This window comes from Gorilla gorilla, chromosome 1, assembly GCF_029281585.2.
Source record: "Gorilla gorilla gorilla isolate KB3781 chromosome 1, NHGRI_mGorGor1-v2.1_pri, whole genome shotgun sequence".
Taxonomy (NCBI): domain Eukaryota; kingdom Metazoa; phylum Chordata; class Mammalia; order Primates; family Hominidae; genus Gorilla; species Gorilla gorilla.
Window position 1 is genome coordinate 103,545,037 of NC_073224.2, and position 144,179 is coordinate 103,689,215.

General features: G+C 41.4%; 7 protein-coding genes and 2 long non-coding RNA genes across 11 annotated transcripts in view; 5 read left to right on the forward strand and 4 right to left on the reverse strand.

Moving 5' to 3' along the window:
• The window catches only part of LORICRIN (loricrin cornified envelope precursor protein), a 2,409-nt gene extending 1,128 nt beyond the window's left edge, over positions 1 to 1,281 (reverse strand). The window contains exons 1-2 of the mRNA XM_004026718.4: positions 1,234 to 1,281; positions 1 to 40 (exon numbers count right to left, since the gene is read on the reverse strand). The exon at positions 1 to 40 is cut by the window's left edge and continues 1,128 nt beyond it. Coding sequence (XP_004026767.4) covers positions 1 to 17 — 17 coding nt within the window. The 5' untranslated portion in view covers positions 18 to 40; positions 1,234 to 1,281. The remainder of the gene's footprint in view (positions 41 to 1,233) is intronic.
• Positions 1,282 to 36,201: 34,920 nt separating this feature from the next.
• Positions 36,202 to 38,044, reverse strand: PRR9 (proline rich 9). The gene is made up of 2 exons (XM_004026717.4): positions 37,893 to 38,044; positions 36,202 to 37,387 (listed from the first exon to the last, which is right to left on the reverse strand). Exon 2 carries the CDS (start codon positions 37,365 to 37,367, stop codon positions 37,017 to 37,019), a length of 351 nt encoding a protein of 116 aa, XP_004026766.1. The 5' UTR covers positions 37,368 to 37,387; positions 37,893 to 38,044; the 3' UTR covers positions 36,202 to 37,016.
• Positions 38,045 to 50,382: 12,338 nt separating this feature from the next.
• Positions 50,383 to 52,098, reverse strand: LELP1 (late cornified envelope like proline rich 1). Its single transcript, XM_004026716.4, has 2 exons — positions 51,972 to 52,098; positions 50,383 to 50,816 (listed from the first exon to the last, which is right to left on the reverse strand). The coding sequence occupies exon 2, from the start codon at positions 50,793 to 50,795 to the stop codon at positions 50,499 to 50,501; it is 297 nt and encodes a 98-aa protein (XP_004026765.1). The 5' UTR covers positions 50,796 to 50,816; positions 51,972 to 52,098; the 3' UTR covers positions 50,383 to 50,498.
• An 80-nt stretch (positions 52,099 to 52,178) lies between these two features.
• LOC134756664 (uncharacterized) lies at positions 52,179 to 62,448 on the forward strand. Its single transcript, XR_010129650.1, has 5 exons — positions 52,179 to 52,782; positions 58,604 to 58,740; positions 59,887 to 60,198; positions 61,320 to 61,617; positions 62,311 to 62,448. It is a non-coding gene; the product is annotated as an uncharacterized lncRNA (long non-coding RNA).
• Positions 62,449 to 63,820: 1,372 nt separating this feature from the next.
• LOC109029136 (uncharacterized) lies at positions 63,821 to 81,053 on the reverse strand. Its single transcript, XR_002008167.2, has 3 exons — positions 80,926 to 81,053; positions 78,925 to 79,452; positions 63,821 to 65,421 (listed from the first exon to the last, which is right to left on the reverse strand). It is a non-coding gene; the product is annotated as an uncharacterized lncRNA (long non-coding RNA).
• Positions 81,054 to 82,957: 1,904 nt separating this feature from the next.
• SPRR2G (small proline rich protein 2G) lies at positions 82,958 to 106,062 on the forward strand. 3 transcript variants are annotated; one of them, XM_019038269.4, is made up of 3 exons: positions 82,958 to 83,097; positions 83,779 to 84,006; positions 105,513 to 106,062. In XM_019038269.4, the coding sequence occupies exon 3, from the start codon at positions 105,534 to 105,536 to the stop codon at positions 105,753 to 105,755; it is 222 nt and encodes a 73-aa protein (XP_018893814.1). In that variant the 5' UTR covers positions 82,958 to 83,097; positions 83,779 to 84,006; positions 105,513 to 105,533; the 3' UTR covers positions 105,756 to 106,062. The 3 variants fall into 3 exon arrangements, with proteins under 3 accessions (XP_018893814.1, XP_063551116.1, XP_018893823.1); XM_063695046.1 differs by having other exon boundaries at positions 83,779 to 83,971; XM_019038278.4 differs by lacking the exons at positions 82,958 to 83,097; positions 83,779 to 84,006 and adding an exon at positions 91,157 to 91,252.
• A 5,811-nt stretch (positions 106,063 to 111,873) lies between these two features.
• LOC101134637 (N-lysine methyltransferase KMT5A-like) lies at positions 111,874 to 112,924 on the forward strand. Its single transcript, XM_055359595.2, has one exon. It carries the CDS (start codon positions 111,906 to 111,908, stop codon positions 112,851 to 112,853), a length of 948 nt encoding a protein of 315 aa, XP_055215570.2. The 5' UTR covers positions 111,874 to 111,905; the 3' UTR covers positions 112,854 to 112,924.
• A 3,812-nt stretch (positions 112,925 to 116,736) lies between these two features.
• Positions 116,737 to 116,955, forward strand: LOC134758420 (small proline-rich protein 2D-like). Its single transcript, XM_063705722.1, has one exon. The coding sequence runs from the start codon at positions 116,737 to 116,739 to the stop codon at positions 116,953 to 116,955; it is 219 nt and encodes a 72-aa protein (XP_063561792.1).
• Positions 116,956 to 143,775: 26,820 nt separating this feature from the next.
• Positions 143,776 to 144,179, forward strand: part of LOC101130182 (small proline-rich protein 2F) — a 7,338-nt gene continuing 6,934 nt past the window's right edge. The window contains exon 1 of the mRNA XM_019036806.4: positions 143,776 to 143,891. The gene's annotated coding sequence lies outside the window, so the exon portion shown is untranslated. The remainder of the gene's footprint in view (positions 143,892 to 144,179) is intronic.

Below are 144,179 nucleotides of genomic sequence, written 5' to 3' on the forward strand. Positions count from 1 at the left end.
TTTTTCTGATAAGACATCTTGTCTGAGAAGGAAGGAGAGCCTGGAAGGAGAGAAGAGAGCATCGCTGGACCAGCTGCAAGAGGATACTTACGGAGGCAGCTGCATCCATAGCAACATCGCCATCCTCCCAGGGCTCCTTCAGGTGCCCGGAGAGCCCTCAGCGGGGTTTCTTATGATTGCTGCTTTTGGAAAAGTTGAGTTCCTCATTCCCCTGCAGAAAGCCTTCATTATGCTTTAAACAGCCCTGTTAGTAGTGCCCATTCTTTCTCCCAGCTCTGCTTCTGACCACTGTTGTGTGATTTGAGGGCAGATCACCCACACGCCCGCCTCTTTCTCATTTCCTGTTAAATGAAAGGGTTTGAACACTTCATCTTTCAGGGCTCTTCCAATCTCAACACTGATTCTCTGAGTGCAAATAGAAAACTACCACAAACCTCTACCTAGGATAGGGGATTTTACCCATTCCCAGGACAACAGAGAGAGGTTTGTTGGACTTCATTCTATTGAGGGCTGTTGCACTCCATCCTCTGCAGAAGCTCTTAGTTCAAACTCTTGGTCTGTCCCACTGAGCTAGGCCATGATCCAAGGGCTAGTTACTAGAAAAGACAGGCTCTGCTGTGGCCCTGTCTGGAAACAGGGGAAGGACCCTGGTGGTCCTTTGGACCAATATCCCCGACCAGAAGCTATTAGCCATCTCTTCCATGATTTTCTCAAGTCCAAGTTTGGTAGAAGGGACTTTGACTAGTAGGAAGTTGTATTTCCCTCTCAGAACTTCTAACTCTGTAAAGCAGCGATTGGATTTCTGTGGCACCTCAAATCCCTGCCATCTGCAACTTTTCTGGATCATTCTCCCTACTCTCTTGAGAGTGGCTCAGCCTCTCCTCCTGAAAGGTTCACAAGGTCTGCTCAGCCTGTGCACAGGCTGCCTTGGACAGCCTCTGCAGAGTCCTTCTGTGCCCGGCACCATGCCTGCCCCTATGCGGGTGCCAGAGAGGCAGGAGATAGTCCTGTCTTTGTGGAGTTTACATTCTGGCCAGAAGACCAGAAACCCCATATGCATGGCAGCAGCTCATCCCCTGCTCCTTTACTGACCGCCCTCTAAATGTGAGTGCTTTTGGGAAGGCAGAGGTCCTATAGCTCCCAAAGGGGAAAGAGGCCCTGGTCCATCTAATCTAGTCAGGCCTGGGCAAGACCAGCTGGGAAAATGAGAGAGTCAGTAGAACTCACACTTACCCAAAGCACCAGGAAGGGTGAGTGAGGAGAGAAGATGCTGGCAATGTGAGGAGCACTGATCTCCTGAGGTTATATATAGAGCTCTCCCTGACTCATTGATCCAGGCCAGCTTCTTGTGTTTGGCCTCAGTTACGTGACCCGTGGCTGTCGGCCCCACCTCCCTGTGATTGCAGGCACAGGATGGCCCATTCATGAAGGTTTTGGCATTCTTGAGACGGGCAGCCTGGTGTGTGACTGGCCCCTTCTCTGATGCAACAGTGTGGCAGGCTCATCAGTGGGGTCACCCAGTCAGAGTGGATGGCAGACATTGTTTCCAAAACCTCTGGCACAGGACGCATACCAGGTGACCACAGGGCTGTGCTTGAGGAATAGGTCCCAGAGTCTTGAGGTGCCCTAAGAGAGTCAAACTGAAGATGTCAGTGCTTTATCCAAGGAGTAGGACCTTCCAAATCCTACTGTTTCGCTTCTGGTCCTGCTACTCTAAAAATCCTCAAAACTTTAGAACCTGTTACTCCTTTGCAAAAGTTTATCTCCCAGGATTTCATGTGTGTTTTGCTGGGGTGTTTCTGTCCTGCCCACTGGAGGCATGAGTCCCCAGCACCCAGCTCTGGACTGCACACCATAGACAGTGCTGTAACTAATGTGACGTGGGAAGCTACTTTGATTCGTCCCCAGAGACAGCAGGCATTTGAGACAGTCTGAGAAGGATAATCAATACTGACTTTCCTTGCAGCAGAGCAAACTAAAGAGATGGACCATGTGATCCCACAAAGGCTCTTTGGCTCTGTTGTCCTGTGATGTTGTGTGGCAAAACACTGACCTTAGCCTGAGGGGCAGTTATTGAATGGGATAGACTTGAGATTAGGTGACAGGTTGGGTGCTCCCTTTGCTACTTGCCAGCTGTGTCACCTTGGGCAGAGTCATAGCTCTTAGTGCAGTGCCTGCACATGGGAGGCACTCAGTAAGTACTTATTGACTGTGGAATGGTCAAGCTTTTTGACCCTCAGTTACCTTGTCTATCAAATAAAAATAATAGTACCTATTTCACAGGCATGTGAAGGGAGAATAGTTATGTTAAGTGTAGAAGGTGATGCTGTCTTTTTTGTTGTTTTCTCATATAACAACACACCCTTACTTCCAACCTGGCCTTCCCTTGGACACCAAGGCCAGAAAGGAGTCCATGGAGGGATTGGGCAAGTCCAATTCTTCTCCTAGGAGAATAACTGAAAACTTTCTTGTTGACTCTGGACCAGTAGCATCACCTCTGCGCATGCAGAACAGGATGCTTCTTCTTTCATAACTGGAAGTCAATTGGTATTGTTTAAGATACCACAGTCAAACTTTGTTCTGCCCAGTTATGTTTTGAAATGACAGCTCCAATAATAAATTCTTAATTATAGTGCACTTTTAATGATCCAGATGATCCTGATTAGACTGTGGCCATCAGAAACTTGTGGCGCTAGTTTCAGTTTGGACAGCATAAACCCAGGTGAACCCGAGAGGAACTCAGGTGCTCTCCTCCTTAGAGGAGACCCAGTAGGGAGAAGACAGGATCTGTTGGAGAAGGCAAGTTTCTCTGCTTGAAGTTGAGGCAGTGTGGAGAATTTGGAGGGAAACAGGCCGCGATTAGTGATTGCTGTGGGTATAAGAAAGAACAGTTTTATTTAGTTGGGCCACATTGGAAAGAGGAGCACATGTGGACCATGGTTCCTTGTACTGATATGTGGTCCCTCGTTGGCCCATTGCTATGTGTTCACCAGTCCTTAGCAAAAGTGTAAGTAAAAGGACGTCAGCAGGGTATTCTTGGGAAAGAAAGTCTTCAATTCTGAAATCATGGTCTTCCTACCTCTTCCTTTAAAAGATATGGTGACATGAGGCTGTAGTTGTTTCTTTTATGTCCCGCCATGTCAAAATGAAAATTTGGCTATGATGTAATGATTACCACTTTTTTCTGAGGGAGATACTACTTCTCCATGGAATTCTAAAATTTGGGAACTAGGCCGGGCGTGGTGGCTCATGCCTGTAATTCTAGCACTTTGGGAGGCCAAGGTGAGAGGATTGCTTGAGCCCAGGAGTTTGAGACCAGCCTGCACAACATAGCAAGACCCTGTCTCTACAAAAAATACAAAAATTAACGAGGTGTGGTGCCATGCGCCTGTAGTGCCATCTACTCTGGAGGCTGAGGTGGGAGAATCACTTGGGCCCAAGAGTTTGAGACCAGCCTGGGTAACATAGTGAGACCTCATCTCTACAAAAAAATAAACAAAATTAACTGGGCGTGGTGGCATGTGCCCGTAGTCCCAGCTACTCAGGAGGCTGTGATGGGAGGATCGCTTGTGCCTGGGAGGTCAAGGCTGCAGTGGGCCAAGATTGCACCACTGCCCTCCAGCCTGGGTGACAGAGTGAGACCCTGTCTCAAAAAATAAACAAAACAGGAACCTAAAGTACAGTTGACCCAAAATGACTAATCTTCAAATTGTCCATGTTGGCTTTGGGGGGTTCATTTTCTTCTAAGAAATATAGGGGTTTTTTTTCTATTAAATTTAAGATGCTAATTCTTTATTTGTTAATCCAGCCAAAACAAATGTACTGGGCACCATGTTAAGCATCAAAGAGCCAGAAGGCTTTCCAAAGCTATGCATGGGTCTTTTGGTAGAGTTGCGGGTGGGGATGGTGCCCCATGCCTGCCTCTGCCACCCTATATAGCATTTAATAAGAAAGGATATACAGATTTAACTATATATAGTTTTATATACATATATAACTATATATAGTTTTATATACATATATAACTATATATAGTTTTATATACATATATAACTATATATATAGTTTTATATACATATATAACTATATATAGTTTTATATACATATATAACTATATATAGTTTTATATACATATATAACTATATATAGTTTTATATACATATATAACTATATATATAGTTTTATATACATATATAACTATATATAGTTTTATATACATATATAACTATATATAGTTTTATATACATATATAACTATATATAGTTTTATATACATATATAACTATATATAGTTTTATATACATATATAACTATATAGTTTTATATACATATATAACTATATATAGTTTTATATACATATGTAACTATATATAGTTTTATATACATATGTAACTATATATAGTTTTATATACGTATGTAACTATATATGTAGTTTTATATACGTATGTAACTATATATGTAGTTTTATATACGTATGTAACTATATATGTAGTTTTATATACGTATGTAACTATATATAGTTTTATATACGTATGTAACTATATATAGCTTTATATACGTATATAACTATATATAGCTTTATATACGTATATAACTATATATAGCTTTATATACGTATATAACTATATATAGCTTTATATACGTATATAACTATATATAGCTTTATATACGTATATAACTATATATAGCTTTATATACGTATATAACTATATATAGCTTTATATACGTATATAACTATATATAGCTTTATATACGTATATAACTATATATAGTTTTATATACGTATATAACTATATATAGTTTTATATACGTATATAACTATATATAGTTTTATATACGTATATAACTATATATTTTTATATACGTATATAACTATATATAGTTTTATATACGTATATAACTATATATAGTTTTATATACGTATATAACTATATATAGTTTTATATACGTATATAACTATATATAGTTTTATATACGTATATAACTATATAGTTTTATATACGTATATAACTATATATAGTTTTATATACGTATATAACTATATATAGTTTTATATACGTATATAACTATATATAGTTTTATATACGTATATAACTATATATAGTTTTATATACGTATATAACTATGTCACATCAGCCTCTTCTGCATGTTAACGAAATATGCGTACTAGTTACAAGTTATATATATATAGAGTTACATATATATAGAGTTATATATATATGTGTGTATATATATATGTGTATATATATATATATATAAAACTTGTAACTAGTACACATATTTCGTTAACATGCAGAAGAGGTTGATGTGACATGATACTGAGTACCAGATCTTGTGGCTTTCAGCCCTGAGTTAACCTTGCCTGATATATGAATATATGAACCTGGTTTCTAATTTTATCTTTCTGGACCAGAAGCAGTAGTCCTAATGGGATATCTGTGTGGACAGCAACTGATTATCCCTTTTATCATATCAGTGAGGAAATAATGGGACTTTGTAGAATTGTAGAATGACACATAGGTATTTGGGGTTTTGTAAGACTTGGCAGGTCAGATTTTTAAGGTTTATAGCCTTTAGACACCTAACCCTGCAAGGTGTGCTTGATAGCACATTTGACTTCTGCAGTTTGACAGATTAGGACATGGTTCTTGCCTATACTTGTATCCGTAGAGGAGATGGTCCTTAAAGCAAATGCTACACAGTGCCTTGCATGGTGCTGGGCATTGATAGGTGCTCAGTAAATCCCAGTGGAATTGAAGGAACTCTTGAGACCTATTGACTGACTGCGGTTGAGAGATGATCTTGTCAGATGATAAGGAGTGGAGGGTTTCAGCATGGAACTACAGATTAAACCTAGCCACTGTGCAGAATGAACAAGCCTTGTGCAGGGAATCCAAGGCCAGCTATAGAAGTGACACTGGGCTAACACTGGGCTAGTGGAATTTTAGCCTGCTTCCCCGACCACCCTCACAATATCTATCTGATGGGAAGGCCCCGTATAGGAAGTGTGTGTGTGTGTGTGTGTGTGTGTGTGTGTGTGTGTGTGAAGGGTGGTGATTCTTCAGAAAGATGTGGCAGTCTAGGGTGTTAAGGACACATTGGGGCTTATCCACAATCACAGATGCATCCTTTGGAGAAAACCCAGCTTCTGATTCATAAATCATAAAAAAGTTGGAGATTTGTTCTTTCTGCGTCTCAGCTTAGCTTATCTTTGTGGGAAGCTCACATCTTCCTGCTACAGGCATCTTCAGAGCAAGAGAGAAGCAGGTAGAGGAGACAGTGTGAGGGCCTCCCGCATTGTGATGCACAGCTTGGCCATCTTAACAAGCTATGTTGGGGGGATTTAGGAAAGAGCAGCCGCAAACTGCTCTGAGAAGGCTGCTTCTCTGAGTAGAGGCACCTGGCTCCTGGGCCCCAGTCTGAGATTTCATTTCTTGAGCTTGGTGAGCCCCAGTTGGATGGAAGCATGCTCATCACAACCTTGAAGTATCCAGAGCTACACACATGCGTTCTCATGACTGAGTGCTGACTACTTATCTAACAGGTTAAAGGGGCAGCAGGTGGCTGTAAAGAATAAAATGGACACAGGACAGGGACTTGGGAGCTTTGGCAGGACAGGAGTAGTGCCTGGAAGCCCTTTGCACTGTTGACTTGGAATGGGAACAGTTTTCTCTCACAGTCCTGGCCAGGAAGTGTCACAGAGCTCCAGGTACCTCCTGGGCTGCCATTTTCCTCCTTTCTACTGCCCTTCTGGGCCAACAGTTTGAAGGGGTGGCTGACCCTCGGTGTTACATGGGGAGAACTGCTTAGAGGTGGGTAGGAGAAGGAGAGCTCTGCAGTGGTTCGTGGCTACTGGTGTTCCCTCTCCAGGAAGCTTCCCTGGATTCATCACACCCACTGGTTCCATCTCCCTCACCACTTTCCCTTTCCAAGGCCTTAAGGAACAATTGTACTAGTTACGGTCTGCTAATGACACATCAATTTGACTTGTTTCTTTTTTCAAGTTATAATTGTCCTTGAAGGAAAGCTCCCTATTAGTTCTTAACTCTGCATCTTAGGATTTAAAGAGCATTTATAACCCCCTGGGGTGTTATCAGGCAGTGTTGACTCTTACTTGGTCCTCTTTTGGGTGCTCCTGGAGCCCATCATTTTGCTGAGGGTGGGGACCACAGATGAGTTGTTCAGACCTTTTCAAACAGCTTATAGATGCACACAGGGTTAGCAGTGCATCCAGGGATCATGCTTGCCTGGGCTTGGACACTTCCCCTGTGGACAGACTTCAGTTTATGGACCACTGTCACATAGGTTCAATCCTCCTAACAGTTTTGTGTGCCCAGTAATGTTATCTTCAGTTCAGGATGAGGAAGCAGCTTAGAGTGGTTAATGGATTTGCCCAAATTCTCACAGCCTTTAAGTAGAAAAGCCAGGATTCTCAGTTCATTTGATTCTAAATTGTGTGTTCTTTTCAAGCACCGCGTACCTCTCCTCTTTGGATCAATAGGAACCAAATGAAGGAATGACTCCCCAGCCAGGCTGGTTTGTGCCCTCTGGGAGGCAGGGAGCAGAGGATGCTTTCATGAATGCTCCCAGCTACTCAGGGACAAATTTATGCATTGACAGAGTATGACAGCTGGAAGGACACACAGAGATCTTCCAAACACCTCTCTCTTTTGTAGAGATAGGTAAAGAACCCAAGGCCCTGACAGGCTAAACCATGTTCCAAGGCTACACAGCAGGGCCAAGACTAGAAGCTGGATTTCTGGATGCCCAGCTCAGTACCCCTGCCACAGTAGATTCGAACTGTGGTTTTTTGCTTTCTTTTAACAAGAATACCTCTAGGTGCTGGCAGTGAGAGGAGGGAGTAGTTAAAATGAAAGTAAAAATGTTTTGTAGCTGTGCCTGCTAAGCTCCAGTAGGCTGTTGGGCCAGGGCACACTAGCCTCTGGGCCTGAAAGTAAATTGCTGATATCAGGAGGCACAGTCTTCACTGGTGGGCAGCTGCTAGGTAGCCTGAAGGCTTAGGGCCTGCATCCTAGCTCGTATGTAAACTTTATGAGCAGGGAGGAGCAGTGAGCGCTCCAGTCTTGCTCTGAGAAAGGGAATGTCACCTGAGGCCCCTCAGGACTGTGGTGCGTAATGGTAGTTGGTGGTCTAAGAATGCTGGATCCACTGATACCTGTTGGTTGAATTATCCATGTTGTTTTAACTGATTCCAAGTCAGACAACCTGGAAATCAATATGGCAGAAAGAAAAAAGCATAAGCATTTCAAACCTGTAGCCTTTTAGGTTGCTTGGCCTAAAAGCTTTCACTCATGCTTTTCAGCCGTGTGCTATCTCAGATAACCTGCACCAATGCACTTCTTCGCTGGGCACCATTGAGAAGCAAAGCAAGGCAAATGCTCCTTCCCTTTTGGTTTTAAATCCAATTTTGATTCTTAAGCACTACTTTCAGGAATTCCCTGCAGCTGCAGTGGGCTTTGAGTGTGACCTCTGTCTTACCCAGACTGTTAATAGGATTTACAACTGAAGACCACAATCTGGATTCAGTCTCTGTCTTGACCAGTAATCCTGTTCCTCAGACTTGCTGGTTATCCTTAATTTTTGCTCATTCTTCAAATTATACTCTTTATTTCAATAGCTGAACCTGTTGAAATCAGGTGGATGACTTGGGGCAAACTTTCCTAATGCTTAAAAAAAGTGACATCATGGCTTGGTGGGTGGGTCTCCAGTGACCTCTTTGTCTGGTTCCATCCATGAGCTCAGAGAATCCCAAGAGGTGGGACTGTGGAACCATGATTTACATCTGGCACAGATTCCTTGGGCCTTCTCTTCTGGGCTAGGAGTATCCCTGGCAATATGGATCTCCCTAACTCTCCATATCCCCATGTAACTCAGGGCTGGACCTCAGAGTAAATATTTGTAAATATGTTGATCAGTCAAAGAGATGATGAGAATTTAATCTCATACAGGAGGGAAAATATAATCTGATTTTGTTTTCTATGAAAGTATCTTAAATAAATTTGCTATGGCAAACTGCTGGGAGCTAGGAAGTTTGTTAGCTTCTGGTCTGTTCTGAAGGGTAGGGATCAAGGTCTTTCCTCTGCTGAGGTCTTGGGCTCTTGTCAGTGGGGCAATGCTCTAAACCTGCCTGGCCACCAACACCCTGTGAGCTTGGGCAAGGTCTTGTCCCTCAGATCTCAGTTTCTCCATCTATGAAGTTAATGTAATCCACTCCCATCTTAGTAGATATTTTTTATGCCTCCTTCCATGGCTCTTCTCTGGATAGAGAGGAAGGAGAGATGAGGATGGTCAGAGGCAGTGACAGGGAAGAAGCTAGGTGGGTTGACAAGGATCACAGCCAATGGGAAAAGAGCATAAAAATGTCACACCTCCCTGTATGCCAGCCTTAGGCTCAAATCAATGGGATTTTGGGAATTTTTCTCCCAGAGAGCATTTCTCACCTGAGCTGAGTATGCAGGAAAAGGGAGGGTGCAGCAGGAGGGCAGGGTGAGGAAAGTAATCTTGCCTTAAGAATAACCTCCGCGAGTGTCATCACCCAGGGTGGGTATAATTGCACAGGATTAAGAAAGGCATGTGGGCAGGCTGCGTTGCTTTAGATCCTCCTGCAATTAGCGTATGCCACTTTAGATCCCAGAGGAAGGATTAATTTGTGTGACGTGTGTTCATATGTCTACAGGTGTGCATGTGTGCCTGCAGCAGGGAATCCCCTGGTGGTGGAGCTGGCCCCTTATCCTTAGTAAATCATTCTGCTACAAAAATTAAAACAAAAAAAAAAAAATAAATTTGCTACAAATTTGAAAAGCAAAGCCAAAAAAAAAAAGTCACCTATAATTCCATCATCCAAGTACAACTGGTAAGTTGTAGTATTTCAAATGTTGTTGAGTATTTAAATCTTGTTCTTGTGTTTTTTCTCTTAATTTATACTTCCTCTTTCTACAAACTCTCAATTTTGGCTGCTGACTCTCCATATGGCAGTGTCATCATGCACAGACCTGGACCCCCATGTCACGCCATGGACTCCATGACTACTAGCTTTAATGGCTGGTCTCCGTGGCCCACTCCCATTCTTACCATGTACGCCTTCCAGCTGTCCTGTGTCCTCTGTACCCTTGATAACGCTCTCTTGAATTTCTCCAGATCTTGGTTGTCTCCCTGGTAGGCTGCTGTAAGGGACCTTATCTTTCTTTGTATACACAGTGTTGGCTGCATAGTAGGTGAGGAGAAAGGTTTGTGTGGTGAAATACCCTCTTTTATCTCAAACCTTTACTTCTTGGCCCCCCGACTTCCTTGTGTATAAGCCTTGGTTCCCCCAGACTCTGTCTAGATCCACAGAATCATTGATTTTCCCCAAAATGCGGTTCCCATCTTGTCTTTTTAAAGCTCTCTTCTCTTCACAGGCTTCTGAACCAGGATTCCCCTGGGCATGTGTGGTCTGAAGTGGCACCTTTTGGTATGTGTGTGAGAGGGCATGAGGAAGGGGAAGAGGGAAGCAGACAGCTTAGTGGTGGCATGTGGAAAATAAGTCATTCTGTAATAGAATGCTTGAGAGAAGTGCTAGCCCATTGCCAGGGGGATGAGAGGATGCAGAGAAGAGAAGCAACTGGAAAAGTCTTCTGGAAAGAGTGAGTTTTGAGATAGGATTGGAAAACAGTAAAAATTGTAGACAGAGGTTTTTCCAGATTCGGACTTTGACTTTCATGTTGCTTTCATGTGTATGAGTGTAAATGTGTGCATATGGTGCAGTGTGTGCACATCTCCGTGCATATATGTGTAATGTGTACATATATCTATGGGTATGGGTGTAGACGTTTCTGTGTGTGGTGTGCATACATGTCTGTCATATGTACGATCTCTGTACATGTCAATATGTGTATATGTGATGTACATGTACATGCCTTTGTGATGAGCATACATGTCTGTCTGCATGTGTTATGTGTGTACACATGCCTTTGTATGTGGTATGTACATATATCTGTTATGTGCACACATATGTCTGTCATATGTGTGATCGGTGTACATGTCAATATGTGTATATGTGATGCACATACATGTGCCTGTGTGTGATGAGTGTACACGTCTGTGTGTGCATGTGTTGTGCGTACACATGTCTCTTGGTGTGGCATGCACATATAGCTGTATGTTATGTGTGTACATATGTGTGATATGTGTACAAATGTCTACATACACATGTGTAATATGTGTGCACTGTATGTGTGTGATGTGTGTACATATTCCTATGTGTGTCTGTGTGTCTCAGACCTCCACTGTCTTTAATCTCTGTCCTCACACCCTACTCTTCCTCAAGAACCAGTTTCCTTTCTCCTGGAAATGTGAACAGGATTGCTGGCCCTCTTTCCTGGCCTGAGGATTGCTCTCTGATTCTCACTTGTCAGCCAGCCTTGGTGTCTATGGTAACTGCATTGTTATTGTGTATTTGCAGCAACTGTTACTGGATTTGTCCCAGTTACTTCATTTTTCTACTAAAAATCCTCAGTGTCTACATATCAGGAGCAAGTCCAGATTTCTTAGCCCAAAGGGCCTTTTGTGGTTCAGTTCCTGTTCATCTCTGACTACTCCCTGATAGGAGCATTGTCCTCCAAACTCAACAAAACCCTCTCCCTCCAGTATTTAATTCCCAAATCCCCAGAGCAAATGCCTTATGTCTACTGAATTCATTTTTATTCCATAAAGGTGGGGTGTATATATGTATAAAACACAATATAACACAGGGCGAGAATAGTTTATCATAAAATACAGGATCCATTTTAATGCACATTCTTGTTGGCTTTTATCAGGAAGACAGTGTGAGCCTCCTCAAGATACTGTTTGTCTCACTCTTGGGGGATGACAGTATGATGTATATGATCCATCATGTTCATTTCCTTCATGCGTTCTTCACCCTATTGGGATAGGCATGAGATGATGGTAATCATATGAAAACTCAACATGATTGTTTATTGCTGAAGGTTTACTTAAGTCTGTCACCATGACCTGTATCCATTAGTAATCTTGCAGGTTCTTAAAGGGACACTGCATTGATGGAAACAGCTGCAACGATGGAAAGACTAATCAGGCAAGTTTCATAAAGAGTATTTGCCCCCATTGATTCAGGTTGTTTCCCATGCCTTCATATTTTTCCTGTGCTTTCCCTCCACCTGTGAATGCCCCCTTCCTTAATTTGTCTAATTTCTCTTTCAATACTCTATCAGACATCACCCTTCCAGGAAAGCTTCCCCAGCATCCCAGTTTGATTGAGAGCACTTCACCTTGCAGAAAGCACACTTGGCTTTATGCAGCTCAGTAACCCCATTTCTCCCTAGACTGAGGTCTCCTTGGAGGGGGAGTTACTAGGTTTTCTTCATTGTCTTGCATTTCAAGCAGCTCGTGCAATGCCTAGCCCAGCCCACAATGAATGCTGGTAGAATGAATGGATGAATGAATGCACTCTTTCACATCTTCCCACATCTAGAATTGTTACTGACCTGGGTATTACATGTTTTGGCCTGGGTGGGGACAATATTAAGTCTTTGCCCTATTTTCACCTCCCCAACAAGATTGTTTGCTCCTGGAAGGCAGGGATGGCATTGCAGCTCTTAGTAAACCTGGAGTCCATGGACACACGAGGCAGTGAGTCAGTGTTTGTTTAAAGAAAAAGAAGGAAAGAAAGAATGATGCAGAGAATAGAAAGAGGGAGACAGAAAAAGGAGGTAGGAAGGACAGAGGAATTGTTTCAAGATTTGTAACAGTGCTGGTTTGAGTCTAGTCAGAATAATATCTCTCCCTACCCCACTCTGGGCTCTCTGATCAAATTCTGGCAACTCCAAGAAATTATAAGGCCTCTTTGGCTCCAAAAGGGAGAGATAATAGAGATTATAGCATACTAGAAGTTTTAAAGTGGATGTCAGCACAGGTTTTTGGATTATTGGTATTATTGCATCATCAACATGACTGTGATGTTGATACATGATTAAATTATTCATGGTGTATAATTGCTCTCCATGATTAATTAGGACATTTTACTCCACATAATCCCTGCTGGATCCTATATGGATTGCAGAAGAGTTACGTAAAGTGAAGTGTGCTTTCTGCTAGTGAGTTAAAAATCCTCCTTATTCTGATAGCTATACATTAAAATAGAAAATATATTTCTTTTAACGTGTATAGAGTAAGCACTTCAGATTTATTTTATGGGTATCATTGCTTAGGATGAGGTAAAAGAAGGTAACACCGTGGTAGTATATCTTCAAAAATAAATCTGGTTAAGTAAAAATTGTGAGTTCATCCAGAGAAAAGTGTTGAATAAATAATCATACAAGTGGTTCATGAATATGGGAAAAACTACCAAGGAGGTATGTGAATTACTGAGGTTTAGGAAACACTAGGTTAAAAGCACGGGTCCTGCTTCTTCCCTTTGGAGAGTTCCACATGTCCTCCTGGAAAATGAACACTTGTGGTGCAGGAGTTCTGCCCCCACATTCAGCTAAGAGTAGGGGGATGGTTCGCAAGTGTGAGAGTGGGTCTGTCTCCCTGCTGAAACACAGCGTTGGAACTGTGGGCCACTCTAGACTCAGGAGCTGGCCCAGAACATTGTCTTTGGACGCAGCCAGAGGCACCCTGTGAAGCAGGCAGTGTGTCCTTGGAGCCCCTCATCCTAGGGGTTAATATCCTCCCCACCCAGGCCAAAGCGTCTAATATCTAGGTCAGTAACAATTCCAGAAGTAGGCAGATGTGGAAGAGTTTATTTGTTCATCCATTCATTCTACCAGCATTTGCTGTGAGCTGGGCTAGGCATTGCACTGGCTGCTTGAGATGCAAGCAGCTGAGACATCTCAGCTCTCCCAGGCTGAGATCTCAGAGGAACCCAGGAAATTAAAGGCCCTAAGAAACTGAAATTCAAGCTGATTTATTTAGCTTTCATGATAGAAGGGGGAGGCTGTTGTGACTTCCTTCAGCAGGGGATGCCTGAGCCTCTGTCATTCTGCTACTAGCTCATTATTGAAATTGTTCCTGGGTCATGGTGAGACTTTGGTGACTGAATTGATGTCAGAGGATCTGAGGCGGAATCTTGGTTATATCATTTGCCAGCTGTGACACTGCAAGTGTGCCGCTTAGCCTTTCTGATCCTGTATCTTCATGTGTAAAATATCTTTGATTTGCCTATGTTTTGAGGATGCTGTGCAGATTAAACAAGATCTATTATATGGGAAAGCCATTGGAAAACAGTCAGTATTTGATTAAACACTGCTAGTTGAACTCAAGGAAAGATTGTACAATTCATTTAAATTAGAGTGTGGGCATCTGAGTTAAAGTGGGTCTTCTCTATTCAGGGAGTGATAGGTTAAAAGAGTCAGAATTATAATGGAAAGGATGAAGCTCAGTGATAAAGTGTCAGGTGTCAATGAGGGAGAAAGGGTGGGGAGTGCATAGAGGAACTATTTCAGGGGCAGATTTTCTCTCGTGGGTTTGCCTTCATGGTTGATATTGGATTGGGGGTCTGGCTAGCTTTGCCCCTTTTGTTCAGTTCTCTCCCAAGTTCTTCTCTGAGTCAGTCACTCGGTACTTAATACTATTACTAGCAGTGATAACTACCATTTATTGAGCACATCCTATGTTCCAGGTGCTATGTTGGGTGTTTCTCCATATTTGAACCTCACCACACTCTGTAGCACTGTTATCCACATATCATAGATAACAAAAGTGAGGTGTGAGGAGCACAAATAACTTGCCAAGGTCACACAGTCAAAAGCAACTGAGCCAGGACTACAGTTGGATTTGTCTGACTCCAAAGCCCATGTTTTCCACAATCCTGCTGTCTGGTGTGATACAATTCTGTGTCAACATCAGCATCAGCAAATATTTTCTGAGAGCTGTCTAGTTGTCACACATTGCTCTAGACAGAGACAAAACAGACAAAAAATTCCCTGCCTTTGTGGAACACACATTCTAGCTCAATGGGACGAGGACTGGGTTTCGTGCAATGTTGGGCAGCTCAGTTTCCTCAGCTATACAGTGAATGGACTGGGCTAGCTGATCTCCATGTTTCTTCTAGCTTTGATAGGACTGTAACCTTCATGAGGAAAGGACTGGATGTTTCTAATTGCTCACAGTTCCTTGCACAAAAATACTGGTAGCCTGATTTGCTCCTTGTCTGGTGATGTTCTCCCTTTTATGCCGCTGGCAGTGGGTTGAGGGGACATGTGGAGAGTTCAGCCCCAGAAGATTTTGGGTCAGAAGGTTGTTGGGTTTGGTCCCTTAGTCCTGGACCCCTTCCAGGAAGAGATTGCTGAGGAATCCAGAACCTTAAAGACCCTAAGAAACTGGATTCAAGCTGATTTATTAAGCTTCCATGAGAGAATGGGGGTGGGGGCTATCGTGGCTCCCTTCAGCAGGGGACACTCAGGTTTTGTCTTCCACTCAACCTTAATTTGGGCTGGATGGAAAGGAGGCTCTCGGCCAAGTGAGCTGAGAGCTTTCAAGAAGCCTTGTCCAACACTAGGTTATGTGCTCTCTTATTGTGCTCCTGTAATATTCTGAGCTTACCTTAAAAGAAACCAAATAAAACCACTTTCCATATTGTGTTTACATTATATATTACATGTCCATCTCCCTTGCTGGACTAAGAACTCCTTGAGTTCTATAAATTAAAGTTGTTGATCATTGAAGGTTGTTCATCACTGAAACTCCAGTACTTTGCCAAGTGTCTGCTACACAGTGGTGCCCTGTAAGTGTGAGTTAAACAAAACTAAAGGGGAACATCCTAACCAAGGCAACTGTGCCCAGTAGGGAGCAGGTAATGAGGCTTTTGAGAGAAGAAGATAGAACAGGAAAGAGTGTGATTTGAGGGGATGCTTGGCATTTGTGGCCCTAGGAGGATGTTATTTCATTGGAGGATGAGCTTGCTCTGGTAAGTAGATAATGTAGCCCAATTTGGGAGTCCTTGATGGCGCCACCACCATCACCATCATTATCATCATCACTTAAGAGCTGGCTATACACAGGACATATGGACAGGACATATGGTTGCCACAATTAACTGCCAGCCTTGCTCAGCATAGTGTCATATCTGGGAAACCCAATACAATCTAGGGGAAGGTGCCAGGAAGGGGCAAGAGTGTGACATTAATTGCTGCTCTCATTGTGCCTAATCCCTCAGAGAATCAAATATGAGACAGTGGAGGTGCTTTAGCCAAACCCTTGGCAGACAGAGATGGAATTAGCCTGGTCCAACTCCAAATTGCTTATTGTGTTTGCTGGAATGAGTTTCAGAAATGCCACTGGCTTTCAGGGATGCCATGGTTATTGTGATTACTGTGTCTGGATAGGCTGCTGTAGGCACAGTGATTTGTTTTTCTTTAAAATAGATTGTTTTCTGATTCCTGAGCCTAATTGCTCACCTTGCTGTCCATGGTAGAACAGGCCAAGTGTACTTCAGCAGGCTCAGTGTCTGTGGGAGTGTTGGGCAGGTGTGGCTGGTGGGGCCTCCTACCACCACTGGAATGCAGCCTCACACTCCCACTTGGTGACCTCCCGACATGGGAAGTAGCAATTAGTAGGGCCAGCTCTGACAGGTCTGGCCACAGCTTATCCAGGGTGGGCTAAGAGAGACTCCAGGATACTGCCTTGGTGCACTTGTCTTACTCTCTTTCCACTTTTCTTGCTTTCCGATGCACACAGGAAATTGTCATCATGGCAAACCCCAAATGGAGTAGACATGGAGGGCTGAGATCCAGAAAAAGCTGCTGTGGCTGGGAAGGAGCACATGAGGTCCTATAGGCCCCGTAGCTTGGGTAGTGACATTTTATTTACTGTCCTCATCTTAGTCTACTTTCCATGTACCTTTTCTCCGCTTCTTCTGTCAAATGGCGGCAGCAAAAATGGGGAAGAAGCTTTGGTCTCAGTATCCAGGTATCAGACCTAGATCTAGAGCTGCTTTTGTCTTTTCACCTGCTTGAACTAAACACCTCTGTTTTCATCATCACCAACCTGTTTTCATCATCACCGTGGTCACCATGTCTATCTTGCCATTACTTTCAGTTCTGTGCCAAATGCCTAACACTTTATTGTTATCATCTGCCCCGTAACCATCACCACCATCCCCACCACTAACACTGTTGCCTCTGCTCATTCTTACCACCATCACCACCACCACCTCTACCAGCTGCACCAACTTCATCACCTTCAGCAGTATCACCATCACCATCACAATCACAAGGACTGCCACTTTGATCTTCACTTATTCCCACCGTCGCTGCCACTTTCACCACCTCCCCCATCTCCATTGCCACCACCACTATCACATCCACTACCTTTTGCACCATCACTACCATTGTCATCACTGCCATGTCAACATGCTGTGCTGTGTTGTAGGCACAGTGATTTGTTTTTCTTTAAAATAGATTGTTTTCTTATTCCTTTGTGACCTCCACCACCATCACCACTACCAGTGTCATCGTCACCATCACCACAACTACTGTCTTGGCACTGGCACTCATTCTGATTGTCACTAATACTACCACCTTTACCACCATCACCCACCACCACCTTCACCAACACCACTATCACCCACCATCACCACCACCTCTACCACCTCCACCACCATCACCTTCACTACCACCACCATCACCCACCTCCACCACCACTAGCCTCACCTCTACCACCACCACCATCAGGTACCACCAGCACCACCACTGCCACCATCTCTACCACCACCACCATCACCCGTCACCATGATCATAACTTCCACTATCACCCACAGCTACCCCACCACCTCCACCACCACCACTACCACCACCTCTACCTTCATAACCTGCACCACCATGACCCCCACCTCCACGACCCCCACCTCCACCACCATCACCTCCACTACCACCACCATCACCGACCTCCACCACCATCACCCACCACCACCCACCACCACCACTACCACCACCACTATCCTCACCTCTCACCACCTTCACCATCATGTACTACCAGCACTACCACTGCCATCACCTCCACCGCCTCCATCATCACCACTACCACCTCTATCACCTGCATCACCACTACCTCCACCACCTCCATTTCTACCACCATCACCACCACCACCAACACCTCCACCACCATTATCACCACCACCACCATCATCCACCACCTTCACCACCACCACCAACACCTCCACCACCTCCACCACCATTACCACCACCACCACCATCACCAGCACCACTTCTACCACCATCACCACCACCACCAACACCTCTACCACCTCCACCACCATTATCACCACCACCACCATCACCACCACCATCACCAGCACCACTTCTACCACCATCACCACCACCACCAACACCTCCACCACCTCCACCACCATTATCACCACCACCACCATCACCACCACCACCAACACCTCCACCACCTCCACCACCATTACCACCACCACCACCATCACCACCACCATCACCAGCACCAATCTATCACATTGCTACCTTGATTCATTCTCATCATCACCACCACTGCTACAGCCACTATCATCACCATTACCACTAATTCTTATCAGCACCACCACAACTAGGATGATGCTGGTGGTGGTGGTGATGGTGGTGGTGGAAATGATGGTAGTGGAGGTGGCAGAGGCGGTGGTGGTGGTGGTGATGGTGGTAGAAGTGGAACTAGGAGGAGAGAAGACAGGGATAAATAGCCATCTTCACATTATTAACAGCTTTCAGAAGAATAGTGAAAGTTATTTTATGTGAATAAAGAAGTTAGAGTTAGAAAAACAGACAGAACTTATACAGAATTAGAATGACATTGGGTAAATGTAAGCAATGTCTTATGGAACTAGGAGAGACCAGAGGATTAAGAAGTTTGAGGGTAAAAGATACTGAGTTTAATTGGGAGCATGTTGAGTTTCTCTGGTAACCAACCAGCTGGGGTGGTCTTCCTGTCCAACCCCTCACTGATGCTTGAATCCCTCCCTGAAGAGTTCCTCAAGAGTAGAAATCTAAGCTAATCCTTTTTATATTAAGGAACTCATTTAATCCTGAAGTAGGTGATTCCTTCTGACTATTTTTATTTTATAAATTTTAAGTCATTCTATAATACTGGAACACATTTTGTTTTAAAATTTAAGACGTTATATGTCAGGGTGAAATTATTCCTGGTCATCATTGCCAATCCTTGTTCCTTTAGCACCTTCACATGGGCAATCAATGTTGTAAATTGGTTTGATTGTTAAAATAGATCATTTTCTCACCTTTATGTACATATTTAGAGACAGCATGGTACTGTGTTGTTTGTATATTTTACCTGAATAGTATTATATATTTTGTATGTCTTTCTGCTGCTTGCTTTTTTCCCCACTCAGCAATAAATTAGCATGAAGGGTAAGAGGATGGAGCCTGGGGCCACACTGCCTGGACTCACATCTTAGCTTTGTCACTTGCTAGTTGCATGATACAAATTATTTAAACCCTCCAGCTGCAGTTTCTCTGCTTTATAAATTGGGATTGTGGTATACCTATAGCCACAGGGTCTTGTGAGGATTAGATGAGTAAATTTAGGTCAGAACTTAGAACCCTGCCTTGCACACACTGTTGACAGGCATAAAGCAACATTATTCCTTATCACAATTCTTTAGTAATTTATAGGTTGGATCTGCCACAGTTTATTTAGCCACTCCTAAATCGATGGGCATGTAGGTTGCTCTGATTTTCATTATTACAAACAAAGCTTCAAGCATTTTTTTATATATGCTTCCTTGTACACATGAATGATAGTTTCTTAAGATAGATAGGCCAGGCGAGGTGGCCCACGCCTGTAATCCCAGTACTTTGGGAGGCCGAGGCGGGCGGATCACGAGGTCAGGAGATCGAAACTGTCCTGGCTAACATGGTGAAACCCCGTCTCTACTAAAAAAAATACAAAAAATTAGCCGGGTGTGGTGGCAGGTGCCTGTAGTCCCAGCTACTCGGGAGGCTGAGGCAGGAGAATGGCGTGAACCTGGGAGGCGGAGCTTGCAGTGAGCCGAGATCTTGCCACTGCACTCCAGCCTGGGCGACAGAGCGAGACTCTGTCTCAAGAAAAAAAAAAAAAAGATAGATAAGGAGTAAAATTACTGAATTCTATCACATTAAAGGCTTTAGTGGAAAGATACAATTATAATGAGTAGATAGCTGCCTTCTGTTTCTTCCACCTGTTGGTTTTAGTTCTACTCCCTTGGCAGCCTGAGCCACACAGCAAACTCTGAGGTAGAAGACCCCAGGACCAATTAATTCAGATTCAGATTAACTTTGGGGGTGAGGAGGGATCACATTTTTGGGAGGCTTGCTATGTGCTAGGCCCTCCTCTAAACGTTTATATATAATAACTCATTTAATCATTATGAGGCTTAGGTACGATAACTATACTTATTTTACTCATGAGGAAATGGAGGCAAAAAAAGCAAAGTAATTACTCAAGGTCACACAGCCATAAGCGATAGATCCTTTAGACAGTTGTGAGTGTTGTCAGTAAAGCTCTTAGTATTCTGTTCACCACACAGGAAACAATCAGTGAATGTTAATATCAGTATTATTGTAGGGCTGATTGACAATTATTACAGCTATAGAATTATTATCACTTTACCCTTTTTACTGTCAGACTGTGATAGAGCTCATCTCTGGGACATCCATTTAGTTTGTTTTAACACAGCAACAACAAAACTGGTTTCAAGCCCCAATTGACCAATCTGCTTTATTTACACTACAGGCACAGAATACATTCTTAAACTTTGCGGGATCTGCCGATAAAGTTGCCATAAGTAGCACCCTTGGTGTTTGCAACACACATGAGATAAATGCAAATATAGTTAAATGCAAAATGTAGATACATATAATTACTTATTTGTGATGGAGCAGAAACTGGTGGATGGGGGGTTGAATCATGCTGGATACTCGGGAAAGAGACTGGGAGGGGGCTGAAGATGGGGGAGACCTTGGACCTGAGACTTGAGAAGGAGAGATCAGCTGGCATGAGATGGTGAAGTGGAGAAGCAGACTGGAAAGCAATTTCCTTCTTATCCAGAAAATTGTGCTGGAGCAAGAAAGAAACGACATTCATTCATTCACTGACTATTTACTTTGCGATAGAACTGGAGATACAAAGACAAACAAGACACAGTCCCTACCCCCAAGAAGTTCATACTGTAGTATGGAGGACAGAATGTGAATGAATGATTGCAAGACAGGGGATACATGTGGACACACTCTAGGGGTGCACACAGACTGTGGTGGGGGCGCCAATAGGGTCTTCCTAGAGAAGAATATGCTTGAGCTAGAATCCTTCAGGATATGTAGGGGACAAAAATGGGTGGGGAAGGAATGGAGCCAGATGGAAGAGCATGTCCAGTGGTGTGGAGTGGCACAGTGGGCATGTGCAGGCCATTGCAAGGGTTAGGAAGGACAGAGGGGAGTCGGGAGACAGGCCGCATCACTCAGGAGCCTGAAAGCCACGTCAAGGAGTTTTGACTTTTAGCTTAAAAGATATGGGCAGCTACTAAAGGTTATTTAGATTGGAAAGAAGCATGATTATGACTTAATTTTCCCAAGATAAGTTATTTCTTCAAACACTGGCATCCTGAGGAAAAACTGGGCTGCCTGGGGTTTTTGCAAGCATGTTGGAGTAACAGCATGGCAGGGATCAATCAATTGGAACTGGGCAGGTGTTGGCAGTAGTTTTGGAAAATATTAGAAGGTGGATCTTAAGTCACAGTGATTGAGCTTGATTGGCTACATTGGTCTGTGTGACAATGTCATGTGCAACAAACAAATAAATCATTGCAAACAAATAAATACCATTGCTCTGGCCAGGAGTCACAGAGTTGTTTCATTTAATTCCTAAAATAATTTGTGGATTTGGCATTGTTGTCACTCCCATCTTGCAGTTGAGTAAATGAAGGCTCAGAGGAGCTGAGGAAGTTGCCGCACACCACATAGCGTGTAAGTGCTCAAGTGTCCATGTGGGCTCCTGCACAGTCCAGGACTCTTGCTGCATGCAGCTGTCTTCAGAAGGCAGGGAGAAGTGAGGTGCAGAGTGGGTTATGCTGTGATGGAACCTCACTCTGTGAAGCTACGGAAAGTAAGGACTCCTTTTGTGGCTCTGTGGGGTCCCAATGGGTGCCTGAGGTGATGATCGGATGTTCTTCTGAGCAGGAGGGATGTGGCTGCTTCTCCTTCCCCCAGGGTGAGACTGCAGGGTTTGCAGAGGCATGAGGGCCCTTTGGCTTTCATCACAAGGGAAAGGCCAGATCAGCACAAATCCATCACTCCTTCTGGAAAAACTACTCCTAGGCCATGCCTGACTCAGCCTGCAGAGCTCAGCAGGGCAGTTTGGCAACCTGGCCCCTGAAATGCTGCCTTTCTTCTGCGCAGTTTTGGCGATAAGACAAAAGGGATTTCTTCACTGCTTGTAAGAATAAATGGGTGGAGGGCGCTATGGTGAAATGGGGTACAACCCCACCCCACCCTGCAAGGCTTCCCGCCACATCAAGACCTTGAGTCTCAAGAACTCTTCAGCAGCCACAGCCTGCAAGTTCGGGAAGGTGGGATGCTCTCTAGGTTCCTGAGCGCCACACTTCAGTTCTTTGGTTCTTCAGATACTTTTGTTTACCCCTTACAATGAGTCAGCGGCTTTCCAGGAGTTTTACAACTAGGACTTGATTTTATCTCCACAATATCCCTCAGAAGTAGGTACTAATATCTCCATTTTACAGATAAAAATCTGTGATGTCCACTGCCATTGGTGCCTATTTGATGCCATGGCCATTGCCACTCAGTGCACACAGACAGGCACTGTCCTGCATGCTGGGAAGACAGCAGGGAGTACGGCCACAGGCCCGTTACAGCAGCAGTGAATCTTTCAAATGAGATAATGAGCATGAATGTGTTTGATAGAGCATAAAGTGCCAAGTGCCTCTAGGAACAGACATTCCAGCAGGAATAAAGGCTCAGCACACTGCAAAAGTTGGGTAACACTGCCCCATGTGGACCAGCAAGCTTTGGACACCTGTCACATGTGACTGCTCTGCCACAACACTTCAACTGGGAGACTGGGTATCTTAGCCTTCAAGGTCCTGGGGATCAGATGGACCACAACACTGATGCCCAATTTTAACCAGCCACCACTCACATATTCCAGCTCCCTCCACAGGGCCTGACCTAGGACTGGCACGGTGCTCAGCAGAGAAAGGCCAGGTCCTTGGTAGCCCCCTCATCCTGGGGTGAGCAGAGGAGCCCCTCTCCAACCCCTGTCCTCTTGATCCTGAATGCTTGTTTGCCTGGACTTGTGCTCAAAAGTCTGAGAAGCACAAGAACATGAAGAAAGTTGGAGGGTCTTCATTAAATAGCTCTTAATTCGTTAATTTTTATTTTCAATGAACTGTCATCTCCTGCTCCTTCAAATGCCTAAGTCAAGAATCTTTCATTGTATTATATTATTTGTTTATTAATATACTGTTTGTTTTATATATATTATTTGTTTATTAATATACCCATAGCAAAGGGTACATATGTTACAAGGCTTATGAGATAGAAAGAAAATCAGAACTAAGGAAAGGAAGACAAGTCAGGTATTAGAATCAAAAGGATGAGGTTTTTGCTTTTGTTAATTAGCTTCATTTAGCCATTCCACAATGTATGTATACATATGTCAAAATACCATGTTATATTCTATAAATGTATAGATTTTTATTTGTTAATTAAAAAATAAGAAAGAAATAAATTAATACAGAAAAAAACCCCAAAACCCAAAGGACAATTTTTTTTTTGACAATGAACAAAGTATCTAATTTGCTATTATAAAAGCTATACATGCTTACTTAGAATATTGGTAAAATATAGAAAACATAAATTTATTTAATTTCTTCTCTACTGGTGATAATTTAGATTGTTGCCTTTCCCCCTGCTTTTATAAAATCATTGCAATAAGTGTCTTCGTACACCTAAGTTTGTAAACATTGCCAACTGTTTTCTTTTGCTAAATTCCTAGCATGACAGTACACCTATCATGTTTTATGCACATGTAAGACACAGACTCAGACCACTTAGGATTGGATCCCAAGTCTGCCACCTGCCAGCTGAATGGCCTTGAGGGATTTCTTAGGACAATGGTTTCTTCCGGTGAATGTGGCTAACAGTACCTCCTTTATTGAATTGCTATGAGGTGCGTGTGCCTTAATACATGGTAAGTACTTGGATCATCACCTGGCCCACAGTTAACTCAAAACTCTTAGCTATTATTATTATTATTTCTGTTATTGTTGCCAACTTGTCCTGAAAGAGTGTCCCAATTTAAACTCCCACAAGCATTGTATGTGTTGGTTTCCACACACCTTTGTCAACACTGGGTATTATCATTCCTTTTATTATTTCATTGTTTGCCAACCTGATAAGCAAAATTGTTGCTTTAATTTTACTTCCTTGATTACTAGTGATTATTTTTTTGATGTCTTTATTGGTATTTATTTACTCATTTGTGAATTTCCTGTTCTTGATTTTTCCGTTTCTGGTAGATTGTTCATCTTTTTCTTATGGATTTCTTCGCTAGTATATGAGGAATATAAGTCTTGCTGGTTGTGTATGTTGAAATGTGTTTTTTTTCCAAGTTTTTCTTGTTCTGTGTAATTCTGTTTGTACTTGTAGACATAGAAATTGTATTAATATTTTTTCTTGTTGTTCTTGCCTGTGTTTGAATACTTAGAAGCCTAAAATGAGATCAAGTTATCTATGTATTTCCAATTTTTAATTTTTACAGGTTTTTTTTACATTTAACTTTTGAATTCAAATGAAATCAGTTTAGAGTGTACATAGTTTATTCCCCCACTTTTTATTTAATTATTTATCAATTAATTGTTATGTATGAAATAATATATTCTTGATTTGTTTCTTGGCTGTCTCCTTGTTCCATTAATCTCTCTATTTTTTCCTATGCTCATATTTTTCATTTTTAAAATCTTTATAAAATAGTTTAATATCTGGTGATACAAGTCCACTTTTGCTATTTTTTTTAGAAATATTTTCTTGGCTTGATACTTTATCATCTGATTATGTCTATAAATAAACTCAAGAATAATTTTATCATTTCTAAGAATACTGATTTTGATTAGAATTGCATTCATTTTACAAATTAATTTAGGGCAAATTGATATTTTTACCACCTTTACACTTTCCTATCTAGAAATGTAGAAACATTAATCAAGACATTTAGAAGAGCTGTAGATTTTTAAAAAGTTGAAAAGATGGTATAGTGCTCCTATGTACCCCATATTTTTCCTTATTGTTAATATCTTACACTATTTTTTCCCTATTGTTTTCCCTATTGTTAATATCTTAACAGTTTTCCCTATTGTTAATATCTTATACTATTGTAGTACATTTGTCACAACCAATGAATCTATCAATATACAGTTGACCCTTGAACAACATCGGTTTGAACTGCATGGGTCCACTTTTATGTGGATATTTTTCAATAAATATATTGGAAAATTTTTTTGGAGATTTTTGACAATTTGAAAAACTTCTCAGGCATACTGTGTAACGTAGAAATAGCTAAACAATTAAGAAAATGTCAGGTATGACATGAATGCATAAAATATGGGTAGATACTAGTCTACGTATGTGTTAATCACCTATTTATGTTATGTGTAAGGCTTCTGAACAACAGTAGGCTATTAGTGGTTAAGTTTTTGGGCAGTCAAAGTTGTATGTGAATTTTCAACTGTGAGAAGGGGTATGGGGGCTGGTGCCCCTACTCCTCTGGATGTTGAAGGGCCAACTGTTATTAACTAATGGCCATAATTTATTCATATTCATTAGTTTTCTCCTGATGTCTTTTATTGATCCCAGCGTTCCATTGAGAATACCATGTTTGTTGTCACGTTTCCTGAGGCTCTTCTAGACTGTGGCAGTTTGTCAGACTTTCCTTGTTTTCAATAACCTTGACTGTTTTGAAGAGTGCTGGTCAACTATTTTAAATGTCCCTCAATTTGAGTTTGTCTTATTTTTTTCTTATGAGTGGATGAGACATTGATTTTAGGTCATGGTAGTGTGAACCCTGAATATCTGAGATGGTCTCAGTTAATTTAGAAAATTTGTTTGCCAGGGACGTGTGCCCCTGACACAGCCTCAGAAAGTCCCAACAACATGTGTCCAAAGTAGTTGGGGCACAGCTTGGTTTTATACATTTTAGGGAGACATGTGACATCAATCAACATATGTAAGAAGTACATTGGTTCAGAAAGGCAGGGAGACCTCAAAGCAGGGAGGGGGCTTCCAGGTCACAGTTAGGCGAGCGACAAATGGCTGTATTCTTTTGAGTTTCTGATAAGCCTTTCAAAGGAGGCAATCAGATGTACATCTATCTCAGTGAGCAGAGGGATGATTTTGAATAGAATGGGAGACAGTTTTGCCCTGAGCAGTTCTCAGCTTTACCTCTCCCTTTAGCTTAGTAATTTTGGGGCCCCAGGATTTTCCTTTCACAGTAGCTAGGGAAAATCTTATTTTTTTCTCCCTAAGAAATATCTATCAGTAGGACCTTACAGAGGAGATACTGAGTGCCACGGAATACCAAGTATCCATCAAGAGTGTGGTAACATGTGGAAATAGTTTTTCATGGCCAATTTTCATTAATACTAGCATAAAATCTCAGGTCAACACATGAAGTTTCAGTCCAAGGAAGACCATTTTCTAAGCAACAAGGTTAATGCAGTTGACTATTTAGTCTTACAGTTGTCTAACTTGTCTCATGGATAGAACTTAGAGGAAAGGATTAGTATATAGATAGTGACTTCCTTAGACTACCATTCCCAGTGTTTAGGAGTAAAGGCTTAGAGTCAAACTGCTGGGTTCAAATCCTGTCTACACCTCTTCTCTAATTCTCTGACTCTGACTTCTCTTCAGGGTGGTGTCCTAATCTCATGATGGAGGAGATGATCGTACCTGCTGAAGAGAGCTGTTGTATGAATTAGATGAGATGGCACATCATAAATAATCCACACTGTTAGTTAAAGTAGTCATTATTCTTTCAGTTGAGCCTTCTGATGAGCTCTGGACCCATGAGGATTAAGAGTTACACTCTCAGATACATGCCTGAAGCTCTTGAAGATGCTGTTGAATGTATTTACATATGCTTTGGAAACCAAATGAATAGGTAGCAGGGTTGATAATCTAGTATGAAAATTGAGAAGTCAAACCAGTGCGCTCTTCTAGATGGACAGCTACCTGCCTCTGAATGGAGCCAGGCCTTTGCTCCACCCACAGGGCTTTCTGTAGGAAGCAGCTTAGGGTCAGCTGTGTCCCCTACAGAGGTCCTTGGCTGAATCCCCAATCTCCTACTTCACAGCACAAACAGATTATTTTGCCCTGAAAGCAAATCATTTGCTTGGTTTCAGAAAATTCTGTACAAGGCTCCCCTGATCATGAGCTGAGGGTTTCTCTCAGGACTCCTTTGTTTTGAATTAGCTGCAAATGGTTTCCCATTACAATCTCTATTGCCACTCTTTCCAGGACAATGTACAGGTTTGCTCCATGGAATTATTGAGTCAATTGAATTTTGGAGGAAATTACACAAAGTAGCCATTTTCATGAATTATCAGTTATTGTTGACCCATACTCTCTGACTAATTAGGTTCTAGGACCTAGTCCCTTGAGACTTTGAATCATGATATAGAGCTACATCATCTGTCTTTCAACTACGCATGGCAGGAAGGCACACATCCATTTAATCTAACAGTGTTATTATATTATTAGTATAATTATCAAGGAAATTCTAAGACATTTACTAACACTTAAATGCTTAAAATGTTGCAGTTGTGCTGAGATTGGAATGTTGCCACTCATTAAGGATTGAGCTTACTTAGTGCTTGAGCCCATGGCTGATTTTGACCTGTAGAGATTGAATTATATTTTGTTTTTGAGTCCATGCTTAAGCTTGGAGCTACTATATTAATTTTTTTAGTATTCAGAACTCTGTGCTTTGTGGGCACATACTTCAGTACTTTCATTTTATAAGTCAGGAAACAGAGATTACAAAGGTCATATATGTCATGAATTAGAGTCCAAGTTGATGGTGGGGGTTCCAAGTCCAGTTTCTTTTAAGTGTTAACAGCTCAACTATGTCTTCAGTGAATTTGTTTCCTCGCTCACCTTGGCAATGCCTCTCCTGGCCCCTTTTAAGCTGGACATTTCTCCAACATTGTATTTCTTTCAGCATGTTGCTTTTTTTTTCTTCCTCTTTCTGCCTCTGCCTCTGCCAGTTGACTTTGAGGCCCTTGAGGGGAGTGGCTTTGTCTATTATTTTCTGCATATCTAGTAGCTGGCTCCATAGCAGGCATAGAAAGCTCCCATTAAATGCTTATCGAATGAATGAATAGATGAATGGACACAGCATGCCAGTTTGATGACGATCCTCACATTTGTATTTGACTGCCAACATTCTTTGTGCCAGGGATTTGCCACTAGCCTGTAGTATGGAGCTGGAGACTGGGCCTTCCTTTCTTGGGACCTTGCACTTGGGTGCTCTGGGTGGGTTCCCCTCTTGTGTCACATATGTATGACATACTTCAGGGTCCCTGTTGAGACCTGCTTAGAACTACTGCATGTCATAGGTGGAAGAAGCCATAAAGAGCATCTAGTGCAATCCCATTCTTTCACAGATAAGGGGGCTGAAAAGACCTCATATCCCCAGCTCTTGTACCTAGCCAAGAGCTGCGATCCAGAGGGCAGTCAGATGGACTGATGGTTTGATTTCATGTGAGCTGAAGCAGAGTGACTCTTTAATGCTCTTTGAGGCCGTGGGTGGAAGTGCTGCTTTGCTTTGCAACATCGAGGGCTATGGGCACTGAGGTAGATTTGTCACCTGGAGATTCTAGTAGAAGTAATGACAATTACCAACTGGTCCTTCTTGCTGCCTCACGTCCTGCCCCTCCTCATGGCCTGTCACAAACACCTTGCACAACTGTCCTTGTCCTCCAAATGCACACGGGGCAACTCTTTCCATGAGTCAGCTCCACTAAGCTGTGTCATTACTCAGGCTGTGTGGCCTCAGGAATGTCACCTGGGGTCTGCAGGATTGGAGTGGGGCAGGGAGCTGGAGCATGGTTCCCTGGTGAGGCTTTGCCTGGGCCGTGTGAACAGGGACAGGCCACATTCTGAGGAGCCTGGCTCTACGCCAGTTCTTGACCCCTGCTCTGCCTCTGAATCTAAAATTCTCATATTTGAAACTGGGTCAAGGTAAACGTGGGTGATGTGTTGGTGGTAGATATGATGATATAAAGACTGGAGTGTCAGAGTCGATGTTTTAACTCCAGCCTGGGTTAGACTTCAGGTGAGTACTCAACATATGACTGGAGAAACACACTTGTCATATTTTGATCAGGGCTCTTTAAAGGTGAGTAAGTTGGATGTGATTTTCATTTTGTATTTTGTACTATATCTTTAAAAAATCCAAGTCCGGAGAGGGTGAGGACAGAGATGCGTACGATGGAGACCCTCACACTTTGTGGGGACATTAGCATTGGGGATCTTCTGAGGCCAGGGACGTTTTCTTTCTCCTCAAACTGGGGATAACCTTAAGGCCAGGACTGTGTCTCTCCACTGCATTCCCTCTGCAGGCTCCAGAGGGTGGGGCTGTCTTCTTCCTCATCCCGGGGTCTCCCTGAGGTTTGCTATGTCCTGTCTTCACACTGGGGCTTCCCTGGCATCAAGGGCTTCCTCCAACACCGGATGAAGTCTAGGAACACTTAGGCCTCAAATTGAGGAACCTGTGATGGACAAAAATAGTAGCATGCATTACAAAAGGGCAGAATTGTCATTTTCCTTCTGCCTCTGTGGCCAGCATGACAGGCATTTGGCAAAGGGCAAGGGGAGGCATGGTTCCAGCATCTGGAATCATCACACTGACTTTGTGTATGTATGTGTGTGTGTGCGCGTGTGGTATATGGTGTGAGAGAGTGCAGTGTGTGAACCTCATGCAGGTGAGGCTCTGGGGGGTGACGGGGAAGAGGTGCTCCCTCTTCTAGGAGGACATGGTGAGGGCAGAGAAGCAGGCATGGGCTGAGTAAACCCATGCAAAGTCTGATTAGGGCTTAAAGTGTGTTTGCCATTTGGGCCTGACTCAGCCTCTGGTGTCAAAGGTTCAGGCGAGGTTGCTTTGTGAACAGGGTGGAGTAGTCCGGGTCCACTTGTGGAAACTCTATAAATGGAAGCCTGGGCTTCAGTGTTGGCTTCCCTCCTGGTTTGGGGAAGTGCTGCTCAGTCCTGCCTCCTCCCACTCACCTTCCCACACCTGAACACCTGCAGCCAGGCATCTTTCATGAAGGCCTCTTCTGTCCCAGAGTAGGTCTGAGCTGGGATTTTCTTTGAGCAGCAAACCAATCCAGCTGCATCCAGGAACCCCACAGACCGCCCTGCTTGGTATCTCCCTTTGCTCCTCAGTCCACTCTGTTCTGTTCTGGCCTCTGTGTTCCCACCCAGGCTGTCCTCATCAAGGTCACCAGCCACTCTGCATTTCTTGACCAGTTAGTATTGGTTGACTCCATTGATTTTCCTTCCTTTCTTGGACACCTGTCTTGTCTTTCCAGTCTCCACCCTCCTAGTTTCTCTTCCTTCACTGACCGCTCTTTGTCAGCTGGCTGTACAGGCTCCTTCTGCGCCGTCCAACCTTGAGATCTTGTGGAGTGCCCGGCTCGGTAGGGCCCTCTTTTCTTCTCCTTGGGTGATCTCAGCCACTCACATATCTTTAAATACCTTCTATGTGATGACAGCTCTCAAATATGTACATTTTTGGCCCAGATATCTCTGAGCTTCAGACATGTACCCACATATCTCCTAGTCCTCACCTCTCTGCATCCACCTAGTGGCCTAAGCCATAAACTTGGGAGTATTTCTGCCTTCTTTCTCCTCCTTTACCCCACACATTGAGTCCCCCTGCTACTCCTGTTAGTTATTCCTCCAAAACACTTAGCGTCACCCTCTTGTCTTTGTCTCCACTGCTGCCATCTACCACCTTTAGCCATAACTCTAGTAGCAGGTCCTTCCTCTCCCTATTTCATGCTTCCTCCAACATCCAGCCTTTATACATTTTGCAGATGGAATAATTTTTTGAAGCTTTGAATCAAATAAAAAGCCTCTACTGAGATCCCTTTGGGGTCTTCCCGATGCATTTTGAAAAACATCTGAACACTATATACATGTTGTCTGAGGTTTGATGGGATACATGCTTAGGCAGGTGTGTGTTTATGCCTGTGAACAAACCTAAACAGATGCAGGTGCATATTCACCCTGGCCACGATGTGCCCACCCCAAGATAGCCCTATTGTTTAGGGTCTGGGACCCATCAGTGTCTGGCATCATGCTTGGCATTAGGTGCTCAGCAGGAGCTCAGTGAATGAATAAATGAGCTTTTGGTGTCCTCTAAGTGTAAACTCCACAAAAACAGCACTTTTGGTCTGTTTACTGCTACATCTCCAGCACCTAAAGGAAAGCTTGGCATACAGTAGCTACTCAACAAAGATTTGTTGAATGAAAAAATAAATGAATGAGAACACAATGAGTAATCTACAGATAGGCTTTGTCATTCTGGCTATTTAGGAATCAAAGGTAATGTGTTCAGTGACACTTTTGTCAGTCAATTCACATTCAAGAAAATGTTCCCTCAGATTTCCTCTCATCTCCAGCACCCTGCCATTGCCACCATCATGTAACCCATCATTTCTGTTGCTCTCACCTCAGATCGGCCTTTCCACATTACCCGAGCTAAAGAGAACCTCTCTTCCCTGGTCATTTTGTTTCATTTTCTTCAATTTCTTATTTATGCATTTGCTGAGTTGCTTTTTGTCTGTCTTCCTCCTCATGTGAGCTCTGGGAGGCAGGGATTCTGTGTATCTGGTTCGCTGCTGTAACTCCAGTGCTTGGCTCATAGGAGATTCTGTGTCACTTACTCTCACATAGGAGAAATTTGTTTTAAGGGAACAATAGAAGTGGTGGAGTCTAGATTTGAATTCCAGAAGTCTGATTCCTGAGCCTATATCCTGAACCATTATTTGTGTTGTTCCCACCCTATAAGTAATGTAACTCTGTCTTGCACATATAGCCTTCCTCTGACTCTGTTAGATGCTGCATCTCTGTACTCTTGTCTTCTCCACATGGAGCATTGACTGGGCCCGAGTGTGTGCGGCCATCTCCAACTCAGGCCAGACTGGGTGTGATTAGCAGAAGGCCAAGTGCCTCTATGGCCAGCAGGTGGTGCTGTTGGGAAGAGAAGAGAAAAGGGGTTCCCAGCGGCTTCTAATGGAGGGAGGACAGGTTATGAGGCTGGCTTGGGAACCGGGTGATGAGGGAGGTTGAGTTGAGAAGGCCCTGCCAGCTGACCACCTCCTTTCTTTCAACCATTTTAAGATGTGAGGCAGGTGTCCGTAGGAGAGAAGGAGAGCAGGAGTGGACAAGTCCAGATCTGCTGTCGAATGGGGGTGGTGGCCCCCACGATACCACTTCTCCTGGTCAAGACCTGCCAGTTCATGCTGAAACAGGCCTAAGCTGGGAACCTGCTCATTGATCTAGTATTTGATCACCCCTCACCAGCCCCTGCTGCCCGCACCCCTGCTCATGGAGAATGTGGCTATGGAGGGGGCAGGCAGTGGGAACTAGGCCTCCTGGGTTTACAGTTTTCAAGAAAAATCCCTTGGGCTATAAGTTCCTCCAGCATGGAGGGCCTCATCTGCTTTCCCTCTGTGCTCCCCCACCTGGAACAAAGCATCATGTCTTATACACACAGGTGCTTAGGGCAACAAACCATCCCAGTTTGTCGGGGACTGAGGGAGTTCCCAGGATTCAGAACTTTCAGCGCAAAAATTGGGACAGTTCCAGGCAAATCAAGATGAGCTGGTTACCCTATCAATAAAAGAGATTGTCCAGGTGGTCTAGAAGCCAGCACCCCCCTTTGTCTCTGCTCAGGGGGCATGCTGGTGGCCAGCCGTGCAGGTGTCTCAGACCTCAGTGTGATGGGCCCTGTGAAGTCAGGCAAGAACACAGCCAGCCCCAGGAGCTGTCATCTGGGCTCTCATGCTGACAGGAGACATGTGTCATTCAAATACAGGCAGCTGGTAGAGGGCTGCAGACCCCTGGGGCCACTGCAGCACAGAGCCCAAGCTTCAGTACTTAGGAGCTAGGCTGAAACCATGGAGGGCTTCCTGGAAGTCAGGTTGAAACCCCTGGTTTGTCTGAGACAAACAGGGGAGAGCCCTGGGTGGAAGAGAGGAAGGTGCAGGCAGAAAGGAATCTGCGATGGGTCGTCAGGTGGAAGAACAGGCGGATCACTTTGGTACAGAAGAGAAAGGGTGTCTGGATGGTAAAGAAATGAGATGTAAAAGGGAGCAAGCACACTAAACCCAGCTGGGAAGAACGAGATTAGAAAGCAGTGAGGAATTACTGTAGGGTGCTTCTCAGGGCTGAAGCATTTGTGGGTCCAAAAACATTAAGAAAACCCCAAATCTGGGGGAGCCTCTTCCCATGACTTACCTGTCTTCCTCCTTTCTTTTAGTTTCAAGCCATGGTCACACATTCTGCTGGTCCCCAGAAGTTTGGGCCCCCCGAAGAGCCTCCCAGCAGTGTTCTGGAAGCCAGGGAAACTTCCTGTCTCCTGAGCTTGTGGTCAGGTCTTCTGAATCTCCCTTCGCGGGAGGCTCCCTGCCCCTGGGTCCCATTTCCACGTACAAGTTACAGTTAGAGGAGTCACAGTATTTGATGGATTGGGAGGAGCTGGTTGTCATCTACTGGCTTGCAAACCTCCAGTTCATGGGACACAGTGCATCTAAAGGCAGCTCCTGTCACAGTCCAATAGATCTCATTATAAGAAAGTTCTTAAACTGAGCCCAATTTCATGATTTCTGCCCATGGGTCCTAACTTTGTTCTTTGGCACTTCACAAAAATCTCACTCCTCCCTCATAAAAGCAAGTAAAATATTTGAGTTCAGCTGTCCCACTCCCTTGGGTATTTTCTTTTGTAGACTAAATATTTTTCAACACTTCCTGATGTGAAAGTCTTTCAGGCCACTGCTCTGCTTGCCCACCTCCTGGCACTGTCGCAGGCTTCCAGAGTCTGGCTTGGCATAGTAGTTTCTCCGTAAATATTTTGAGTGATTGAGTGAATCCACAGCTCCTCCTGTGAATTCCTGTCTGTTTGTATTTTTTCCTCTTGGCATGTGGGGCCCACAGATCCACTATTGTCTCATGTTGAGTTAACTGTTAGCTAGAACCCCTAACATCCAGGGCTCTCCTTGGTAAGGCCCCTCCCTACTTCCTGAAAGGCTCGGCACAGAAGCGGCAGCTGGGGAAGTCTGAATGCTGTGTCCTAGCTGTCCCTGTGGCCTCTGTGGCCGTGGACCTGGTCTGTGTCTTAAGAGACCAGGCTGCAGCAGCAGTGGCCCAGGCAGTGGCTGGGGCAGACCTCTGTGAGGATGAGGAGGTGTGGAGGTTCCTATGACAGAGCTAGATGAAGGCCTGCTGGCCGCTTGGCGTTTGCTCTCCTATCTGCAATCTGCAGACTTGTCCCCTTCCTAACCGTAGAGGCCTCCCCTGCAATCAGCAGATTTCCCCTCTCTCTGATAAGTCTGGACTCTCCCTGTTCATTAGCCTTGTGCTTCCTTTAATGCCTGGGTGTCTGATCTTGGACTCCAATCTGTGCATGCCTTTGATGCTGGAGAACAAAGATGTTTCTTGGACTTGAGCCAAGCTGGAGAAGTGTCTGTGAACAGAAGCTTCACTGATAGGAAGGCCTCTCTGGCACATCTCCGCAGGATGGAGCTCCGGGAGCTGCTGGCCCTGGGGAGCAGCTGGTTTATTCCAAGGTTGGAAAATGGATGAGAAAACCTATTTTGACTAGGCAAGGAGGCAAGAGAACTGTGATTCAGGCATCTGAAGATGTTCAGGGACTTGAGATATCCAGGAGGTTTTCAGAAAGGTATCCTTGGTGCATGTGGCCTGCAGAAGAGACAGCTCGTAGCTGTGCACAGGGATACTGACTGCCTGGTTCACCACTGTCTCTCCAGTACCTGGCATGGTGCCTGACACCTGGTAGGTGTCAGAGAGCATGTTTTAGGTGGATAAATGAATGAATGAGTTTCTGGAAATCTCTTCTGTATGCCACAGCACTTTCATTACAAAAGTGAGAGCTCCATTCTGGAGTCAGAGGGACTTGGTTTAGCATCCTGACTTCACCACTTACTGGCTTTAGGACAAGTTCCTAAGCAAATGGGCAGCACAGGAACTCCCCAAGGCTGCTGTTAGAATCCCCATAGAGAACGTGCATGGAGTTCAGGGCCTGGTCCATGTCACCCACAGACTCAGTGACCCTCAGTTTAGCCAAATGACTGAGACAAAGAGCTCTACATGCCCTACAAGGAGGGGCTGTCCCGGCCCTCCACCTCTTCCTCATGAGGATTGAGGAGGGAGGGGGACCTGTAGAATGGGTAAGAAGCTACATCCCCCCTAGGAAGCTGGTCCTTGGCATAGCTTCCTTTGGGCTCAGGTTGGAGCTCAGGGCATTGCCGAGGGAGCAGCCTGTGGCTATTTCATGTCAGTACAGTGCCCTCTCCACCCGTTCACAAACCCCAGTGGCCACTGCCTGTGTTTCCTCCATGGGTGGGGGGCAGCAGGCCAGTTACCCAGGCCCCAGGCCTACCTGAAACCTGGCCAGATGGCAGGGCAGACAGTTTTGGTCCTCGAGTCTGCATTCATCTCAGAGGCATGCTTCGCTCTCTCCTTTGACACAGATGCTATGTTTGTAGGTGTTATGAATTGATTTGGGATCCCTCTTCCACACATCTCCCCTCCTTTCCATTTCAGCCTTTCCCTTTGGAGAGCAAGGATGAGAGAGGAAAGATGCTGTAGTAGAAAGAACCTGGACCTGAGGTTTTGAGTGTGGGCAGGTCCTAGCCCCTTGCTGGATTTTCTCATGTGTGAAGTGCACAAGTGGGTGAACCTAGGATATGTTGTGGGTGGGGTGGTCTCAGTGACCTTCAGGAAGCCTCTCTCAGAACTGCTGTTTTATGCACTGGTGAGGTCTGTGTTTTATTCCTGTTTCAGATTACTCCCCTCCCCCACCAAAGGAGGAGACAGTTGTCACAAGGACAATGAGGGGTTTGATGGTGGAGAAAAGAGAGCACACGTCAAGTCAGATATCAGCCTTAGGATCAGCTTTATTATGTATTTTACCTTCACCAGGGAGAAGAAGGCAAGGAAGCTGGAGAACAGACCAGCCTGCATCACACAGACACAAATCACATCTCTAAAGAGTGTACATGGTGAGAACTAAGGGCCCACATTAGACCAGCTATGAAGCACAGAGATTGACAAGGGCACCAAACATCCATATTATCTTTCCCTTCTGGTTGTTTGGATTCAATCATTTACATACTTTCGGTTCATTTTAAAAAAGCACAACCAACATTTCAATGTTCAATAATTTGCTGTTCTTTTTAGTGTACAGAGACAAAATCACCCAATTTTTGATTTTTGAAACATCGCAAGCCGCTTTGTCTCAACACCTGTGGTGGTGGTGGTGGTAGAGGTGGTTGTGGTGGTGATAAGTGGAAAGTCCATCAGAATTCCATTTGTTTTGAGGCTTATTTGAGAGCCTGAAACTCTGAAAGATGAATGAAGGCATCCTTGGCTGTTACACACCCAGAGCTGGGTGAATTTTTGCACCAAGGAAGCTGTGCTAGGCTTCTGTGGTCTTCCCTGACAACCACACCATTCCTACATTTGAGACCTTCCATCAGACTGCTGAGAACAACGCTTATTCACAGAGGGTGATGAAATACAGAAAGAACTGTCTTCAGAGACACAGACCAAGTCCTGGAATGCTAAGGAAGCCAGGAGGCAAGAAGGTACATTGCACACAGAGGTACCCACAGAAGAAGGTCACCAGAGCATGGGCTGGGGTCAGGGTTTCATCTGCTGGCCATCTTCTTGAACCCAGATGACATATGAGCAGCTACTTTCCCTTGCCAGGGGATGAGCACTTCTCCTGGACTTTCTGTGGGCAAACCTCCACACATTTTGTCTGGAATAGCTCCTGGCATGGCTCTGCACACTGAGGTGGACACTGGTCTTGGCATGGAGGTAGGCATGGATCTTGGCCTTGCTGTGGGCATTTTTCTTGACTTGATTCCTGACACTGAGAAAGACATACCTCCTGGGCCTGCACTAGACACTTATCTTGGCAGGGGTGCTGGCATGTGGGGAGGCACACCTCCTCAGCCTTTGCTTGGCACGGCTCCTGGGTCTTTGGGAGGCATGGAGGGGGCACACAGGGCTGCTTGCACTGCTGCTCACTGAAGGACATCCTAGGGTGATTTGCAGAGCCTGAAAAAAACACAAGATTCGAAATTATCTGCATTAAAAATATCAGCATGGGAACTGGGGAATGAAGGGTTGAGAAAGAGGAATGAGGAGTGGATGGAAGAACTAATGGAGTGGAATGAGGAGTGGAAGTAAGAACTAATTTCTTGGCTGCTTTTTATCTCTTTCTCTTTTCTATCCTGGCTGCAGCTCCCCGTGGCACCTGTCTCCAAAGTGGGAGTGTTCTCATGGCCTCTGTCTAGACATCCATAGCTCCAAACCCCAGTCCTACCACACGTTTTTTTCCCTTCTCTTCTAGTCTATGAATCCTTTTGAAAATCAGGTGCAAGCTACTAGACTAGATAGACAACTTCTAGTCTGGATAGAATATACAGGATAGTTTGTGAGGCCCAAGAAATGGCAAACCACTTAAAAAATCAATAGAAAGTACAGTCCATAAGAGGAACAGAACAGTGGCCGCCTAAAGACAGAGTAACAGGGAGAGAGAGGGCACAGATGCCCCACTTACCTGATCTTCAATAAGACTCAACAAAGGCTGTGGACTGTGAAGCCCAGCAAGGTGGGACTTTTATATGGTGCTTAGTCCAGCCTCCCACGGGACTGACTGGCCACATGGGCTGTGGTACTAATTGTGGAGTCACCATAACAAGCTTCCTCTGAAATTGCTGATGGTTTGAGTCACTGCTTGGGATGCCTGTTAATCAGACTGCATTTTGGCCTGTGGGTCCTCACCAGACCTCAGCAGGGAGGGGCTTCTCTCAGATCTCTCTCATCAGAGGCAGCAGGAGAAGAATGTTCATAAAGTGTTATCTCAGTCTGTTCAACCAGGATTCCTTGTCTGCCCAAACTGGTACAGGATGTGGTGAGAGATAAGATCCACCTTGCTCATCTCATCTTCACCAATGGGAAGATTTTATGCCTAAGGCCTGGGGCCTCTCTGGGTCAAGGGCTTGTATGGCCTGTTGCAGACACTTCTTCATCAAGCCTAGAAAGTCACCCTTCAGATGCAACGACAAAGACTCGTCCTGTGGTTCCAAGCGAACAATAGGCTTTCAGCCTGCTGAAGAGAGTGATTTTCCTGCGTGGTGGTCTTCAGGGAAATTGAGTTCATTTGTTACTCTTGGGTTGTGAAGTGGGGTGAAGGGGAAGACAGAAGAAGGAGAAGGCAGACAATCTTCATCTTCTCAACCTTGATTTATGACACCCTTCTGAAAGTGGAGTTACTCACAGAGTTTTCATAGTGACCAGGAGAACAGGCTGAAACAAAGTTAACTTGTCTCTTTGCCTTCTGGAAAACGTTTTCTTAGAACTCAAGTCAATAAAAGTCAGGGGATGAAAGGAAAAGTTTCAAAGCAAACACACCCAGTTTTCTCTACCTCTACTTTCTAGTTTGGGCTGTTAGTTTTTACCTGGTGTGTTCTCCCTGTGCCTGTGGAAATCCTAAGCATTCTGCAAAGCTTTACTCATGTCTACCACCCTCTGAGAGCCTTTCCTGATTACTCTAAACCAGAAATGAATCCACCTCTTTATGCATTCCCATGGTATCTATTGTTTATATTATTCATATGACATTTACTATTGAAATTAGGACTTTCCAGATATTTATATATATATAGATCTTATTTTTTCCTGGGTTATAAGTTCCTAGAGGATAGGTACTATGCCATAGGTATAGTAAGTGGAAGATGATGGAAGACAAATGATTATTGATGGGGTAAATGTATTAACGAAGGAATAAAGAAGGTGGATGTGGGAGAGCTGGGAGTAGAGGAAAATCTCATTTAATTGAAAATGGGAAAAGATTTACTTTGAAAGAAGCCCCCATTTCCTTAAAGTGGTGGTTCTGTGTTTGTTTACTGAAGTTGACCAAATTCAAGGGTCTTTAAATATGATGATGTTCCCTTCCTTTCTCCTTAATTTAAAGTTATGTTCTCACACACAGGGGCCTGTTGTGGGGTGGGAGGAGGGGGGAGGGATAGCATTTGGAGATATACCTAATGTTAAATGACGATTTACTGGGTGCAGCACACCAACATGGCACATGTATACATATGTAACTAACCTGCACGTTGTGCACATGTACCCTAAAACTTAAAGTATTAAAAAAAAGTTATGTTCAATCTCTTAACTTGAAGGGGTAGGTTTAAGTCATTTCCTAAGAAGAATATTTGGCTAAAGTCAGAAATGTCTCAAATGTTTATATAGGTTTTGGATGCTTGATACCTGAAAAGTTTTTAAAAGGTAAGCTGGGGAGACCAGGAAGCATTTTTGACCTTTGAGACTGGTTCTCAGAAGTTAATGTGACATCACCATGAGCACCATTGAGGTCCTGGCAGTAGACAGAGGCCTGAGAGTGGAAGGACTTGGAATACCCAGCTGTATATCTGAAGAGAAAAAGTCATTTGGGGCATCTGGGAGAGTAGGTGTAGGGTGGGGAGACTCATCCTTCTTTTTCTCCTCCTTTTTCATCTCCTCCTTTCAATTCTCTTCCTCTTTGTATTTTTCATCTTTTCTTAGAATGCTGTTGAAGAGACAAAGCAACTCTCCTGTGTCCTAGAAAACAAGGAATTCATCACAGAGTTTAATAATATGTTCTTTCAGTCACTCATGGCCCCTATGTGATGTCGATGCATTTCCCTTCCAAAATGACTCACAGTTTCATGGAGAATATGGCCAGAGGTAAGCCCCTGTGCTCCAGAAGAAGGCCTCTTCCTTGGTTTTGGGTGGAAGGTCATGGAAGGCTGCTGGGGGAGGGGATGTCTGTGCTTTGTCTTACCAGACAGTATGAATTACCCAGGCAAGGAGGGTGGACAAGGGCATTTCAGGTGGCCTCTAGGAAGGAATCCTTGTTAGGAGGCTGTTGAAGTACAGAGATACAAGTGAAATGAAAGGATAGATGGAGGCCAGCTTAGGAAAGGAATGAGCAAGAGACTCTGGGAAGAGACCTTCTTAGCTGGGATTTCTGGAAGTTTCCTGTGACGGGATGCATGAGATGACCTTGCTCATGTCATGTATGTCTGTGACTTTGGTTAAGCCCCAGGACAAGGAGACTAAATAGAAATGTGCAGAACAAGAGACTAGATCATGTTCTCATGGAGGGGAGGTGAGCCCAGTTAGGTAGAGCCCAGAGTTTGACTCCTCTCACTGGATGCCCTGCCTGCCATCAAGTTGATTCATGACAGTGGAACAATCTTGAAATTGACCCCAAAGTCCTTCTGTGGTAGGCAGAATAATGGCCTCCTAAATATGTTTGCCACCTAATTGCTAGAATTTGTAAACACGTTAGGTTACTTGGCAAGAGAGACTGAAAGTAGTGAATAAAATCAAAGTTGCTAATCAGACGACTTTAAAATAGGGAGATTATCCTTGATTATCCAGGTGGGGCCAACATAAGCATACAGCTCTTAAAAGCAAGAAAAGTCTGTCAGAGTGATGTGATTTGAGAACGACTTAACTGACCATTGCTGATTTTGAATATGGAAGGAGTCCACGAGCCAGAAATGAGGGCGGCTTCTACAGTCTGGAAACAGATTCTCCAGTAGGACCTCCGGAAAGAGGTGCAGCTTTGCAGGCACTCTATTTCAGTCTGGTGAGACTTCTGTCAGCCTCTGAGCTCCAGAACTGTCATAGGATTCACTTTTGTTGTTTTAAGCCACTAAATTTGTGGTAACTTGTCACAGAAGCAGTAGAAACCTAATAACCTTCCCAGTGCTGGAGGCTCTTGGGAGCTCTTGAGGAGGGGAGCCTCAGATGAAGAATAAAATCTCATTTACCATTCCCTCATTTAAATATATTCCTACTTGTCATGTCAGCATCCTCAATCAAAGGCTAGCTTTTAATAAAGAGGCACTGAGCTGGGCGTGGTGGCTCACATGTATAATCCCAGCACTTTGGGAGGCTGAGGCGGGTGGATCACTTGAGGTCAGGAGTTTGAGACCAGCCTGGCCAACATGGTGAAACCCCATCTCTACTAAAAATACAAAATTAGCCAGGCGTGGTGGCGGGCTCCTGTAATCCTAGCTAATGGGGAGGCTGAGGCAGGAGAATCGCTTGAACCCAGCAGGTGGAGGTTGCAGGGAGCTGAGGTTGTGCCATTGCACTCCAGCCTGGGCAAAAAGAGTGAGACTCCATCTCAAAAAACAAAGCAAAACAAAACAAACAACAACAAAAAAGAGCGACTGAGATATATGGAGAAAGAACTCAGGATTCCATTCATCTGGGGTTGACTATCACATAGAGTATATGCAATATTGGATAAGTGATTTAACCTCTCATAAATTCAATTTCCTCTTGTTGAGAAAGGAAAATACTATTTCACAGATTTCTTGTGAGGAATAAATTAGAGAATGTATGCTCCAAAACTTAGGGCCATCAAGCTACTTATGAATATTAGTGCAATCTGAATCAGTTCAGGACTCACCTCCTCCATGAAGCCTTCCTTGATTTCCCTGGTTCTTCTTGTTCTATGTCCTTTGCTCTGTCCCTCCAATACTTGGTCTTTGACTTGAATTTTTTTTTTTTTTTTTTTTTTTTTTGAGATGGAGTCTTGCTCTGTCGGCCAGGCTGGTGTGCAGTGGCACATGATCTTGGGGCAGTGCAACCTCTGCCTCCCAGGTTCAAGCAATTCTCCTGCCTTAGCCTCCCAAGTAGCTGGGACTACAGGCACATGCCACCACACCCAGGTAATTTTTGTGTTTTTAGTAGAGACGGTGTTTCACCATGTTGTTCAGGCTGGTCTCGATTTCTTGATCTCGTGATCCACCCGCTTGGCCTCCCAAAGTGCTGGGATTACAGGCGTGAGACACTGCACATTTTTCTTTAAAACGGGTTCAAATTCTGCCATGTATTTATCTCTCCACGTGTGTGTGTCATAGAACATCTAATACATGCCCAAAGCCAAACTCCTGATCTTGCCTCAAAAACTCCTCCTACCACAGTCTTCCTCAGCTCAGTAAGTGGCCTGGCCTCATCATCTTTAAAACAGGAAAGTTAGACTTTCAGTCAGGTCCATCCCATCTCTGACATTCTGTGATACTGTAAATGTGATCATGAATGGGTAGCCTGGGTAACTATGTAACTTTGTAGTGTGTGGACACATGTGTGTGGGCACTTTTTCCTTGGTCAGGTTGTAATGTACCCATAGGAAGACCCAGTCTTCTGTCTTCTGCATGTGGCAGTGGCTCACCCATGGCTGATTGACCTTAGGTGACCTGTCTTTTCCTAGGTATGGAGTGGGAGTATTTGGGGTCTGAGTCCTCAAAAATCAATCTTGGTGGCCCAGTATCTGGGGTTGTGGATTAGAAAGCTTTGGAAAAATTGTCTCACCCCAAATCTTAAGATAAGGTGACTAAGTTGTTTCTGTGATCATCCCCAGCCCTCCAGCAAGATTGGAGTTAATCTGATTTAATGACATCTGAGATTTAAGATTTTAGACTTCTGGAGCTGTCATTATTGGGAGCCAGGGCATAATTAGACAGGATCAGCAGAAGAGTCTCAGGTGTGTGCAAGACAGTTTTTTTTTCTCCCATTCCCATCAAATAACTATCTCCTCTGTTCAGATCTTAAAAGTCCTCAGACTCCTCTGACCCATTCATCTGCATATTACAGGGCAATGTCTCTGATAGAGCTGAATGGTGCAGAATTTGGTTTCCTGCAGAGCGGGTGCCCCTGGGCAGCTTGCGAATTCCTGGGGGGAAGTCCACCACTCCTCTCCTCCTGTGTCACCCACACAGGGGGTCTGAATCAGAGGTGTGAATTCAGGAAAGAGCTGTAAATCACAAGCCCTCAGGGCCAGACGGGACTTGAGAGGCCACCTGATTCTATCTCCTTGTTTTAGCCCCAGTGCGTGCTTTAAACAGGAGACACAGAACTATTTATTGATTGCGTTTTTTAGATGAGGAAATTGAGGCACAAAAGTGTCAAAGATCTTGTTCAAGATTACACGGTCAGCTCATGTCTGGTCTGGGCAATGGTCCACATAAGAAACACTTAGCTATTGTGAATAATGCCGCAATAAACATACGTGTGCATGTGTCTTTATAGCAGCATGATTTATAGTCCTTTGGGTATATACCCAGTAATGGAACCAACCCAAATGTCCAACAATGATAGACTGGGTTAAGAAAATGTGGCACATATACACCATGGAATACTATGCAGCCATAAAAAGTGATGAGTTCATGTCCTTTGTAGGGACATGGATGAAATTGGAAATCATCATTCTCAGTAAACTATCGCAAGAACAAAAAACCAAACACCGCATATTCTCACTCATAGGTGGGAATTGAACAATGAGATCACATGGACACAGGAAGGGGAATATCACACTCTGGGGACTGTTGTGGGGTTGGGGGAGGGGGGAGGGATAGCATCGGGAGATATACCTAATGCTGGATGACAAGTTAGTGGGTGCAGTGCACCAGCATGGCACATGTATACATATGTAACTAACCTGCACAATGTGCACATGTACCCTAAAACTTAAAGTATAATAATAAAAAAAAACAAAACAAAACACTTAGCAGACCAGTGTATTGGGGATTCCTTATAAGCTTTGGGAAGACAACAAAGACACAGACCAGCCAGTGGCTGTTCACAGTTTGGGATCACAGGAAATACTCACATGTACATGCCGTCATCTATAGGGTGTTCAGGGACTCCAGGTTAAAGATCACCAACACAGATGGTGGGGAGGAAGGATGTTCCCCAGTTACTTAAATTTGTTGTAGATCTTCAACTTTTTCCCTTTTGAGTTTTGATTTCTGGCGCACCTTGGCCTAAATCAGGATTAGAAATCCTGGATGCTTTCTACAACTGACACCCTGTGACTTTGGTTGTTCCCCTCTCTGGACCTTCGCTTCCTCATGTAGACACTGAGGATATTTTAAATGCCACGTTCAGCTCTGATATTCGGCAATATGAGCATCTCCTTCTGGCTCCTACTGTGGGCCCAACCTGGGAATGGGGTGGCGAGGTGGCCCCTAACTCTACTTGCCTTCAGAGATATTTGTCATCCTTTTGTGGAACTCCCTGTTTCTCCCTCAAATGCACTGCTTCTCACAGCAGATAGCAGGAAGCTTTTGCTGCAGTAGGTGATGGGTTGTGACTCCAAGTGTGTACATAGATACTAGAGTACTGTTGGCATCTTGGCTTCCTAAGTTCAGTTGCCCACACTAGGGGCTTGATATAAGTTATCTGACTTCATCACCCCACCTTGCCCCTTGGTGAGACTTTTCTTCTCATTCCTCAGGTGAAGAGCTCCCTTCTCCCACTGAGGTGAAGCATTTTGCCCGGCTCCACAGCTGGCTGGTGCAGTGCTTGCTTGGAGCCCATGTCTGTAGGATGCCAAGCCCTTTCCCTTTCCTTGCTGCTGCCCGAGGTGAGGGACCCACATGGAGGTAGACTGCATCTTCCCGGCAAGGCATTAGGAGGGCTGGCAGGATCTGTATCTTGTGGCTGAAGGGGAAAGTGGCCAAGGACAAGACTGCAACAAGGGCCAGGGCTGCCTTTCAGCCCCAGGCCATTAATGCTGAGTCCCCTTCCCCTCTCCCCGCTGTCGCATTCTGGGGATAACTCCATGCCACGAGGTTAAGGAGCACAGTGGACAGGGGCTCAGTCCAGAGCAATCCCCTCTTGTTTGGGAAAGTGGCTCTGCAGCCTCTGAGCATCCAATCATTGGTTATTACTGCATGTCAGCGATGTGTGCCCGGCTGCCCGTTCTCAAAGGGCAGGCTGGTGGGAGAGTCAGGTTACGAACACGTGGCCAGAATGTGAAGTGATAAGGGGAGGAAGGCATGGAAGCTCTGAGACCACAGAGTGGGGCATCTAACCAGTTTGGGGGTGGGATGTGGGGAAGATTTTTGGAGCAGGTGACCCCTGAGTTGACTTAAAGGGTGAGGATTTGCCCAGGTGGATCATTCAGAGGAAGATTCAGTGGAGGCAGAGCAAAACGATAGAGAAGGGGGTGTAAAGTCACAAAGGCCAGAGACTCTGCATTGTGTGCCAGGAAATGCCAGCAGTTACCTGTTACTGGGCTGTAAAGTTCTAGAAGGAGATGGAGAAATGGCCTTATGGCTAGAGAAGGAGTCAGGGGCTTGATTCTGAAGGCTTTTGCATGACAGAATGTTATTTGAGCTGCCCTCTAGGCAAAGGGGAGACTCAAGGATTTTAAGCAAGGACATCATGTATAAATTTGAATTTTAGCAAGACTGCCTTGGCTGGCTTCCACTGGAGTAAGAACTGGAGGAAGGTGAACTTCGAAAGCCAGTTAGGAGGGTTGAATGGTGTAGGTGAGAGATGATGAGCGCATTTCTGGGAAAAAGCCATGACTCCTTAGTCTGAGAAGACTTTCCTTTGAGCCTGGGAGGGGGCATATAGCTCTGGAGATGAGACATATGAGATTTCCTGCACTTGGAAGACAGGTACAGCTGAAAATATCCTGGTATGCATTTTACGATCAGTTTGTATCTTAAAATCTTTATGTGTTTGGCAAACGGCTTAGTGTTTTTACTGATCTCTTTGCTGAGCATCAACCCCTGTGACATGGAAGCAGTTATGACTTATCACTAATAAAGCCTTCTAGAATTTGCCTGTGCTCGTGTGCTGAGCTGCAATCTTGGTCCTGTGGGAACAGGAGAGGAAAATAGGACGTTTGGTAACTGGTTACTTCCTCCCCTCTCCCCAGTTGCCATTCATGCATGGAGTGGAGGATGCAGGAAAAAGGTCTCTAAGGTTCCTTTCAGCTTCAAAGCCAGACATCCCCGAGGTTCTGTGCCCAGCCCTCACAGCGCCAGCCCACCTCACAGCCAGTTGCCTGATTTGGGAGGGCTTAGAAGCCCTTTTAGAAGGCTAGCTGTACTCTGCCTGATTCTCAAGAAAGCACAAGGCAAAGGGGTCTGTGGTGGAGGCTCCTTTTGTGACCATCTTAATGGATCCTCAGAACTGCTTTGTCATGAAGGGAGAGGCCTTGGTCCTGCCTGTCTTGTTATCTGGGAGCCATCGAGCCTGGTGCTACACAGATTCTTGTGATGCCACTCTTCAGGCATTGCTTATTTATACAGCCCTCTACTGTTTGGGGCAGAACCCTGGTGACTGCCGCTGGGGCTGGGAGTAATTATTACATTCTGTAGGGAGGTGGCACCCTCATCATGTCCCAACCATTTCCCCAGAATTGCCTTTGATCCAGCTTTTTGTTGGGAAAGTAGCCATTAAGAGATGTCTATCTTGGCCGGGCGCGGTGGCTCTTCTGTCCCTCCTCCTTTTTGACTTCCTGTGAGGTAGAAAGGTTTTCCACCTGTTACCCACAGCTGAAGGGATTTCCACCTGGTACCACAGTCCCCAGTGCTCTATACGAGACTTTCCCAGCACTTTGGGAGGCCAAGGCGGGCGGATCACGAGGTCAGGAGATCGAGACCATCCTGGCTAACATGGTGAAACCCCGTCTCTACTAAAAATACAAAAAATTAGCCAGGTGTGGTGGTGGGCACCTGTAGTCCCAGCTACTCTGGAGGCTGAGGCAGGAGAATGGCGTGAACCCGGGAGGCGGAGCGTACAGTGAGCCGAGGTCGCGCCACTGCACTCTAGCCTGGGCGACAGAGCAAGACTCCATCTCAAAAAAAAAAAAAAAAAAAAAAAGAGGTCTATATTTGGTTCCATTTACATGGGAGAAACGAGACCTAAATTGGAAATGAGTGGTTTCATGTTCCCAGAGCTGCCTCCTTTCAGGCTGTGCCCAGAGTTTGCAGAACCACCTGGGAGGGCACAGCCCCCTGACACGTACTGCCTGGCCTGGGACTGAGATCCTGCGCCTGGAGGGAAGGCATCCACGGCGAGGTGCCTTCGATGTGGTGCATACTCCCTAAAACATTCTTCCTTCCCTGTGTTTGTACATTGAGTAAAATAAAGGACTTTCGGGGTCTCTGAAGTAGTCATGATTATTTCATAAATTGTTGATTATTTCATGATTACTTATTTTTTAACCCACCACAAAACAAAAACATGTAAAAATCCAGATTAAAATAGAAATAAACTACTAGTTACCCATATCCCCATTGTCTTAAAATAATGAGAATATCCACAAATTTCCTTTTGTTATTATTATTACCATTATTATCGAGGAAGGTTTTGGTTAAAGATAATGGCTTTACGTTATATTTTCAATTGAGGCCTTACTTTCTTTAATTCATTTTAATGTATTAAATTAATTTAATACATTGAATAGGTTAATACATTAAAATTAAATAAATTAAAATTTATTTTAATGTTTTAAAATTATTAAATTTAATGTAATGAATTTATTAATGTATTATTAAATTTAATGTCTTAAAACAATGTTTCATCATATAATAGGTTCAAGTTTACTTAATCAGACCTTGTTAGATATTTAAATTGTTTCTAAGTTATGCTGTGATAATCACCTTTATTTATATAGCTCCCCTACCCACCATTTTGCAATTTTTTTTTTGAATAGGTTCTATGAAGTGGACCCATTGGGCCAAAGAGTTGAATCATCTAATGCTTTTGATGATACATATTCCCACATTCCTTGAATTGTTTCCTAAAAGGATTTTTGTCTATTTATATTCCCACCAACTGTAGTACACTCTTTAGCACTGGGTTCAGGATTTATTATTTAAAAGTGACCATTTAATAGAGGATGGTCTGTTCACCATGGATGAAGATGCCACGTTATTGTACTATTATCTCTCTCTCTCTCTCTCCCTTTCTTCTGTCCTTCCTCCTTTTTGACTTCCTGTGAGGTAGAAGGGTTTTCCACCTGTTACCCACAGCTGAAGGGGTTTCCACCTGTTACCACAGTCCCCAGTGCTCTAAACTAGACTTTCAGAGGCTCCTGGCATCCAGTGAGTACCTCTCTGCAGGGATCTAGAGTATGGGAACCTCAGTGCCTCAGAAGACCCTGAGACCCCAAGGTCTCCTCATGTCACACCTGGAAAACGAGGGGGTGGTGCCTTAAATGCTCCGCCTACTTCACGTATTCTAAAAGCCTGCTCTGTCACCAGCTGACTGTACAGACTCAGTCTGGTGGGGTCCCAGTTATTTTTTCTTTGACATATTTTGGACTCTCTATACTTGCCATACCCTTCGCTGTCTGAACCATCCTTCAGGCTCAGAAGGATGAGAGCTAGTTTTGTGTAATGGTTCCATAGGGAGCCATCCCAGATTTGGCTCTTCGGTTATCTATTACGATGATAGCAGGGAATCCTTAAATGCTGTTCACCGTATCGCTGCTTATGTGCAGTGCACCGAAACAATTCACAACTGGTTTGTCTGTGCGTCAAAGCTCTGTCATCTGCTTGGCCACGGGGGCATGCTTGTGACCTTCTAGGCAATCAGGTTCCTCTCCTGGTGAAAATAAGAATATCCTTGTGCCCAACCTGTCAACAAGCTGGGTATGCAACTGGCCCAAGACCTTACTGAATGGCGGGGTGGGGGGCACTAGGAGAGGATGGGACATATTCTGAGGCATTGTAGAGGCTGGCGAGATGAGAGTGGCTGAGACGGTGAGTGGGTCCCTGATCCCAGGCCTTGAAGTCTTGATTCTTACAGTTCTCCCTTTAATCCTATGCCCTGTTCCCAAACCCTTCTCAGCATGAGCTGATAAATTCTGTTTTGTGAATTAAGCTAGTTTGACATGGACTTTCTCTAACTACTTGTAAATAATCTCCACTAACACATCAGCTATGAAGGCTTTCCCTATTCATTCCTAATTGAGGTCCCAGATATGTACAATATCTAGTTTTTTGTACTTAAGTTTTTATTTTGAAATTTTATAGATTCACAGAGTGTTGCAAAAATAGAGGTTTCATGTACCCTTCACTGGGATTCTTCCACTAGTGACATGTTATGTAACTATAGTTCAGTATTAGAGCCAGGTAACAGATAGTGGTATAATCTGTAACTCCTTTTTGAATGTTTTTAAAAGAATGTCTAACTGTATGCTTACAGATGTCAAAGCCTGACTCCTGTGGTCAGGAGATTTACAGGCTAAGAAGAATTACACAAAGCAATGAAGTTCAGGTGTGATGAGTGTTACACTGCGGTGGGTGTGGGGTGCTCCTTCACCAACTCACTATGTCCCTGTAAACCTGGCACTTGGCATTTGTTAACTCTTTTTTTTTTTGAGATGGAGTCTCGCTCCTCTCATGCAAGCTGGAGTGCAGTGGTGCGATCTCAGCTCACTGTAACCTCCATCTCCTGGGTTCAAGTGATTCTCCTTCTTCAGCTTCCCGAGTAGCTGGGATTACAGGCGTGCGCCACGCCCAGCTAATTTTTGTATTTTTAGTAGAGACGGGGTTTTGCCATGTTGGCCAGGTTGGTCTCGAACTCCTGACCTCAGGCGATCCACCTGCCTCGGCCTCCCAAAAGTGCTAGGATTACAGGCATGAGCCACCGTGCCTGGCCTGGCATTTGTTAATTCTTTAGCCTCACGACAACTTCGTAACAGCAGTACTGTTAGCATCATCACTCCTTTTGCAAAGAGAGGAAAACTGAGACACAAAGAAGTTAAGCAACTTGCTTAAGGTTACAAGGTGTTAGGGAGCAGAGATAGAGTTTCATTAAACCCATGCAGCCTGTACTGAGAGCCCTTCTGCATAAGCATTATGCAACAGGACTAACAGAAAGGTAGTACAACGCCTTTTCCTGAGCCTTCCTGGACCTTTCACCAAGATTCTACTCCTCTTTCTCCCTCATACCATCTCTTTCCTGCTTCCTGGGGTTAGACACTTTCACAGCTGCAACCATATTTATGGATCTCTCAGGCTTTGCTCTAACACCGCCTGGCATTACCTGGGTACACCCTTCAGAGGTGGGCACCTGCCTCTAAGCAGCAGGTGGGGTCAGAGGGAAAGTCAGTTCTCAAAGGTTGTTGAGAGTGCAGGGTTCTAGCCTCACTTCTCAGGGATTGCTTGTTGGTGGTTTAGTGCTGTAAAACAACAAACAAAACAAATCAAAACCCACCAGAAACACCAGGAGAAGTCTTGCACAGCAGAGGAACACGTTTACTTGTCAGTTCATGGTTTCAGTCTCCAGCCCCACAGCGTTATACATGGTGGAGGTGGCAGTGGTGGTGGGGTTGGGTAGTGCCCACAGTGCCTCACTCTGGGGGAGGGCAGGGAGGTGGGCAAGCATGTGGGCAGGATGAAGGGCATTTAGGAGGACAGGGCTTGGTGCAGGGCTGGGGAGGGCAGGATGAAGGAGACTGCGAGGGGCAGGGCGGGCACTTGGGTGGTGCTGGACTCTTTTCCCGTGGGCACTTTTCAGAGCAGCGTTGCAGCAGCTTCTTTAAACAGCTGGGCTGGCATTTGGACTCACACTTTTGTTCACACTTGGGATCGCAGTTCTTGGGCTCAGTCTTGGGGTCATTTGATTTACTTTTATCATCACTCGACATTGTTTCTTGATTTTCTGAGCCCTGCAAAGAAATGTGAGATGCACTGTAGGTGGGAGAGGATACCTACAGGCTTCTTACAGCTTATCTTTGTACTTAAGAAAGTCTTCCCTGAGATGCAGTCAGGGTCTAGATCGTCTTCTCATTTAGGGCCGCCCTCATCCTTGTATGAGTTTGAGATAGCATTTCTTAATCTCTCCACCCTTAACTCTGCTTTCTTTTCACTTATTCTTGCTTCCATGCCATAGACTCTAGTAGGAGTTCTTAACCTATGGTTTTGGACCCCCCACCTCCCCCACCCCACTGAAACTGTATTTCAGTAGAGTTGGTGTCTCTGTAACTCCATATGTTGTATTTAATTCATTTAGAAACATGATTCCAAGGAGTCCCTAAGTTTGACCAGATTGCTCAAGGCATTCATGGCACAATAGAAGTTTCGCTCCTCTAAGGCCACTTCCTGTTCCTCTGAAGATAGGTGGGAGGTACACTAGCAGACTTGGGGGCCTAGGACACTGCTTTCAATCCTGTGTCCCACCTAAGTTCCCTGAACCTTGAGAATTGCTTTCTTTACTAGAGGCCATGGGAGGGAAAGTAATTTAATCCCTGCCATGAGTGGGTTCCCATGAGCTACTCTAGAACTGCCCACTGCTTTGCCTCCATCCAGGTTCTGATAAATAATAGGGTAAGGGAAGAAATCAGGAGATGAACCACGAAATTCCAATTTCTCTGAAAATCTGAATGATAGAGCCACAAAATGTGATTTTCAGAAGGGGATTCCTTTTCTCTCCTGTTGAGTTTTGCCCTGAGCTAGGCATTTCTGTACGGACAGTTTAACTCCTAGATATGGACAGGGATTTTCAGTCCCTCACAATACTTCAAGTTGGATCTAATTGGTTATACTTCTTTGATTTCTTTTAACAATATAAAAATAACATTTTAAATTTTGTTTTAAAATCAGTATAGCTCTCTGGGGAGGCATATTATTAAGTTGAACTCTAAAATTGTTGAGACTCTATTCCAAGGTGAAGCACACACCAGTTCTTACCACTGAAAATAGCAGGACACTTTCATTCAAACATGACTTTCCCAACCCTGCTCAGTGCGTGGGGTACTTCAGGTCACTCCCAGGACAGAAGAGGCCAAAGAGTGGCCACTTCCACCTGTCCAAATGCAACTTACCCCTCTGTGTTGGTGGTGAACTTGACAAGCAGTTGAGTGAGGTGGATGTTATGGCTGTGCCTGGGAAGGTGGCTTTTCCCTCTGGTTCCTCTGCCCAGATCTGAGGAAGCTGGGGGTGGGGGCAGGGGAAATGACCTCCACTTATGAGGTCATTGCAGCATCATCGAGGGGCAATTGTTGTGTGACTCCATAGCTCCCAGCACAACAAGCCCTGGACACCAGGATAGAGCCATGATGAATCACCCCCCTTGGCTGTCCCACCCCTCCCGAGACCCCTCAACATTCAGGCTGGTAAAATGAGGCTGCAGTGAAGAGTCCTGGGCTCTGAGGATGGGAGGCTCATTGTTGCTAGGAGCAGAAAAGCTGGCCCACTGTTGACACATGGTCTCCAGCTCCTCTTCCACCCTCAAAGTTTAATTCCTCTGAACCTGCCCCTTCCCCACCCTTCTAGGAGAGCAACCCTGAATTGATCACAGCCATTTTGACATTCTTCTTTTCTTTATTTTTCTAATGTGAGATTCTGAAACCTCTTCTTACCACCCCACACAATTGGGTTAGCCCCAGATCCTGCCTTAGGGCACAAAGATTTGCCTCTCAGAATTCCTTCCTTGCCTTTTTTAAAGGCCTGACCAGGGTCTTTGTGGTTGGAATGGGGGTGTGTTAGGAGTGGCGATGGGAGGCTGGAGTGCGAAAGGTGGGTAGGCTTAGACACAGGGTGCCCGAACTCAGGTTTAGGAGGTTCATCATGGCAGTCATCACGAATGAATCTCTACTGACTTTTGATTAAAATTGTGACACGATTGTGCCTAAGGTATTTAAATATTAGGATGGATTGGGAGATGGGGTGGTGAAGTAAAAGTCGAATGAGACTGTTTTAAAGAAATTATGAAAATCTCCACATCTGAAGGAAGGCAGTCATGGGTCTGGGTGCCCATGAGAAAGGCCTCATTAGACAGGCAGATTCATGGGACTTATTTACTGACTGTGCAGAAAACTAAGAATTGAAGATGACTCCAGAGCAAAAGGGCTTCTTCCTAGTGTACTAGGAGGCAATACGATGACACCAGGTTTTTGAGAAAAGAAAAGCTTTTTACTGCAACTCGACCATCAAGGAGACAAGAGTTCAGCTCGAATCTGTCTCCCTGTGCTGGCTTTAAGGCAGTCATTTTATTGGGAAAGGTTAGGGATTAGATTCTGGGATTAGTAGGTGACTGGCGGAAGGAAAAGGGAGGGCTGGAAAAAGTCCTCGGGCATGGGAAGTTATCTCTTCATGCTACCTCATGGGTCACATGTGCAGTTTCGGGGAGGGTCAGTATGAAACATGCAGTGGAAATTTGGCTGTGACATCAGCACGCTTTTTCTGTGCAGACTCCAGTCTGCCAGATTGGCTCCAATGACTTCAGCCAATTTTGTTATCTTACAAATGGAGAGAGTTTCGGCATTTCAGCACGTTGTTCTTTTTTTAAAATCTACCATCATGTAAACTCAAGAATTTGTATTAGTCACTAGTTTGTTTAACTCTTTGGGACAATGTTTCACCAGGTTTTGGGGTGTTAGTATTACTTTTAATGACAGCTGAGGAAACAGGGGAACAGATTTATGCTAAAAGAATATGGGTTTAAGTCTGAGAAGAGTTTAGTTAGAGTGAACCCTCTTGGGTGGTTATTGGAAATATGGCTTTGGCCCTTGGGCCACTGGGGAGACCTGAGGCCTTCAGTTCATTTCAGTTTAACAAGTGTTTATTGAATAGAAGATCATGAGTTGAAGATGGAGAAACTTCATATGGGGTTTATTCGCAAGGATAAATAATGCCATATTCAATTAAACCTCAAATGAACCTAAATAAAAGAGGAGAATGGGTTGGGATTTAACCCCCTATCACTGGAATAATTGACGATAGAGTCATAGTCTTTGTGCAGCTCACTCCTTTCATAAGAATTTCCTCTTTCTTCCATAATTTTTTTCATCAGCTCTCTCTCCTCAAAGCTGTTGAGAAGCAGCTCTCACCCCCATCTCAGGAGACCCAGCCTCACCTGATGTTCAGCTCTGGACCAAAGCTACCAATCTAGATATGGAGATGGCAGTCATTTGTGACAGCAATGTAAAAAATGTAGTGATTTCTACTAGCCATTGTTATCTTTCTCTTTCTCCTTTCTTCCCTCTCCTACTTCTTGCTCAAGAAGTTCTCAGTGAATCAAAGTATATCAGTCACTGGACTTTCAGTAGGACGTTTGCCCATTATCTTTCCAGTCTTTAAAACCTTCCTCTGTAAAGGTCAGCACTCCTGGCAGTGTTACATTTGGTATCCCAGCTACTAGCCTTACCTTTCACTTAGGGTTTGGTGGCTAAGTGACTTCCTTCGCTGGCTGGAAGGAACTACTACTGAGATGAAACACAGAACAGGCTTCTTAGGCTGCTGGGCCTCCACGAGAGGCTGGAAGAAGAGATAAATGTCAAAGCCCGGCTTGCCTAGATTAGGGTTAGAAGAGGACCCTGAAGTCAGATTTCTGGGTTTAAATCCTGCTTTTGCTAGGCGCGGTGGCTCACGCCTGTAATCCCAGCACTTTGGGAGGCTGAGGTGGGCGGATCACGAGGTCAGGAGTTTGAGACCAGCCTGGCCAACATGGTGAAACCCCATCTCTACTAAAAATACAAAAATTAGCAAATTAGCTGGGCGTGGTGGTGCATGCCTGAAATCCCAGCTACTCGGGAGGCTGAGGCAGAAGAATCGCTTGAACCTGGGAGGCAAAGGTTGCAGTGAGCCGAGATCACACCATTGCACTCCAGCCTGGGCAATAGAGTGAGACTCCGTCTCAAAAAAAAAAAAAAAAAATCCTGCTTTCATCCTTTACTTGCTGAACAACTCTTAGTAATTTACTTAACCATCTGGGTCTCGATTCCCTCATCTATAAAATGATATAATGTCACCATCATCTTAAGATAATATATAACTTATGTCGATTGCTCATAACATGCCAGTCATATTTGCAAGTGCAAAACCTACGCCCTCATCCATTACAGTGCCTCACTAGACTCATAGAATTGTAAAGACTGGAGATGCCCTGTATGAAGTACCCCCCAAAAATGTTTGTTATTCATATTAGTTATCGTTTTTGTCAACGCTGGCCAGGTGTCTTCATTGGTTTGCTGAACCTCTCTCTCTGTGTCTTCATTTCTGTCTCATTCTCTCATTTTCTGGTGTTGGCCCTATAATCCCACTTCTCCAACTCAATATTTCCCTCAGACCCCTTCTCCATAGCATTTTTTTTCCCTGCCTTCCAGCCAAAGCTCCTGGTGGCATTCACAGTAAGATTAGATATTTTAATGTTAACTATTAATGGATGATTTCACTTTTGAGTAGGAAGGGTTGATATCAATGTTATTGATAAAAAATAGTAACTTAATTTAGGACAAAAAAGTCATTGGGCCATTCAGTGGTTCCTCTCTGTGTGTGTCTGAAGGCCCTGTATGTCTGCATATTGTATCAGCCCAGGGACATGCTATGTATTAGCAATTTTAACTCCATTAGAATCTCCCTCGCTGCTTTTTTGGCAAAGTATTTCTATTTTTTTCCGTGCCTTTTTCTATCTCTCTGTGTAATTCTTGTTGAACAAGCAGAACCTTCATGATGGTCAGAAAGCAACTCTATTTCTTCTCTTGATGCCTCTTAAAACCCTCTCTGTGGGGCTGGCTCTTCCCTTTCTCTTGGAATGAAATCTCTAGCAGATGCCCTTGACTTTTAGAATCATGCTAAGAAATCGCATGATTTCTTACTTCTATTTACATAAAAATAACTTCTATTTACATAAAAAAATCTTATTTCAGTATTCAGAAGGTCTTTCCTTGAATGTTGGATTTCCTTCTCTTTCCTACTTGGTACTACTGCAGGAAGGAAGGCTGCACAGAAAAGAAGAGTATCTTCTCTATTAGCTACTAGAAGTTTTTAATTTTTTTCCCTTGCTCACCCAGCTGCCTCTTGTCCATTTGGGTAGGGGCTGCAAAGGAATGAGAAAGAAAGACCTGAAAACTTTGTGAACTGGCATAGGAGCTTTCTGGGCTTGGCAGGTGCTTACGGCTGACCTTTCTCCCGTGGAGAACTTGAATGTGTTCTTCACAGACTCTCCTCTCCCTGCTGGCTGGGTGTTGGCCACAGTTCTTTAGTATGACAGGCATGTCTGCTTTGTCTAGCTGCGCATGGCTCCTGTAGCGCCTAGGCATTGGCAAGCTCTCCTACAGCTTCTCTTGGCTGGTATTCCTCATCTTCACCTCTTGGACAGGATTTTAGACCACCTGGACAGCCAGTTTTCCCTGCCTTATGGCTCATATCTGGCCCATGGGAACCAGATATACATCCTCCCCTTTCACTGTTTATCAATCACCATTGCTTAAGTTTTTCTTGATATTTGTGTATTTTTGCTCATTCATTATATAAAGGGGGAAGAATGTTCTATGAAATCCTCATGGACATAGTTCAGGGTTTATCCTATTTGACTTTACTGCAGTAATTGTTACAGTTGTGTCCTATATTTTAACCCTCTTCCCTTTTGGTCCTCTGTCACATGGGTAGACTCCCACTTACAGCCTCATCTACTCTCCTTCCCGAGCCCTTCCTCCTCTGCTGAATCCTTTCAACATCACCTGCACCTTCATTTTTCACCCTTGCTGCTGATATTATTATCCACCATTGCTGAAAGTACCAGCTCTGCATAGAGAATCCCAAAGCCCACCCTCTTCCCTGAGCTCTAGGTCCCAATACTAACATCCATTGGATGTACTTTGGTACCTCAAGCTGATTTTACAAAATCAGAGTTCAACACCTTCCACATTTTTCCTAACATGCCCCTCTTGCTCCTCTTATGCGCTCCGACTCTGTGAATAGCATCCTGTCCACCAAGACTTAACCAGAAACCTGGGATCATCCCAGACTCTTGCTTCCTACTCAACCTCACACCAAATGTGCTATCAGGATCTGCAGATTCTACCTCCTGAGCCACAGGCTTCTAAGCCAGGGTGTGTTTGGGAGCTGCAGGCACATTTCTCTCAAGTTGGTCCCCCATCCTCTCACAGCCATGGTTGCTGCCTTTATTGTGGCATCATCATGACAGGTCTCCCTGTCTCCAAAGAGTCCCACCACTAATTCAACCCCCACAGCATTGCCGAAGTGAATTTTATAAAACAAAAGCTTAATTTTACTATTGAATTTAAGATGAGGCCCAAGGCTCTTGGTTGGGTCAACAAAACTCTTACTAATCTGGTGTCTACTTTCAGCTCAGTCTTCTACTTTTACCGTAGATTCTGGGGTAAAGCTACTTGCAGTTTCCAAAATATGCTAGACTTTTTTATTTTTTTAAACTCCGAGTTTTTGCTCTGCCAGCCGAGTCCTCCCTCTCTCCTCCTCAACCTGGAACTCATAGGAAATTCTCCTTGGGCATGATTTCTCTCACCTTCCCAGGCAGTTAGTTGCCTTAGCCAAGCTCATTCTGAAATTTTTATCCACATATTTTGTAGTTATTTATTTCCTGATCTACTCTCTCATGTGATGTAGTGTAGAGATCAGGAACCAATTACTTTTTAAAATCTCTGTTTCTGCAGTGTCCAGTGTGTGTCTTGGCACATGTTGGCCAGGCAATAGTTAATGCTTCTTGTCAATAAGGAGATGGAATAATATTTCAATGGTTTTGCAATTGCTTTTCTCTCTAACTGGAGTATACCCCTCCTTTTTGCCTTATTGATATTTATTTATTTTTTATCTTCTATATACAATTTGAAAATTCCACCTTCCATGTGGACTGCTCTGGACCCCCACCCTGCTGCAGTTAAGAGATACCATCTCTGAACATGCCTGATGTGCTCCCCATGGATTGACTCCCCACCTGTTCTGCCGGAGGGCAATGCTGTCTTCTGTCTCATACAGTGCCCTAATCCAGGAAAGGGCTTTCTTATTATTATTTGCATCTTTAGTGCTGGGCCAGGGCCTGACATATAATAGATGCTCAGTGAATATTTGTGAAATAAATGAATGGATATACAAGACAAAGTTCAGCAGGGGAGATAAGAATCAAATAAACTGTCTGTCAGAGGAGGCAGATCCAACTTTATGGAGATGGAGATCTGTTTCTCAGGGTCAGCTTCCAACATGAATATATCTGTATGAGGCCCAGAGATTCCAGGAGGCAGGTACCGCTGGGCTGTGTAGGCTGAAAATCCCAGATCATGTTGGATTTGTCCAGGATACAGCCGCCATCTGATCCAGGCTCCCAAGCACAGAAGGACTCAAGCTTCAGCAAGTGTCCATCTCCCCTTCCCTGCAGCTAGGGTTTATCTTGCCCTGCACCTCCTCTTCATCCTCCAACATACACACACACAAACACACACACACACACACACGTTCTCTGCCTGGTGAGACCCGCTTCAGGAGCACTGGGGAGGACACAGGATGGAGTGGACTTGGCAGGGAGGTAGCTGGGCCAGGCACGGTAGGGAAGGATCCTGTGGGTAAATGGGAGTCATTCTCTTGAGTGAAGCTCTACCGGACTCCTCTGTGGAGTCCACATTCTACCTGAGGGCTCCTCCTAAGGTGCCCACCAGGCTTCTGTTTCCTTTTTCCTCCTGTGACACCATCACCTTCCCAGCTACAAGCAAGGGCAATAAACTGGGGGCCCACTGGGGCAGATGTCTTAATGGAGAGAGCAGAGATGAAGAGAAAATCCCTCAGCAGGTTGAGAGTGACTTCTGCAGGCTCAGGGCACAAAGCGAGAACTCTTTGCAGGTAAGGAAGGCAGTGAAAAGCAGAGACCCATTTCCTTCACTGAGTGTGGGATCACAAAGTCAGGAAATTTGGGGGACATTTTCAGATGATTTGAAGTAGTTCTTGTCAATTTCTTAACCAGCTTTACAAGGTCTTCATATTTTTTAATAAAGTGGGAGGCAGCACTGTGTTTCCCTAATGATCTTCTTTTGCCACAGGAGGCAGCATGGGCTGGAACAGTAGCAGTTGGAATAAGCAGCTTTATCTAATCAAACTTTAGCTAAGATGTGAAAATAACCTAAATGTCCATCAACAGATGAATGAAGAAAATGTGGTATATACACATGATAGAATACTATCCAGCCTTAAAAAGGAAAGAAATTCTGCCTTATTCAGCAACATAAATGGCCCTTGAGGACATTATGCAGTGAAATAAGTCAAATACAGAAAGACAAATACTGCATCATTCCACTTACATCAAGTATCTAAAAATAGTCATATTCATTAAATCAAAGGCTGTAACAGTGGTTACCAGGCACAGGGGGAGGATGAAATGAGTTATTAATCAACAGGCATAAAATAATTAAGTAAGATGAATAAGCTCTAGAGATCTGCTGAACAACTTTGTACCCATAGTCAACAATATTGCATTGTATTAATACACTTACAATTTGTTAAGAGGATAGAGCTCATGTTAAATGTTCTTACCACAAAAATATAAATAAATTTAAAAAGAGGATAAGGAAGGGGAAGGATGGTACACCTGGCCCCCAGGAAGGTCCTGAGTGTACTTTTGTCTAATTCCTGCTGTTTTCTGGGAAGGACCTGGGAGGAGTCACTCACCACTTATGGAGGCCCAGTGGCCTGGGAAGGTCTTCTCCTTGTTGCTCATGAGAGTTGGGGTCTTGTGGGCTGTGGGGTGCTCAGGGTCGGAGCACGAGGGAAGGAGGTCTGTGTGATGAGTGAGATAGAGTCCCCATGCCTCTAGAGGAAAGGAAGAGTCATCTCAGCATGTTCAAAACAGGCTTAGGAGCAGACTGAGGGGTCAGCTCTCTTAGGAGAGGAGGTGATAAATAAATGTTGTAATTGTCTTGATTGAAGCTGAAGGATTGGAAAGAGAAAATTCTTAAGACTTTACCATTGTCTAAAGCAGTTTTTCTTTCTTAGAATTTTGATCATCCTTGCTACTTAAGACCCCCAAAATGGTGGAACCCAGGGGTACAGAGAGCTAAGGAAGGAAAACTCCATACTTGAGATGCCTTCTTGAGCCAGCAGGTGGCAGTAGTGGTGGTGGAGGCAACAGTTAGATGAACTGACTGGTCCTGACCACACAGTGTCAAAATAGAGAATGGAGAGCAGGTCTGCTGTTTACCAAAGAAGCCTGAAACATGGCCCACGTGTCCAATCCTTGCTGTTGTCTGGAGGAGGAGCCGGGAGGAGACCGTTGATGAACTGCTCTCAGATTGTTGGTCTATGAAGGTATCTTTCTCTTTCAGTAGATGAAAGGTAATTTCTGGGCTTTGTGATTCTGGAAGAAAGAGATTGGAGAGGGTGCAGGGAGCAACGTACTGCCTAGATGCTGGGGGAAAGGGAGGTTTCAGAAGAGCCTCTTTGGCTTTGGTGGTATTCCTGTTAGCATGGAGAGGATGTCCACTTCTGCCAGCTGTGGGGTACAGAGCAGGGCTTGGGGACCCAGAAGGGGACTGGCAGGGGATCTGGCACTGCTGCAGCTGCTGCTAGGTCATCTTTCTTGTGTTGATGATACACTGCAAAAAACAGGAGATAAACTTTTATGCTTTAGTGACAGCAGTGGAGGAGCTTCCTCCTGAATGTTCACATGTGAGATATTCCCTCTCCTCTCCCTAATTCTCCATCCTTGGGGACTAAGACTTTCACTCCCACTCACTCACTGCCATGATCAAAGCCACGGTTGCCTCCATTGGAGCACAGCACTCAGCCAAGGGGAGTATCTCTGGGGCTGCACCAAGGAGCCGATGCCTGCCCATGTCTACTCCAAACTCAGAGGGCTGAGGCCGGTATGGATGCTGCTGTCTGAGACAATCATTCTCACATTGCAATGATTCAGAAAAAAAGGAAAAAGTTTGGGAAGCACCAAGATAGAGTGCCTGTTAAAAAATGGAAAGTGGAGTAGGGGAGTTTTAGTCTGAGGAAGGAAAAGTTTGGAGGAGGGAGCACAAGCCTGCACATAATTCAAGGCTGTCCCTTATGAAGACATGCTCCCAAATGTTCCAGAGAGTGGGAGCAGCACGTGTGGGTGGAAGTGGCAGGAGGTAAGGAAGAAGTTGCTAACACCCTCTTCTCAGGCCAGTAGCAGCACTTCCTAAGTTTATCAACTGTCTGGCCCAGCAAATGTTTAATGAAGTGCGAACTAATCTTTTGAAGGCCTTTTGGTGGAGAATAATTTGATGGGAGGCAGGACTAAATGACTTTTAGAATGTCATGCAAATTTTCCTGTGTTTTGATATGTTCTATTAATGGTTATGCAGACATTTTGTCTTTTCTCCTATTATTGACTGTTTCTCTTCTTCATCTATGCTATTCCTAGTTACTTTAAAATCTGATCTCTCTTTTTTTTTCAGGAGGTTAATACATGTCAGTTTGACATTGTATCATTGAATCAGAATTGAACATCAGAAAGAGTAAAATTCCCAGGCCTTTGTTACCCTAGCCTGGGTACAAGCTCAAGATGATGCAGAAGGAGGAGCAAAGCATGGGATCCAAGAAAGTTAAGTTCCAGCTCAGGTCGAAGAGAATCATGTCTGTGATCTATGTCTTTGGTTTCTTCATCTACAGCTGTCATCTTGTGGGCTGGAGCATGGTGGCCAGGCAGTGTGCAAGGGACTCTGGTGTCCATGCAGCCCTCATAGACCTGCGGAGGTATTATTGCTCTAAGCCCCCAGTGGGGTTCCAGTTTGATAGCTGCCCTGGATGGAGATGTGGGAGTGAGAGAAAGGGATATGGAGGCAGGTCTAATTTACTCAGCAGCACCTCAGGTCTTTGGGACTTCCTGGTGTCTGAGAGGAGACAAGCAGAATGGACTTGCTGAGCTCCTCATCTCCAGGAAACTAGTTCTTCTACAAGGATTCCTGGGCTGGGTGTTTAGCATCTTTCATATGCCCCCACCCCAATCCCACCATCTCTTTCGGAGACTTGAAATGAAATCGCTTAACATTAACTCACACCACCTCTAGCTCTGCTCTTTAGGATTAAATGAAGTTTAAAGTCATTGAGCCTCTCCCAGAGGCTAGACCCTGTGTGTGCATATGCATGCCTGTGTCCTCATGTGTGCATGTGTGTGTGTGTGAGTGTGTGTGCATGCACATGTTTGAGGGCAGCATAGGGAATGAAGATACAGAGCAACCTGGACAAATACTCTGCAGTCTAGGCAAGAGTGAGTGTGGTCACTGATGTTGAGGCACAGAGCTAAGTGTGGGGAAATATGGCTGAAGTTTGTTCAGCGTGCTGTGGAAATCCATTTGGATGACAGATGGGGGTGAGTGGGTCACAGAAAACCTCCTGGGGAGCTGTCACCTCCAGGAATGATGTAGAGGGGATTCTGTCTCTTTCTAGGTCAATGCATATCGACCATCCTGTGGCAGTTTATCCAGTCTTTTGTTCTCTAGCTGCATTTGTTTATCTTATTGGATGTAAGAAAAGCTACATTCTTTTCTTCTCTTCACCAGCAAGACTTCCTGGGCTGGTCAGCGGACAAGGAGAAGGTTTACCTAATCTGTCAAAATAAAGAAATGGAAACCTAGTCCTAGTGTGTGACTCACAAAGGACGCACCTTGTGCTCCTTGCCAAGGCATAGCCCAGGTAGCTCTGATCTTTTGATACCACCAGTTCCCAGGTGGTGGTGCTAGAAACACGTCAGTGGTTTGGGGCCGGACAGTGGATGATGGATGGGGGTTCTTACCTACACAGGCAGTAGTGTCAGCTTAAAGTTTATTTAAGAAATTCTGCCTGCTAAACTTAAACAAAAAGACTTTAAGCTGTGGAAATTGTAGAGAAAAATATATTCTACATACTTACAATGCAAAGAGCTTGAGAAAAATTTAGGCCCAGGAGAAGAGTTTAATAACAAGATTTAGAAGAAGAACCAGAAGCTCTACTCTTTGTTTCAGTCTGAAATCAACCAGCAGGTACATTCCTGTGCACAGTGAAGGGACCCAGGAACCTATAATCTTGACTAGGCAAAAGGGAAGTGGGTGCAATTTGGGGGGACCTTCCCAATCCTACTATAAAATTAGTCCTTATCCTTTCTCTTCCATCTCCACTCTTGATTGTTCTTGAAATTTTTTATCCTTCAGGTATATTTTTCAATTGACTATGATGTGGTTTTACCTCCATGGAAATAAGGGAGAGGCTATTGTGTGGCTGGTGGGAGGAGAACTGGGAAATAATATGATTAGATTCAAACTTCCATAATCACTGAATATGATTAGCTCCCAAGGAAACTCCTGCCGGTTGCACTTAGGAACCCAAGGAAGAAACCCAGATAGGATCCCAGGAGACATCCTCTGCTCTGCCTTCTTCCTCAGCTTCCACAAGCCTGCACATAATTCAAGGCTGTCCCTTATGAAGACATACATTCAATACATCATCCCACATGCCGTCTGTGCCTAATAGAAGCCCTCATCAGATCAGCCTAATGGTTCATGCAGCACATGTGTGTCCCCACTGCTGCAGGAGACAACTGAGGAGGCTTCTCTAGAGAGCCTCAGTGTCTTATTCTCTTTGTCTTCAGGTTTTATAAACTAGATGCTTTCTAGCCGTTGTTGTCAATGGTTGTTGAATAATGGTACAGAACTCAATTTAGCAGTGCTAAATTGGTTCTGATTAATGATTATTGAATTAAAGGTCAGAACTTAATTTAGCTGGATAGTTAAACAACAGGCATAAATAAAACCCACAAGTAAGCTGAGACCAAGGAGAATGTCCTCACCCCTTTGAGACTTGTGCTACTGTGGTGTGTTGTGCTCTGAGACTCTGGAGACCTGGCCCACAATCATGCCCTAGATCAGTGGTTGTCAAAGTGTGGTGTGGGAACCTTGGGGTCCCTGAGATGCATTCAGTAGGGTCAGTGAGATCAAAACAATTTTAATCATAATGCTGACATTATTTGACTTTTTTACTCATATTTTTTCATTAGTCTATGGTACAATTTTCCGGAGATTAGATGATATGCAATGACATCATCACTCTGCCAGCTAGTGCAATATCTACTTATGTAAAATGTGTTTAAAATTTTCTAGTTTTAATTTTTAATACAAGAAATATCAATAGATGTAAATCACATGAATAAAATCTATTTAGGGTCCTTAATAATCTTAAGTGTGTAAATTATTTTCAAGGCCAAGTAGTGTGAGAACTGCTGCAGTAATAACTCTCTCTGGAGTCCATCCCCAACAGACTGGGCTCTGTGCAGAGCCAGGCTCACAATTCTGGTCCCAGATGCTGAGCACTCACACATCTATGAACCTTGCAGGGCCTGTCACATGCTCATCCCTCCTGCAGCCCTGACACTGATGGCTCCTTTGTGTACTCTCCTCACCTTCCCTGCATGGCGAGTCCCTAATCAGAAATGGATAGGTGCCTCATGTAGAGGTGGGTCTGGAGGCAGCTGAAATCAGAGACTGAGACTGGGCAACCAGAGGGAAAAAGAAGACCTTCTGACTTGAACCAGGTCCCCTTGTCACTCTTGGGTGGCCCCTGATTGCCTCTAGGGTCCTTCCAAGGATTTACCATTCAGTCTCCACTTTCCTCCATTTGTCCTTTGTCTCTCTGTGACTTTGTCTCTCTTGACTTTTTTACATCTCCAGCAAAGAGCAGAGACATGACCAGTCAGGGATGCATATGTTTGATTGGGAAGCAGAGAGAGAGAAAAAAAACATCATAGGTCTTGGAATAGGTTCAAAGTCCAGAGGAAGTGGTGAGCTTTGTTAGGATTTATGGAGATTATTAGGGAGAAAATACAAACAGACAATGTGATTGTCTTCATCAAAGAGTGTGGAGTTGTGCTGTAAAGAATTCTGGCAAATTTTTCATTGATTTAAGCAGTTTTCATGTGTTAATTTTTTTAACAATGTTTGCTCCTAGAAACATTAATGAAGTTTTTGAATTCCATTGAGGCAGAGATGTGAATGTTCTGTGTTCTTGCAGGAATCTCATATAGCCAGCAGAAGGCAGTGTGGTAGAGAAGGTAGCCGGCGGAAATATGGCATATTTGGATCACAGGTGGAAGGTTTGAAAACGTGGCACTCTGTCTAAACCATGTTGTCTCCTGGGTGAAAAGCTGGGAGGGGTTGTCGATTCAGGGAGGAGACCCCAGTAGACTATGACAATATCTTCCATCTTGAATCTGAAGACAGGTAGCATCTTCTAGGTTGTGTGGTGGTCCCTATTATTGCTGGAAGTAAGGGGATGGAAGTGGGCGGGGGGTGCAGTATCCTCTTGTCCAGGTCAGAGAAGGTGGCTTCTGAGGGTCATTTCTGCTTTGCTGTGCAGTCTTGCTGGCATAAGGGGTATTAACAGCTGGACTTCTACTGTATGAATGGTGGGAGACAGGGCTCAGGCACCTGGGGAGGACAAGGCTGTGGGACCTGAGTTGGGAGTGGTGCTGGCAGGGGACTTTGCCTTATTTCTGCTGCTGCTAGGACATTTTCCCTAGTTGAAAGTAAACTGAGAGAAAGAAGAAAGTACTTTAGTATGAGACAACATCAGTGAAGAAGATTATTCCCCAAAATACCACAAGGGAGAAACACCCTCTCTCATTACCCCTTTCTTTAATGTCAGTGACAAGACATCCCCATTGCACTCGCTCCTGAGACTGCCCACTCCACAGGAGCCTTTTGTGGGGCTGCCCCACAGATGGCTGGGAACTGCAGTGTCTGCCCCTCCCAGGAGTTGGTATCGTCCTTTCTTTGACTCTGTGTTCCCTGTTCCTAAGGCATTTTTTCTCCTTACTCATCCCACCTTGGCAACTTCCCTGGACCTTCTGTACTACCCCTATGACTTACAACTTGATCATTACTTCTTCAGGAACATTAGTGTCCCTTGTCATGGCCCATCTTATGTGTTAGAATCTGGGAGCATACTAAATTGTATGTCCTGGCAATCTCCCTCAACTCTGCCAGGAAACCCAACTTGAGTAGCCACATAAACAAGTTTCCTTATTTACTTACATATAAAAAGATGGAAACTATCAACAGATAATATTTTCTATGGTTCTATGAAGTAATTGAAAACAAAAAAGAGACAGCTCTTATAAGTTCATTAAATGTTTCTAATAAAACTTTAAATATAATTATCTATAAAATATAAGTATATTTTATTTGGTAAAATGAACAATAATTATTATTAATCCTAATAAGTATAATGATGTCTGACTTAGAATAATTTGTAAACACAGAGCCTTATAACCATAGGGAATAATAGACAAATATTTCAATTTCAATGTACTTACACATTCTTTCAAAGAGAGTAGTCAATAAATATATTTAAGCATATGTTACACTAAAAATGTCATAAAGAAATAAAATGGAAATTCAAGTTGAAGTAGAAGAAAACAATATAAAAATTTCAAATGTAAAAGAAAAACTTTGGTCAACCTCTTTCATGAACATAGATAAAAAATTTCTTAAAGAGAGCTGGCAAGATGACTGAATACGAACAGGTCTGGTCTGGAGCTCCCAGCAAGACCAACGTGGAAGGCAGGTGATTTCTGCATTTCCAACTGAGGTACCTGGTTCATCTCATTGGGACTGGTTAGACATTGGGTGCAGCCCGTGGAGGGTGAGCAGAAGCAGGGTGGGGCGTCGCCTCACCCGGGAAGTGCAAAGGGGTGGGGAACTACCGTCCCTAGCCAAAGGAAGCCGTGAGGGACTGTGCTACCCGGCCCAGATACTACACTTTCCCCATGGTTTTGGCAACCCACAGACCAGGGTATTCTCTCGTGTGCCTACACCATGAGGGTCCTGGGTTTCAAGCACAAAACTAGGTGGCTGTTTGGGCAGACCTTGAGCTAGCTGCAGGAGTTTTTTTTCATACCCCAGTGGCGCCTGGAGCCCCAGTGAGACAGAGCTGTTCACTCTCCTGGAAAGGGTGTTGAAGACAGGGAGTGAAGTGATCTTGATCAGCGGGTCCCATGGAGCCCAGCAAGCTAAGAACCGCTGGCTTGAAATTCTTGCTGCCAGCACAGCTGTCTGAAGTTGGCCTGGGATGATTGAGCTTGGTGCGGGGAGGTGTGTCTAGCATTACTGAGGCTTGAGTAGGCCGTTTCCCCTTACAGTGTTAAGGAAGCCAAACTCACCACAGCATGGCAAAGCGGCTGTGGCCAGACTGCCTCTCTAAATTCCTCCTCACTGGGTGGGGCATCTCTGAAAGAAAGGCAGCAGCCCCAGTCAGGAGCTTATAAATAAAACTCCCATCTCCCTGGGACAGAGCACCTGGGGGAAGGGGTGGCTGTGGGTGCAGCTTCAGCAGACTTAAAATTTCCTGCCTGCCAGCCCTGAAGACAGCAGCAGATCTCCCAGCACAGTGCTCAAGCTCTACTAAGGGACAGACTGCCTCCTCAAGTGGGTCCCTGACCCCTGTGCCTCCTGACTGGGAGACACCTCCCAGGAGTGGTCGACAGATACCTCACACAGGAGAGCTCTGGCTGGCATCAGGCAGGTACCCCTGTGGGATGAAACTTCCAGAGGAAGGAGTAGGCAGCAATCTTTGCTGTTCTGCAGCTTCCACTGGTAATACCCAGGCAAACAGGGTCTGGAGTGGACCTCCAGCAAACTCTAGCAGACCTGCAGAAGAGGGGCCTGACTGTTGGAAGGAAAACTAACAAACAGAGAGCAATAACATCAACATCAACAAAAAGGACACCCACTCAAAAACCCCATCCAAAGGGCGTCAGCATTAAAGCTCAAAGGCGGATAAATCCATGAAGATGAGGAAAAACCAGCCCCAAAATGCTGAAAATTCCAAAACCAAGAATGCCTCTTCTCCTCCAAATGATCACAACTCCTCTCCAACAAGGGCATAAAACTGGATGGAGAATGAATTTGATGAACTGACAGAAGTAGGCTTCAGAAGGTTGGTAATAACAAACTCCTCTGAGCTAAAGGAGCATGTTCTAACCCAATGCAAGAAAGCTAAGAACCTTGATAAAAGGCTACAGGAATTGCTAACTAGAATAACCAGTTTGGAGAAGAAGATAAATGACCTGATGGAGCTGAAAAACACAGCACGAGAACTTTGTGAAGCATACACAAGTATCAATAGCCGAATTGATCAAGCAGAAGAAAGGATATCAGAGATTGAAGATCAACTTAATGAAATAAAGCATGAAGACAAGATTAGAGAAAAAAGAATGAAAAGGAACAAACAAAGCCTCCAAGAAATATGGGACTATGTGAAAAGAGCAAACATATGATTGATTGGTGTATGTGAAAGTGATGGGGAGAATGGTACCAAGTTGGAAAACACACTTCAGGATGTTATCGAGGAGAACTTTCCCAACCTAGCAAGGCAGGCCAACATTCAAATTCAGGAAATACAGAGAACACCTCTAAGATTCTCCTTGAGAAGAGCAACCCCAAGACACATAATTGTCAGATTCTCCAAGGTTGAAATGAAAAAAAAATATGTGAAGGGCAGACAGAGAGAAAGGTCAGGTTACCTACAAAGGGAAGCCCATCAGACTAATAGTGTATCTCTGCAGAAACCCTACATGCCAGAAGAGGGTGGGGGCCAATATGCAACATTCCTAAAGAAAAGAATTTTCAACCCAGAATTTCATATCCAGCCAAACTAAGTTTCATAAGTGAAGGAGAAATAAAATCCTTTACAGACAAGCAAATGCTGAGTGATTTTGTCACCCCCAGGCCAACCTTACAAGAGCTCCTGAAGGAAGCACTAAATATGGAAAGGAAAAAATGGTACCAGCCACTGCAAAAAGATACCAAAATATAAAGACCAACGACACTATGAAGAATCTGTATTAACTAATGTGTAAAATAACCAGCTAGCATCATGATGACAGGATCAAATTCACACATAACAATATTAACCTTAAATGTAAATAGGCTAAATGCCCCGATTACAAGACACAGACTGGCAAAGTGGATAAAGAGTCAAGACCCATTGGTGTGTTGTATTCAGGAGACCCATCTCACTTGCAAAGACACACATAGGCTCAAAATAAAGGGATGTAGCAAATGGAAAAAAAAAGAGCAGGGATTGCAATTCTAGTCTCTGATAAAACTGATTTTAAACCAACAAAGGTCAAAAAATACAAAGAAAGACATTGCATAATGGTAAAGGGATCAATGCAACAAGAAGAGCTAACTATCCTAAATATATATGCACCCAATACAGGAGCACCCAGATTCATAAAGCAAGTTCTTAGAGACATACAAGGAGACTTAGACTCTCACACAATAATAGTGGGAGACTTTAACACCCCAATGTCAGTATTAGACAGATGAATGAGACAGAAAATTAACAAGGATATTCAGGACTTGAACTCAGGTCTGGACCAAGCAGACCTAATAGACATCTACAGAACTCTTCACCCCAAATCAACAGAATGTACATTCCTGTCAGCACCACATAGCACTTATTCTAAAATTGACCACATAATTGGAAGTAAAACAGTCCTCAGCAAATGCAAAAGAATAGAAATTATAACAAACAGTCTCTCAGACCACAGTGCAAGCAAATTAGAAGTCAGGATTAAGAAACTCACTCAAAACCGAACAACTACATGGAAACTGAACAACCTGCCCCTGAATGATTACTGGGTAAATAATGAAATTAAGGCAGAAATAAATAAGTTCTTTGAAACCAATGAGGACAAAGGCACAATGTACCAGAATCTCTGGGACACAGCTAAAGCAGCATAAAGAGGGAAATTTATAGCACTAAATGCCTACATCAGAAAGCAGGAAAGATCTAAAATCGACACCCTAACATGATAGCTAAAAGAACTAGAGAAGCAAGAGCAAACAAATTCAAAAGCTAGCAGGAGACAAGAAGTAACTAAGATCTGACCAGAACTGAAGGAGATAGAGACATGAAAAACCCTTCAAAAAAATGTATCCAGGAGCTGGTTTTTTGAAAAGATTAACAAAATAGATAGACTGCTAGCCAGACTAACAAAGAAGAAAAGAGAGAAGAATCAAACAGACACAATAAAAAATGATAAAGGGGATATCACCACTGATCCCTCAGAAATACAAACTACCATCAGAGAACACTATAAACACCTCTAAGCAAATAAACTAGAAAATATAGGAGAAATGGATGCATTCCTGGACACATACACACTCCCAAGTCTAAACCAGGAAGAAGTCGAATCCCTGAGTAGACCAATAACAAGTTCTGAAATTGAGGCAATAATTAATAGCCTACCAACCACACACACACACACAAAAGCCCAGGACCAGAAGGATTCACAGCCAAATTCTACCAGAGGTACAAAGAGGAGCTGGTACCATTCCTTCTGACACTATTCCAAACAATAGAAAAAGAGGGAATCCTCCCTAAATCATTTTATGAGGCCAGCATCATCCTGATACCAAAACCTGGCAGAGACACAACAAAAAAAGAAAATTTCAGGCCAATATTCCTGATGAACATCGATGTGAAAATCCTCAATAAAATACTGGCAAACTGAATCCAGCAGCACATCGAAAAGCTTATCCACCACGATTAGGTCAGCTTCATCCCTGGGATGCAAGGGTGGTTCAACATACGCAAATCAATAAATGTAATCCATCACATAAACAGAACCAATGATAAAAACCACATGATTATCTCAATAGATGCAGAAAAGGCCTTCAATAAAATTCAACACCCCTTCATGATAAAAACACTCAATAAACTAGGTATTGATGGAACATATCTCAAAATAATAAGAGTTATTTATGACAAACCCATAGCCAGTATCATACTGAATGTGCAAAAACTGGAAGGATTACCTTTGAAAACCTGCACAAGACAAGTATGCCCTCTCTCACCACTCCTGTTTCAACATAGTATTGGAAGTTCTGGCCAGGGCAATCACGCAAGAGAAAGAAATAAAAGGCATTCAGACAGGAAGAGGGGAAGTCAAGTTGTCTCTATTTGCAGATGACATGATTGTATATTTAGAAAACCCGATTTTCTCAGCCCAAAAACTCCTTAAGCTGATAAGCAAATACAGCTGTCTCAGGATACTAAATCAATATGTAAAAATCACAAGCATTCTTATACACCAATAATAGACAAACAGAGAGCCAAATCATGAGTGAACTCCCATTCAAAATTGCTACAAAGAAAATAAAATACCTAGGAATGCAACTTACAATGGACGTGAAGGACCTCTTCAAGGATAACTACAAACCACTGCTCAAGGAAATGAGAGAGGACACAAACAACTGGAAAAACTTCCACGCTCATGGATAGGAAGAATCAATGGCCATACTGCCTAAAGTAATTTAGAGATTCAATGCTATTCCCATCAAGCTATCATTGATTTTCTTCACTGAATTAGAAAAAAGTACTTTAAGTTTCATGTGGAACCAAAAAAGAGCCCACATAGCCAAGACAATCCTAAGCAAAAAGAATAAAGCTGGAGGCATCGTGCTACCTGACTTCAAACTATACTACAAGGCTACAGTAACCAAAACAGCATGGCACTGGTACCAAAACAGATATATAGACCAATGGAACAGAACAGAGGCCTCAGAAATAATGCCACACATCTACAACCATCTGATCTTTGACAAACCTGATGAAAACAAGCAATGGGGAAGGAATTCCCTATTTAATAAAAGGTGCTGGAAAACGGTCTAACCATATGCAGAAAGCTGAAACTGGATCCCTTCCTTACTACGCCTTATACAAAAATTAACTCAAGATGGATTAAAGACTTAAATGTAAAATCTAAAACCATAAAAACCCTAGAAGAAAACCTAGGCAATACCATTCAGGACATAGGCATGTGCAAAGACTTCATGACTGAAACACCGAAAGCAATTGCAACAAAAGCCAAAATTGGCAAATTGGATCTAATTAAACTAAAGAGCTTGTGCACAGCAAAAGAAAATATCATCAGAGTGAACAGGCAACCTGCAGAATGGGAGAAAATTTTTGCAATCTATCCATCTGACAAAGGTCTAATATCCAGAATCTACAAGGAATTTAAATAAATTTACAAGAAAAAAACAAACAACCCCAACAAAAAGTGGGCAAAGGATATTAACAGACACTTGTCAAAAGAAGACATATATGTGGCCAACAAACACATGAAAAAAAGCTCATCATCACTGGACATTAGAGAAATGCAGATCAAAGCCACAATGAGATACCATCTCACTCCAGGTAGAATGGCGATGATTAAAAAGTCAGGGGCCAGGCGCGGTGGCTCATGCCTATAATCCCAGCACTTTGGGAGGCTGAGGCGGGTGGATCACTTGAGGTTGGGAGTTCGAGACCTGCCTGACCATCACGGAGAAACCCTGTTTCTACTGAAAATACAAAATTAGCTGGGTGTGGTGGTGCATGCCTGTAATCCCAGCTACTTGGGATTACAGGCTTGCACCACCATGCATAATTTAAAGAATCGCTTGAACCCAGGAGGTGGAAGTTGTGGTGAGCCAAGATCATGTCATTGCACTCTAGCCTGGGCAACAAGAGTGAAACTGTCCCCACCCAAAAAAAAAAGAAAAAAAAAGTCAGGAAACAATAGATGCTGGAGAGGATGTGGATATATAGAAACACTTTTACACTGTTGGTGGGAGTGTAAATTAGCTTAACCATTGTGGAAGACAATGCAGGAATTCCTCAGAGATCTCTAACCAGAAATACCATTTGACCCAGCAATCCCGTTACTGGTATACACCCAAAGGATTCTAAATCATTCTACTACAAAGACATGTGCACACATGTTTATTGTAGCACTATTCACAATAGCAAAGACTTGGAACCAACCCAAATGCCCATAAATGATAGACTAAAGAAAATGTGGCACATATACACCATGGAATACTATGCAGCCATAAAAAAGAATGAGTTCATGTCCTTTGCAGGGACATGGATGAAGCTGGAAATCATCATTCTCAGCAAACTAACGCAGGAACTGAAAACCAAACACCACATGTTCTCACTCATAAGTGAGAGTTGAACAATGAGAACACATGGACAGAGGGAGGGGAACATCACACACCAGGGCCTGTCAGGGGTGGTGGAGTACAAGGGGAGGGAGAGCATTAGGACAAATACCTAATGCATGTGGGGCTTAAAATCTAGATGATGGGTTGGTGGGTGCAGCAAACCACCATGGCAAATGTATACCTATGTAACAAACCTGCATGTTCTGCAGATGTATCTCAGAACTTTAAGTATAATAAAAAAAAATAAAGTCATGACAAAAACCATGATAACTTTTGCACCAACCTAATAAAAAAATTCTTAAAACAAAATATAAGTATTATATTTTGGGTATGCAGGAACTCAAACAACAGCAAAAAACCAAACAATCCTGTTAAAAAGTGGGCAAAGGATCTAAACAGACATTTCTAAAAAGAAGATATACAAATGGCCAACAAGTATATGAAAAATTGCTCAATATCAATAATCCTCAGGGCAATGCAAACTAAAACCACAGTGAGATATCCTCTCACTCCAGCAAGAATGGCTATGATCAAAAAGATGAAGAATAACAGATGCTTGAGAGGATGCAGAGAATTCTCATACACCATTGGTGGGTATGCAAATTATTACAGCCATTATGGGTAACAGTACGGAGATTTCTCAAATAACGAAAAATAGAACTACCATGTGATCCTGCAATCCCACTACTAAGTATTTATTTGAAGGAAAGAAAATCAGTATATCAAAAGGATATACGCATCCTAATGTTTACTGCAGCACTATCACAATAGCAAAGATCTGGAATCAACCTAAGAGTCCATCAACAGACGAATGCACAAAGAAAATATTTTATATATATATATATATATATATATATATATATATATATATATATATATATATATATAAAATGGAATACTACTCAGCCATAAAAATAAGGAAATCATATTATTTGCAGCAAAATGGATGAAACTGGATGGAGGTCATTATGTTAAATAGAATATGCCAGACACAGAAAGACAATGATCACATGTTCCATCATATGTGGGAGCTAAAAATGGTGATTTCATGAAGGTAGAGAATAGAATGATAGTTACCAGAGGCCGGGAAAGGCGTGTATGTGCATGGGGTTGTGGGGGATAAAGAGAGGTTGGTTAATGGGTACAAACATATAGTTAAATAGAATAAACAAGTTCTAATGGTTGATATTAGAGTGAGCTGACTATAGTTAATGAGAATGTGTTGTATCTTTCAAAATATCTGGAAGTGAGGAACTGAAACGTCCTCACCACAGATAAACTGTAAATGCTCACGGTGATGGATATTCTAAATATTGTGACTTGATCATTATACGTTCTATGTGTGTAACAAAATGTCATGTGTACCCCATAAATATGTATATTATGTACCCATAGAAAATAAAAATATATTACACAACCAAAAACAAACAAAATTCTAAACTCTGGGAGAATGTCTTCAGATCTTGTCAATAGGAAAGATTCCTTAATCAGGTAATAAAAAGCATACCAATAAGGTGGAAAAATGACAAATTGGATTTCATTAAAATTAAAAATTTCTGATTATAAAAATCACCACCAAGATTGCAAAATGTCAAGCCACGGAGATGGATAAGCTGTATGTAATATCTATATTTAACAAAGGGCTTGTTCCCAGAACATATATACACATGTGTTCCCACTCACAGATCAACCAAAAAACAAGAAATGAGCAAATAGAAAAATATCTGAACAACTTGAACAGGCAATTCATGAAAGGGCATTTCCGTATTTCCAATAAACATATAATAAAGAGTTTAATCTCATCATTCATAAGAGAAATGCAAATTCAAGTCACAACGTGTTATCTCCACATAGCCACCGAAATGGCTAACACGAGAAAAGATAGACAATAGCAAGTTTAGACAGAGTGTGGAGCAATTGCAACTTTCATACACTGCTGATGAGAATAATAGATGGTAGAAAGAATTTGGAAAAGTTAACAGTATTCACTAGAGCTGAGCACATCCTTATCCTCTGACCCAGTCATTATATTTTCCTAGGTATGTACCTAACAGAAGTGTGTACATATAGTCACAAAAGGACAAATACGTAAATATTCACATTAGCACTATTTTTAAAAATTCCAAATTGGAAACTACTAAAATACCTTTTAGCAATAAAATGGATGCATAAATGGTAGTATATTCTCATAGAGAAATACCATACAGCAATGAGAATGAGCAATCTATATCTACAAACCAGAAAATGAATCAGTATCACAAACATGATTTTGAGGAAAAAAAATCCAGGCACCAAAGAGTTCATACTGTATGATTCCCTTTATATACAGTTCAGAACCTGAAGAACAAATGTACAGTGTTAGATGCCAGGAAAAAGGTAATGTTTGGGGGCTGGTAGTGACTCAGACTGCTTCTGAGGACCTGCTTCCCAGGTGGACTGCTTCTGAGATGCTGGTAACATGTTATTTCTTCATTTGTGCATTGGTTGCATGGTTGTTTAGCTTATGAAGTTTATTGAGTTGTATACCTGTACTTGGTGAGCTTTTATGAATTTATACTTCAATTTTAGTCAGTTAAAAGGTTACTTTAAATGGAAGGAAGCCACCAGAATGCCAATATTCCTGCAACTTAGTGAACAAGGAAAGAAAGATATGATGAAGTCAGCATAAGAGTCAGTGCCACAGCATGAAGTGCTTTGTAGGACAGTAAGGTCTTCAGATTTTTCTCTAGCTACAATGGCAAGATATTTGATCATTTCAATTAGGGAGGACATAATCTTCTCTATATTTTATGTGATTGCTGTGGTTGTTCTGATATGGGATTGCTATGGCACAAGATAGGAATAAGGAGACAAGATAGAAATCAGGACACAAGATAGGAAACTTCTGCAGTGGTTCAGGTGAGGATGATGGTGGCTCTAATTAGGGTAAGAATATTGAAGATAATGAGAAGATGAGAAGTGATAATAAGCTTAAGGCAGAACTTGGGATCTAGGAAGAAGTAGTATGTGGGAGGTGAGGAAAAGAGGAATAAGAGATGAATCCTAGGTCTTAAAAATTATTATTATGACTACTATCATTACTTCAAAAATTATTATCCTTATTTAGTTTGTGGCATGAGTACCTTCACACACACGATGATATTGTATATTTAAAAATGAATAGAAACCATTTCACAAATGATAGGCGTGACATTGTTATACTTAAAATGAGTGGATATTATAAACAACTTCATATTGAATTCTACAACTTAGATGAAAAGCACAAATTCCTTGAAAATAAAAAACTAACACATAAAGAAATGAAAACTTGACAGCCCTGTGATGGTCTTTTGATGTGTCAGCTTGGCTGCATGACAGTCCCTAGTTACTCAATCAAATACTAATCTAGGTGTTGCTGTGAAGGTAGATGTGATTAAAGTCCATTATGAATTGACTTTAAGTAAGGGAGAAAATCCTAGTTTATATAGGCTGGTCTGATTCAATCAGTTGAAAGGCTTTAAAAGCCAAGCTAAATCTTCCCTGAAGAAATTTTATGTGTGGATTACAGCTTCAGCCTATGACAGAGTTCCAGCTTATCCTCTTGATGTCCTGACCTCTGGATTTTAGACTTGCCTAGCTGCCTTTGCAATCACGTAAATTGAGTCCTTGTAGTAAATCTCTGAAGTACATTTCCAACTGGTTCTGTTCCTCTCATTGTACCCTGACTGAGACAATCTCTAAAATTATTACAGAAATAAAACCCATAGTTTAAAACCTTCCCATATAGAATGCCCCAGGCCCAAAAGGGTTAACTGGCGAATTATACCACACACTTAAGAAATAAAAATTTCAATCATACATAATTTCTTTCATAAAACAGAGAAAGAGGGAATATTCACCAAGTCTTTTTCAGGTTAATGTAGCCCTGATATTGAAACTTGACAAGGACATTAAATGAAAAGAAAGTTACAGATCATTATTCCTCAGGAGCATAGAAGCAAAAATCCTTAAGAAAATATCAGTAAATTGAGTCTAGCAATATATTAAGAGGATTTGTCACAGAATGCAAGGTTTATTTAATATTATAAATGTAATTCACCAAATTAACTGAATAAAGGAAGAAATTATATCATCTGAATAGATGTAGAGAAAGCATTTGACAAAATTCAACATGCATTGAGGATAAAACTCTTGCAAACTAGGAACAGAAAGAAATTTTCTCTATGCGATGAAGGTCATCTATGAAAAGCCTTGGCTAACATTATATTAACTGTGAAATATTTTTCCCCTAATATCAGAAACAAGGCAAGTATATCCCAATTTACTACTTCTATTCTAACATTTCCTGGAAGTTCCAGCCAGTGCAATAAGGTAAGAAAAATAAGTACAAGCATGGATTGGAAAGAAGAAGCACAAATGTCTTTACTCACAAATGGCATAATTGCCCATGCAGAAATTCCTAAGAAACTTATAGAAATATGTATTGGAACTAATATGTAACTTTATCAAGGCCACAGAATATAAGGTCAATATATAGAAATCAATTATATTTCTATAAACCATCACCACACAATTGGAAATAAAATTTAGAAATAACTTTATGACAGCATAAAAAGATAAAATGTTAGTAATACATTTAACAAAAATTTGTAAGACTGCTACACTGAAAATAATAAAACAATCTGGAGAAAAACTAGACAGGACCCAAATAAATGAAGAGATATAGGTTCACATATTGGATAACACACTATTTTGAATGTATCAGTCCTCTTAAATTGATCTATTTATTCCTTGCAATCCTAATAAAAATCCCAGCTGGCTTTCTTTCTGGAGAACTTAATGGACCAAATTTAAAATTTACGTGGAAATTCAAAGAATCTAGAAAAGTTTAAACAATCTTGGAAAATAACAAAGTTGTAGGTCTCACACTATCTGGTTTCAATACTTACTGTAAATGTTCATCAATCAAGAATGTGTGGTTTTGGTGTATGAATACACATATAGATAAATGAAAAGCATAAAGAACTCAGAAATAGACCCACATTTATGTTCAAGTGAAAATGTATAAATGACCAAAACGCATGTGAAATCCTTAACCATATTATCAGTCAGGGAAATGCAGTTAAAAAGCCCCATAAGATATCATTTCCGACCCATGAAAATGGCTAATATTAAAATTAATGACAAAGCAAGTGTGGCAAGGAGGTGGAGCCCCTGGAACTCTCATACAGTGCTAGTATGAATGTAAGGTGGCACAACCAATGCAGAAAACAATTTGGCGGTTTCTTATAAAGTTAAACATACAACCATGCTATGACCAAGAAGCTCCGCCCCTAAATATTCATTTAAGAGAAATAACATGTCCACGAAAGACTTGTACATAAATATTCGTAACAACTTTGTTCATATAGCCCCAAATTGTAATAACCTAAATGTCCATCTGCAGGTAAATGAATAAATTATGGAAAATTCATACAATGAAATACTGCCTAGCATTAAGAAAACTTAAGAAAGTATTAAAAAAGCAGGAATTTGATGTGTATCAAGACACTACGTTTAGCAAATAAGCCAAACACAGCAGAGTATGTTCTGTATGATTCTGTGTATATAAATCATATTAAAACGTGCTTAACAACACTGTTAGTCAGGGAAATGCAGAATAAGGAAAACTAACCTACGGTGAGGAATCTGAACAGTGCCTTTGGGAGGGGATTAACTAACTGCAAGGGGGCATTGGAAATATTCTAGATCCCCCTTGCGCTCACAGGTTCCAGGGGCTGTTATGACAGGATTATGGTTTCTATTTACTTTTCTCATTGTTCTAAGTTCTTTGTTGAGATGAAATTACACTACCAGAAATCTACATACTCGAATTATCTTACTCACATTAGCCTTAATGAGACAATGCATTATTGCTGGGCTTTTCCACTTTTACTGACATGGACTGCAAGAACTGGCTATATGAAATCTGAGTCTGCTTTCATCTCGCTCCTTGATAAATGCCTTCTCTGTGAGCCCCAGGAATGCTAGAAAAAGTACTTTGTCACACCCATACCGACATGGTGTGTTTTCTCCTCCAAGGCTCTTCTTCCAGGTAAGGGAAAACTGTTGTTAGTACCTGTAGAGCTGCCAAAGTGGAATTTTCTTTGAAAGTCAAAAGTTAGTTTTCAGGAATTGAAGTGAATCAAAATTGTTGGGGAAATACTTTTTATGTGTTCCAGACCAGTTTTATCTAGGATAAAAGTTTCCAAGTCTGTCTTATTCATGCCACTGGGATCTTCTGAGGACAAGAGCACCTTGGACAGGTGGGGGTAGGAGGTAACTAAAACTGACAAGCAGACATGGACAATGGATAAATACATGTGTGAGTAACAAACACGAGTGCATAAAGGAAGTTCCAGGAAGAAGAAAATCCAAAGTCCATGTGTTCCAACTGCTGAACTGAGGTCTAGAAATGTAAAGTAACTTGTCTAGGGTTACACAGCCAATACTAGGACCCAGTTAGTGAGTTGACAGTGCCCTATTCCTTCTCTGGCAGTATCAGGTCTCACCTCCCCTTGCTTGCATGGCCAAGTCTTCATTTCTAGGAGGAAAGAGAAATGAACCGGACTGTAAAAACCATTCAACAATTTTTTTTTTTTTTTGAGATGGAGTTTTGCTCTGTCGCCCAGGCTGGAGTGCAGTGGCATGATCTCAGCTCACTGCAGCCTCTGTCTCCGGGGTTCCAGCAATTCTCCAGTCTCAGCCTCCTGGGTAGCTGGGATTATAGGCATGCACCACCACATCTGGCTAATTTTTGTATTTTTAGTAGAGATGGAGTTTCACCGCCCTCAGGTGATCCACCTGCCTTGGCCTCCCAAAGTGTTGGGATTACAGGCATGAGCCACCACATCTGGCCAAGAAATATTTATTGAGGCCTCATATGTCTTAGGAACTGTGAGGTGCTGGGCATATAGCAGTGGTGAATAACACATGGAATTTAAATTCAGCAAGGATAACAGACATTAAACAAAGCAAATGGTTACCTTGATAATTACTTAAGTATAATGGTTATGTGTGTCATGAAGGAGTTGTTCAGATTTATAAAAGCATAAAACAGAGGGAACTAACCTCATCTGAAAGAATCCATGAGAGTTTGCCTGAACCTTGTATGGAACATGAAAGTCCATCAGGGAGAGTTCCTGGCTGAGAGAGCAGCATGTGTGAAGGCTGGGAGGGAAGAACGAACCTAGCACATATCGGGAATAGAGAGACCAGGGCCTGTTAAGCCAAACCCAGGGAGAGGAGCGTTGCATGGACTGGACTTACGGGAAGAGCCAAACAATTAGAACCTTACGGGTCAATGTTAAGGAGTTCAACTATTTTTTCTAAGTGTAACAGGAAGCCATTGAAGGAAGGACAGCAGGCAGGATAACACACTTGCCTTTGTATTTTTGAAAGATCATTTTGGCAGAGTGGTGTTTAGCTTATAGGGGATTGGGAGTTGAAGACCAGTTAAGAGGTTCTTACGATTAATCCAAGTGAGAGATGATGGTACCTGGATGAAGGTAGCAAGAGTGAAATGGAGAAAAGTAAATGGAAGATATAGAGGAGATATCAGGTGGAATTGTTAAGCTCACAATATTAGCTCTGATCATTCTAACAATTCCCTGGGTCTGGGACCCATGATAACATCTTAGCAGTCAACATCATAGCACAATTAATAAATACAGTTAGGTCTACCTTACTCTAGGGTACAGCCTGCTGCCTGAGGTATTAATTGTTTCTTCTTTCTTTTCTTTTGTTTCTTTCTTTTTTTTAAGCTCAGCATCCATCCAGGTCATTTTCAGCTAGCAAAACTGGATGCCCTGACAGATGCTTCAAATATGTGGCTGACAGTGCAGGTGTTGTCTCAACTTGCCTGGATCTAAAACCAGTGATAATTTGGGCTTGTAGCAAATATATGTAATCTTTTCACTTGCTTTCCAGTACTCTTTGCACACTGTCACTATGTATGGACTATTTTACAGACTTGTATTCCTTCTCCCTAAGGTAGAACCCAGAAAGTAAATCTCACAGTCTGTTTTGCAGTCAGGGTGCGCCCTGTGACGGAGGCTCTACCAATCAGAGCTATGCTCTGGAAAGGAACAATTGGAAGAGGGTCTCCTTGCAGAAGATATTTTGCTGGCAGGGGTGGTGGCTCCCTTTTGCGGCTGGCTGAGGAGGCAAGGACGTGTTCCTGGCATGATGTAGCAATGGTGGAGCAGTCGCTGTGGCAGTAGAACTTCCTCACCAGGCTAGTTTTGTGGTGTGGTTTTTGGACATTTCTCCTATATGCTTAGCCTCAAGCCTGGTTCTGTGGCTTTTCCAAGAGTTCTATAATCTACCCAATAATATTTTAATAAACCCTTTTTCTGTTTAATCAGTCAGAGTGAGCTTTTGTTGTTTGTAATTAATATCCTGAGATGATACAAAACTAAATGCTATTAAGTACACAGTATTAGCCTGCTCTTTAAATTCTACTAAAGCAACATCATGAAATTGGAGTTCTTGGAAGAGTGACCAAAGAGGAAGAAATAGGTCTGATCAAAGCTTTTGTTCATGCTTGGCTTACATATGGGTTATGCCAAACATTGATCAACATATAAGAGAAATGTATGTCCCTATAACATTTCAAATAGACTCTTTCATAGGGCCTTCTCATAGATGAATTTCTGAGCCCATCTGCTAAAAATTAAACTATAACAAAGTAAAAAATGTGAATGCCTCTGAATTACTGAGTGAATCTTTCCTGCCCCATCGTTTATGGTGTGAAAGAATCTGTAAAATTTCCCGAGGAGTCCATGAGCAGGTGGAAGAGTGGCCTAGGTGGGGAAGAAACAAGGCATAAATGATTCTTGAAGCCAGTGAGAGATTTGAGTCTTGCCACCTCCAACCCCATGGAAGGAACTCCCTGGAGCATCACTGACTCAGGACTTCTAGCCTCTGCTCTGACACCTCCAGTGACAAGGAGGGAACTGCTCTGTAGTTCAGAGCAAAATTCTCCTAAAGTAACAGAGGTCACTAGGAAGCACATTTCAGTCCAACCAAGGAAATAGTTTCTAAGTAATTTCATTAATAATAAATCTGGTTGCCTCCCTTGTACAGAGCACTCTATTGTGGGCAGACTTCAAGCAGAGGCTGAAAGACCATAGGGAGGTATTTTAGAGCAGATTTCCATTCAATATGTGCTTCTGTTCCCGTGATTCCTTTTCTTATCTGAGATTTTTTTTTCTGTTTGACTTCCCTTTAGAGCCTCCATCATTTCCCTCTATTTATTTCCCTCTCTCTGTAGGACAACCTCCACATTTATTTCCCTCTGTCTGTAGGACAACTTCACTCTTTCTTATTGTCCAAACCACAGGCTCTGAAAGAGGAGCCAGGGAGTAATCGAATATCACAAGCCTGGGGGTTCCGGAAGTGTTAGCCATGTTCTGTCCCAAGGCCTTCACTCAAATTCTCAGGTCTGTGTCCTCATTTGAAGACTGTTCTTTGTGGTTTCTGAATAGCTGGGATTTGACTTCAATTTAAGTGAAGTAAGGCCTCTTGGGGTTGTAGAAAGAACGTGAGATAGGATGTGAACATGTGGATGCTAGCTTTACTGACATTAACCAGCTGTGCTGAGTGAAGTTCCTCAGTATCTCCATGACTTTATTTCTTCATCTCTAATATTGAAGACTTGTAAGAGTTCCAAAGTTAATTCTAGAATTATATTATGTTTGCCCGCCTGTCTATTTATGCACTTAACTATCCTAATTCTTTAAAAGCCCACCTTGAAAAAAGTGGTCACTGTCAGTCCAACCATACAATCTTCTTCCGGCCCAGATGAAGGCTAGCCCAAGCCTTAAGGGAACTCTTCCCTCCTTTTAGGGATAATCCCAGTCGCTGTCTCTTCTTCAACTTCCTGCTTCAGAGGATTAAGGTGGCATAAAAAGTAATCTTGTACCTTTGATCCCAAGCACAGTCAAACTTTTGGAAAACAAAAGGGTTTGCCCCAGTTTTCCGTTTTTTGGGTGCCTCATTCCAGTTACTAATGTGATGTGTCTAACTCTTTTTTTGTACAGGAAACTCCAGTTTTGCAGGTATTGAGTGACCAGCAAGGTTTCCATCTCCTGAGGAAGGGTAGCCTGGGAGAAAGAGGACACAGAAGCCCTTTCCCACAGTACCTCTGGGTTCTCTGTGGGGGCAGCCAAAGGAAAGGTGCAATAAGGTGCGTTGGGGGCAGGACTCTTGAGTGGGGGAAGGATGTGTGCAAGGACTGGTAGGTGGTAGGTTAGTGGTAGAAGACTTGAACTTATGTTGTAATGCTACAGCAAAAGTCAACCGCATGAGACCAGACCAAGTATTGTGATAGGTGCCACCAGGAAAGAACTCTGTGGAATTGATAGATAAAAAGGTTCATTAGAAAAAACTAAATGGGACAGTCTGGAGAAGTAGACCTGGTCTTCTGAGCATGAGACTTATAATTTAAGAATAGTTTTTTCAGTCAGGGAGTGTTGATAGACCCTGGAAGGTGAGAGGTGAAGTAGAGTGGAAGCCAATTCCTGGTCCTCTCATGGGACATGGCTTGACTGTCACTTGTCTCATGTATTCAGGAGGATGCTGGATACCTGAAGCTGTAGGTCACTCCAATTTCAATGGAGGATTAAAGTTGAGAGTAAGAGGAAATTGGTAAACCAAAGAAGAAGGTCTGAACAAGTCCTTAGTACATGGCCAAAGGACAGACGTAGATACTGATAGCTGGAGTACAGGGCTGGGGATTCAGGGGGCATGGGAGGGGAGGGCAGAAGCATTGGGCAGAGCTCAAGAGGGGAATTGTGGTCCTTGGGTAATGTTAGACATCCACTAATTTCACTGGTTGATGTGTTTGCTTTGTTGTATTATTTGGTAGGGAAAACTGTGCTTATGGAACCATACCTGGGCAAAAAAAGAGACTTCACTATCTGTGCCAGGGAGATGGGACCACCGTCTGTTGGCAGCTATGAAGTTGAGAGGTGGCTGTTCACCAGAGATGAATACACAGGGTTTCCAGTCAACTTTCAGCATTTTGGTGCATGATACCCAAGCCCTAGCCAGTGGAAAAAGTGAGCAATTATCTGCTGAAGAAATGTCCATAGTGGTGAGTGGTGGTAGGCTGGGTGGAGGAAAAGTGGTGGCATGTGCAGTGGAGATTCAGGTACTGAAAGGGTATATGGTGTGATCACACAAGTCCGTATAACCCGAATTCTCAAATGTCAGCCTGATGAATGAATACAGGGAAGCATTCCTGGGGAGGCCGAGTGGGTGTAAAGGCTCCTGTAGTCCAAGAATCTTGAATGTTTATATGCAATCCACTAGCTCAATAGTAGCTGTAATTGTTATTTATTCTCTTTTTGAGTTTTAGTGTTTGTGTGTGGTAAGACACACCTGTGTTTCAAGTAGTCCCAGGACGGCCGGGAAAAGGGTGGAGGAAGGAAGGGTGTTTACCTGCTCATATTCAGAGAAACTAATTGCCTGGGAAAATTTAGTCTAAACCAATGAAGATGAGAGAGTTTCAACATTTCAGTCATACTGGCATTTAAGGCAGGTGTGAACAAATAAACATTAATGACAAGAACAGCCTTGCCAAGCAAAGTACTCTTCCGTGAAAAGAGGGAGGATTGACCCTCCCATCTGATGTCACTGCCAAGGCCAAAGAGGGTGGAATGAGCTGATCGTGGATCCTGGATCTTCTAGGCCTTTGAGAATTTCTGTGTCAGTTGCCCATGATACCCTGTTCTTCCTCACTTGTTGGCCACCTCTCTGAGTCACTGACCAGCCAGTGCTGATTTATTTAGGCAGATTTGTGGGGTCCTGGCCTGAATCACCATATGCAGAGGTGGCTCTCAGAGGGTGGTGGGCAGCCTTGGGGAGGTGCAGGGAGGTAGGACCTTTGAGTGGGAGAAAAGCAAGTGAGGGGCCTGGTATGTGGGTCTGTGGGATCCTGAGCTGATTTACCATATGCTGGTTAATTTTTAAAATCAAAAGTATTTTCTTTTGAAGCCATGGAATACCTCTCTTATCTCTCTATCAAGCCCTTCTTCCACCTTCTCTTCTTCCCTCCTTTCCTCTCTCTTGTCCTCTTGCCCAATAGTCTTCTGGAGTTGATTCCTAAACCCAGGTCTACCTTTTCTACCTGCTCTTTGCAACTCATAAAGCTTTTGTTTTCTGTTCATTTTTCATTGCCATACGCTGTTTTTGTGTCCTTGAAGTTGGCTTTTGTGTACCACAAAGATGATTTAAGGCACACTTTGGTTTACAAAATTTATATTTACTTTATTAAAGTTACCAATTATACTGCTTTTTGTGAGCCATAAGTTAGATAACTAATGTTATTAATTTAATTAAAATTCTAGAAATTTGTGTAATTTTTTCAAGGAGCTTTGGAGTAATAATTGATCCAGTTAACAACTTCAGTTAAACTCTCTTAACAACTTAAACTGAGGTTACAAAGTTGATATCCTCAATTTTAGAGTACTTTAAGTCTCCCACTGACTAATACAATTCCAAATACATACTCGAAGAAAATTTATACATATTTTGATTCTTATGTTTTCTTAAGCATTTCAATGCTGTTTAGAAACCTGACCAAATTCCATTACACTTTGTAACTTAAAATCATGTCTAAATAAATTAATTAGTTACATTAGTTAATATAAACTGTAAGACTGTGAACTGAAGAATGATGAAATTCATATATTTGGAAAGGAGAGCTTTCTTTCCATAAAGCGGTTCAGTCTGCAAGGCAGCCATTCTGACATACTTGGAAACACGGTCTCCAGCCAGAAGCCAGAAATACAGATATTTGGAGGGTGAGAAGAATAAGGCAGGAATTTATGCTGAATGGCATGGCTGAATATACATGTTGAATAAGCTATAGGAGGAGTCATGAATATTTGTGAAAGGAGAAATGTGCACATACACAATTGAGCTTCATGCCCCGGGTCCCATGTTCAAAAAATGGCAGTGTTAACATGATGGAAGGCTGAAGTTTTCAGCCTTCTGACATTAAAAGGTGAAGTGGAGGACATGAAAGTCATCACTGTGCATCCTCTGTTGACTGGCCAGAACCACTTTGTGGTTGGTGGCTTTTTTTTTTTTTTTTTTGAGATGGAGTCTGGCTCTGTTGCCAGACTGGAGTGCAGTGGCATGATCTCAGCACACTGTAACCTCTGCCTCCCGGGTTCAAGCAATTCTCTTGCCTCAGCCTCCCGAGTGGCTGGGACTACAGGTGTGCGCCACCATGCCCAACTAATTTTTTTGTATTTTTAGTAGAGACGGGGTTTCACCATGTTGGCCAAGATGATCTCGATCTCCTGACTTCGTGATCCACCCACCTCAGCCTCTCAAAGTGCTGGGATTACTGGCATGAGCCACCGCGCCCCCGGCTGGTAGGTGGCCCTTTATCAGGAAGGAACGTCGGTCCACGGTTGTGTTCAAAGGCAAAAGGGAGAAGTAGTCACAAGGTTGGTTGAAATCATTGGAAAGCAAGTCTTTCAAAAGGGCTGGTTTCTGTTTAACCCTGAGGGAAGAAAGCCTAAAGGTGGTTAGTGAGGGAGGGAGTATAACAAGGCACTTCCAACCTCTCATTCTGTAATGCTAGGAATACAGTTTTGAGGTTTCTCTGGGGCCCCCTTGGCCAAGAGCGGGTCCACTTAGTCAGTTGGGAGGCTTAGGATTTTATTTTTGTTTCTCAAGGCTGATTTATATGATGATCTAACATGCCAAATTTTACATCTTACACACACACACACACACACACACACACACTCATGAGTACACAGTCAAGATGACAGTTGGGATTGGCATCCAGATAGGGTGCTCTCATAGCCTATGCTCTTCTGATTCAAATTGCACATTGACCAAGAATTCCCTGTTGTCCAAATCTGCATCTTCCTTCTCAGGTTTTATCTGATTTAGTTTGGTACTTATTTGGATTTTTCATTGCTGGAGGTATTTTAGCATACTTTTATGTTCTCTTCAATAGTTCTAAGAATGTATCAATGCCTTTCCATAGGATCATTCATATGCTTATGTAATTCCTTCAAAACTTCTTTGAAATTTAAGAATTTCAGATAATATAAAATAGCATCTAGTAATGTCCCAAGCAGATAATAAGCACTTAATAATTGGCAACTATTATGATTCTGCTATTATGATAAAAATAATAACAGTCAAAACCAGATTGTTATAAATGCCAAAATATAGGTACGGAATTAGTGAGACTGTGAGGGAAATCAATTTCTGTGGCATTCACATCCATGTCTTTCTTGCTGTAAAACTGAAGCTCTGTGCTGAGTTGAGCTCCTGATATACTTCTATGTGTTGTAAGATACAGTGAAAGTTCTATCAAGACACAACTGAAGTGGAGCTTTGAGAGACCAATTCCCAGACTGCTTGTTGAAAATAGATAAAGCTATGGGCATTGCATTAAGCCTTTGGTCTAGGAGGTCCTTCTATGGAACTGAATGTTTCCAGAACTGATGGTGCTTCAACAGTTTGTGGAAGAGTCTATTCTTTTTGGTTGGTGTTGATAATTATGTTATATAAAGCATTCTTCTCTCTTAGTAATATTATTTTTGAGATGTTAAAGTAAAACAGATTCTTCATTGACTGAGACACTACTCAGAGCACCAAGAAGGTGATTTAGAATATGGCATTTCTCCTGCTCATGGGATCATGGAACCATTTATACTCAGGTTCTAATATTTTTATAAGACATGGGGTAGCAAATATTAGGCTAATGTATTAAGATAATTGCCTTATTATTAGCAAGTATTACATGATTAAATAAAATGTATTTTTTGTTGAATCTTCTTAAAAACATTACTATATTATTGTGGTGGAGGGCAAAAATGACTTTTGGTCCAAATGACAATGAAACAGGTAAGATCCAAAAACCTTTATTATCATTTAAAATTATTTACTTGTAAGTTTACATATTTTGGATTATATCTTCTATAAGAAGATAAGGTCAGAGAACTTAAATGTTTTCTGAGTTATCCTCCATTGTACATCCAGCATCTAGCAGAGTAATAGTTAAGTTCCACCTTCCTAATCTCTAATCATTAAACAGATGTAAAACAAATTTATATGGTACCAATACAGTAAACATATCAAAATAACTTACTGTAATTGCCAAATTTACCCTACCTAGTTTAGAGATTTCTTTTTCTTTTTCTTTTTTGTTTTTTTTTGAGACAGAGTTTCAATCTTGTTGCCCAGACTGGAGTGCAATGGAGTGATCTTGGCTCACCACAGCCTCTGCCTCCCAGGTTCAAGCGATTCTCCTGCTTCAGCCTCCCGAGTAGCTGGGATTACAGGCATGCGCCACCACGCCCGGCTAATTTTGTATTTTTAGTAGAGATGGGATTTCTCCGTGATGGTCAGGCTGGTTGCGAACTCCTGACCTCAGGAGATCCGCCCGCCTTGGCCTCCCAAAATGCTGGGATTACAGGCATGAGCCACCACGCCTGGCCAGAGATTTTATTTTCTTTCCAAAACAAAGGGTCTCTTATTTATTTCTTCAGATCATTAACTGCAGTATGGCATGCCAAGGTTATTAGGATCCAAATATCTCATATATATTTTGAGCCCTCTGTGATGGTGGTGGTGGAATCAAAGTAGATTTCATCAGGGTCCATTCTAATTATGCCATGGTTCTGGATCTCGGCCCCTCTTCTCCATTCCAACTTATGTTCCCTTTATAGACCTTTGTCAATTTTCAAGTGGATTTTTTTTTCCTAAACACTTTTATGAAGAGATCAAATGGATATTTACAGTTCTTTAACTGCCCTCAAATTCTGTGATACTCAACTTCCTAAAGTGCCAAGCACATCAAGATATTTTCTGTCTTTGTGTGGATGGTATCAGTTGTCCCAAGAGAGTTTTGAGTAGGACTGTTCTTTTCTTAGATTCAAAATCCATCTTTGGTCTTCCAGATCTTGATAATGTGGGCTAATATGGGAATGAGTGATGAATGAAATGACGTATCTATTCTTGGAGATCTTCATCCCCATGGTCTGGAGACTGTGAAATGTGTTGCTTCTACCTGGTTGTGTGGTCCTCTGCTGTCCAGAGGCCCAATTCTGCTTATTTGAGGGTGCAGCGTCAGAGCTTAGGTATCAAGGAAGAGAGAAGAAGGGGTATTAATTTTTTTGTTGCTGCTGATATTAGGAACACTTCCTTGGGACCAAGAGAACAACAACAACAACAACAAAAAGGCTTGTAGAAACCAGATTTTCACATGGGGTTCTTTCTCAAACAACAAAAGCCCAAGTAACTAAGTTAAATACCCATGTAGGAAAGGCTCATAAACACTCAAATCTTCTTCATCCTCAATGATTAAAAACCTTTCATTCTCCTCTACTATAACCAGAACTAAAACTACAAATACAGAAGCCTCCTTGGTACAAGGCAGGGCAGAAATCTAGTTCTCCCTGAGACTGCCCATGGAAAATCTCTGCCCAGACACACATTAGGAATGATTCTCTGGACCTGCCCTATCAACCCACCCAGTATATAGGTACAAGGAAAGAGACTGGGCAGAGAAGGAGCTAGGAATTGTGTCATGTGAGGCACTAGGGATGGCTTATGGGAAAGAGAAGGCTTGGGTGAGTAAGAGCATTAGCTGCACCATCCAAACAGCTGAGCCTTGAATAGAAAGCAAAATTGGCGCCTGTGGAGTTTATGGTCAGAGGTTCAGCCTGATTCCAACACAGGACAAGAAAGACACTTCTGAGTTGACCGCAAGGCTGTCACTGCTGTTGGTGGGGCCATGAAGCCTGTGCCTCACAGTCACAGAGGCCCCCAAAGTAAGAGTTTAGTTTTTCATCTTCAAAGAAGGTTTTATACACTATCACTGACACACCAGAAGGACTGAAATAAGGTGTTGCTTATCACCTGTGGGACTCTGATTTCCCTCCAAAGCCACACTTCCAGGACTCTATTATATATTATTTTGTCTTAGACTTTTCATTATTTCTGCCACTTCCCCACCAGAATACATGCTGTGTTCTCAAGCCATTTTATATATGTTCTCTTAACCTCTGGACCAAAGGAGTTCTGGGAGAGGAGATAACATAACACTAGATTTGTATCCCAGCCTCATCCTCTTGCAGTTCTGTGTTAGAACAATGGTCCCTGAGTCTCTATTTGATGCCTCTGAGGAGCCAGATTTACATTATAAATTAGGAAAATGAAGTCAGAAAGGGCAGAAAAAGGATTCAAGTTCTGGAACCTGGGAGGTTCTGTCTGTCATAATCTAGTTGTGGGAAAGTTGTTGTGAAGTCTGTTACCTACTCCAGGTTCAGTTTTATGCTCTGTAGTAGGCTTCCTCTGTGCTTGAATCAATGAATTCTCTTTGATTTTTTTAACTTAGAATATCCTATGTATTGTATTAGTTCAATATCTATCAATATTTAGAATCACCTATATTTTGATCAATTAACTGATCCATCCATCCGTCCATCCATCCATCCATTCATCCATCCATCCATCCATCCATCCATCCATCCATCCATCCATCCATCCATGTTTGCTTTCTAAATCCTATCCTGAAAGCTGCCTGGGTGCAAATGTTCTGGATCTGATTTTCAGCTCCTGCCAGGTAGAACCATCTCATTCATCATCCTCTTCTAGTTGCTCCTTTTCTCAGAGGACCTAAGTTACTTTTATCTTTGATCAACTTGATGGATGGAAACAAAAATAATTTCCCAAAAGTTTGCACCAGGGAGAGGTGAGAAGTGTGTAGGGAGAAGAGAGAAGTGTGTAGAAGTTATCCTGTTATCCTGCTAGTTTCCATCTCTAGCCTGAGGAGAGTTTATAGGTTCCTTAAACATACAGCTGATACTCCATGTCTGTGGGTTCCACATTTGTGGATTCAACCAACTGTGGGTCAAATGTATTCAGAAAAAAAATTCCACAAAGTTGCAGAAAGCGAAACTTGAATTTGCAGTGTGTAGAGTTCTATGTTGAACCCACCCCACACAATGAAGTGATGTTTAGGAATCGTATTAGGTATTATAAGTAATCTAAAGATGATTTAAATTATACCAGAGGATGTGTATAGGTTATATACAAACACTATCTGATTTTATATAAGGGACTTGAGCATCTGTGGATTTTGGTATCTATGGGAGGGTCCTGGAACAAATCTCCCATGGATACTGAGGGATGACTGTATTTGGTACTCAAATTATTTTAAAATAACAGAGCCACTTACTTCCTTCTCCCCTCTCCTCTTCAGACTACTCTTTTGAGCTTCTGCCCACCCATCAGCATTGGATTAGAGATTCTGGACTAAATGACTTTCTCTAGGAATAGTTGCTGGTGGACAAAACTTCCAGGTACACCCACTTTTCACCTTTCTTGTACCTCTCTTCCTGGCCTCCTGGTCCTGCCATTCATTGCTGAGCCAGCCTATCAGTCAGTTAGAGACCTGTGCCTCTCCATGCCCAAGGGCACTTAAATAATCTCCATCATTGTTCTTTGGGTTGTGAATGATTTTGTCCATTACGTTTTGTTTACCAAATAACATTTTCTGTTATTTTAAAATCATGTAAAACCTGTTACTTGAAAAACGCAGTTGAGAACGAAAATATTTCATAACTTAGTGTAAGATAAATTACATAAAAGAAAGTTCTCTTTCTAATTGTATTGCTATCATTGATATTACTATATATTAGTATGAAACGGTATTGATACCATTTGGTGAGGATTGAGAAATATGAGGGTATTTTAGATGACTCAAAATCTTAGACTTTGGAAGACAGAATAGGTGATGTTGATATAGAGTTTTGGTCCTCCAGAAGAGCAGCAAGGTTATGAAGAATGGGATGGGTTTTGTTTTGGATACACTGTGCTCAAGAGCTGTGATAATCTAGGTTGAAATGTTAACTGGCTGTTTAGGAATATCATTCCTATGGCCTCCCAACAGGGCTGAGACACAGATGCCGTGCACAGAAGGTACATGGATGGGGTGAAGACTGGGGAAAGGAAGAGAACAGTTAGAGGGACAAAGTGAGTAGGAAAGACTGAGCTGAGAACAGAATGCCAAGGTTAAGAGGATTGAGGGCTGCATTTTAGGCTCCAAAAAGAGGATGGGACACCTCTCTTGCTTTGAAACTTGCTTTGGAATTGGTATACACTGCTCCCCAGCTAACATTTTGAAGACCTCTTACCCTTTTCTTATGTGTCCCCAAATATAGGAGCCTCAAATATAAATACTCAACTATCACCCATAATTCCAATTGCTATAGGTAGGCGTGTGATGTTTGGCAGGGCTAATATAGTGGAAAGATGAGATGTTTAGAAATTCATGTGCCTTTGGCAAGATGGCCTTCTTTTTGGAATGTGTAGACAACCATATTTTTAGCCTCACCCATGAGATAATTTGTCTGCTGATCCCTCAGCTCCATTTTTATCAATCACATGTGCACACAAAATCACACGCAATCCATGCACAGTTCTAAAAATAATGCTTCCTTTCCAGTGCCACTTTTTCCATGTTGTGATCATCTGGAAGCAAGTCTTGTCTGTCACAATACACTGTATATTCTTCAAGATTAGGGTCATGAACAGCTCAAATCTTTATCTTGAGCATTTTTAATGGTGTCTGCTATGTAGTAAAACTATTGATTGAATGGATGGTTAAAAGCCAGTTTTATTTCTACCATTATTATCACTGGACCGGCTAATCATGAGAGAAGATTCTGTATTGTCATTTTAGGCATTAGAACTAATGTTTATTTACTTGTTTGATAATATTTCTTTGACCCAAATTATGTACCATGCCCTGTCATAGGCACTGGGGACCCAAGATTGAGTAAGGCACTATCTCTGCCCTAAGGGGCTCATACTATCTTGTATAAAATATAAAGACACATAGAAAATTAAAATATGTTGGCAAGTGCAATGATAAAGATGTAGTTGGGAGAGGATTCCTGGAAGACATAACATCTGATATGAGCTGGAAGTCTGAGGTGGTCAGGCTATGGAGTTTGAGGTTCCCAGTCCATGATGTGTCCTGCTTTAGGACCCTGCGGCCCCTCACTTTCTCTCTGGTCACCAAGCAATTCTAAGGCCAGGGTCTTGGGCCTGCACCATTTCAGTGGGCTAATTTAACTGTGATTCTGTCTGTTTCTCCAGCCCTGACACACTAACTTGCTGTTTAATGGTGGGACCCATAGCAGTAATGGAGCCTCCAGGATGTCCTGGCTCAGGCACAGCAGAAGGGCAGAGTGTTTGGGTTACTCTGGGTAGCTCCCTGCTCCATTCAACAGAGGACATGCATTCCTGAAAACAATTGGTATTCACCATGGAATATTATGCAGCCATAAAACAGAATGAGGTCATGTGCTTTGCCGGAACATGGATGGAGCTATGGGCCATTATCTTTAGCAGAGTAATGCAGGAACAGAAAACCAAATACCACGTGTTCTCACTTATAAGTGACAGCTAAATGATGAGAACACATGGACACATAGAGGGGAACAACACACACTGGGGCCTATCAGAGGGAGGAGGTGGGGAGGAGAGAGAGGATCAGGAAAAATAACTAATGGGTACTAGGCTTAATATCTGGGTGATGAAATAATCTGTACAACAAACCCCCATGACACAAGTTTACCTATATAACAAACCTGCACATGTACCCTTGAACTTAAAATAAAAGTTAAACAACAACAACAACAACAACAACAACAACAACAACAACCACCACCACCACCAAAAACCCCCTATTGGTATCATGGAGACTGTTGAAATGTAGTTTTCTGTCTTCTAATTTTATGAAGGAGATTTTAGACATTGTCAATTTAGAAAGGTCAATTACCATTATTTGAAACCTATTTTCTTTTTGATGTGAAGATTCTCAAAGTCTGTGTATTACCTGAGGTTATATTTCTAATTCTAGAGTAGTCTTTGTAATTTCTGTCCATCTGATTTCTAAGATTATTCACAGTTTATATATGGTCTTTCTCATTTCTTTGCTCCAGAGTTCCAACAGACCAGCTAATGGCAGGCTGGGTCTCTTAGGTGAGTCCTAGGGTAATGATTTAATGCAAGTTATAGATGAAACTTACATGAAAATCACAGGCAATGAAATAAAAAAGTAGACAAGTGGGGCTGCATCAAATTAAAAACCTCTTGACAGCAAATGAAAGAATCAACAGAGTGAAAAGTCATCATACAGAATGAGAGAAAATATTTGCAAACCATACATGTGATAGGGGGTTGATATCCAAAATATACAAGGAACTCAAACAACTCAAAGGCAAGAAAACAAATAACCTAATTAAAAACTGGGCAAAGTGCCTGAATAGACATTTCTCCAATGAAGAAATACAAATGGCCAACATGTATATGAAAAAATGCTCAATATCATTAATCACCAGGAAAATGAAGAGCAAAAACCACAATGAGATGTGACTTCATATGTGTTAGGATGACTACTATTATTGTTATTATTTTTTATTATACTTTAAGTTTTAGGGTACATGTGCACAACATGCAGGTTCGTTACATATGTATACATGTGCCATGTTGGTGTGTGGCACCCATTAACTCTTCATTTAACATTAGGTATATCTCCTAATGCTATCCCTCCCCCAACCCCACAACAGGCCCTGGTGTGTGATGTTCCCCTTCCTGTGTCCATGTGTTCTCATTGTTCAATTCCCACCTATGAGTGAGAACATGTGGTGTTTGGTTTTTTGTCCTTGTGATAGTTTGCTGAGAATGATGGTTTCCAGCTTCATCCATGTCCCTACAAAGGACATGGACTCATCATTTTTCATGGCTGCATAGTATTCCATGGTGTATATGTGCCACATTTTCTTAATCCAGTCTATCATTGTTGGACATTTGGGTTGGTTCCAAGCCTTTGCTATTGTGAATAGTGCCACAATAAACATATGTGTGCATATGTCTTTATAGCAGCACGTTTTATAATCCTTTGGGTATATACCCAGTAATGGGATGGCTGGGTGAAATGGTATTTTTAGTTTTAGATCCCTGAGGAATCACCACACTGACTTCCACAATGGTTGAGCTAGTTTACGGTCCCAACAACAGTGTAAAAGTGTTCCTATTTCTCCACATCCTCTCCAGCACCTGTTGTTTCCTGACTTCCCAAAAAACAAAGGATAACAAGTGTTGATGAGGATGTGGAGAAATTGGAGCACTTATGCACTGTTGGCATGAATGAAGAATGGTGCAGCTACTATGGAAAACAGTATGCAGTTTCCTCAAAAAATTAAAAATAATTCAGTAATTCCATTTATGGGGATATATCTAAAATAATGGAAATCAAGATCTCTAAGAGATAGCTGCATTCTCATGTTCATTGCAGCATTATTCACAATACCCAAGATATGGAAACAATCTAAATGTCTATGAGCAGATGAATGAATTGAAAAATTGTGGTATATATATACAATGTAATATTATTGAACCTTAGAAAAGAAGGAAACCCTGTCATTTGCAAAAACATGTTTGATCCTTGATGATATTATGCTAAGTGAAATAAGCCAGTCATGTAGAAGGAAAAATACTGCATGATTCTATTATGTGAAGTTTCTAAAATATCCAGACCTATGGAAGCAGAGAAAAGAATGGTGGTTGCCAGGGTCTGGGGTAGAAGGAAATAGAAAATTTGTTTTTCAGTGGGTGTAAAGTTTCAGTTATATAAGATAAATTCTAGAGATCTGCTGTGCAATATAATACCTGTGGTTAACAATATGGTTGATATGGTTTGGCTCTGTGTACCCACCCAAATCTCATTTCAAACTGTAATTGCCACATTTCAAGGGAGGGACCTGCTGGGAGGTGATTGGATCACAGAGGCAATTTCCCCCATGCTGTTCTTGTGATAGTGTGCGAGTTCTTATGAGATCTAATGGCTTAAAAGTGTTTGGCAGTTCCCCCCAACCTCTCTGTCTCTCTTGCCACTATGTAAGACACGCCTTGCTTTCCCTTTGCTTTCTGCCATGATTGTAAGTTTCCTGAGGCCTCCCTAGCCATGCAAAACTGTGAGTCAATTAAACCTGCTTTCTTTTTACCCAGTTTCAGGTAGTATCTTTATAGCAGTGTGAGAACAAACTAATGCAGAGAATTGGTACCAGCAGAATGGGTACTGCTATAAAGATAACTAAAAATGTCAAAATGACTTTAGAAGTGGGTAATGGGCAGATATTGTAACAGTTTGGAGGGCTCAGAAGAAGACAGGAAGATGTGGGAAAATTTGGAACTTCCTAGATACTTGCTGAATGGTTTTAACCAAAATGCTGATAGAGATATGGACAATGAAGTCCAGGCTGAGTTGTTCTCAGATGGAGGTGAAGAATTTATTGGGAACTGGAGTAAAGGTCACTGCTGCTATGCTTTAGCAAAAAGACTGGTGACATTTTGCCTCTGCCCTGGAGATGTGTGGTGCTCTGAACTTGAAAGAGATGATTTAGGGTATTTGGCAGAAGAGATTTCTGAGCAGCAAAGAATTCAAGAGGTGACCTGGTTGTTTCTGAAAGCATACCATCACATACATTCACAAAGATATGATTTGAAATTCAAACTTAGGTTTTGCATAAGTAACCAGGAAAGGAATGTTAATCACCAGGACAATGGGTAAATGTCTCCAGAGTATTTCAGAGATCTTCGTGGCAGCCCCTCCCATCATAGGCACAGAGGCCTAGAAGGGAAAAATTGTTTAGTGGGCCAGGCCCAGGGCCCCACTGCTCAGTGCAGCCTTGGGACTTGGTACCCTGCGTCCCAGCCATCCAGACTGAGCCATGGCTAAAACAGGCCAAAGTACAACCCTGGCCATGGCTTCCTGCAAAGGGTGCAAGTCTGAAACCTTGGCAGCTTCCATATGGTGTTGGGTCTGCGGGCATGCAGAAGACAAGAGTCAAGCTTTGGGAACCTCTGCCTAGATTTCAGAGGATATATGGAAATGCCTGAGTGTCCAGGCAGAAGTCTGCTGCAGGGATGGAGCCCTCATGGAGAACATCTTCTAGGGCAATGCAGAATGGAAAAGTGGGGTTGGAGCCCCCGCACAGTGTCCCAACTGGGGCACTGCCTAGTGGAGCTGTAAGAAGAAGGCCACTGTCCTTCAGACTTCAGAAAGGTAGATCCACTGACAGCTTGCACCGTGCACCTAGAAAAGCTGCAGGCACTCAATGCCAGCTCAAGAAAGCAGCTGCAGGGGCTGTACTGTGCAGAGCCACAGGGGCGGAGCTGCCAAAGACCATGGAAACTTACCCCTTGCTTCAGCATGCCTTGGATATGAGACATGGAGTCAAAAGGGGATTCTGAAGCTTTAAGATTTAATGACTGTCCAGCTAGGTTTCAGACTTGCATGGGACCTGTGGCTCCTTTGTTTTGGCCAATTTCTCCCATTTGGAATGGGAACATTTACCAAATGCCTGTACCCCCATTGTATCTTGGAAGCAACTAACTTGTTTTTGATTTTATGGGCTCATAGGTGGAAGAAATTTGCCTTGTCTCAGATGAGACTTTGGACTTGGACTTTTGAGTTAATGCTGAAATGAGTTAAGACTTTGGGGGACTGTTGGGAAGGTATGACTGTTTTTGAAATGTGAAAAGGACATGAGATTTGGGAGGGTCCAGGAGCAGAATAATATGGTTTATCTCTGTGTACCCACCCAAATCTCATCTCGAATTACAATCCCACATGTTGAGGGAGGGACCCGTTGGGAGGTAATTGGATCATGGGGCCGTCTCATGAGATCTGATTGTTTAAAAGTGTTTGGCAGCCCCCCTCCCACCTCCCTCTCTGTCTCCTGCCACCATGTAAGACATGCTTTGCTTCCTCTTCACCCTCTGCCATGATTGTAAGTGTGGCCCCCTTCCAGCCATGGGGAACTGTGAGTCAGTTAAACCTGTTTTCTTTATTAATTACCCAGTCCCAGGTAGTATCCTTGTAAGCAGTGTGAGAACGGACTAATGGTATTGTGCACTTTAAAATATAAGAGGATAGATTTCACATTAAGCATTCTTACCCAAACCCAAACCAAACCAAACCAAAACAAAACAAACCAACCCATAATAACACAACAAAAAAAAAACCCACAGGGAAATTTTTAGAGGTGATGGATATGCTTAGTGTCTTGATTGTGGTGATGATATCATGGGTATATGCATATGTCTAGATTTATCCAGATGTGTATATTAAATGTGCATGAGTTTTTATATATCAATTATACCTCAATAAAAGCAATAAAAAAGAGTATTATAATCTCCCTTGGACTCATCACCTAGCTTCAAAAATTATCAACAATTTGTTATTCTTGACTTCATCTACTCTCCCACACTTTGTTTGTTCTTTTTGTCACTGAACTATTTTACAGTTCCAAATATCATATCCTTTCACCTATAAATTTGTCAGTATGTGTTTTTAACAGATATCTTAAAATAGCCACAAGATGATCATCACACTTAACAAAATTAATGATTATTCTACATGTAATCCAAAAAAGATATATATGAAACTTATACCTTAAGTTCTAAAAGCTGAGCAATAATTCACAAAATACAGATAATCCCCAACTTATGCTAGTTTTCCTTACTATATTTTTGATTTTATGATGGTGCCAAAGTACTATGCATTCAGTAGAAAGTGGTGTGATATTCTTGGGTGATGCTGGGCAGTGGCAGTAAGCCCTAGCTCCTCAATTTACCATGTGGTTTACCCTGTAAATTGAAGATATCTGTACATTTTGAATAAAGCCGAACAATCTTGTTCTGACCTTATGCACAGGGTGACATTCAGAAGAAATATTAGTCTGAGTTCTAAAAAGGAAACACAATTGGAAATCAATTTAAATACTGATGTTTTCTTAACAAATGGCAAACTGGAATTATATTGCCACAAAATAACTTAAAATCCTCTTTACCTCTCTCCCCAAATTTGTACTAATTTTTGCATGGTAGCTGCCTTTACCTTCTCTTTTGCCTTTTCTGTCCTTTTTAGTATGACTCTGTCTAGGCTTTCTGGTATTATTTTAGTCCTCTTCTTTATCCATTATCTGGTTCAACACAACAAAACAAACTTCTCTACCAATCAGCAGTGGGCAGTGAATGGTGAGGGTAAGGGAGGATAGAGAAAACAGCGCGTATTTAAATGTACTGCTCTTACCAAATGTTATAAAAATAATATTTAATATTCTACTACCTCTGTCACAGGAGACATGAACTAAAGAAACTCTGCAATGTCAGTGTCTTAAAATTCTTTAGACAATTCCTTTTGTAATCCATTGGCAAGATACATGGTGTTTACAAAGTTATTCAGCAATCACATGCATTGGAACAAATTGTCATGGAGTATCCAAATATAGGAGCCCCAGATCTAAATAGTCAAGGCTCTATTATCTGTAATTCCAATTGCTATAGGTAGGTGTGTGGATTTTGGCAGGGCTAATGTAGTGGAAAGATGAGATGTCTGGAAAATCGTGAAATCACAGAGTAATTCAGTAGAATCTTAAATGTTATTTTTTTCTAGTCACAGAGGTAATAGAATATTCTTTCCCTCAGAACTCACAAGATTGTTGTGACACTCATGTAAGGCAACAAAATTTAGAAACTAAAATCATTATTTTTTTAAACAACTATTTATTTAGCACGTACTGTGTTTCAGGTATTGGATCATGTCCTGAGTGTAGAAGGTGAAGTTGCAGTCCGACTACTCAAAGTGCTCGCAAGCTCAAGGGAAAAGGATACGGGTGGGAAATCCACTTAATGCAGATGGGTTGCACTTAACACTTAATGCAAAGCTCAGAGTGTTTTATGGGACTCTTAGGTAGGGGCACCTGCCCTAATAGGAGGGATCCAGGAAGGCTTTTCACTGAAGTGATGGCTTTTAGAGAATTGTGTAGACATTAACCCGGTAAAACAATAACAATATGGCATATTACAGGTTAGTAAATAAATTCACTGAGGATAGAAAAAACTGGTATGTGAGCAAAATTACAGAGTTTAATACATGACAGCACACAGTTCAAAAAGTGGAGTAATAAGGAATGAGGCTAGAGGCGAAGGAAGGGCTATGTAATGGACCTAGAACTTAAAGTATTTTAAACATGCAAGTGATGTAGTCAGATTTTACTTTTTAATGTATCACTCTTATGGCAATGGAAAGATGGATTTAAATCAAACAAGATAGAGGAAGACAGCTATATTAGGAAGCTATGGTAATAATCGAGCAAGAGATGAGGAGGCCCTGAACTAGGGCATGGCAGTCAGGATAGAAGGAGAGAGATGGATTCCAGAGATACTTATGCTGTTGAACTGTCAGGATGAGGAGTTTAGATAAGTAGCATGTAGTAGAGGCGAAAATGTCAAGGTAACTCAAGTAGCTGGGTGATTATTGGTGTACAGGATAGAGAATACTGGAGGTTCAAGTGGTTTGTGGGAAAGATGATCAGTTTGTTGGTACTTGAGGATATTTGGAGAGAGATATCTAGAGGGCAAGGGGATATTTAAGTTTGAAGTGAGTTCTGGAGTGCAAATGTAGATGAGTGAGTTAGTAGATTTGTGATGACTGAAACCATAGGAATCATTGATATTGTAACTAGAGAATGCATAGGATGGTAAGATCCATGGAATGAGCACCAGAGGACTCCATTTGGCATTTAGAAGAGATTCAGATCAAGGAGGAGAAAGATTAAGCACAGGAGTAGGAGAATATTAAGTGGATATTATGAAAACCAGTAAGTAGAGACTCTAGAGAAAGATGGAATGATTGGCACTGTGACATGTAGCAGAGAAGTCTAGGAAGATAAAAACGGAGAATGACTCAGTTTATCTGACAGAAAGCTTGGAATAATTTCAGTAGATGGTGGGCTAAATCCAGACTGCCATGGGTTGAGGGGTTAGTGAGATGTGGGACAGAAGAGACAGCAGTTGTAGATGACTCATTTGACAAACCTCTAGCTAGACTAATAAAGACAAAAGGAGAGAAGATTCAAATTAATAAAATCAAATATGAAAGAGGAGATATGAAAACTGATGCCATGGATATAAAAAAGATCCTAAGAGACTGCTTATGAACAACTATATAGCAATAAATTGGATAACCTAGAAGAAACTGATAAATTACTAGAAACATGCAACCTACTGAGACTGAATCATGAAGAAATAGAAAATGTGGACAGACCAATAACGAGTAAGCAGATTAAATCAGCAATGTAAATACTGTGATCAAAGAAGAATCCAGGACCACATGGCTACAGTAGTAAACTCTACCGAACATTTAAAGAACTAATGTATTAATAAATTATTATTAAACTTTTCCAAAAATTGAGGAGAGACCACTTCCAAATTCATTGTATGAGGATGGCATTACCCTGATACCAAAGCCAGATAAGAACATTATAAAAAAATTACAGGCCAACATCCCTGATGAATATAGAAGCAAAAATATTCAACAAAATACTAGCATACCTAGTAGTCCATTAAAAGAATGATGCAGCATGATCAAGTGGGATTTATCCCTGAGATGCAAGGATGGATGGTTCAATAAATTTCTTTCTTTTCTAAAAAAAAAAAAAAGATGGTTCAATGTAGGCAAATCAATAAATGTGATACACTACATAAACAGAATAAAGGATACAAATTGTATGATAATCTAAATAGAGAAGAGGCAGATAAATCTTTCCACAACATACAACATCTTTTCATGATTAAAACACTCAACGAATTAGGTATAGAAGAAATGTATCTCAACATAATAAAGGCCATATGTGAGAAACCCACAGCTAATATATTTGAGGGTGAAAAATTAAAAGCTTTTCCTCTAAGATCAGGAGCAAAGCAAGGATGCTGACTCTTGCCATCTCTGTTCATTTCTAATTCTATTATTTTTAAATTCTATATTCTCAAAAACGTAAAGGCATATTATGTAGTAGCAGCATATCTTTATTTATTAAAATAGAAATAATTTTATTGGGAGCTTAAAGAACTAGGCTACGAATGTTAAATCAAGTAAAATCAAATGGCCCTTGGGAAATGTCATCATCTCTCTCTTTCCCCTTTCCTCTTCTTTCCACTTGCCTGTCTTCTACCCTCTCTACCTTCCTTCGTTTCTTCATTTCTGGGACTCCCTTAAAATAGCTTTGTCCTTCTTTTCAAAATCTTTAGGCAAATCAGGAACTTTGGGACCAGGTAATTCAGCCTCATAATTCCCAGCTTTACACGGTTGTTTTACTAGGCTTACTATTTAATTTATTTTATTTGCACCTTACAAAAATGTCCGTCAGAGAAGTATTATTATTACCATTTCTCAATGAAGAAACTGAAAATTGCAGAAATGTTAAGAAAATTGCTCAAATTTACACACCTAATTAGGACTTAACTCAATCATTGTGTTTATACAATGCCAGTTTGCTAACATAGTATTTACTCACAGATTTACTTATTTCAATTTTAAAATATCTTTGAACATTTAAATATTTAAACATTTTGAATAAGCAAAAAATATACATGATACCAAAATTCAAAAGAGAAGAAAATGGTCATGCAGTGAAAAGTTAGTCTCTCCCCCACTCCTGTTCCCTAGATACTTAACTATTCTCCTGAGATAACCACGGTTACTAGTTTATAAGTAAACTCCAGCAAACCCTCATGTAGATACTATGTGAGTTCCAGAGGTTTAATTTGCACAGAGTGCTTCAAGTGCCCATTATTTGTGAAAAATGAGGATCATCTGTCCTTTAGCTATTTTCTCTCTCTATAAAAAAATTGTCCTTCTTCGTGAAGCTGGCAAACCTCATTAAGCATTCTTTTCTTAAAAGCCCAATCCTCCTTCAGTTTATCAAGCATAAATGATAAACCAAATAATTTATTGGTAAAAATAACTTTGGAATCTATTAGTAATTCATGAGGCAAAGAAAAGTAGGTCTAAAATTGTGTTGATAGAACTGTTGATAGAACTGTTTTAAGTCACGTAATCCTTAGCTAATTCTTCAGCATGCATCAGCTATGGTTCCTAGGATTTCAACATGAGAAAGAACGCTGTGAAAGTGCCTCACCCATTCCAGGAGCATCCCTGTTCCTTCTGTCATCCCTGAAGTGTGTCAGTTTCCGGAAAGTAACTTAGATGACTAAATTGTTTAGTTTCAGAGTACTAGGGAGGGATAACTAGCCTCATGTTGTTCCTCTGAGATGCTGAGAAAGAATTTAATAGTAGGGCTCAACTCAAAGACGTTCCTACCTCTTCAAATTCCCACGTTAGGTCCTCAGTTTTTTTTGTTTCTCTACTGTACCAACCCAATCAAGTTTGAAACATTGCAGATACAACACAGCATTCTTCTGGGTAAAGAGCACAAGGCAAAAATCTTCCCTCAGATAGTGAGAGGGGCTTTCTCAGGAAAACAAGGTGCCGACCCTGCAGGTGCTGTGGTACCCATGCCGTCTAATTAGTGGTGACTACAGCTAGAAGAACGGGGGATGCAGGGAAAGGATCTTCACTAGATAGGCCTCACTCTAAACAATGCCATTCTTTATTATCTGTTTTTGACATGTTTGAAATTATTGGTTAGTTATGATTAGTTATTATTCTTATTTCTTCTACATTTTAGAGTTTATATTTCTTAGAAGACCCACTATGTAATGTGCATAATTTTAGGCCACTCTTTGAGTTTTTGTAGGAGACTTCTGTGGTAGGTGTATTTTTTATTTCTGTTTTACAGCTGTGTAAACTGTGTTTCAAGGAGGTTAGGAAATATTTAGTGCCACACAGTAGTGGTGGCTGTAGATGTATGCATAACCAAGGTACTCAAGTTTTTTCCAAGTTGGGACAGTGAGTAATACTAGCTGAAGTGTTAATATGGTTAAATAAGCTATACTAAGAAATTATCCGTGGGATCTGTGCCAGCTATACTTTACTTATTTAGGTAAAAATATCCATGAAGTAAACAGCAGGATAAATAGCTTTACAGAACTTCACTCCTTGAATGTGCAAAGAAAGCCTGAAATCCTACTAAATGTCGTTTCAAAAGAGAGAAATTGTGAAGGAGTAAATTGAATTAGCATGTAGGAGAAAAGCTTCAAAATGGATGCAGCACATACATTAAGGCAGTTTGGAAGAAAATGGGAGAAGATGAGTTTGGGTTTCTAGTAGACCACAAGTCACTCATAGTTACAAGGGCCACAGAGATGAGGTTAGTGTGTAAATCTGCAAATGTGAAGCTTTAAGAAGGGGCCCCAACGTGACTCTAATGGCCTAAAAAACTGAGAGATGATGTTGCCTTGTTCAAGCCCATTAATACCATGTCAGAATACACCCAGGTTGGGGCTGTCAGCATCTAGGAAGCTGATATACGATTTTGTCGCCCTGTTCAAGTCAATTAATTGTCAAGAAAAGCCTAAGGATCAATAGGCCGTGATAAAAGGGGAAGTTAGTTGTAAAGAAAAACTGCAGTTGAGGGTTAGGATATAGCCAGGCCGCAGGATCAGCACATACTGGTCTCTACTAAAGAGAACACAGCTAGATACTGGGCATGTGCAACTGAATGGAAGTAGTTTTACATACAGGATACTTTGGAAGCTGGGAAGTAGGAGAAGCACCATCTCTAATTATAGGGAAGCACCACAATTGTCAATTTGTCACGTTCTACAATTGCCACTGGCATGAGGAACCTGAGATAATGTCCCAAGTGAATCACTGTGCACTTATCCTGCTGGGGAGGATCATAGACTAGGAATTTTGTGATACCAGCATGGATTACATGCAAGCGGTATTTTGGTTGGGAAATAAGCACATCATGCTAGTCCTGGGCTGTTCCCTGTGTAGGGCTGCCTGCCCCTTATAAAAGGACTCTCCACCACACTGATGCTATCTTCTTGTCATTCAGTTGTAGATCTTTGGAGACTCGGGTGAGTACAAATATTAGAAGCTTTTCTTGCACTTGGATGGTGTTAGGGTCTAACCTGGGGACAGAAATGCCTATTTATTTTAACCAATTTATCCTCATGGATAGGAAAAAGAAGATAATGAGGACTTGAAGGTAAATTTTAGCTGGTATTTGGTAGATAAACATGAAGGTGATGAGGAACCTGGAGTCAAATATACAAAATCTTAAACTGAAGGAGAGTGAGAGACACAAGATGCTGTTCTGTCTCCTGCTTCACATCTGTTCCAAATACATCTCTCTTGGAGTGCAATCTCTTTGGGTGATGGGTGCAAGTTTTTGCAATTCTCTTCAAAAACTCATGGCTCAGCACCACAGCCAGCTCATTAAAACTGGTAACTAGGGCCTCATGGAAGATAAGAGCACAGATTTGTTTGGTATTGGCTAGACTTTTAATATCTGAGTTTTTCTTCTTCAGATAGTGTTTGTATTCAGACAACATTTGTTGCTGTCTCATAGGCAATTTTATTTTCAGAAAATGGTAGAATGAGAGAACAGCCAGAAAGACGGAAGAACTGAGGGTAAGAAGTCCTAAAAGTGAAGTGTGAAGAAGCTACACAAAGTCATAAAGACTGTATTAGGGATCAAAGTTGGTCCCTAGATACTGGAGATTTGATGTCCTAGCTAATTGCTCCACCAACAGGACTGTCTCTCTTATGAGCACTGTTTCTTGTGTATCTTTCAGATTCTCTGAGACTGAGGAGAGATGTCTTACCAGCAGCAGCAGTGCAAGCAGCCCTGCCAGCCACCTCCTGTGTGCCCCACGCCAAAGTGCCCAGAGCCATGTCCACCCCCGAAGTGCCCTGAGCCTTACCTGCCTCCTCCTTGTCCACCTGAGCATTGCCCACCTCCACCATGCCAGGATAAATGCCCTCCTGTGCAACCATACCCACCCTGCCAGCAGAAGTATCCACCCAACAGCAAGTAACATCACTGGAATTCATCAGGACCATGAAACAACAAGATCCAGTGGCTCTTCTTACTCCCAGGACTCCATCATCTTCCCTTCAGCTGTAGTGGGAGGCTGCATCTTCCCTAACCTCTGTCTGGCTTGAGCGTTGACAGAGAAAAGGCTTAGTTCTGAAAACCGATATGTTGTTGGAAGATGAGCAGCCGGATCATCGCCTAATCTCGCTTTGCTGTCTGTGATGTAGATGGTGGTTCCTATCCTGAGAGCAAGTGTGTTTATTTTTTTGCTTCTCCCCAATAAAGCACATGTTTCATGGTCAAGCCCACATTGCTTTTGTTTGCGTTTCATGTCTTTAACCTCTTCTGTTAACTACACCAAGTGAGTGTTCCTTTTCATTCCTATTGAATTATTAGAATTATTAGGCTTTTCCATCACTGAATTCAGTGTTGCTTGCAATGTGTGTTTTGGATTCGGTACAACAAATAATCCTCTTTTATTGGTTTTAAACTCATTTTTACCCCTTCTAGCTTGTATGACTGCAAAAATTACCTAAACTCTCTTAGCTTCAGTTTCATCATCTGTAAAAGGTAAGAGAGCATGTATTCAGCTGAGTGTACTCATAGCAATTAATTTATTCAAAAATGTTTCCTAATTGTCTATCATGTGCCAGCCAGTCTTCTATGCACTGCTGATAGGGATAATGATGACCAAACAAAGTCCTTGCTCTTATAGAGTCTACAGTCTTAAGAGAGTTACATATCACCCCCACCCCCCGACCCCCACACACCTCCCACACACAGGACAAATTATAGTAATACATGGGCTATATTTAAAGAAAATTATTTAGAAAGACCCTTTGAAGTGACTTTTGGCTCAAAGACATGAACGAATAGAAGAGGGAGCCATGGGTATATCAGGGGTAGATTGTTCCTGTTGGAAGAAATGGCCAGTGCTAAAGAAATACAAAATAACATTAGCCGGGCGTGGTGGTGGGCGCCTGTAGTCCCAGCTACTCGGGAGGCTGAGGCAGGAGAATGGCGTGAATCCGGGAGGCGGAGCTTGCAGTGAGCCGAGATCACGCCACTGGACTCCAGCATGGGCGACAGAGCGAGACTCTGTCTCAAAAAAAAAAAAAAGAAAGAAATACAAAATAACAAAAAGGAAAATGGTGGTCAAGGAGAAATGTCTGCAAATGAGGTCAGAGAGGTTGGATCTCTAGGATACAGTCATGATTTCGATATATATTTGAAGTTTGACAGCCATCTTAGGATGGTCAAAGTCTTGAAATTTTATTGTACATAACTCAACAATTGTATATAATTACTTTTGCACAGCATTTCAACCAGAAGTACATAGGGTATTTCAAACATATTTTTTTTAAAAGTTGAAAAGAACTGAGGAATAAATTAAAACTCTTTTGCTAAGAGGGACTGCCCAAATGAAAAGTAGGTCTACCTGTTTTCACATCTTAAAGGGAAATATATTTGATTAGTTTCATCAAATTGCAGCTAGCAGAATGCTTACGGAATTTTGTTCTTGCTGTGCTCCAAGCCCCAACAGGAATGTTAGAAGGTAAAGTTTACACAAGGCAATACAGAATAACTCCAAGTTATTGTCTTAACAGTAAGCTGTTGAATAAAGCTCTGGCTTAATGTTGTTGACAGTTCCTCCTAACCCCCAGGCCACATTTTGTCTTTAAGAAAAACAAAAATAAAAAATCCTTCATTTTAGGCGAAATATAATCAGCCCATTCAGAAAGTTCATAAACTTTAGCTGTACAGGATGAATAATTACAAGCCGAGCACTCATGCAACCAATGCCAAATTCAAGAAAAATGACATTACCAAACTTTCTAAAGACCCCACATTGCCTTATTCAATAACACTCTATACTTTCATCACTGGAAGTAAACACTCTGCTGACATTTAACATAATTACTTTCTTGCTTTTTATTTTATTTTTTAACCATTAATATAGAGGGATCTATATTAATCGATACAGTTAAGTTTTCCAGTTTTTGAATTGCATATAAATGGAACCATACAGTATGTCATTTTTTTGCCTGTCTCCTTTCAACCATCATTGTGTAATTTTTGCTTATTCATGATTGCATTTTAGTATATCATTGTATAAATACACAACACTTTTGTTTCCTTATTTATTCTACTCTTGGTTGACATCGGGTTGTTCCCTATTTGGTATTGTTAAGAATAGTGCCATCATGATGTTTTCTTCCTGCCTGTGGGTGCACATGCTCACACATTTCTCCAGGGTATACACCCAGAAGTATGTGCATCTTCAACTTTGGCAGGTGATGCCAAACTGTTTTCTAAAATGCTGTCCCAATTTAAATGCCTAGAGCTGTGTAGTAGATTTTATGCTTCCTTTCCCTCCTTCAGCTAATCAATCATTGTCACCCTTCATAGTTTTACCTATCTGGTATGGGCATAATTATCTTTTATTGTACTTTGAATATGCATTTTATTAAATATTAATGTCTTTTAGAAGTTTTTAAAAATATGTTTATTAATCATTTTGACATACATTCTTGTGAAGTGCCTGCTAAAGGCTTTTACCCATTTCTATTGAGCTGTTTTTTTCTGACTAATTTTTATGAATTTTTAGTATATTTTGGATACTTAGCTTTAATGGTAATTTGCCTAACCCACTGTAACTAAGATTTTCTCCTGTTTTCCTCCAGAATTGCAGAATGTTTTATTTTTTATCTTAGTGATACATTTTGAATTAATTTTTGTATATGTGAAGTAAGAATCAAGATTCACTATTTCCCATATCAATATCCAATTGCTTGAGTACCATTTGCTGACAAGTTTCTTTTTTTTTGCCCATTAAATTACCCTGACACCTTCATTGAAAACCAACTAACTATACAGATATAGATACATATCCATGTGGGTCTATTTTTGAACTTTATTCTATTCTATTGATCTCTGTATCTATTTTTATGCTAATACTACATCTGATTAGTTTGGTTCTAGAATAAATATTCATTTGTCCTGCTCCAAGTACTATATATTTCCACATACGTTTTATAATTAGCTTGTTAATTCTTTAAAAGACACTGAGGGGGTTTGACTGAAATGATACTAAATCTATGGCTCAATTTGAGAAGAACTGACAGTATTGACAAAACTTAGCAGTACTGAATTTTTGATTCATGAACAAGCAATATCTGTCCATTTATTTACTTTCTCTCAGCAGAGAAGCATACAGTGTTCAGTGAAAGGTCTTGCACATCTTTTCTTAAAGTTTTTTGGTATTTATTTCAAATGTTATTATAAGTGGATTTTAACATTTTATTTTTGAATTGTCTGTTGCTACAGATATTGCTATGACCCTGCTTCAAGCCACCTGAATATCTGCATTATTTCTATAGCCTCCTTACTCTCTCCCCGCTTTCATCCTTGCTCTATATAACAAATGCTCAACACAGTAGTCAGAATTAACCTCTTAAAGATAATGTCACTTCTCTAGCCAGATACTTCCCTTCTAAATCAGAATATGAGACACAGTCTCTACAGTGATCTACAAAGCCCAACATGAACTGAAACTCACCTCTGAAATCTACCTCATCTGTATTTATTCTTCCTTCCTTCTCTCAGAAAAGCTTAAGTAGGATAGGAAATTGCATGGTCAAATGATGAGGTGAGAGGCAGCATTTTTTTTCTCTGTAAAATTTTGTGTACCATTTTATTATTATATAATACATATGTCATAACTACAACTAAAAATACAATTAAAATGTTCAAGCTAGTCCACTGAAATAGTAAGGTACTGAATGAAATGATTTGTTTTGTCAAGTGTTTTCTTTGATATGTGTTTACCATATGTTTATCCTGTATTTCTTTATCTTTTGTTAGTATTTATGTGGTTGGGGCAGAAAAACTTGGGAAAGTTACTAAGACTAATACTTAAAATACACATGCAAGCATATTCTTTTTTTCAAAAAGGCGGAAAGCCTGTAGTTGTTTGAGTTGAGACATATTATTTTAGCTCTTCTTTTGTTTTCATCTTACTCTCTTTCATTTCTTCCTTCTTCCCTCTGACATGCCCACCCTATTTATCTGATTTTTCCTTCCTTCTTGCCTTCATAAGTTTTGAGTATATATTTGCCAGCCACTAAGCTCAAGGGATAAATGATAAGCCATTTTGCTTGCCCTCAAAAACCTTAGAATCATATGTAAAATAAAATAATTGCAATTCTGGTATGCATACTGTGTTAAAATTATGTTCTATAAGAAACAGTTGGGGTCATTTGATTCTACTTGAGAAGATAGGGGTGGAGCAAGGAAAACCTCCAGATGACTGAGCAGATTGTAGAAGTATATGCAGGTGATCATCAGGGAGAGCTGAAAGGTAAAGTATTCCAGACGCAGGGGGCAACATCAGAGAACACACACAGACACCTGCAATATTTCAGAGACTACTTTGTCGTTCAGTAGGTCTGGAGTAAATGGTGCAATGGTAGGTGTTGTGTAAAGTTGTGTTAGAGTACATACAGTCCAGTTGTGAACCTTCTTGTGGTTATCTACCAAAATAGCTACCATTTCTGTCTTATTTACAATGATACTGCTATAAAGTTAAAAAACTTCAACAGCACAGAAAAGCTATGATCCTCTCTGAGTCTATGCTCTTTCTTTTTGCCCAAAGATAATCACAGTTTATTTCCAAAGTAACCATCATTAACATGAACAGCCATCATTATAGATACCTTTCCATGCATAGTAAGTAGAAAAAGAAAGAATAGAGAAGTGCCGTAGCTGGAATTTTTAATGCATTAATTTAATTTAACATAAGAAAAGGAAAGCAAGATATAATTAAGAATTGTCAAACTTCAGGCAAAATTTTCTCCCGTGCTCAGATTTCTGCAACAGTCTGAATAAGCAGGTCTTAAAATGCAAAGCATTTGGAGTCATTATTTTCTTATCTCCACATTTCAATATCAAATATTAATTATAGAATTACCAATATAAATGTTGAGTAAATTTGTATCTTCCCAACCCGTTTTTACTTCAACATTTTTGCTAGTTATATAGAAATTTTCACATTGTTAGGGTTTATAAATACCGACGCTCTGTTTTATGACCTCAGTGCCTACAGATGACTATGCTTATTTCATTATTTAAAATGATACATTGCTAACTACTATTTCTCTTACCATAGCTTTCCATCTATGAGATGTTTAGTAGATTATATCTCTTGGATGGTTGTATTTGACAAAGCAGTTTTATAAGAATTTACTGCAGGGGCTGCATTTATTAGCTTCTTCCATATCTATATTTAAAAGCTTCAATAGCCTTTATTTTCTTATTGGATTGTTTGAAAATTTAAAGGATGATATAGAGTCTGTTCTTCTTCTTCTTTTTCAGATTTTCATTTCTGGAGGCCTCTGTTTGTTTGTTTTTTCCAGTCTGTGCTGACAGCTCTCCAGGTCTCCTGTACACCCCTTGTCCTCTCCCCTTCTTAAATAATTTCCTGGATTAAACCCACCATTTCTCTACCTTTCTGTTTCTTGAGCTTATGCCACTACTCATTGAAGAATATCCTTATGTAATTCCCTAATAAAGAATGTGTGGGAGAAATAAGTGTCTCAAAGCAGATACAGGATTCAGCTACCTTCCACAATTTGTGCAGCTAAGAGAAAAAAAACACATTGAGGTTTCCCTCATCATTCTACTCTGTTTCTCTTTCTTTCCTCATCAACTCTCATACCCAATCAGGAGGACTTTTGGCTCCTTTGTCCCCTGAAGTTAAAAGATCCTCTTTAGTTGGATCTTCAAGTCCACCTCCAGATTTATAAAGAAATTCCTTTTCCAAGTAATCCTTAGCATCACTTTATCAGCAATACAGGCTGCTAGGAGTCAACGGATAAAGGCCTTAAAATTCTGAGTGAAGTTTGTTTTTATTTTTCCAAGACAGTGGATTGGAGACATTGTTAGCATGCCTCTCTCACTTGGAAAGACAAAATAGTGTGTAGAGATCCACACTGTGAACTTTTTCCCAGGAAGTAATGCAGGAACTTAACAGGAAAACTGAAAAAAAAAAAAAAAAACCCCACACAAAAAAAACAAAACCCCATACATCCTTTGAAAGAAGCTGCAGGCTGCACGCGGCGGCGGCGGCGGCGAGGGCGCGGGGCGCGCCGCCATGGGCCTGGCCGGGCTGCAGGAGAACCTATTTACCGGGCAGTCAAAGATCTATTCCTACATGAGCCCGAACAAATGCTCTGGAATGCGTTTCCCCCTTCAGGAAGAGAACTCAGTTACACATCACGAAGTCAAACGCCAGGGGAAACCATTAGCCGGAATCTACAGGAATCGAGAAGAGAAAAGAAATGCTGGGAACGCAGTACGGAGCGCCATGAAGTCCGAGGAACAGAAGATGAAAGACGCCAGGAGAGGTCACCTGGTACCTTTTCCAAACCAAAAATATGAAGCAGCAGAACCTCCAAAAACTCCACCCTCATCTTGTGATTCCACCAATGCAGCCATCGCCAAGCAAGCCCTGAAAAAGCCCATCAAGGGCAAACAGGCCCCCCGAAAAAAAGCTCAAGGAAAAACGCAACAGAATCGCAAACTTACGGATTTCTACCCTGTCCAAAGGAGCTCCAGGAAGAGCAAAGCCGAGCTGCAGTCTGAAGAAAGGAAAAGAATAGATGAATTGATTGAAAGTGGGAAGGAAGAAGGAATGAAGATTGACCTCATCGATGGCAAAGGCAGGGGTGTGATTGCCACCAAGCAGTTCTCCCGGGGTGACTTTGTGGTGGAATACCACGGGGACCTCATCGAGATCACCGACGCCAAGAAACGGGAGGCTCTGTACGCACAGGACCCTTCCACGGGCTGCTACATGTACTATTTTCAGTATCTGAGCAAAACCTACTGCGTGGATGCAACTAGAGAGACAAATCGCCTAGGAAGGCTGATCAATCACAGCAAATGTGGGAACTGCCAAACCAAACTGCACGACATCGACGGCGTACCTCACCTCATCCTCATCGCCTCCCGAGACATCGCGGCTGGGGAGGAGCTCTTGTATGACTATGGGGACCACAGCAAGGCTTCCATTGAAGCCCACCCGTGGCTGAAGCATTAACCGGTGGGCCCCGTGCCCTCCCCGCCCCACTTTCCCTTCTTCAAAGGACAAAGTGCCCTCAAAAGGAATTGAATTTTTTTTTACACACTTAATCTTAGCGGATTACTTCAGATGTTTTTAAAAAGTATATTAAGATGCCTTTTCACTGTATTATTTAAATATCTGTTACAGGTTTCCAAGGTGGACTTGAACAGATGGCCTTATATTACCAAAACTTTTATATTCTAGTTGTTTTTGTACTTTTTTTGCATACAAGCCGAACGTTTGTGCTTCTCGTGCATGCAGTCAAAGACTCAGCACAGGTTTTAGAGGAAATAGTCAAACATGAACTAGGAAGCCAGGTGAGTCTACTTTCTCCAGTGGAAGAGCCGGGACCTTCCCCCTGCACCCCTGACATCCAGGGACGGGGTGTGAGGAAGACGCTGTCTCCCAATGGCCTGGACGGGATGTTTCCAAGCTCTTGTTCTCCTAACGTCTCAACAGGCGCTCACTGAAGTGTATGAATATTTTTTAAAAAGGTTTTTGCAGTAAGCTATCTTCCCCTCTGCTTTCTCGAAAGCTTACTGAGCCCTGGGCCCCAAGCACGGGCCGGGCATAGATTTCCTCTTCCACAAGCTGCCGCTTTTCTGGGCACCTTGAAGCATCAGGGCGCGAAATCAAACTAGATGTGGGCAGGGAGAGTGTTGCTTACCTGCCCTGCTGGGGCAGGGTTTCCTGAAACTGGGTTAATTCTTTATAGAAATGTGAACACTGAATTTATTTTAAAAAATAATAAAAATTAAAAAAAATTATAAAAAAAAAAAAGAAAGAAAGAAGCTGCAGGCTGCAACCTACACTGTGAGCCAGGCAGAAAACAGAGTTTTTCAGAGTATGAGGGGGGATGGACTGCCTCCAGGATATACACTACCAGGTAACCTGGCAATCCAGGCCATGGGGGGAAGGCCTTAACCCTCCCCAGCACTGGAACTGATTTATGGAGCAGTGAGGAATATAAAAGTAGAAGCAGCAGTGGGAAGAGCCTTGTGTGTATCTCCAGTCTCCAGAATTTACATATGATGGTGTGAGTCTATGCATCTTGTTCTCTGCTGTGGGGAACCACATAGGCATGGTTCAAAGCAGAACTGAAGGAAATAGAGACACAAAAAACCCTTGAAAAAATTAATGAATCCAGGAGCTGGTTTTTTGAAAGGATCAACAAAATTGATAGATGGCTAGCAAGACTAATAAAGAAGAAAAGAGAGAAGAATCAAATAGATGCAATAAAAAATGATAAAGGGGATATCACCACCGATCCCACAGAAATACAAACTACCATCAGAGAATACTATAAACACCTCTATGCAAATAAACTAGAAAATCTAGAAGAAATGGATAAATTCCTCGACACATACACCCTCCCAAGACTAAACCAGGAAGAAGTTGAATCTCTGAAAAGACCAATAACAGGAGCTGAAATTGTGGCAATAATCAATAGCTTACCAACCAAAAAGAGTCCAGGACCAGATGGATTCACAGCCGAATTCTACCAGAGGTACAAGGAGGAACTGGTACCATTCCTTCTGAAACTATTCCAATCAATAGAAAAAGAGGGAATCCTCCCTAACTCATTTTATGAGGCCAGCATCATCCTGATACCAAAGCCAGGCAGAGACACAACCAAAAAAGAGAATTTTAGACCAATATCCTTGATGAACATTGATGCAAAAATCCTCAATAAAATACTGGCAAACTGAATCCAGCAGCACATCAAAAAGCTTATCTACCATGATCAAGTGGGCTTCATCCCTGGGATGCAAGGCTGGTTCAATATACACAAATCAATAAATGTAATCCAGCATATAAACAGAACCAAAGACAAAAACCACGTGATTATCTCAATAGATGCAGAAAAGGCCTTTGACAAAATTCAACAACCTTCATGCTAAAAACTCTCAATAAATTAGGTATTGATGGGACGTATCTCAAAATAATAAGAGCTATCTCTGACAAACCCACAGCCAATATCATACTGAATGGGCAAAAACTGGAAGCATTCCCTTTGAAAACTGGCACAAAACAGGGATGCCCTCTCTCACCACTCCTATTCAACATAGTGTTGGAAGTTCTGGCTAGGGCAATTAGGCAGGAGAAGGAAATAAACAGTATTCAATTAGGAAAAGAGGAAGTCAAATTGTCCCTGTTTGCAGATGACATGATTGTATATCTAGAAAACCCCATTGTCTCAGGCATGGTTCAATAAATAGGTTTTAGGTGACTCCTTGTGGTTTTTGTTCACTTCTCTCCATTTCTTTAATGTGGCGATTAAGAGTACATTTTTTAATTCCTTAAAAGGTCTGTAGTACACATCTTTGAGGGCAGCAAGGAGGAAAAGCACTGAGGGGACTTGATTCCACTGTGGAATCTGTCCTAGCAGAGAAATGCCTCTATGGATTGGGTGGAAAAGACAGCTCTAAAAACGCAAAGAATATAGGTCAAACCGAGGATTATATAGGAAAACAAAAAAAGAGATAGATGAAAAAATTTCAGTCTTGAAGAAGAGTCTACAAATAGCACAATATGGACAGTCTCCAACCCAGAGCCAGGTATTATTCTCTCCTGTGAACAGAGAAAGACTCAAACCCAGGGAGGAGAAGTGACCTACCTGTGATCACAGGACTTGCCAATGATAGAACTATGTTCAGTTTCTCATTACTTCTAGCAAATTGGCAAATTATACTAAGGGAGCAGAGGTAGAGTTGAGTTCATGTACAACAATATAGAAATCAGCTAAAGTGGATCAGAGCAGGAAGTTTTACAATTCAGGGAAAGGTTAAGATAGAAAGGGATCCTTTCCCCCAATCAAGAAAGACAGCCTTGGACCACCAGTTAGAGAATCCCCCAATTTTCTCTCTGCCATAAGTCACTGAAACTGAGAGCTAAGGCAGGGCCTCTGTGAGTCATGAGCACTTAATCCAGTGGGAGACCTCAGAACATATTTCCTTTTTTGAGATTCCCTGTCATACCAGTTATAGATAAATTTGCATTTTGGATGGGACATTACTGGACCAGCCCATTTTAGGCAGTTCCGTTTTCCCCTGGGTGGCGCAGCAGGCCCTGTGAAGAGGTTCTCAGCCGCATGACTCCTAAACTCCTGGTACTTGAGCACCGATCTGCTTCGGAGAACCTGGTGAGTCTGCTTACTTGAATTTATCTGTTCTTTGGGCCCTCAAAAGTTGAATTTAATCTGAAGACAGAAAGTATGGTTGATCCAAACCTCTGATGACAGTTTTGACACTACTTAGTGGATGGAACCTTAGGATTAGATAATAATGACACATTGTTTTAGCTTTTTTTTGTAAGTAGCTTGGTGTTCATATGAACAGCGAAGTTAATAGGAAGGCTTTGATTTGAGGAAGAGGTAAAAGCAAAGTGTTTTTCCTTTTTTCTATAGCTTTCTTGTGTCCTTTCCAAACATTTATGTTTTAGCAGGTGTGAGAGCCTGCAATTCTTCCCAAACAGCCCTTTGCTCTTTGCCCATCAGCCCACTGGGGCTTTACAACAGATAATGATGATAGGAATAGCTTCTGAGATTGCCCAGAGTATCTGAACGTGTGACTGCCTTTCATGAAGTGGTTATTTTCATGCTTGATTCTTTATAACAGGGATATTTTCTTTAGAAAAATTGCATGAGAAAACACAGGATTTCCCAGGGCTGATAAAGCAATTTGCTAAAGTGGAAAGGAGAAACCAGAGAGTCATGAAAAGGGAATTAGGAGTTTAAATAATTTTTTGGAGACTGGAGAAATAGCCCATGGTATTACATAAACGTTGGCTTTTCTTTGTAGGAATCCCTTCCTGTGAACCCTGTTATATAATTTCTTTCAGATTCTGAGACTCCAGCAAGATGTCTTATCAACAGCAGCAATGTAAGCAGCCCTGCCAGCCACCTCCTGTGTGCCCCCTGCCAAAGCGTCCAGAGCCATGTCCACCCATGAAGTGCCCTCAGCCCTGCCCACCACCAAAGTGTCCACAGCCCTGCCCACCTCAGCAGTGCCAGCAGAAATATCCTCTGGTGACACCTTCCCCACCCTGCCAGCCAAAGTGTCCACCCAAGAGCAAGTAACAGCTTCGGAATTCATCAGGACCAAGAAAGGATAAGGATAATTGGCTCACCTTGTTCCACAGCTCCACCTGCATCTTCTCATCAAAGCCATCCAGGGATACACAGGGAGCTTCTTTCCCCTTAGCCTGTGATCTGCCCATGATGATCCCCGACAGCAAAAGGTTTCCTTTCTGAGGCTGCCATACTGCCACTGTCCAGGTGGAGACTGAGCAAAGGAAGTCCTCAGCTGTACCGGCCTTTCAGAGCTTCTCTTTGCGTGCCATCAAAGAATTATTTTGATGTCTTCTGTGTCTGTCTGTCACCTGGCATGAGCTTCTACTATCTGTGCAATTGTCACTTTTCTTTCACTCCCTGAATAAAGTAGCTATGCCTATATTTTTGTGAATGGATATTTCATTTCTTTTTAAACCTACTTTATTAACAATATCATATGATCATTTGGATTTATTTCTATCTTTCGTTGGTCCCCAGGACCAGGCTCTCATGATTATTGTAGGAATTTTGGGTCATACTAAAGATTATTTCTGTGTGATTTTAAACCCGTTTTATTTTCCTTAGTTAGTGTTTTGATTGATTCAAGGAACATATTATTCAACTTCCCCAAATGTCAGTCTCTTTACTGCAAAGTGAGCAAAATAACATTTACATAACAAACTAGTCTAAGGCATAAAATTGAATTACTGTCTGAAATTTGGTTGGCAGAATGCTTGACACATAATTAGCAGTCATTTAATTGAGGTTTATTAGCAGGAATATATCATCATTGTCTTCATCATCATCATCATCATTATCATCATCACCAGCATCACTACACCACTACAACCACCACCATAGTTGCTCCAGCAAGAGAGTAGCTTGGATATAACTAATACAGGAAATAAGAAGAGTCTCTATTGCTATTTTTTAAGAATTCATAATACTTGTATACAATTACGGGGTACATATGATATCTTGTTACATGAATAGAATGTATAATGTATAATGATCAAGTCAGGATATCAGGAAATTTAGATTATCCATTGCCTGGGGTATTTATCATTTTTCTTTGTTAGGAACATTTTAATTTTTCTCTCCTAGCTATTGTGAAATATAGAATACATTGTTGTAAACTAGTCACCCTACTCTACTGTCGAATATTAAAACTTATTCCTTGTATCTTTTTGTTTGTACCCATTAACCAACGTCCTCCCCATCCCCCACAAATACCTTTCCCTGCCTCAGGTATCTTATCATTCTATTCTCCATGATCTCTATCTCCATGATATTGACTTTTCTAGCTTTATATGAGTGAGAACATGTGATGTTTTCCTTCCTGTGCTTGACTTATTTCACTTAAGATAATGACCTCCAGTTTCATCTATGTTGTTGCAAACGACATGATTTCATTCTTTTTTGCAACCAAGTAGTATTTCATTGTATATATATACTATATTTTCTTTTTCCATTCATTCGTTGATGGACACTTAGGTTGATGGACACTTAGATTGATTACACATCTTTGCTATTGTGAATAGTGCTGAAATAACCATGGAAGTTCAGGCATCCCTTTGATACACTGATTTATTTTCCTTTGTATACACACACAGTAGTTAGATTGCTGAATTGAATGGTAGTTCTATTTTTAGTATTTTTTGTGAAATTGCTATTATTACCTGCGCTTTTGAAGTCTTACCTGAAAACCCCTTGCATACTCTAACATCATAGAGTATGTTTTCTGTGTGTTCTTCTAGTAGTTCTATAGTTTCAGGTCTTACATTTAAGTCTTTAATCCATATCGAGTTGGCTCTTGTATATGATGAGAGATATAAGCCTATGTTTCATTCTTCTGCATATGAATTCCATTTTTTTCTGAACAATTTATTGAGAAATTTGTCCTTTCCCCAATGTATATTCTTGGCATCTTTGTCAAATTCAGTTAGTTGTAAATATGGAGCTTTATTTTTGGGTTCTTTATTATTTTTCTTTGATTTATGTATCTGCTTTTATATAATAGCATGTTATTTTGTTGACTATAGCCTTGTAACATATTTTGAAGTCAGGTAGTGTGATGCCTCCAGCTTTGCTCTTTTTGCTCAGGATTGCTCTGGCTATTCAGGGTGTTTTTTGGTTCCAAATGAATTTTAGAATTTTTTTTTCTATTTCTGCGAAGAATGACACTGGTATTTTGATATGGACTCATTTAATCTGTAGATTGCTTTGGGCAGTATGGTCATTTTAACAGTAGTAATTCTTCTGCTTCATGAGTATGGAATATCTTTCAATTTGTTTTAGTGTTCTTTAATTTTTTTCATCAGTGTTTTGTAGTTTTCCTTCTAAAACTTCATCTCCTTAGTTAAATTTATTCTTGGGTATTCTATTTTTTTTGTAGGTGTTGTAAATGGGATTGCCTTTATAATTTCTTCCTTAGCTAATGCATTATTGGTGTATAGAAGTGCTATTGATGTTTATTTTGTCATTGTATCTTGTAACTACTTAATTTAGTTATAAAATCTAAGAGTTTTTTGGTGGTGTCTTTCTGCTTTTCTAGATACAAGATCATGTCATCTGCAAAGAGTAAAAATCTGACCTCTTCTTTTCCAATTTGGATGGTTTTCTCTTGTCTGATTGTTCTGACTAGAACTTCTAGTACCTTATTGAACAGGAGTGATGAACGTGGGCATCCTTGTCTTGTTTCAGTTCTTAGAGGAAAGGTTTTCAGGTTTTCCTCATTTAGAATGATGTTGACTGTGTGTTTCCCATACATGGACTTTATCACATTGAAGTATATTTCTTCTGTGCTTAGTTTGTTGAGTGTTTGTATCATGAAGAGATGTTGAATTTTATCAAATGCTTTTTCTTCATCTATCAAAATAATTGTATGTTTTTTCCTTTATGGTATTGATGTGGTGATTTATGTTTATAGGTTTCTGTGTATTAAACCATCCTTGTGTCCCTGGGATAAATCCCCCTTAATCATGGTATATAATCTTTGGATGTTTTGTTGATTTCAGTTTGATAGTAATTTTCTGAAGATTTTTGTATGTATGTTCATCAGGGAAATTGGTCTATAGTTTTCTTTTTGTGTGTGTGTGTCCTTGTCTGATGTTGGTGTCAGAGTAATGCTTACCTCATTGAATGATTTAGGAAGAATTCCCTTCTCTTCAATTTTTTTGAATACTTTGAGGAGGAATTTATGTTAGTTTTTCTTTGAAAGTTCGGCAGAATTGAGCAATGAAGCCATCTGTTCCTGGACTTTTCTTTGTTGGGAGACTTTTCATTACTGGCCGATCTCATTACACTGTACAAGTGTTCTATTTCTTCCTGATTCAACTGTGGTAGGTTGTATGTATTCAGGAATTTATCTATTTCCTCTACATTTTCCAGTTTTTTAGTATATCATTGTTTATTATAGTAAGATCTTTTCTATTTCTGTGGTTTCAATTGTGATTTTTTCTTTTTTCTTTGTTTTTGTTCATTTGTGTCTTTTCTTCCCCCTGCCTTGGTCATTTTAGCTAGAGTTTTATTTATCTCCTAACAAAACCAACTTTTTGTTCATTATTTCTTTGTGTGTGTGGTTTTTTTTTTTTTTTTTTTTTTTTTAGTATCTAATTTGTTTAGTTTTGCTCTGGTCTTCATTATTTCTTTTCTTCTCTAATTTTGGGTTTGGTTTGCTCTTGCTTTCCTAGTTTCTTGGGTGACATTGTTTATTTAAAATCTTTCTGCTTTTTTGATGTAAGCATTTAATGCTGTAAAATTCTCACTTAGCACTAGTTTTATGTAATCCATAGCTTCAATAGCCATTTGTTTTAAGAAATTTTTTTATTTTCTTCTCTTATTTTTTTCATGACCTAACGGTCATTCATGAGCATGTTATTCTATTTCCATGTATTTGTACGGTTTCCAAAATTCCTCATTATTGATTTATAGTTTTATCCCATTGTGATCAATTTCTGGTTTTATTCCAAGAAGATACTTGATATGATTTCAATATTTAAAACTTTTTTTAGACTTGTTTGGCATCCTAACTTATGTTCTGTCCTGGAGAAGTTTTCAGGTGCTGATGAGAAGAATGTACATTCTGTGGTTGTTGGATGAAATATTCTGCAAATATCTGTTAGGTTCATTTTGTTAAATGTGCAGTTTAACGTTTCTTTCTTAATTTTCTGTCTAGATGATCTCTCTAATACTGAGAGTGGATCATTCAAGTTTCTAATTATTATTATATTGGATTCTTTCTCTCCCTTAGATCTAATAATAATTGTCTTGAATATCTAGGTGCTGTAGTATTGGGTGTGCGTAGATTTATAATTGTTATATCTTTTTCTATGCTTTTATAATTTCAGTCTATACATGTCTTTACAGATTAGTTAAGTTTCTTTTTGGATGCATATAGTTGTGTCATGCTTTTTATCCATTCAGCCAGTCTATGTATTTAAAGTGGAAAGTTTAATCCATTTACATTCAAGGCCATTATTGAGATGTGAGGGCTCATTAGTGTCATTTTATTAATTGGTTTTTGGTTATTTTGTGTATCTTTGGTCCTATCTTTGTCTCTTATTGTTTATCATTGTAATTTGGTGATTTTTTATAGTGGTAACATTTCAGTTCTTTCTGTTCTGTGTTTGCTCTACCAGTGGGTTTTATACTCCCGTGTGTTGTCATCATCATGGATACCATTTTTTTTTTCTTCCAGGCATAAGACTCCCTTTAATATTTCTTGTAGGACTGGGCTAGTGATGATGAAGTCCCTCAGTTTTTGATTGTCTGAGAAAGACTTTATTTCTCCTTCATTTATAAAGGATAACTTTGGGGGGTATAGTATCCTTGTTTCTTTTCCCCAGCACTTTGAATATATCATCCTCTCTCTTCTTGCCTGTAAGGTTTCTGCTGAGCAATCCACTGTTACTTTCATGGGGATTGCCTTATAAGTGACTAGATGCTTTTCTCTTGCTGTTTTTAGAATTCTCTCTTTATCTTTGACCTTTGATAATTTAATGATAATTCGTTGTGAAGGAGATCTTTTGAAATTGTATCTATTTAACTATTTCTGAGTTTCCTATATCTGGACGTCTGCATCTTTTGCTACATTCCAGACATTTTTGGTTATTGTTCTGTTAAATAGGTTTTCTACCACTTTTGTTTCCTCTTCACCTTCTGAGACATTGACAACTTGAATATTTGGTTGCTTTATGTTTCCTATATGCCACATAGGTTTTGTTCTCGTTTTAAAAAAATTTCTTAAAAAAATGTTTATCTGACTGGGTTATTTCAAAAGACCTACATTAAATTCCTGAAATTCTTTATTCTACTTGACCTAGTCTATTGTCGAAACTTTCAACAATATTTATTTTCTTTCATTCAATGAATTCTTTAGTTGTAGAATTGCTTTTTTGTTCTATAGTATTATACCAATTTCTTTGGTAAATTTCACATTTATATTCTGAATTTCTTTTTTGATTTCTTTGTGTTGTTTATCTGTGTTCTCTCGTATCTCACTGAACTTTTATTATTATTATTATTTTAGATACCGTGTCTCACTATGTTGCCCAAGGTAGACTTGACCTTTTGGGCTCAAGTAATCCCTGCTTCTCAACCTCTGGCATAGCTGGGACTACAGGAATGTGCAACCACACTGGCTTCACTGACCTTCTTTAATGTCATTATTTTGTTTTATTTTATGATATTTCATAATTTTTCCCCAATGGAATCTGCTGCTGGAGAATTATCATTTTTTTGGAGGTGTAATATATATCATTGCTATTTCTTATTTCTTATGTCCTTACATTGATATCTGTTCATCTGATCTAAAGTTGCTTCTCCTAAATTTTTGAATTTGCTTTGGTAGGAAACAACTTTTTTTCTGAAGATGTATGATATTGGTTGGGTAGAGATTTTGGCTTTGATTCTGGGTACATACAGAAATCTTGTCTCCTTGTGATTCTTAAGCTGTGAACAGTGTCATTGGTGTCTGTGATTTCCTCAGTGGCTAAGGGCATTAGTGTAATCTGTGGAGAAGTTTTGCAGGTAAAGGGATGCCAGGTGAGCCAGTTCTTGGTTTCTAGTGGTGGCAGTGGGAGGCTCAGCATACCTGTCCTTAGGCCCCAGGGTAGCATATGATGGCACCCATGGTAGTAGGTACAGGGGGGCCAATTTTTGGGTCTCCAGGCAACTTTCTCCAGTGCTAATAGTGGCAGCAGTAGGCCAGGAGGTTGGGCAGATCGTTGGGGCCCTAGTAACCAGTGTGGCATGGGCAATGGCAGTAGCAGTGGCAGAACGACCCTCTGGTTCCCAACTGGTCTGCTCTTGGTGGTGGCTATGATGGCCCTGGTCTCCCAGTTCCAATGCCTGTAGTTGGTGTGTGCAGGTAGGTGTCAGCTGTGGTGGTAATGGCAGGTTTGGCTGCCCCATTCTCAGGCCCCTGGGAGGAGTGTTCAGGAGACAACAGTGGTACACAGGGCTGGATGACCTCCAGGTTCCTGGAAGGCATGCTTAGGCACACGGGGGACAGGGTAGAGCTAGGTGAGAAGGACATGTCCTCAGTCTCCCTGGTAGTCCATGTACGTGCTAGCTGTGGTGCACAGGGGCGAGGTGATTCTCAGGTCCCTGGTGGAATGTGCTATGGCCCTGCTACTGGGGAGGGCTGGGCTGCTTTCTGTGGCAACAACTGTAGGTAGGTGGCTCAAAAGTGTGCACTTTTGCCCCAGATGGTAGTTGTGGGTGAGAGATTCTTTCCTCAAGACACTTTTGAATGCATGGCAATTCCAGTACTGGAGGCAGTGGAGTCACGGCCAGTGGCCCATGCTTCAGTGGAGGCAGCCAGCAGTGGTGGTCACTGCAGGCAGGGGAGTCTGACTTTGGGGCATGTAAAAATGCATGGCAGTGCTGCTGCTGGGGCAGTGCGTCATTGCCAATGGCTTGTGTTTCAGCTATGGTGGCTGCAGGCAACTGCAGTCATGGCTCTAGATGAAGCACGTCAATGGGACTCCAGGGAGGTGGAGATGCAGGGGTGGTTGGGCTTGAGGGTAGGAGGCAGTCTAGGGGGGACTAGACTCTCACTATGGTGCCTTGCTTAGCTGCTTATGACTTGGGGGTGTGTGGGATACAGTGTGAGATTCATCTCTGGAGTGGTGCTGTTTCATGGTCTCCAGGCAGCTCCCTACGTTAGTCTCAGGGCCTGAGGGCATTGAGGGGTTCTCCCATGGCTAGGATTGCAGGAGTCTGCAGAAGGGATGTGAATCCCTGGGGATCTCTCCATTACCCTTTTTTTTTGGGTTGAGAATTCTCTTCAGGTTCCCAGCCATCCTGACTGAGCAGGTTACCGCACTTCTCTCTCTTTCCTGCTTTAAAGGTTTCTTGTCACTTCTCTATTTAAATTCCAATGTTCTGTCTTAGATGATCTATTTGAAGTGTGATTATATACTAGCTATTTTGGTTCTTCTTCGTGGAAGAGGTGAGTACCAGCTGCCACTAGTCAGCCAAATCGCTTGAAGCCCTCCAAATCTCTGAATTTTTAAAAGGTATTAGATGGTTATATTAACAAAATTATTCACTATTCTCAAATTTTTTTTCAGTGTGATGCTGGAATCTCTCCACTGGACTCCTGGATTCTCAAAGAAATATTTATGTCTATGGATGGTGATCAAAATTGGTGTTTCTGTGGAGTTATGAAGGCCAGAATAATCTAATCCACCACGTAAATGATGTCACTCCATTTGTCTTGGGTTTTAATTGTAAAGTTGTTATACAAATTAAAGATATTTTGAAAAACAGTCTAAAATAAATAAAAGTCTAGACCTTGAAAAGTCAGAAAAAAAATTATTCAGACATGCCCACAGAGAAAAACAGCAATAGTTTTTCTCATATTCAGTTCTGCTTCCCAGTAGGAAATACTCCTAATTTTTTCGTTTTTGTTTTACACTTAGTTATTTTGATTATTAGTTCCATACAGCTAAATAACATATCTATTTCTGGTTTTGATTTATTAATTTTAGAATATCTTTAATTCTTGCTATCACAAGTATCAGATATCTATCACCATATTAATACCGCATTACAAATAACCAACAAACCACAGCAGCATTTATCAATAAGCATTTATTTTTGCTCACAGGTCTTAGTGTTAGCTGGAAGGTCTGCTGTACCAGTCTGGCCTCAGTAGCTGATCTCAGCCCAACCCCCTCATGCACTTGTGATCAGCTGGTCCTGGATGGCCTCCAGGTGTTAAAGCTCTTCTCCATGTGGCTTCTCCTAATTCCACACTTCAGTCTCCACATGTTTCCATGGTGGTGAGATTTGGAGAGAGGGCAGAAGTTTGCAAGGGCTTGGGCTTCCTACTGGCACACATCATATCCACCACCTTCTCTTGGCCACGGAAAGTCACAGGCCAGCTCTGATTCAAGGGGTTGGGAAAGTGCTCTCTGTCTCCTCTACCATGAGAATAGCATGTGTCAGATAGACCCAGCTCCTTTGATTAGATTCTGAACAGACACAATCTGTAAAAGAATTGCAATGAATTCACAAAAGACATATGTGAATGAGAAATCAGTCTTTGTTACTGTAAGCCACTGAGAAGTTTTTTCTTTTTGGTATTTCAGTATTGTTCAGCTACAGTAGTCTAGCTTAAAATACAAATATTGCATTCTATTATCATGCTTAGTCTACAGGTTCATTCTAAAGTTGAGGATCAATACAGTTTTTTAATTATTATGGCTTCTAAATATTATTCACTGACAGGCCAGTTAGTGACTGTATTTCCTTTTCTCTATCACTTTCTGTTTCTCCTTTTCTCTTGCCTTATCTTATAGTTCTTCCTTAAATTGCTCTGAATTGTTAAAAATGTATTTAAAATGATATTAAGTATTTTGATTGACTTATTTTTCCTGGACTCTTCCCTACTGAAGGACACCTTCCCCCTAGATAAATCCAGACTGGTTGCTCCTTGACCTCCTGCATAACTGTCAACCTGGAATATTTGTTTTTTCTTTAATATGGGTTGAAGCCACTTTTTGTTGGTTCTTGTATTTTCTTCCTTCTTGGTTTATCTCCTGATTTTCCTGTATTACTTAAGAAAGGACAGCTGAAACATGTTTTTGAGTCCTTTCATATCAGAGAGTGGCTCTATTCTACTGTAACATTTGAATTTTGGATTGAAATCCTTTTTGTGTCTAATCTTTGAAGATTTCTGTTCCATTATACTTAGGTATTGAACACTGCCAGTTTTTATTTTTAAAGAAGCTTCCTCAGAAGATTTGGAATTGTTTCTTTACATGTTGCTTCAAAATTTCACATTTAATGAGTCATTTTTAAAACATGCACTGGCAGTCAATTGGGCTTCTCATCTGGAATCCTTGTGTCTTTTAGATCCAGGTAATTACCTAGGATTTTTTTAAATTGATTTCATAGCATCTATTTTTTTTCTTTCTCTATTTCTGAAATTTCTATTGACTGGAAGTTAGATCTTCTGCATTGAGTCTCTATTATCTTGATGTTTTCTCTTATGTTTTTCTTTTCTTTCTTTTGCTGCACCTTTTGGAAGTTTCTTTGAACTTCACTACGTGATTCCTGTTTGGGGGTCTTGGCCACAGAATCTGGAATGATGACACAGTCTGTGCTACCATGGCCAGAAGTTTGCTTCTAGGTGGCTGTCCACACGGATTATAGTCTCCTAGATGAGACCACAACTGGCTTGATTATTTCAGCAATCAAATTATTTCAGCTATTCAGTCGAAATTTGAGTGAATAGCTGCCACTCAAATTTTAGACTACAAAACTAAATTTTAAAAAATAGCCTAAAAAACAAAAGGAGTAAGCTTTAGGTATCATATAAAACTGTTGCTTTTGTTCTCTGAAGCCACTTGGATTATATAGCAGTAAATGGCATGGCATTTGAGGACCAGGTAGTAATAAAATTATTAATAGATACCTATTTTCAAGCTGTTGAGTGTGGTGACTTTGTCTCTCAGTAACCATGGTCAATAATTTCATATAAAATCTCCTCTAAGGCAACACTATGAGCCCTGGAGAATCCTGGGACCTGCTGTCCTGATGGAGGAGGTAGCCCTGCCTGAAGCTGTGCCTGGAGCTCAGGTGGAATCCAAGAGTCACATTCCCAGCAATACCTCCTCCAAGTCCCTTTATCCTCCTATTCTTCCTTCTCCTCTTAGAAAACTGCATTCCAGGGGTGAGCCCTGATAATCTGGGTGGGCCAAGGATGCTCTAGCAGGATCAATTGGATTTTTTATTTTTAACAAATGAAGGCACCACTGAATAAGAGGAGAGTTGGTCATAATTAGGGAAAATAGATTATATAAATGCTTAATTAATTTGTATTAATTGGGTGTTGTATTAGTCCATTCTCATGCTTCCATGAAGAAAGAGCTGAGACTGGGTAATTTATAAAGGAAAGAGAAATTATAAAAGACTTAACCGACTCACAGTTCTGCAGGACTGGGGAGGCCTCAGAAAACTTACAATCATGGTGGAAGGAAAAAGCAAACATGTCCTTCTTCATATGGTGGCAGGAAGGAGAAGACTGAGAGGCAAGTTAAGGGGGAAGCCCCTTATATTCAGAGTTCACAAAGCTCATTTAAGACAAAACCCACATTCCTTTACAGAACTTGAATCTACAGAGTTCAAGTCTTGGTTCAGCTCTCTAAACCCTCTGTTAGTCATTAGTTTGTTTTGCTCACGACTAAAATACTACTTTGTATTTTGAAAATTTCTCACTTTCTTTATTACTGTGTGTGGAGAAATAGGCTTTCTCTTCTTGGGAATGCAATTTTAAAACAGACTAGAAATCATAAGAGTTATGATGACAGACAGGTACCGAAAATACTGGGGTATTTTAATGAAAATGGCATCTTAAGTTATTTATCAAACTTGTGGAAAGTAGCTAAAGTTATTTCTAGAAAAATTGAATACCATTAAATACTTATGTCAGAAAAGTAAAAGGTACAATATTAAGTAAAGTTCTCATCTTATAATTTTAGAGAAAGCAAAGGAAAGTAAATTCTAGGGTAAAAAATAATAAAGATGAAAATAGGAAAGAAGTACAAAGCACACTTTGGAGAAAATAAATAAATCAAAGTGTCATATATCTGATTAGATTGAAGGTCACCATCAGGAATGAAAAAGGAACATATAAAGGGAGCAGAAATTATAAAGATAACAGGAAGATATTAAGAACAATTTTATGATAATAGATTGGAAAATTTATATAAAATAGACAATTTACTTAAACAGCTAACTTAGAAAAATGAACTCAGAAAGAAACAAAATACTGAACTACCCAGTAACTAAATATAATTGAAGTAGTACTAAAACATACTTTTGTATGGAAAATTCTGGACCAGAAGGTTTTACCATTGATCCACCACATATATTAAAAGAAGAAATAATTTCAAACTTTCAATTAATTATAAATTGTTAAGTAAAAGTAAAAAAAGCATATTCAACAATTCCTGATATGGGGCTAACAAAACTGCGATTCCATACCTGACCAGGATGTTTTTCAGAACATAAAAGATGAAAGAAAAAAAATCAGATGATCCTTTCATGCAGTAGAATAAAATGATTGGCTAGGTGCAGTGACTCATGCCTGTAATCTCAGCGCTTTGGGAGGCTGAGGCGGGCAGATAACTTGAGGCCAGGAGTTCTAGACCAGCCTGGCCAACATGGTGAAACCCTGTCTCTACTAAAAATGCAAAAAATACAAAAATCAGCTGGCCCTGGTGGCGGGTGCCTGTAGTCCCAGCTACTCAGGAGGCTGAGGTAGGAGAATCATTTGAACCCAGGAGGCGGAGGTTGCAGTGAGCTGAGATTGCACCACAACAGCGTGAGACTCCGTCTCAAAAAAAAAAAAAAAGAATGAAATGATTGATAAAAATCAACCTCTATTCATGGTTTAGCCAAAAAAAAAGAAAAAAAAAGAAAAAAGTGCTTAGTAAACTAGCACTGGAAAAGATTTTATTTAATCTAAACAAGAGACACCTACAAAAAGCCTATCACAAATATTATTCTTATTGGTCAACTAGTGAAAGCTTTATCCACATGGGTGTTCTCCCTGTGTCTACTCAAAATTGTGCTGAAGGTGCTCAACAATGCAGTTAAGGTAAGAGAAAAGAAATGCAAAGAATAGGGATTAGAAAAGCAAACAATAATATCAACCAAAAACAACAAAATAAAAATAATTATTACTATTTGTAAAAGATAATTTGTAGATTAAAATGTAAAAGAATTACAAATAAACTATTATAATTAATATGAGGGTTTAAAAAAGTGCTGGATTCAAAATCAGGAACCAAAACAACTCTGTTCCTGCATGTTAGAAGCAAACACTTAGAAAATAAAATTGTATAATATGAATCAGTGTGTAAAAATATGTGAAGGACATAGAAATAAATCTAACACAATTTGTGCAACATTTTCTTGTGTAGAAATAGAGTGACAACCATGTGTGCGAATTCATGACTCAAAATTGTAGAAGCATCAACTTTCTCCCACGTTGATGTCTGGATTTAAACCAAATCCTAATTAAAAACCCAACTAAATAAACTGATTTAAAAATATATGTGAAAATGGAAAAAGGTCAAGATTGAGTCAAAATGTTTCCTTATAGTTAATGTATTTTATTCTGTGCTCTATTTCTAGCTGACACAGATCTACCCTTAGATTAGCTTCCCCTGGATGGTCAGGTGATTTGCCCATTCCAAAAGCATTTTCATACTATTCTAAATCAGTTCCATTAAGTGTCTCGTTAAGTGTTGGAAACTATAAGAAAATAAAAAAGCTGAGAAATACAAGTTATAATAGGTGCCTGAGGGGAAATTAGTTGGAATCTATTGTTTTGGAATAGTTGCAACCGCAGTGTTAGGTGTTGGGAGAAAGCCCATGACAAAAGAAGGATTGATCAGGAGTTATTAGCTGAAAGCAGGAAGATCACATTCTCCAGAATGGAAGCAGAGAGCAGAGGTCCCGAGCAGCCATCTCAGGAAATACTTGTTATAACCTGTGCTGTTGTGGTCTGTCTCTCTCACTAGCCTGCAGGTATGTGAAAAGGCAGGGATATATAGTCATGATCTTTGTTGTGGAGCACATGTGGCTTATCAATTTGTCAATGAAGGAATGCTTGGGATTTTGGTTTACATTTTACTTTTCTATACAAGAATGAAAAATAGTTAAATCTTGAAAAAAAAAAGAACTCTAGTCTTCATTCTGAGGGCAGCAAAGTAGAAGAGTGCTGAAAAGCCAGAATCCCATTCTGTAATGAATCCTAATGAGAGATGCTCTCAAGGTTTAGGCAAGAAATGAGCATTTAAAGAAAAGGGATCATAGACTATAGAGAAGGCTCTGTGAGAGGAAGAAAATGTGTAGAGTCATTGAGACTGGAGCAGGGTCAGTGAAAACTCCTGTGTCATCCTCACCTACACCTCATCTCCATTGCTCAGAAAAAGATCCTGGGCAAGACTGGCCAAGGAGACTCTCCTTCTCAATGATTGACCTGGGGCCAGAACTAAGGTCTCTTGAGGACCTGCCTGATATTTTCTCTGTTCTGTCTGCTGCTCTATTTTATGGAGAAAATAAAAATTACACAGATGACACTTAATCCCTTCAAATTGTGTGCTAACTGGGAACAATGTTAACAAATATGAACATCAATAACATTTTGAAGCAATGATAATTCATAGTGAAGTTCTCAAATGAATGGTAGTTAATAATAATGCAAAGTTAATCACAACCTAATGAAGAACATCTCACCATTATTAATAACCAAAATATATTTAACCAAAATATATTTAACCAAAATAACCAAAATATATTCAAAAAATAGTTAATAAAAATACATAAATATAATTGCTCATTGGCATACTAAATGGTGAGGTTAATGAATAGAACTTTTTGAAGATAGCATGAGAAAAGATGAGAAGTAATAAGCCAAACTCTATTTGCCCTTTAATGTTTGGAGCAATCAAGATAAGTCAGCTTGTGGAAGACCTGTAAGACTTAATACTGCACCATACTTCAGCAGATATGAACAGAAAACCTCCTACATCTTACCAGCCAAAGACCAAGCCCCTTGCAGACCTAATTAGATGGAGAATTTCTTGAGTTTCTGGTAGATTCTTGGTGGTATAAGACAGTGCAGTTTTTATCAAAGCTCCAAGGGTCTTGATTATGACTGTAAGGCAGGGTGCTCTTATGTTTACTAATGTGAAGAAGGCTAAGGGAAGGCATTTCATCCCCAGCTAAAACCATTTGTGACCTTTAAAGAAGCCAAATCTATGTAGGTTACAAATGGGAGCAATTTTATCAGCAGCCTGTCTACCTGACTGCTGATAAAACTGCTCCCATTTGTAACCTACATAGATTTGGTCTAAAATCTGTCATTCTGTATCTTTTAAGTGGAGCATTTAGGCCATTTACATTCTATGTTAGTATCGAGATGTGAGATACTATTCTATTCATCATGCTATTTGCTGCCTGAATACCTTCTTTTTTCATTGTGTTGTTTTATGCTATTTGCTGCCTGAATACCTTTTTTTTTTCATTGTGTTGTTTTATATGTCCTGTGAGATTTGTGCTTTAAGGAGATTAGATTCTATTTTGGTATATTTTGAGGATTTGTTTCAAGATTGAGAGCTCCTTTTAGCAGTTCTTGTAGTGCTGGCTTGGTAGTGGTGAATTTTCTCAGCATTTGTTTGTCTGCAAAAGACTTCACTTATGAAGATTAGTTTTGCTGGATACAAAATTCTTGGCTGATAATTATTTTGTTTAAGGAGGCTAAAGATAGAACCCCAATCCCTTCTAGCTTGTAGTGTTTCTACTGAGAAATCTGCTGTTAACCTGATAGGTTTTCCTTGTAGGTTACCTGATGCTCTTGCCTCACAGCTCTTAAGATTCTTTCTTGTTTTGACTTTAGATAACCTGATGGCTATGTGTCTAGGTGATGATCTTTTGGCAATCAACTTCTCAGGTGTTCTTTGAGCTTCTTGTATTTGCATGTCTAGATCTCTAGCAAGGCCAGGGGGGTTTTCCTGGATTATTCCCTCAAACATGTTTTCCAAATTTTTAGATTGCTCTTTTTCCTTGGGAGCACCAAGTATTCTTAGGTTTGGTAATTTAACATAATCCCAAACTTCTTGAAGGCTGTGCTCATTTTTTAAAATTCTTTTTTCTGTGTGTTTGTTGGATTGGGTTAATTCAAAAGCCCTGTCTTTGAGCTCTGAAGTTCTTGCTTCTACTTGTTCAATTCTGTTGCTGGGAATTTCCATTGTATTTTACATTTCTCTTAATGTGTCCTTCATTTCCAGAAGTTGTGATTGTTTTTTAATTATGCTATATGTTTCTCTGGAGATTTTTTTAATCCATATCCTGTAACGCTTTACAAATTTCTTTAAGTTGGTATTCACCTGTCTCTGGTGCCTCTTTGAGTAGCTTAATAATCAAGCTTCTGAATTCTTTTTCTGGCAATTCAGAGATTTTTTTCTTGGTTTGTATCCATTGTTGGTGAGCTAGTGTGATATTTTGGGGGTGTTAAAGAACCTTGTTTTGTTATGTTACCAGAATTGTTTTGATTACTTCTCACTTGGGTAGATCATGTCAGAGGGAAGATCTGGAGCTCAAGGGCTGCTGTTCAGATTCTTTTGTCCCATGGGGTGCTGCCTTGATTTGGTGCTCTCCTACTTCCACTAGAGATGTGGCTTCCTGAGAGCCAAACTGCAGTGATTGTTATTTCTCTTCTAGATCTAGCCACCCAGCAGACCTACCAGGCTCCAGCCTGGTACTGGGGAGTGTCTGTCGGGTCCCATAATGTGATCTGCCTTCAGGTCTCTCAGCCATGGATACCAGCACTTGCTCTAATGGAGGTAGCAGAGGAGTGAAGTGGACTCTGTGAGGGTCCTTACTTGTAGTTTTGTTTAGCATGCTGGTTTTGTGTTTTGTTGGCCTCCAAACAGGAGGTGGCACTTTCCAGACAGCATCAGCTGCAGTAGTATAGGGCAGATACAAGCTTGCCCCAGGGTTGCCTGGATTGTTACAGGAAGTCAGGGACCCCGAATGGAGGGACTGACTGAAGCCATGGCAGAAGAACATAAATTGTGAAGATTTCATGGACATTTATTAGTTCCCCAAATTAATACTTTTATAATTTCTTATGCCTGTCTTTACTGCAATCTCTGAACATAAATTGTGAAGATTTTGTGGACACTTATCACTTCCCCAATCAATACCCTTGTGATTTCCTATGCCTGTCTTTACTTTAATCTCTTAATCCTGTCATCTTTGTAAACTGAGGAGGATGTATGTTGCCTCAGGACCCTGTGATGATTGCGTTAACTGCACAAATGTTTTGTAGAGCATGTGTGTTTGAACAATATGAAATCTGGGCACCTTGAAAAAAGAACAGGATAACAGCAATGTTCAGGGAACAAGGGAGATAACCTTAAAACTCTAGCTGCCTGTGAGCCAGGCGGAACAGAGCCGTATTTCTCTTCTTTCAAACACAAATAGGAGAAATATCGCTGAATTCTTTTTCTCAGCAAGGAACATCCCTGAGAAAGAGAATGCGTCCCTAAAGGGAGGCCTCTGAAATGGACGCTTTGGGACGGCTGTCTTTTATGGTTGTAGTTAAGGGGTGAAATAAGCCCCGGTCTCCCATAGTGCTCCCAGGCTTATCAGGACGAGGCAATTCCTGCCTAATAAATTTTGGTCAGACTGGTTGTCTGCTCTCAAACCCTGTCTCCTGATAAGATGTTATCAATGACAATGCATGCCCAAAACTTCATTAGCAATTTTAATTTTGCCCTGGTCCTGGGGGTCCTGTGATCTCGCCCTGCCTCCATTTGCCTTGTGATATTTTATTACCATGTGAAGCATGTGATCTCTGTGACCCACACCCTATTCTTATACTTCCTCCCCTTTTGAAAATCCCTAATAAAAACTTGCTGGTTTTACAGCTCAGGGGGCATCATGGAACCTGCTGACATGTGATGTCTCCCCCAGATACCCAGCTTTAAAATTTCCCTCTTTTGTACTCTGTCCCTTTATTTCTCAGACTGGCTGACACTTAGGGAAAATAGAAAAGAACCTATGTGAAATATCTGGGGTGAATTTCCCCTGGTACTAGATAAGTATTTCGTTTTCTCAGGCAGTGGGCAGGGCCAGAGAACTTCTAAGAGATTATGTCCTTTGTCTTCGGCTACCAGTGTGGGTAGAGAAAGACCATCAGGTTAGGGTAGGATTAGTCATTTCTGAGCTCACACTCTTCTTGGGTGAGGCTTGCTGCAGCTGCTGTGTGGGGATGGGGGTGTGGTTCTCAGGCCAATGGAGTTATGTTCCCAGGGGTATTATGTCTGCCTCTGCTGTGTTGTACAGGTCACCAGGGAAGTGGGGGAAAGCCAGCAGTTACAGGTCTCATTCAGTTCCCATGCAGCCTGAAAAGCTGGTCTCACTCACTCCCACTGTGCCTCCCTAATAGCATTGAGTTTACTTCCAGGCAGCAGGTGAGCAGGGCTGAGAATTTGCCCCTGGCTACAAGCCTTCCTGCTGAGAAAGTAAGCAGGGCTTTCAGGTTTCACACCTCCCTGTCTGCTGCAGCGGCTGTGCTCACATTCACCCCCTCCCCTTGGTTCTGTCCAGGAAACTTCATGTTCAGTTGAAATTATTACAAAGTTCAGCTGGAAGTTTCCTTCTCTCTGCAGTCTTTCCCCAGTTCCACTGGCAGCCCTCCTCAAGGACTCCTGTGAGACAAAGTCAGAAATGTCTTCCTTGGGGACTGAGAGTGTCCACAGGGCTCTTTCTGCTGCTTCCTCTCCCCTGTATTTCACTTGACTGTTTCTTTATTTGCAGAAAATTTCCCATGCCTTTTACATAATTTTTATTAGGATTTTTTTTTCTTATTTATGTGTAGGAGTTGGTAGTGTAGAAGAAAACTTTATTGAAGCAAATCTTCATTTTTCTTAATATGTTTATTAGCTCTAATAGGGATTTTGGGATAATATTTTAGAGTTTTTTTACATGCAAGATTATATTATCTGTCAACAGAAATATTTTATTTCTTCTTTTCCAAATTGGATGCCTTTTATTTTTTCTTACTTAATTGCACTGACTAGAACTTTCAATAGTATGTTGATTAGAAGTTGAGAAAGTGGGCATCCCCATCTTGTTTTTGATCTTAAAGGAAAAGCTTTTGATCTTTCACCAATAAGTTTGATGTTAGCAGTGCTTTTTCATATATGGCCTTTATCAGTTTGAAGAAGTTTCTTTCTATCTCTAGTTTATTGACTGTGTTTTTGTTTGTTTTAAGACAGGGTCTTGTTCTATTGCCCAGGCTGGAGTGCAGTGGCACTATCTCAACTCGCTGAAGTCTTGACCTCCTGGGCTCAAGCAATCCTCCCACCTCAGCCTCCTGAGTAGCAGAGACTACAGGTGTATGTCACCACCCCCTGGCTAATTTTTGTATTTTTGGTAAAGATAGGGTTTCACTATGTTGTCCAGGATGGTCTCAAAATCCTGGCCTCAAGCAATCCACCCACCTCAGTCTCCCAAAGGGCTGGGATTAAGGCATGAGCCATTGTACCTGGCAGTTTTTTTTAAAAATTATGAAACAAGGTTGAATTTTATGAAAATGCTCTTTCTGCACTGATTGGAAGGATCATCTTTTTTTTTTTTTCTTCTGCTGCTAATTTGGTATATCACCTTAATTGATTTTCTTATGCTGAGCAATTCTTAGATTGGGGAGTGAATCACAGTTGGTCATGTTGTATAATCCTTTTTAATTATGTTGCTAAATTTGGTGCACTAAATTTATTTGAGGATTTTTTGCATTAATGTTATGAGAAATATTGATCTGTAGTTTTCATTTCTTATAGTGTCTTTTTGTATCCAGGGAATGCTGGTCTCAGAACAAGTCAGGAAATATTCCCTGCTTTGAGTTACAATTGATACATAATTCACCAGTAAATCTTTCTGCTTCAGATCTTTTTTCCTGTGAAGTTTTTGATTAGTGATTCAGTCTTCTTACATGTTATAAGTCTATTCAGATTTTCTATTTCTTCATGATTTGGTTTGATAAATAGTGTATTTCTAAGAATTTGTTCATTTCAATTGGGTTATCCAATATGCTGACATAGAATTTTTCAGTCTTCTCTTAAAATCCTTTTCATTTCTGTAAAATTAGTCATAAATTTCACACTTTCAAAATTTTTATTTATTTGAGTCTTACATCTGTTTTTCTCTTAATTTACCTAAAGATTTGTCAGTTTTGTTGACATTTTCAAATAAATAGGATTTAGTTTTGTTGATTTTCCCTACTGATTGCTTGTCCTTTGTTTTATGTATCTTCACTCTCTTCCCTCTTATTTACTTGCTTTGGGTTTATTATGCTTTACTTTTTAAAGTTCCTAAGATATAATATGAGGTTAATGATTTGAGGTATTTGTTTTCATTAAAATATGCATGTGGTTATGGCTACAAATTTCCCTGTTAGCACTGCTTTTGCTGCAACCCATAAGTTTTGGTATGACATGCTTTTGTTTTTAGTAGTCTCAAAGTATTTAATTTTCCCTGTGAATTCTTCTCTGACCCACTGGTTGTTAAAGAGTGTGTTGTTTAATTTCTACAAATTTGTGAATTTTCCAGTTTTTCTTTGATTATAGATTTCTAGTTTCATTCCATCATGACTGGAAAAGTACTTTGTATGATTTTAGTCTTTTAAAATATATTAACTTGTTTTGCAGCATAATATAATATATGATCTATCCTGGAGAGTGTTCCACGTTCTCTTGAGAAAACTGTAATGTGTATTCTGCTGTTGGTGGGTGGAGTATTCTCTATTTGCCTCTTAGGTCTAATTGGTCTATACTTTTTTTCAAATCATCTTTTTTTTTTCAAACTTCTGTCATTCTAGTCATTATTGAAAGTGAAATATTGAAGTTTTCAACTTTTACTATAGATCTGTCAATTATTTAAAAAATTTATTTCAATGTAGCTTCATATATTAATTGGAGTTCTGATATTTAGTGAATGTATGATTATAATAGCTATGTCTTCTTGGTAAATTGATCCTTTTATCAATATATGATGTCTTTTTTTGTCTCTGATAATGGTATTTAACTTGAAGTATGGCTTTACAAAATATTAGTTTAGCCACCTCAGCTCTCTTTTGGCTTCTATTTGCATAGAATTTACTTTTCCATCCTATTACTTTCACCCTGTTTGTGTGGTGGGAAATTAAGGGAAGAAAGAAAAATAAAATTAAAAAGAAAAATAAATAAGCTTTCCTGTATTAGGGTGACTTATCTCAGAGGCAGCAACAGGCACAGCCCAGACCCAGGAAAAGCCTTGATAAACATTATCTAAGAAGCTAGTACACAAAGAAATGTACTCTGGAGACCCTCCCAGCACTCCTTCAACATAGGGAGGAGAAAAACAAATTTTCCTTTCTTGTATGGTATAAGTTTATAGATTCCTGTTCTCTGTATCTGGTAACTTCAAGTATTCTGTTTTGTCTAAGTGGAACAGTGAAGGACATGAGCTGTCTGAGCAGGCCTGAATTATGGCCACCTGGGCGCTGTAGTGAAGGTCATGGAATAAGCTGTGCTAGGCACTAGGGCAAGCCTAGATAACGGCCATCTTGGTTACATAGCAACAGTCATGTGTAATGAACCTGTTAAAATTTGATTAACTGTCTTTGTTCTGCCTCTGTATCCTCACTTTCACACCACTGTAAGCCTGCTTCAAGCTAGCCCACCCCCTTTTAAAAGTGTGTATAGGGGGAGGAGCCAAGATGGCCGAATAGGAACAGCTCCGGTCTACAGCTCCCAGCGTGAGTGACGCAGAAGATGGGTGATTTCTGCATTTCCATCTGAGGTACCGGGTTCATCTCACTAGGGAGTGCCAGACAGTGGGTGCAGGCCAGTGGGTGCATGCACCGTGCGTGAGCCGAAGCAGGGCGAGGCATTGCCTCACCTGGGAAGCCCAAGGGGTCAGGGAGTTCCCTTTCCGAGTCAAAGAAAGGGGTGACGGACGCACCTGGAAAATTGGGTCACTCCCACCCGAATATTACGCTTTTCAGACCGGCTTAAAAAACGGCGCACCACGAGACTATATCCCACACCTGGCTCGGAGGGTCCTACGCCCATGGAATCTCGCTGATTGCTAGCACAGCAGTCTGAGATCAAACTGCAAGGCGGCAGCGAGGCTGGGGGAGGGGCGCCCACCATTGCCCAGGCTTGCTTAGGTAAACAAAGCAGCCGGGAAGCTCGAACTGGTTGGAGCCCACCACAGCTCAAGGAGGCTTGCCTGCCTCTGTAGGCTCCACCTCTGGGGGCAGGGCACAGACAAACAAAAAGACAGCAGTAACCTCTGCAGACTTAAATGTCCCTGTCTGACAGCTTTGAAGAGAGCAGTGGTTCTCCCAGCACGCAGCTGGAGATCTGAGAACGGGCAGACTGCCTCCTCAAGTGGGTCCCTGACCCCTGACCCCCGAGCAGCCTAACTGGGAGGCACCCCCCAGCAGGGGCACACTGACACCTCACACGGCAGGGTATTCCAACAGACCTGCAGCTGAGGGTCTTGTCTGTTAGAAGGAAATCTAACAAACAGAAAGGACATCCACACCGAAAACCCATCTGTACATCACCATCATCAAAGACCAAAAGTAGATAAAACCACAAAGATGGGGAAAAAACAGAACAGAAAAACTGGAAACTCTAAAACGCAGAGCACCTCTCCTCCTCCAAAGGAACGCAGTTCCTCACCAGCAACGGAACAAAGCTGGATGGAGAATGATTTTGACGAGCTGAGAGAAGAAGGCTTCAGACGATCAAATTACTCTGAGCTACGGGAGGACATTCAAACCAAAGGCAAAGAAGTTGAAAACTTTGAAAAAAATTTAGAAGAATGTATAACTAGAATAACCAATACAGAGAAGTGCTTAAAGGAGCTGATGGAGCTGAAAACCAAGGCTCGAGAACTACGTGAAGAATGCAGAAGCCTCAGGAGCTGATGCGATCAACTGGAAGAAAGGGTATCAGCAATGGAAGATGAAATGAATGAAATGAAGCAAGAAGGGAAGTTTAGAGAAAAAAGAATAAAAAGAAATGAGCAAAGCCTCCAAGAAATATGGGACTATGTGAAAAGACCAAATCTACGTCTGATTGGTGTACCTGAAAGTGATGCGGAGAATGGAACCAAGTTGGAAAACACTCTGCAGGATATTATCCAGGAGAACTTCCCCAATCTAGAAAGGCAGGCCAACGTTCAGATTCAGGAAATACAGAGAACGCCACAGAGATACTCCTCGAGAAGAGCAACTCCAAGACACCTAATTGTCAGATTCACCAAAGTTGAAATGAAGGAAAAAATGTTAAGGGCAGCCAGAGAGAAAGGTCGGGTTACCCTCAAAGGGAAGCCCATCAGACTAACAGCGGATTTCTCGGCAGAAACCCTACAAGCCAGAAGAGAGTGGGGGCCAATATTCAACATTCTTAAAGACAAGAATTTTCAACCCAGAATTTCATATCCAGCCAAACTAAGCTTCATAAGTGAAGGAGAAATAAAATACTTTACAGACAAGCAAATGCTGAGAGATTTTGTCACCACCAGGCCTGCCCTAAAAGAGCTCCTGAAGGAAGCGCTAAACATGGAAAGGAACAACTGGTACCAGCCGCTGCAAAATCATGCCAAAATGTAAAGACCATCGAGACTAGGAAGAAACTGCATCAACTAATGAGCAAAATCACCAGCTAACATCATAATGACAGGATCAAATTCACACATAACAATATTAACTTTAAATGTAAATGGACTAAATTCTCCAATTAAAAGACACAGACTGGCAAGTTAGATAAAGAGTCAAGACCCATCAGTGTGCTGTATTCAGGAAACCCATCTCACGTGCAGAGACACACATAGGCTCAAAATAAAAGGATGGAGGAAGATCTACCAAGCAAATGGAAAACAAAAAAAGGCAGGGGTTGCAATCCTAGTCTCTGATAAAACAGACTTTAAACCAACAAAGATCAAAAGAGACAAAGAAGGCCATTACATAATGGTAAAGGGATCAATTCAACAAGAGGAGCTAACTATCCTAAATATATATGCACCCAATACAGGAGCACCCAGATTCATAAAGCAAGTCCTGAGTGACCTACAAAGAGACTTAGACTCCCACACATTAATAATGGGAGACTTTAACACCCCACTGTCAACATTAGACAGATCAACGAGACAGAAAGTCAACAAGGATACCCAGGAATTGAACTCAGCTCTGTGCCAAGCGGACCTAATAGACATCTACAGAACTCTCCACCCCAAATCAACAGAATATACATTTTTTTCAGCACCACACCACACCTATTCCAAAATTGACCACATAGTTGGAAGTAAAGCTCTCCTCAGCAAAAGTAAAAGAACAGAAATTATAACAAACTATCTCTCAGACCACAGTGCAATCAAACTAGAACTCAGGATTAAAAATCTCACTCAAAGCCACTCAACTACATGGAAACTGAACAACCTGCTCCTGAATGACTACTGGGTACATAATGAAATGAAGGCAGAAATAAAGATGTTCTTTGAAACCAACGAGAACAAAGACAAAACATACCAGAATCTCTGGGATGCATTCAAAGCAGTGTGTAGAGGGAAATTTATAGCACTAAATGCCCACAAGAGAAAGCAGGAAAGATCCAAAATTGACACCTTAACATCACAATTAAAAGAACTAGAAAAGCAAGAGCAAACACATTCAAAAGCTAGCAGAAGGCAAGAAATAACTAAAATCAGAGCAGAACTGAAGGAAATAGAGACACAAAAAACCCTTCAAAAAATCAATGAATCCAGGAGCTGGTTTTTTGAAAGGATCAACAAAATTGATAGACCGCTAGCAAGACTAATAAAGAAAAAAAGAGAGAAGAATCAAATAGACACAATAAAAAATGATAAAGGGGATATCACCACCGATCCCACAGAAATACAAACTACCATCAGAGAATACTACAAACACCTCTACACAAATAAACTAGAAAATCTAGAAGAAATGGATAAATTCCTGGACACATACACTCTCCCAAGACTAAACCAGGAAGAAGTTGAATCTCTGAATAGACCAATAACAGGAGCTGAAGTAGTGGCAATAATCAATAGTTTACCACGAAAAAGAGTCCAGGACCAGATGGATTCACAGCCGAATTCTACCAGAGGTACAAGGAGGAACTGGTACCATTCCTTCTGAAACTATTCCAATCAATAGAAAAAGAGGGAATCCTCCCTAACTCATTTTATGAGGCCAGCATCGTTCTGATACCAAAGCCTGGCAGAGACACAACAAAAAAAGAGAATTTTAGACCAATATCCTTGATGAACATCGATGCAAAAATCCTCAATAAAATACTGGCAAACTGAATCCAGCAGCACATCAAAAAGCTTATCCACCATGATCAAGTGGGCTTCATCCCTGGGATGCAAGGCTGGTTCAATATACACAAATCAATAAATGTAATCCAGCGTATAAACAGAGCCAAAGACAAAAACCACATGATTATCTCAATAGATGCAGAAAAAGCCTTTGACAAAATTCAACAACCCTTCATGCTAAAAACTCTCAATAAATTAGGTATTGATGGGACGTATCTCAAAATAATAAGAGCTATCTATGACAAACCCACAGCCAATATCATACTGAATGGGCAAAAACTGGAAGCATTCCCTTTGAAAACTGGCACAAGACAGGGATGCCCTCTCTCACCACTCCTATTCAACATAGTGTTGGAAGTTCTGGCCAGGGCAATTAGGCAGGAGAAGGAAATAAACAGTATTCAATTAGGAAAAGAGGAAGTCAAATTGTCCCTGTTTGCAGATGACATGATTGTTTATCTAGAAAACCCCATTGTCTCAGCCCAAAATCTCCTTAAGCTGATAAGCAACTTCAGCAAAGTCTCAGGATACAAAATCAATGTACAAAAATCACAAGCATTCTTATACACCAACAACAGACAAACAGAGAGCCAAATCATGAGTGAACTCCCATTCACAATTGCTTCAAAGAGAATAAAATACCTAGGAATCCAACTTACAAGGGATATGAAGGACCTCTTCAAGGAGAACTACAAACCACTGCTCAAGGAAATAAAAGAGGATACAAACAAATGGAAGAACATTCCATGCTCATGGGTAGGAAGAATCAATATCATGAAAATGGCCATACTGCCCAAGGTAATTTACAGATTCAATGCCATCCCCATCAAGCTACCAATGACTTTCTTCACAGAATTGGAAAAAACTACTTTAAAGTTCATATGGAACCAAAAAAGAGCCCGCATCGCCAAGTCAATCCTAAGCCAAAAGAACAAAGCTGGAGGCATCACACTACCTGACTTCAAACTCTACTACAAGGCTACAGTAACCAAAACAGCATGGTACTGGTACCAAAACAGAGATATAGATCAATGGAACAGAACAGAGCCCTCAGAAATAATGCCGCATACCTACAACTATCTGATCTTTGACAAACCTGAGAAAAACAAGCAACGGGGAAAGGATTCCCTATTTAATAAATGGTGCTGGGAAAACTGGCTAGCCATATGTAGAAAGCTGAACCTGGATCCCTTCCTTACACCTTATACAAAAATCAATTCAAGATGGATTAAAGATTTAAACGTTAGACCTAAAACCATAAAAACCCTAGAAGAAAACCTAGGCATTACCATTCAGGACATAGGCGTGGGTAAAGACTTCATGTCCAAAACACCAAAAGCAATGGCAACAAAAGACAAAATTGACAAATGTGATCTAATTAAACTAAAGAGCTTCTGCACAGCAAAAGAAACTACCATCAGAGTGAACAGGCAACCTACAAAATGGGAGAAAATTTTCGCAACCTACTCATCTGACAAAGGGCTAATATCCAGAATCTACAATGAACTCAAACAAATTTACAAGAAAAAAACAAACAACCCCATCAAAAAGTGGGCTAAGGACATGAACAGACACTTCTCAAAAGAAGACATTTATGCAGCCAAAAAACACATGAAAAAATGCTCATCATCACTGGCCATCAGAGAAATGCAAATCAAAACCACTATGAGATATCATCTCACACCAGTTAGAATGGCAATCATTAAAAAGTCAGGAAACAACAGGTGCTGGAGAGGATGTGGAGAAATAGGAACACTTTTACACTGTTGGTGGGACTGTAAACTAGTTCAACCATTGTGGAAGTCAGTGTGGCGATTCCTCAGGGATCTAGAACTAGAAATACCATTTGACCCAGCCATCCCATTACTGGGTATATACCCAAAGGACTATAAATCATGCTGCTATAAAGACACATGCACACGTATGTTTATTGCGGCATTATTCACAATAGCAAAGACTTGGAACCAACCCAAATGTCCAACAATGATAGACTGGATTAAGAAAATGTGGCACACATACACCATGGAATACTATGCAGCCATAAAAAATGATGAGTTCATGTCCTTTGTAGGGACATGGATGAAATTGGAAACCATCATTCTCAGTAAACTATCGCAAGAACAAAAAACCAAACACTGCATATTCTCACTCATAGGTGGGAATTGAACAATGAGATCACATGGACACAGGAAGGGGAATATCACACTCTGGGGACTGTTGTGGGGTGGGGGGAGGGGGGAGGGATAGCATTGGGAGATATACCTAATGCTAGATGACGAGTTAGTGGGTGCAGCGCACCAGCATGGCACATGTATACATATGTAACTAACCTGCACAATGTGCACATGTACCCTAAAACTTAAAGTATAATAAAAAAATAAAATAAAATAAAAGTGTGTATAAAAGTCAAGTGCTGTCTTTGTTCTGGCACAGCTTCTGACGTTAATCTTCTGGGTCTGAGTGCACTCAATAAATCCTCCTCCTTTTACCCCGTGGTCTCTCTGGTCCTCCTGATTCTGCAACTGTTGTGTCTTCCATGTAAAGTGAGTCTCTCTTAAATAGCATAGAGTTGGATGTTTTTTCTTTTTTATCCATTCCACCAATCTCTGTTTGTTGATTAGAAAGTTTAATTCTCCATTCAAGGAATTCCATTTAAAGTAATCACTGATGACGAAGGTCTTCCTTCCGCATTTACTGTACATTGTTTGTCCTTCATTTCTTCCATGATTGCTTGATTTTGTGTTCAGTTGATCCTTGTAGAAAAACTTTTTGATTGTGTTTATTTTTCCTTTTGTAATAGATATTTATTTTGGGGTTACAATGGGGATTAT

Bases quoted from the DNA above. Each gene is read 5' to 3' on its own strand.
- PRR9 (XM_004026717.4), bottom strand. From the start codon at position 37,367: ATGTCCTTCAGTGAGCAGCAGTGCAAGCAGCCCTGTGTGCCCCCTCCA.
- LELP1 (XM_004026716.4), bottom strand. From the start codon at position 50,795: ATGTCGAGTGATGATAAAAGTAAATCAAATGACCCCAAGACTGAGCCC.
- SPRR2G (XM_019038269.4), top strand. From the start codon at position 105,534: ATGTCTTACCAGCAGCAGCAGTGCAAGCAGCCCTGCCAGCCACCTCCT.
- LOC101134637 (XM_055359595.2), top strand. From the start codon at position 111,906: ATGGGCCTGGCCGGGCTGCAGGAGAACCTATTTACCGGGCAGTCAAAG.
- LOC134758420 (XM_063705722.1), top strand. From the start codon at position 116,737: ATGTCTTATCAACAGCAGCAATGTAAGCAGCCCTGCCAGCCACCTCCT.